This window comes from Petaurus breviceps, unplaced genomic scaffold (assembly GCF_028583685.1).
Source record: "Petaurus breviceps papuanus isolate PSGF00001 unplaced genomic scaffold, PetGlider_PUasm1.0 582, whole genome shotgun sequence".
NCBI lineage: Eukaryota > Metazoa > Chordata > Mammalia > Diprotodontia > Petauridae > Petaurus > Petaurus breviceps.
The window spans coordinates 10,822,891-10,967,069 of NW_027186390.1; the positions used below are offsets into that span (position 1 = coordinate 10,822,891).

The 144,179-nt window shown below is 39.8% G+C and overlaps 2 protein-coding genes and 1 long non-coding RNA gene across 4 annotated transcripts in view; 1 reads left to right on the top strand and 2 right to left on the bottom strand.

Moving 5' to 3' along the window:
• The window catches only part of PSMG4 (proteasome assembly chaperone 4), a 23,345-nt gene extending 19,146 nt beyond the window's left edge, over window positions 1-4,199 (bottom strand). The window contains exon 1 of the mRNA XM_069103571.1: window positions 3,913-4,199. Within this exon, the coding sequence (XP_068959672.1) occupies window positions 3,913-4,086 (174 nt within the window). The 5' untranslated portion in view covers window positions 4,087-4,199. The remainder of the gene's footprint in view (window positions 1-3,912) is intronic.
• Window positions 4,200-13,867: 9,668 nt separating this feature from the next.
• LOC138173448 (uncharacterized) lies at window positions 13,868-55,379 on the bottom strand. Its single transcript, XR_011171404.1, has 5 exons — window positions 55,230-55,379; window positions 40,066-40,131; window positions 34,316-34,350; window positions 15,909-15,944; window positions 13,868-15,160 (listed from the first exon to the last, which is right to left on the bottom strand). It is a non-coding gene; the product is annotated as an uncharacterized lncRNA (long non-coding RNA).
• A 5,638-nt stretch (window positions 55,380-61,017) lies between these two features.
• On the top strand, window positions 61,018-64,678 carry LOC138173540 (tubulin beta-2B chain). Of its 2 annotated transcripts, none has more exons than XM_069103572.1 (4): window positions 61,018-61,288; window positions 62,222-62,330; window positions 62,758-62,868; window positions 63,374-64,678. In XM_069103572.1, exons 1-4 carry the CDS (start codon window positions 61,232-61,234, stop codon window positions 64,432-64,434), a joined length of 1,338 nt encoding a protein of 445 aa, XP_068959673.1. In that variant the 5' UTR covers window positions 61,018-61,231; the 3' UTR covers window positions 64,435-64,678. The 2 variants fall into 2 exon arrangements, with proteins under 2 accessions (XP_068959673.1, XP_068959674.1); XM_069103573.1 differs by lacking the exon at window positions 61,018-61,288 and adding an exon at window positions 61,373-61,879.
• The last annotated feature ends 79,501 nt before the right edge of the window (window positions 64,679-144,179 follow it).

Sequence of the window (144,179 nt, forward strand, 5' to 3'; positions counted from 1 at the left end):
AGATATTGATATAGAAAAGACCAAAAGCTATTCCCCCAATGATAAGTACTCAAAGGAAATGATCAAATAATTCTCAATTCGCAAAAGAATTACAAGGTATTCAAAACCACAAGAGAAAAATGTTTCAAATCACCAATACCAAGAGAAATGCAAACCAAAACAACTGAGATTTCACTTTACACATGGCAAACTGAGATTGGCAACAAATGATGTATAGGGACGGTCAGGTAGCACAGTGAGTAAGAGCACCAGCCCCGGAGTGGGGATGACCTGGGATCGAATCCCGGATCAGACACTTAGCACCCACTCAGAAACACCTGGCCATGTAAACTTGAGCAAGTTACGTAACCCCAATTGCTTTAAAAAACAAACAAACAAATGGTATATAGCAGCACTTTTTACAATAGCAAAAAACTGAAAACCAAGTGGATACCCATCCATGGGGGATGGCTAAACAAACTGTGGTACATGAATGTAATGGAATATGACTATTTTCTAAGGAATGATGTATGCAGTGAATACAGAGAAGCATGGACTGATACAGAGTAAAGTAAGCAGAGCCAAGAAAACAATACAAATGACAATAAAAATGGAAAAAAAACATTGTGTAGAAAAACCACATACATATAAAAAGTCAAAAGGAAATGTTGCAAAATTCTAAAGACTAAGCACTGCTCAAAAGAAGAAATAAGAAATTTTACTTCTTTTACTTCATTTCTTATATGGGATGGCTCTCTTGGAGGGGAAGGATAATAGAGGAGACTACGGTGATGTAAAAAAAGATATCAATAAAAATTCATTTTAAAAAATTAAAAGGTCACTAAAGAAGTCTGAAAAAGTCACAAAGGTCTTAAAGATGATAACCAGACTATACTCACCTTTTACACAACAGTTGGGGACCACATGGACAAAATATTGTGTGTGTATGTGTGTGTATAATCAAATTCAGTCATTATATTGAATATTTTTACTTAAGTTTTCTTTGTCACAAGTGTAACTTCAGTGAAGGAAAAGAAGTATCAAAATAACTGACTCAAACACAAAAGGCATCAACAAATTAAAAAAAAAATTGGATAAGAAATGTGGCATATTCTCACTTCCTCATTAAGAGGTTCACAAAAAAATTTTTTTTAGTTAAAAAAAACAGCACTACTCCATAAACTGACCAACTTCACTAAAGGCTGTTTTCAGTAGAAAACATTGTTAAGAAGATGGCTTGTGAATGCTCAGAAAGCAAAAAAGTAATCCCTAAAATCCAGCAAGATCCAGCAAGAACAGATCATTAAGATTTCTTTTTTTAATTGATACCTTTGGTTTTTATATAGGGCAGCTAACACACTCCAAATGTCCACATTTGTGAACCAAATGTTCATATTTGTGCCCAACCACTGGTAGAACATTCCAAGCTTGTTTTGGTCTGATCAGCCACAGTCAGACACACCATAACTTGACTCTAGCACAGTGATATTATTTTGGTCCTCTTGGATAATAAAAGACAATCAACCAACAAACATCACAAATACACTGACCAAGTCTGATGGTATCTGTAATATTCCTGACCTGGAAGTCCTCACTTCTCCAACAAAGGGACAGAGGTCAATTTTCTCAGGATGAAAATTAGCCATTAAAATTACACAGCATTCAGTCTCATTTTATAGTTCTTCCTATTTACATTGTAACAGGCCTTGTGTGTTATTTTCCTGGTTCAGTTGACATCACTCTGCATCTGTTCATGTAAATCTTCCCATTTTTTTAAATTCCATAATACATTTCAATTCAATAAACATTAATTGTGTCTACAATGTACTAAGCCCTGGGCTAAGTGATGGATTGGATCAAGCTGACCTCATTTTCTTTTCTAATAGGGTTGGCAGACCTGGGGAATGCCACAGATATAATATCCTGGGATTTCAACAGAGCATGTGACAAAGTCCCTCCTAAATATGGGTGAAGACAAGATGCTAGATGGTAGTACAAGGTAGGTGGGCTAACTGGTTGAATGTCTAGGCCAAAGAGTGATTACTGGATCAGAGTCAACCTGGAGGAAGGTCCTGGATAGACTTATGCCTCAGCCTTGGCCCTGTCTATTCAGCATTTTTACCAAATGACTCAGATAAAGCAAGCTCAAGGAAGTGGCTGTCCTTAAGTTACTATACACCAGTCAAAAAATATCTCAAGGACTGTGTACAGGAGACTGGGTGCCTCATTTTAAGATGGACAATGATAGACTGAACTGTATCCATAGGAGGGTGAGCATAATGGGGACAGGACTGTCACATGAGAATCACTGAAGGAACTGAGCGACATACGAGATGAACATAAGCATGGAGATGGGGCATCAATAAGAATTGATTACAGCGAGTAAGAGCACCGGCTCCAGTGTTGAGATAAACCTGGAGATCGAATCCCGGGCTCAGACACTCAGCAACCACACCGGTAACCTTGAGCAAGTTACTTAACCCTGATTGCTCAATAAAAAAAAAAAAAAATAAGAATTGATTAAGCCCTTATTATGTTCTAAAAAAAATTGATATATCTGTGTGTATATACACAAGTATGTATCTATATATAGATTCATACATAAATAGGTATATACATTTATGTGGAGAGAGATCGAGGGTGGGGAGAGGGGGGAGGAGAGAGAAAGAGAGAACAGAATGAGATGAGGTCATCAGGCAACAAGCATCAAGTGCTTATTCAATGCCAAATGAAGTCCCACCCCACCCCGAGGTGGCACACTGGATAGAAGGTTGGGCCTGGCGTCAGAAAGACTCATCTTCCTGCGTTAAAATCTGACATCAGACACTTACTAGTTGTGTGACTCTGGGCAAGTCACTTAACCTTGTTTGCCTCAGTTTCCATATCTGTAAAATGAGCTAGAGAAGGAATGGCAAACTGCTCTAATATCTTTGACAAGAAAACCCCAAATGGGGTCATGAAGAGTTAGACAGCTGAAAACGGCCTACACAACAAAAATGTGCCCAACAGTACTTAGCAACGTGGATACAAAGGCCAAAACAAGCCAACAACAGGAAAAAAACAAAAACGAACAAACAACAAAAACCCTATGGTGTCTGCCCTCTAGGAGCTTACATTCTAATGGAGAAGAAAAAGTACAACTAGATACATAAAGTCAGATACAGAGTGGAGGGAAGCGAGTCTGAACAAGGAGGGCATCAGCAGCGGAGAAGACTAAGAAAGGCCTCCTGCAGAACCCTGAAGCCCTAGAATTCATACACTGGGAACACCCTCTTGTCCCGAATCCCCTCCCTCTGACTGGATGGCTCCTTCCCCTCCTCCAGACCAGGCACATCCCATTCCCCTCCAGGCTGTACCATTCCCAACTTTCTCCTCTCCCCATTCCAGCACCCTCCCAACATCTGCTTCCTTTTATGTGCAGGCTTCTCCCGTTAAAACGAGTGCTCCCTGAGGACAGGAGCATCTTTGTTTTTGTTTGTATCCCAGCACTTAGCACCGGGCCAGGCATGGAGTAAAAATGCTTAATGAACGCACCATCACAGGATGCTAAGGTGCATCCTCCTCCCCCACCTTGATCCCCCTAGGGATGTCGGAGAAGGGCAGTAAAGTACCAGCGGGGCTGCGGCACCAACTGGGGCTGGAGCCTGATACGGAAGTAAAAGGCGAGGCTGCACAGGAGCCCCACCAGCCTGCGAGGAACGGCATCCACCCGGATGCGTGCGTTCCCCAAACTGCCTCGCGCCCGAGCTGCCCACTCGTGCACATGCCACCTCTCAGCCACCAAAGCCCTTGCAGCCTCGGCGGCGCTGGGTGCGCGCCCAGCCCAGCAGGAGCTCGCAGCGGGCCCGCGTGCCGAGCCCAGCACGTCCTCCCGGCCCCGGGTGCAGGCGCCAGAGCCCGAGCCCGTGCCCGCGCCCGCGCCCGGCGACTCACGTAACGGTTGCACATGGCCACGGCGAGGTTGCGCAGGTTGGGCGTCGCGCCCACCCACAGGAAGAGCGAGTCCGTCAGCCGCATCACGTGGAAGTGGATGAGCTGCTCCCACAGCCTCACGCTGAAGTTGTGCAGGGAGATGTCCCCGCTCCCGGGCGCCGGCGGCCCCTCCATGCTGTCCTGGCTTCCCGACGTCCCGGGGCAGCCAGCCCTCCAGCCACCAATCCGGCTTTCCCTGGCCTCCGCCAGGCCAAAGCAAACGATGGCCGAAAGAGGGAGCCAGGATTTCGCTTTCGGTTTCTAAGGGGAGTAGGGAAGTATGGGAGAGAGAAATGCTCCTTGGGTACTGTGGCCTGTCCGTGCTTAACCTTCCTGCTGGTTTATCTTTCCTGAAGCCCAGGATTACACTCCAACTTACTGGGAACCCTCATGCACGCCTGTAGTTGCAGGCTTTGTGCTCGTGGTGTATTTATTCGTGCCGTAAAGATGTTTTTGCATTTTGCAGACCCGTTGTATTTACAGCTTGTTTTACTTAAAAACTTATTGGCAATATTTTTTACCCCCCCCCCCCCCTTGTCCCTTCAGCTTGGTTCCACGATCCTCAGCTCCCCATAGGAAACTAACGCCCTGCACCCAGGAACAAATCCTCAGCTTTAGAAACGCCTAAGACAAATCCTGTTTCTTTGAAAAGAAATAAAACTACGTTTTATTGTGACCTCTTGATTTTACATCATATTTCCTCGAACCACTCCTTCCAAACTGAACCCAGAGAGATGGAGGGAGAGAGACAGAGAGAGAGACAGTAATCTGTTATGAGGGACTTTGATTGCTTTTCCTTTTTTTTAATTACTCAGAATTTGACTTCATTTTAGAAATTTTTCATTCACTTGTAGTCTTTGGTTATATTGTTTCCTTGGTTCTGGATCGGCTCTTTCCATGTTTCTCTGAATTCTTCATATTTATTGTTTATTGTTCCACAAAACTTACATTCCATTCGTATACCATAGTTTTGCTTTTTGTTTTTTTCAGCTATTTCCAAACAATGGGCACCCACTTTATTCCCACACTTTGGCTAACACAAAGATTAATTTGATTATTGATTATTGTGATATTTGGACTTTTGTTTCTGTCATCCCCCCTCTTCTACAAATAGAAATGTGTCTTGTTAGCAGGTAAGGGTGTGGTGACATTTTTTATCTTGGGACCATCTATCAAGTCTAAAGGGCCATGACCCCATGTGAGTGGGCCTTTTTTATGCCTTTAGATGACCAGGAATCTTGTAAATACCAGGGAAGGCTTCCTGGGAAAAACAGCTTGATCCTTGATCCACCTCCTGGCCAATTTTAGGAGCCTCCAGGCTAGTTTGGTGGGGTGAAGGGGGAACCCTGGCAGATATTGGTCTAGTCACACCTAGACATTCTGTAACTGGTTCTGGTCTGGTGAATGTGGTCTCTTTGACTGACTACAATTATAAAACTGGAACTTTCCAAAGTTGGACCTTTTCATCTGACTTCTTCAATGTCTGCATCCTACAAGACACAATACTCATCAGGAAGATGATGAGGTACAGGTTCTGGGAACCTCCCTTGGACTCTTGATTACATCATCCCATTTGTTGAGGCAAGTCTGTTACTAGACTTCCCACCCTCTGTCACCAGACTTTCCACCTTTGAGCCTATCAAAATATCAATCCACCCTTGAACTAGCCTAGCCCACCATTGTCTGTAGTCTCCAGGTGGCCTCCCACCCTTAATCACTCATTGACCTTTTAACTCCTCCTAAAGACCCTCGACAAACTCCTCCTCTAGACCACCCCTAGATTCCTCCCACAATCTTCCCTATATAAGACCCTGTCTTGTCTTCATGTTTGTGAGATCACCACAGAATAGCGAGAGCGCCATAGAATAGCATGTGAGTAAGAATGCCATAGAATAGGGAGAGCACCATAGAATGACCTAGCACAGACTTACTCTGTTTCTAATGCAAGCGAACTTTGAATAAATTTTACTTTTCTTTGGCTTAGAAGACTTGAGTGGAATTCATTCGGCAGGACTCAGCATGTTGGTACTTTGGGGTCTCCAGGGCAACCCTAACCCTCTTAGTCCCTAACCTCTTCAAAGAGATGTTGAGCCCTTTCACAGTCTGAGGCCAACATGTGATCCCATGAAATGGGCCTTGGCGTTTGTGCTTCCATTTTAGGTGAGGAAAATTAATCTGGAGGTTTTGAAAGGCCAGTGAATTGAACCACTGAGGAATTTAGAAGTCCAGGAGCTTAGCCCATGCCAGGTTTTGTAGTCAGCCCAGCACTGATTCCCCAAGGCTCAATAAATGGCACATTTGGATGGGAACTTGGTGAGATTAAAATAAGTGGAATCTGTAATAAATCTACTGCTCTCCCCAGAGACGGATTTGGTAGCATAGGAGATAGGGTGCTCCTGAGGTGTTGGGGGAAATGTTTATACTTCTGTTCTTATTATGCCTTCTATGTAAATATCCCTTTGTGAAAGCTAATTAATGTTAATTGGTTAAATGGAACTGGAGGTTAGTCACAGGTAGTTAACAGTGAAGGGAACACACAGGAATTAGGGATCAAGCCAATGGAGATACTTCAGTCCCTCAAGGGGAGGGGTACCCCTAGAACCCTGAGAATGAAGTTTAACCTCCTTTAATCAGCCTGGGGATAGTGAGCAAGAGAATACTTGATCCAGCTAGTGTTAGAGAGTTTCCTGGAGGATTAAGAGATTGTGACTTGTCCAGGATCACACAGCCAGTATATGTCCAGAGAAATAGGCTTGAACCCAGATCTTACTGGCTCTCAGGACAACTTTCTATCCACCATTCCAAGCTACCTCCCTTGAAAATAAATATAACATTAAAGCATCAGTAAAAGTTTGTTATTGTTTTTAAAGCTACTGAAAACAATCAGGCAAAACAAGGTCATGTGTGTGAACAGCCTATGAGAGATGCATTCCAATAGTAACCTTGAAGCAGAAATTCCAAGAGCTAAGTTTTCCTCTTAAGAAAGTTCCCTATATTGTTTTATTTTTTTTTATTTTTTGCTTTTTAGAGGGGGGAGGGCAGGACAGTTGGGGTTAAGTGACTTGCCCAAGGTCACATGGCTAATAAGTGTTAAGTGTCTGAGGTCAAATTTGAACTCAGGTCCTCCTGACTCCAGGGCCAGTGCTCTATTCACTGTTCCACCTAGCCATCCCCCTACATTATTTTAAACATTTCCTCCAAGGAACAAGTCCTTGCTGAATATGGCTTTACTTACTATCACTTCCTTATTCTATATTTCCTCTGTACTTACAAATATAATTTATATCATATTATCACATGAGCAGGCACTCTGGGTTTTGTTGTTGCATGGACAGAACCTAGTAAGATATTTTATGTACAGTAATCACTTAATAAACATTACATGAAAATCAAAGGTATGCCCATCAACTGGAAAATGGCTAAACAAACTGTGGTATATGAGTGTAATGAAATATTATTGTGCTATAAGAAAGGACAAGGAGGATGAAATCTGGAAAGACTTACATGAACTGATGCAAAGTGAAGTGAACAGAACCAGGAGAACATTGTACACAGTAATAGCAATATTGTTTGATAAAGAACTGTGACTGACCTAGCTCTTCTCAGCAATACAAATGATCCAAGACAATTCCAAAGGACTAATGATGAAGCATACTACCACCACCAGAGAAAGAACTGATATTGATTGAATACAGACTGGAGTATGCTGCTTTCCTTTTTTCTTTTATTCTAGTCTTCTTGTACAAAATGACTAATATGGAAATGTTTTACATGATTGCAATAAATAAATATCCTATGAATTGGCAATGTACTGGGTCACACATTGCTTTGTAATTGTAGGCATGTTACTCTCCCCAAGGAAAGCAGGGATTGTCTTCTGTTTCTTTTGAAGACTGGTCATTACTTAGTGCACTATCAGAAAGAATGTGAATTCAAAAATGCTTATCCTATGAACTACTGCCCACATCTGAATGTCCTTTGTATGCTAGCCAGATTAAGGAGGCAAATTAGTAAACCACTCTGGGCATCTGATTGGTGAACATTCATTTCTAGCCTGGATCCACATCCACCACTGCTACTTGTCAGCTTTCTTCAAGATATGCCTCCACTCATATACTCTGGTATCCTACAATGTGCACCCCTGCTTTTCAACTCTACTTCCCAGAACAGTATTCAAATCAGCACTGATTCCTAGAAAGGATATGTCAATCATTTGCCCTATGACTTTAAATATCACGTCTGGTGACATCCCTGTCTTTCCCCAGCCATCACTCCTCTCTGTACGTTTGCATTTCCTAATAGAATATAAGCTCCTTGAAGGCAAGGGATGCTTTGCTTTCTTGCATTGGTATCCCTAGTGCTAAGTACAGTGCTTGGCACATGGTAAGTGCTTGAAGCTTTTTCATTTATTAATTCATTTATTTTAGCTGTAGGGGGGAATGGTATTCAGAAAATAACTTTTAAGATAGATGGTTTTCATTAGGTAGATAAGTGGTGCTCTTTTCTTTCCTCCTTACTTTTTTTCTTCCTTCTCTCTTATTTCCTAATTATCGTGTATATGGTTTGTTTTGCATATATTTGTTTCCATGTTGTCTCCCCCATTAAATTATAAATTCCTTGAGGACAAGGACTGTCTTTTTCCTCTTTTTGTATCTTTAGTACTTAGCACAGTACCTGGTACCTCGTAGGTACTTTGTAAATGTTGATTGATTGATTCCCATTTCTGAGCCTAGTACTGCAATAATAGGGAAAACACTGAAAAAGTATGACTTTCCAACCTTATTTTAAATGGAATATTTACTTGGATTTTTCCCCAAAACTAAAATACTTTACATATATTCAACTAATTATTCCAAAAAATATGAAATTAGTAGGTGGGAAAAAGAAATCCCATGTAAAAAGCAAGGAACTTACTAGTATTATATTCCGCCTGCTCTTGTGCTCACTAAATGCTGTTGACTGGATAAGATTTAAGAGACTTGTCCAAGATGCAGGGGATCCAGTGGATCACTTTATACCCCCCTACCCCTAGCACACATTGCTCAGTGGCAGCACAGTCTTCCTGGCTATCTAGCCCAGTCCAACAGCTGCCAAGTCTGTAATGAGCAATGGCTCTTCAATGACCAATTCAACCAAGAGCAGATTGGACCAGTAGCCCAGCAGTGGACTGGCCCATCTAGCCAACACCTCCCAATCCTTATAAGGAGCAAGCCCAGATTAGTTTGTCATCCACTGCAGATACCCTACCTTTGTGGGTGCCAGACCACCTGGACAGCTGAGCTAATGATCCATGACCAACACCACAACCCACAGCAAATTTAGTGAGGGTCATTCAAAGAAAGACAGGACATAGAGGTCCTACAGTTCCGGAGTTAGGATCCTTGGCTAGGTGTGTTTCCTACACATGTGCCTCACTGCTCTTGTACCCATCGTCTTCCCCCATCATTGAATCTGTGTGTATTTGGGGTCATGTATGCCCTTGTTGTTAGGGAAAATGCTTTATAACTACTGTTCTTGCTATCCATGTTGAATAAGTCCCTTTGCTAAAGAACTGAACCTGTTGGTTGATTGTTAAGAGGAAGCATACCAGTGGGGGCTAATGTGAGGATAAACACAAACAGGTTTCCCTAAAACTTGAAAGTAGTAGCAGTCACCCCCTCTGAGAAATGGGTTTGCTAGCTGGGACTTTAAGGAAGCCAGAAATGAGCAGGGAGAGAATTGTAGGCATGAGAGACATGCCTGAGAGACAGTGGAAATGCTTGAGGTCAAGAGATGGAATGTCTTGTAGAGAGAACAGTAAGAAGGCCAGTGTCACTGGATCACAGAGTGTATGTAGGGATGAGCAAGGTGTATGAAGACTGGAAAAGGTTAGGAGGGGCACAAGTCATGGAGGGAAGTGAAGATGATAGCTAGAAGAAAGACTAGTCAGTGCATAGGTGATAGACTGGAGCCACAACTAAGGGGTTGTGGGATTGCAGATTAAGGTGAGGACAAAGAACAAGTTTGGGGTTGTAAGACAGAGGGAGTGGTAGAACCACTCCAGAAGACCTGAAGACTCATCTTCTTGAGTTCATATCTGGCCTCGGACACTTACTAGCTTTGTGATCCTGTTTGCCTCACTTTCCTCATCCATAAAATGAGCTGGAGAAGGAAATAGCAAATCACTTTGGTACTCTTGCCTAGAAAATCCCAAATGGGGTCACCAAGAGTCAGACGACTGAAAAATAACTGAACAAGAGCAAAAATATATAAACATATACAAGTATATATACAATAATGAAAGGGGATTTCAGAGTACATGAACATGGAAGTGGTACATTTGGGGTGATGGCAATTTCAGGGGTATGACCATCTCTGTGTGCAGTTGGGATGAGATGGAAGAGGACGTCATGGTGAAGGAACATGTTGAGGAATTGGAAGGTTAGAATGTTCAATATGCAGGCTGCACTTCATTATTTTGTGCATAGACTTGCTTGCAATAATGAAGATTGAAATGAGTAGAACCAAGAGAATGATGTATACAGTCACAGATATATTGTTTTAAGAACAACTTTGGGCAACTAAATAATTTTGACTACTATAAATACCCAAATCAACTATAAAGGGCATTATGAAGGAAGACACTATATGCATCCAGAGAAAGAACCAATAAATAGAAGTATTCATAGAATGATTTTAGGCATGCACACACAGACACATGCACATGTGAGTGCATGTGCATGTGCATATGTGTGTGTGTCTAATGGTAGCTATCTGCAGAGGGGAAAGGAAAAAAGTCATATGATTTTATTATTCTATATTTATATATAAATTATTATAATATACATTATGTATAATAATTAATATTGATTAATATAATATAATTTTTATAAGTATATTATCATATATTTAGAATTAATACCAAGTTATACATACTAGATTTGCAGTTTCCTGTGCAGTCACTTTTTTCTATTCTACTATATTATGGAAATGCTTGTTTTATTTAAGCTCAGAATAAAATTAATATTTTTAAAAATACGTAGGTTTTAGTCCCCAAATATGAGTCAGGATTTGAGGAGGAGAAAGACTGTGAGCCTGGTATTGAACTCATTGAAGGAAGAAAGGGGAGTGCCCAGGAGGCTGGTAGACAACGGCTGCCAGAATTTCCACAGCATGGTAGATAAGGCCTGAGTAACCTCAGAGGAGGAGAGGTGACCAAGTGACAGTGGTAGAGGATGAGCTTAGAAATAGCAATGGAGAGCAAGGAGTATTCCAAGTCCCCGGCCTAGTGGGGGAATAAGTGAAAGTGTGAACAGTGCTGGGAAGCCTGTATGGGGATTCTGTCATGAGTCATGGCTGAATCATAGTCTGAAAGGAGAAGAACAGCAGGTTTAGGGTGAAAGGTAATGAGCTCCGTTTGAGACAAGATCTTAAGACCAGAGATTGTGAGCTGGAGGGGAACCTTAGAGATTGTCTAGACCTACTCTCCCATTTTACAGATGAAGAAACTGAGGCTAGGGGAGATAAATTACTTATCCAAAGTCAGGCAGCCAGAAAGAGGCAGAGTTCAAATTCAGCACATTTCCCACTGCCATGAGCTCCCTGTGGGAACAGGCAGCAGCATGAATGTCTACCTAAGGGCAGCTAGCTGGCACAGTGGATAGACTTCTGGATCTGGAGTCAGGAAGACCTAAACTCAAAAATACTATCTGGGTGACCCAGGACAAGACATTTCTGTTTGCCTCAGTGTCCTCAACTGTAAGATGAAGATAATAACAGCACCTACCTTGAAGGATTTTTGTGATGAGCAAATGAGATGATATTTGTTCTCTCTTTTCTTCCCATTCCCCACAAGAGTTTGAACAATATAATTTATCAATTCCCTTCCAGTTTTCAGAGTCAATGGAAACCTGACGAGGAGAGCAATAGGAGGGTCCCTTTTTTTGCTTCTCACCAGTGGCCCATCACAAGTGAGATGGTGTCATTATGGGCAGAGCCACAAGGGGGCGTGGGGGAAGGCTGCGGAACCCTAACACTATAGAGTCAACTACTTTCCAGACAGTGGAATGCACGAGCCCTAAGATACCTTTTCTGTCCAGAGGAGGCAAGTAGCAGACATCTTTGCAAAAAATCCTCAGGTGCTGTTCATCTGGTAACTTAATGCCAACCCAAGGGGCTGTGGTGGGAGGCTATAAAATCTACCCTTTCTTTTAAAGAAAAATGTTAAAGTTCACTGCCTTTCTGTGTCCTCTGGCTTTAGGAATCACATGAAAGACTATGTGAGATGAAAATCAGGCTGGTGTAGGTTTCCTTTAGAATCAAGAATAAGAGAATTTTTGATAAGGGTACAGTCAGTACTTCCTCAGCCTCCACATCCCAGTAACAAGACAAAACAATTGAGCTGGGAAATTATAATGAAGGTTGTTCTTGTAGAATGCTGTCTGAAGACATAATCAGCCTTTGGAAGTGACACAACCAGGAACATGAGTCATGAGGACTTCCCCTGGGCAGGATGTGTTTATAGTCCACTCTAATGACTCATGTGAGAAATCTCCCTGGCTCTTTAAACTAATACAAAGTGATGTCCAACATTCTAATAAACTCATAGCATCATAATCATGGTTTATCATTGGTTTAACAGTTTGGTTAACTAAGGTTACCAGATGGAACTCTATATGGACTTTTTAAAATTTATTTTCCTTTATTTATGTAATAAACAAATATTTCCATTATATAGTATAATAAAAAGATGATTACATGAACTTTCAAAGAATCAGACTTCTACTCACTTGATAAAACTAGACTGAACATTTTTTCCCTTTGGTGATTTAGAAGATATCTCAGGATCAGTGGCTCAGGGGACCTGCTAACAATCATGGTACTGTAGGGTACTGGTTAAACAGGGCATTCCAGTTAACTGAATGTCAAGCAAGCCTGAGTCTGTCATATTTTTGATATTTCAATTAAATTTTCCAAATGTGCCCTACTTTAGAAATTTACATAAATATTGCTGGAGGTATAACTGCCAGATGCAGAGATGCTGAATTGATCTCATACAACTATCCTTTGAGTCAAGGGTTACAATTAAAGCAAATTCTAAAACCTAAGAGAATTTTGATTGAATTTGAAAAAGAGATAACATTGGATATAGATTATTAAATCAAGGCTAGAATTTTCTGACTAACATCCTAAACCCTTAATGTAGAGATTCATGAATGAGCAAAGTGATTTGATTATTAATTATTTATTCATTACAAGCCAAAAATTACTATTAAAGATTGAATAGGAAGGAGGAAATTGGTTTTAAATGATAGTGATCTTCATCTCATTTGGGAGTTCAATTCTTTGCTTCAATTTAGAAATAAATTTAGAAGCAAATTCCTGCCTGGAGGCAGGAAGATACAAGTTCAAATCTGGCCTCAGACATTTACTGTGTGACCCAGGGCAAGTCACTTAACCTCAATTTGTCTCAGTTTTCTCTTCTGTAAAATGGAGATAATAATAGCACTTACTTCTCAGGGTTTGTTGTGAGGATCAAATGGGATAACAACCATAAAGCATTTAGCAAAGTACCTAAAACATAGTAAGCATATATAAATGTTAGCTTTTTTTTTAAGAATCCTTTTTAGTCCCACAAACTAATACACTATATTTTTCCCCCTAGACATGGATAAGTCAAATATGAACAACCACAAATCACCAAGACTATTTATGTCAGATTCTGGTCATCCATGTTCCATTATGAAAACATCATCTTTTTTATTTCACCCTCCTCTGTCAAAAAAAAATCCTCAAGATATATTTTTTATCCATCTTTTGCTATATGGGGATGGGAGGTTGAGAGGACAATGTGAAATTGAAATACGTCCATATTTTATGTCTTTTTAAGCCTTGTGTCAGAGGTTCCAGCATGACAAGATCCTTGTACATTTGGGAGTACTGCTCACATTTCTGGCCCATTATCTCAACTCAGAAAATTAAAGAATTTTGACATATGACATCACCAAATATGCTATCACTAGCTCCTCATACAAGCATGGCTCTCTGAGTTTAAAGAAGAAAAAAGTTTAAAAGCAATCAGAACTGAAAATGATGATGGTAGAATGACCAAGCTTGGCCTCCAAAGAAAACATAGGTGCACATTACATATAATGTCAGACTCTGAATGTGTCCTTAGTTTTACTGAACTTTTTCACTCTCTCTTGTATTATTTATTGTAAAGAACTGCCTTCTGGGGGAAGTAGGAGAATATACTGGGAAATGAACATGCTGCAAATAATAAATCAGCAAAAATTGTAGGAAAAATTTTTAAAAGAGAGATTTTCACAGAGTTCCTGGGAAATATCAACACTCACTGATAAGCAGCATAGTGTAGGGCAATGGAAGGATATACTGAAAAAATGTACATGCTGCAAAACAAAAAAAGTAATAATAAAAATTGTAAAAAAAAAAAAAGATTTTTGAAGAAAAAAAGTCAAAGAAAAGAAATAGAGGTTTTAAACAAAGCTCATGGGAAATAATCACTGATAAGCAGCATGGTGATAGATACATTGATAAATGTCTATGCCACAAAAACAAAAGATATCAACAAAAGTTATAGGAAAACATAAAAAAGGAAAATTTTACCAGTTGAAGAAAAAAAATTTAACAGAGTTCATGGGAGGTATCAACAACTGACAGGCAAGGAGGTGTAGGGAATAAAGCCAAGGATGTGGAATCAGGAAGACCCGAGTTTTGATTCCTGACTCAGACCCTTGTGGACCCTGAACAGGACACTCAGCCTCCCTAAGCCTGTTTCCCAAGCTGGAGAATGAGAGGTCCGTTCACGGTCCACATCTCGGATCCCATGAGTCTTTCCCAGTCCCACGCAGGGTAGGGCTGCTAGCAGGCATCGATCGCCTTTGTTCTTCAGCAGGAGTGGGCTGCAGTTCTCGGCAGCGCCCAGCAGGTGGCATTCAGCATCCTTCTTCAGGCCGCTCTCTGCGCTCTCAGCAGGTGGCCCTCATTGTCACCCCCGCAGCTGCCAACGAGGCAGCTGCCCCTCCCCCTCCCCTTCCAGACAGCGGTCACTCTTCCTGCAGTTCTCCCCAGCTCCCAGCCTAGGTGTGGGCTGTCACTCTCCCCACTGCTCTCTAGCACAACAGCTCTCGTGCCCTTGGGGAGGAAAAAAGTCCCAGTCCAGATTCTTCTCTTGAAGGTGGATTTGACGAAGAAAGGAAATAACATCATCCTGATGGGTTTGATCCACAAGGGGAAAAAAAAAAATCTTAAGCGTAAATGGAAAAAACACCTAACTCTACTTTCTAAAGTCTGGGATTAGCATTTCTAAACCTTTGGAAAGTGTGCTTTGTTCTACACGCCATGCTCCTCGTCTTCCAGAGGCTGGCTTCTTCATCCTTTTTCCCCCCTCCTTGAAGGGGGAGCTGGGAAGCTTGGTGTGGGCTGTCCTGCCCACATCCACTGACTTAATGTCATGTCCAGTCAAACTAAGCTGTCTCCACTTTGAAGCATCTCCCTCTGGTCTACGGCTCCCACCAGCCTCATAAAAATCAGCCCCGCAATCAGAAACAACATTCTTCCCTCCTCTCATTTGGACTTAGACTCATATCCCCTTTCACCCAGGACCTGGTCTGTTTCCATCACGTATCAGCATTTCCGACAGGTCCAGCAATTTAGGGAAACTCCATTTCTTCTTCCTCCCCACCTCCCCCAGTATTCAGTCCAGCACTGTAAGTCCCTTCTGGGACCAACTTGGTGGGGTCGTTCAAATTACACAAGGTTGCTTCCTTCAAAATCCAGAGTCGGGAGAAAAAAGCATTTTCAAGGGTTACTGGGCTCCAAGGGAGAAGGGTAAAATTAAAAGCCCCTGGTACTGCTTTAGGACTCCAAATGAAGAGCACAGTATGAGGAAAGACTCACGAGACAGCTATATTTTAAAAATAAGGGTGGTTGGAAGTCAATTTTTTCCATTTTCTTACCTGTCAAGACCTGTTTTTTTTGTGGTTCAGTATTTCCTAGGAAGAGAGACTGAGAGGTAATGTGGTATAAAGAATACTAAATAATGGTGTTAGAAGAACAAAGTCCTGGTTCTCGCTCTGCTAATTAGCTGGGTACTCTGGCTCTCAGTTTCTTCTTATGTAAAATAAGAGGGATGGACTAGGTCTGAGATCCCTTCCGTTTAAAAAAAAAAAAACAACTATGATTCCATGGCTCTCAGAACAATCAAAATTAATTAAATATTGCAATGAATTAGAAGGGAAGAGTGGAATCTATTCTCAGAAATCTAACATAGATGCTGGACAAAGTTATCTCCCAAAATTGCTTCAGCCAAGATTTTAAGATTCTATGTTTGGTTTTCTATTGTCTTTGGGGAATTAATGGAGAGAGGCATTGTTCACAAAATTACAACTTTTATTCTGAGGCTGCTGCTTCTAGAAATTTTGAAAACCTAAGGGCTTTCTGGTTTTTTGTTTTTAATTTGAAGAGAGGTAGGAGATAGAGATGCTTAGGTACAAACACTTCACCTTTCTCTCTATCTTCTCCTCTCCTCTCCTTCCTTCTCCATCAGCCCTTCCTGGTTCTCCTTTCCTTTTCCTCTCTTAGCATCCTTGTTTCTGCCCTATACATCATCTCCGTTACTACACACCTCCCTTTTCCTTTAAGGCCTCTGCCCACTTTTCATATTCCTCCCTTCTCCCTTCATTGAGTGGGGGAAGGCAGAAGAAAAGGGGAGGGAATCCATTAGGCAGATTCTCTGTGTGGAGAGCTCATGCTAATACAAGCTGCCAGTCTGTCTCTAAGGCAACCTTCTAGAGTCAGGCCACCTCTTTGCTCCAATAGGTTCTGTTCGGAAAAACAGCATCCTCCCCGATCTCCCCCACCCCAACACACACACACACACACACACACACCCCAATAGCTTTCCAAAGCAATAGATCCCTCTCACCTCCCTTTACCACTAATTCCTAACTTCCCTCACCCCTGCTGACAAGTGCAGACAGGAAGATTTTTGCCTGAAGCTGCTGACGCTTGTTCACACAAAAGAGTCACAGTTATCGTAGTCTACCAGGGCTTGAAGCAAAAGGAAAATCAGATAATCTTAATGGATTTCATTAAGAAGGAAAAAAGCTTAGCATGCATGGAAACTAGCCCTGATCCCCCTGTCCTTTCCATTCTAGGACTGGGATTAGAATTTCAAACATGTTTATAGAATTGGGTTTTGCCCCCTCCTCCCAAAAGCTTCACAACAGCCGCATCAACCTTAGAGAGCAGTGATTTGGGGTGCTCAGCTTTCTCTAGATCTGCACAACCCAGGAAAGAGTGAGGGAAAGGCCCTAATTATGGGTGAGCTAGGTGCCTCCCACCCTGCCCATCCCAGCCCTAACTCAGCCACTTGGGGGGGGAGCAGTTTGAGAGGGGGGAGAAGATGGGGGTCAACCTTGACAGAGGGCCAAAAGGACATCCTCCCTGAGGACTCATCTCTAGACTTGAGCCAGGGCAATACAACATTTATGCCTGCTCCCCAGAAGGAGAGCTGGGAAGGAGGAACCCAAAATCCAAGAAAGAAAATGAAGGTGAAGAGGGAAGCAGGGAATTTTCAACATAGAGCATAATTTTCCCAGCAGGCCCTGCTTCTCTCTATATGATAGCAGTGTCTGCTGCTTTTTTTAATCCCTGTCTCTTCCTCCCTCTCCCCATTGGTACTCCAGCTTCCAACATCGTTCCCCAATTCATGTCAATTCAATACAACAGACACATTAACAGCACTTTCTACTGTCCAGGCACTATGCTGAGCCCTGGGAAAAAACAAAGAAAAATGAGAGATCCCAGAATCAATATCCTACTGGCTGAAAATAACTTGTACACAGCCAAGTAAATCTAAAATGAATACTGCACCGAGTAAATACTAAGTAACAACAGAAGAAGCTGAAGGAATGCTGAGGTGGCATTTGACCTGAGCCTTGAAACTGGGGGGCAAAGAAGAAGGGGGGCATTCCAACCCCGAGGGATGGTCTATACAAAGACTCAAGAGTCAGGAGATGGAAAATCAGTGTATGGGGAACAGTAAGCCAACCACTTGGGTGGAATTATAGAATGCATAAAAGGAATAATGTGAAATTGGTCAAGAAAGATAGATTGGAACATATTTCCTGAACATCTCCTATATGTAATTTTTTAAAGTAATTTTTTAACTATGTTAAGTAAAAATTTTTTACTATGTAAAAATTTACTAATTTTTTTTTTACTATATTAAGTTAAAAAAATAACTGGTACAATTAAGGATTATAGGAGTCCAAAGAAGGTCTGTGTGTGAAGGGAAGACAGTTCCCAGAGAAGGTAAAACTTGAGCTGGTCCTTGAAGCATATGTAGAATTCAGAAAGACAAACAAGAACACAGAAGAGCATTCCAAGTGGGGAGATCATTATGTGTGATGGTGTGGAAGAGGTAGAAATCCAGACACTGCCTCTTTAGCTCCAATGTTCCCAACCCCAAACACTGTGATTCTGAAATTTATTAACTATGTGGCCACAGTCACATCATTTAACTTCTTTAAAACTCTTAGGGTGGTTAAGTGGCACAGTAGATAGAGCACCAGACCTAGAATCAGGAAGACTTATCTTTCTGAGTTCAAATCCAGCCCCAGACATATTACTAGCTGTGTGATCCTGGGCAAGTCATTTAACCTTATTTGCCTCCGTTTCCTCTTCTGTATAATTATCTGGAAAAGGAAATGGAAAACCACTCTAGTATCTTTGTCAAGAAAACTCCAAATAGGGTTGCAAAGAGTGAGATACAACTGAAAATGACTGAACAACACCACTCAATTTCCTCACCTAACATTAAGAATACTTATACTACCTGCCTTAAAGGATTGTTGTGAGGAAAGAACTTTTTAAATCTTCAAGTGTTAAATAAGTGTGAGCTATAATAGCCAATTTTTAAAGGATGGTTTTACCATTTGGAAAGACTAATCATTTATTCTCATCTAGCTTTTGGACATAGCATGAGTAGCAACTATGTGACATCCAAAACAAATGCCATCTTTCAATGGTGACTCACTAATGACTTGGAAGCAAGATGGTGGGGTGGATAGAGGGTTGGACCTGATTTCAAATCCAGCACTCTTTACTAGCTGTATGATTCCAGGAAGTTCATTTACCTCACTCAGCCTCAATTTTTCCATCTGTTAAAATGGGTATGGGGTGGCTAGGTATCGAAGTGAATAAAACATTGGCCCTGGAGTCAGAAGGACCTGAGTTCAAATCCGACCTCAGTCACTTAACACAAAAAATAGCTGTATGGTCTTGGGCAAGTCACTTAACCCCAATTGCCCTACCTTCCCCCCTCCAAAAAGAAAAAAAAATGGGTATAATAAAAGCACCTATTTCCCAGCATTGTTGTGAGGATAAAATGAGATCTTATTGGGGCAGCCAGGTAGCACAGCCAGTAAGACCACCAGCCCCAGTGTTGGGATGACCTGGGGATGGAATCCAGGCTCAGACACTTAGCACCCACCCAGAAACACCTTACCATGTAACCTTGAGCAAGTTACTTAACCCCAATTGCTTAAAAAAAATGAGATCTTATTTATAAAGTGTTTTGCAAATCTTAAAGCAATATGTAAAGTCTATTTATTATTATCAATTCTCTTTTAAAATTTAATTAAAAATTAATTAAAATTTTAAAAAATTAAATTTAAAAATTCTTCTTTCTCTAAAAAGCTCTCTTTGAAATCTGCAACAAAATTCCCCCCCTTCCTGTTAGAGGCACACCTCAAATATTCAGATCATTTGCTGAGCAGAGACAATGGGCATCCTGATCTCTGTGATGAATCAAATCTTTCTAATAACAGTTTACCAGTTTGGCCTACTTTTCAAGGTTTACTAAGACAAATGATTGCCTAGATTCCCCCCTGTGGAGGAATGGTCTTGCTGAATCTTTTCATTACAGTTTTACTGTACCCAAATATCTTAAAAATACAATAAAAATAGCCAACATATCTCCCATCACAGGTTGGGAATTTTAACATGTAAACAAAGGAGGGAGCGGTATGGCAATGTGGATAGAAGGCTAGGGTTAGGGTTAGGGTTAGGATTAGAGTCAACTAGCTATGGATTTAGGAAGAACTGGATTCAGATCCAACCTCTGACACCAATTAGTTGTGTGGCCATTGGCAAGTCATTGAACTCCTCGGTGGTGCTCCAGGCAGCTCTCTAAAACGGTGAATTGCAGAGGAATTTCCAATCTGGACATATACATATGCACAAAACAGAGAAATCTGAGTTATCCCCTTTTTTGTCCTATTTTGCCCAGATACCAGAGGTCCACAGACAAGGAGAGAATGTACCCAAGGCAATCTGCCAGTCCCTATTAATGACTACTGTAGTTAATGCTGGGGGCGGTTAAGTGACACAGTGGATACAGTGCCAGATCTAGAGTCAGGAAAACCTGAGTTCAAATCCAGCCTCAGACACATAATAGCTGTATGACCCTGGGCAAGTCACTTGACCCTATTTGCCTCAGTTTCTTCATCTGCAAAATGAGTTGGAGAAGGAAATCACTCAATATTTTTGCCAAGAAAACCCAAATGGGGACACAGATGAAATGACTGAACAACAGGAGTAGTAATGCAGTATGTGGACTCCACCCACTTCTCCCACAGCTTTCTAAAAGCCAACAGCACTTTCCATTTCAACTGCAACAATTTGCACTGCAAATGATAGGGTAGTTCTTTAAAGCTATCTTTAGCTTGCTATTCAATCAATCAATAAACACTTGTTTACTATGTTCCAGGCTCTGTGCTAGTCACTACAGATGTAAAGAGGCAAAAGACAATCCCTGCTCTCCAGGACCTTTTGATCTGAGCTGCTATAAACCTGTCCATGAAAGGAATAAACAGAGAGAGTAAGATAGGGCATAGAAGTACATTAAAGCTCTGGAACGCACAAACAAGCCACAATGCACTGGAAGTACAAAAATACTCATAGATGTTTTATTTGTACTTCCAAAAATGTGGAATTAACCTCGATGTCTAACAATTTGGCAATTAGTGAATAAAGCATTGTATATAAATGTAATAAAGTATTATTGCACAGCTAAAATGGTTATCACGGGAAGATAAAGACATTTGAAATGATAGAGAAATTAGCAGACGACAACAGGCAAAGACAGCCAATGTTGGAGGAGCTGTGAGAAGACAGGCACACGAATACACTGCTGTGATGCTATGAATTGGCTCAACCATTCTCTAAAATAATTTGGAATTATGCTTTTAAAAAGTGATGGAAATATACATACCCTTGGCACAGAGTTCCTTCTGTCAGTGACATACCCCAAGGAGCTCAAAAGACAGAAAGAAAGGTCTCAAATACACCATGATAGTCATAGAAGCACTTTTTATGATAGCAAAGAACTGGAAACAAAATAAATGTCCATTTATTGGGGAGTTGTTAAATAGATTGTGGTACGTGAATGTAATGGAATTTTACTTCACCATTCACTGAAAATGATGAGTACAGGGAAGCATGGACAGAGATATATGAACTGTTACAAAGTAAAATAAATAGAACCAAGAAAACAATATATACAATGTTTATAACAATGTAAACTGAAAGAACAAAACAATTAAAGTTGAAGGCTGTGAAATTACAACGACCAAGCTTAACCCTAAAGAAAAGATGTATGTTTCTTCCCCAACTTCTTTGCCCAAGTGGGGTTAGTACTACATATGTCATATCTGATCAGTGTGTTGATTAGTTTGATGAATTGGGGTTTTTTAATTATTATCATTATTTGTTATAAGGAATGTGTTTCTGGGGCAAAGAGGGCTATATTGGGAATGAAGGTAGTTCAAAAAGATATCAATAAAAATTTAAAAGAAATGAATAATATGAGAAATATAGGGAAATTTGTATAAACTGGTGCAGTGATAGAAGCAGAAACAGAAAAAAATTTATTTCAACGACAAAAACAATGTAAACATAAAGAATAAAAGGAAAATTAAACTGAATGCACTGTAATTAGAATGATCTAATATAATCCCCAAGAAGAGCTGAGAAACCTCCCACTTCATTGCTGAAGGGTCTATGGGTGTGGAATACTGCATATACTCTTAGATACAGATGATATATTAGTTTTGCTGATTATAACTTCTTTCTTCTCTGCAGCAAATTGTGAGTGGTAGAGGGAGTGTGTTCAAGCCCCAGAGGGGTAACTGGGGTTTTGTGCTATTACATTTACATGGGATGGAAAGGACTAGAGGAAGGGAATCAAAAATGAAGGTGATACAAAACCAAAAAATATGAATAAAACAATAAGATAACTTTTTAAAACAAGTAATACAGAATTGCAAAAGTATATACATTGGGGAAGCCAGGTAGCACAGCGAGTAAGAGCACCAGCCCCAGTATCAAGATGACCTGGGGATCGAATCTGGGCTCAGATACTTAGCACCACACCCAGAAATAACTGGCCGTGTAACCTTGAGCAAGTTACTTAACCCCAATTGCTTAAAAAAAAAAAGTATATACATTAACTGTATCTGTATCTATATATAAATCAATAATAACTAAACTTTATATGTAAGAAATAGGGGAAGGGATTAGACCTATAATTTCATTGGTATAGAAAGTTCCCAAATAAGGAAACTCACTCCAGCATGCAAGAAGGCCCCTTCTCTGTAATTTGTAGTCTAATAGAATGCCCTGGAGCCTGGAAGTTTAATAGATTTGCCCAGGATCAGGAAGTCTGGATGTGTCCGAGGAGGCAGATCTTGAACACAGGTCTTCCTGGTCACTTTCCCATCCACTATACCATGCTATTTGCCATAAATACAAAAACAGGAAGAAATCAGAAAGGGACACAGAATTCCACACACACCCCCCAAATGCCCATTATTTCATTAAAATTTTTTAATCAAAATGTAAATAGTTGGAAATGTAAAGTTTTATCTGAGATTTTATTCAGTTTTTGTGTATTTGTTAGTATTTGTTGAGAATTTTATTTCTTATAATTAAAATTTTCTTTTTTAAAAGAGAGATTCATTGAAGATAGACTAAAAAATTTACTTTCCTGGAATGTGAAAGCTAGAATGCATATCCCTCAAATCCAAATAATTGTTAGGCAAGAGGCATACATTATCTATCCCCTAAGTGAATCTTTGATGTTCCCTTGGAACCTTTAGCTGGCTGAATCTTCCCTTGAGGTCATGGAATCTAGCCTGAGGTCTACGATCTTGGAGGGTGAACAGAATAAAAGACATACCAGGCAAAACAGAGGTAGCTGAGGTAAATTCAGCAATCAGAATGCAGAGACAGGTAGAAAGGAGAGGATGTCTTTTTTTTTTTTTTGGAGGTGGGGTAGGGTGGTAAAAGATGCTGAGGATCTATTGTACAGTATTTTGTTTCTGAGAATTTCAAAACTCCTTATCCAGGAATTAATGCTAGGAAGAGCAGTGTGATTCTTAGCATGTTTGAAACAACCAATTCCCAGAATACACCATCTTTCATGCTCAGAGTTATTCATATAATGAGATTCTTTGATGCAGGACAGATTCTAATGCATCACTAGCCTGTATCTTAATCCTAAAACAAAGGCTGGCTCCTTTGTATGGAATATGGCTGCCAAGAGACAATATTTCCTGGGATTTTTTTCTTTCCAGATTCTGAAAATAGGAATGTTTGCCAGTTCAGTGAAGATACAGATAATTAGAGTTGCAGTATCTTAAACAGAGCTTGTAAACAAGCTGAGGGGTAAATAGATTGGTCCAGAGGCAGAACATCAGAGATAGAAAAAAATATCTAGTATTATTCATAGTGCCATAAATAAATATTTTATAGAAAGATAACCAAAGGAATTCAATGTGTGTGTATATCTAGCAAAACAGAAGGCTGAATGGGCTAAGCCTCACTGCCTTCAGCTAAAACCACACCCAAACCATCCTGTTTTTAAAGACCTCCAGATATAGAGGTGTTAAAGTCTCTCAGTAATCATTTCAAAGTTTAATAACACAATGTCATGGCGAAAGGGTTCTTTCTGTCTAACTTAAATCCCTCAGGCTGTAATTGCAGACTACAATTTCTGCTTTCCACCTCAGTGATAGTGAAGCCAATTTCGATGACTAAGCAGTAAGGGAACTACAGAAAGACTCTTATTAAATCATCCCTAACCTGTAATGAGCTTTCTCTCTACTAAACTTCTCGAGCATTTTTGCCTGTACCTCAAATTTGGATGCATATTACAGAAGGGGTGTTTTGTCTTTTTCATTTGTGTAGGGGTAAGAAGATCAAAGAAAGTAAAAGATAAATGCTTAGGGTGGATGGGACAGTGATAACCTATAATAATAAGTAACATTTCTACCATGCCTATGCTATGTCAGGCCCTTTAGGTGCTAAGCACTTTACAAATATCTCAACTGATTCCTCACAACAGCCCTGAGAGATAGGTGCTATCATCCCCATTTTACAGTTGAGGAAATTGAGGTAGAGATTAAAGGACTTGCCCAAGGTCACACAGCTAATACATGTCTGAAGAAGTGTCTTCAGACTCCAGACCCAGCACTCTATTCACTGTCCCACTTCTAGCGCAGAGACCCAGGGATCTGAACATCCCTTGTCCAGTTCCAATCCCATATTTTTGTAAAAGATTTGGAGGAAGGAGTAGATGGAATGTTTGCCACTTTCACATATGACACAAGAGACAACTAATACACTGTTCCACAAAATTGGGATCTGACAAGCCAGAACAATGGGCCAACCTTAAGAAGACAGTTCATAGGGATAAATGTGAAGTCTTTTACTAGGATTCAGAAAATCAGCTGCATAAGTACAGAATTAGGAAGACATAGTCAGACAATTGTTCAAAGATGTTGGGATTTTAGGAGACTACAAACCCTAAATGAGTCAACAATGTGAGACAGAAACATAATACAAAAAAAAATTTTTTAAACTGCAAGGGCAAGCAATTTTAGGCTTCATTAATATGAACCAGAATTTCTTAAGCACCTCCTATGTGAAGTCACTGTGCAAGGTGGTGAAGCTACACTAAGACAAGAATGAACAAGTCCCTGGCCTCAAGGAGTTTATATTCAGGGCAGACAGCATGTATATATTTAAGTAAATACAAAACACATGGGCAGCTAGGTGGTGCAGTGGATAGAGCACCAGGCTTGGAATCAGGAAGACTTGAGTTCAAATTCAGCCTTAGACACATTTACTAGCTGTATGACCCCGGGAAAGTCACTTAACCCTATTTGCCTCAGTCTTCTCATCTGTAAAATGATCTAGAGAATCAAGTATCTTTGCCAAGAAAGCTACAAAAATGGGTCATTAAGAGTCAGATATGACTGAACAACAACAAAAAAAATACAAAATAAAAACAAGGTGATTTTTTTGAGGGGAGAGCACCAAGCATGTGGGGAGAGAATCAGTGGTCTTATATAGAAAGTGACACTTAAACTGAACCTATAAGGAAACAAAGGATTCTGAAGCCAAGATGAAGATGGAGGGTATTCCAGGAAAGAGAAACAGCCCATGCAAAGACACACAAAAAAGAGTTGGAATGTCACATATGAGAAATGGCAAGGTCAGCTTAATTGGACTGCAGAGTATATGTATAACAATACTGGAAAAGTAGGTTGAGCTCAGGTTGTTAAGGGCTTTAAATGCCAAGCAAGGGAGTTTATAATTGATTCTAGAGGCCATGGGAAGCCACTGGAGCTTAATGAAAAGGAAAGCAAAGTTCTCACCTGTGTTTTAGGAATATCACTTTGACAGTTGTGTAACATTAATTGGAGAGGGGAGAGGCTTATCCATCAGGTAAGAAACATTAATTAAGCACCTACTATGTACCAGGCACTGTGCTAAGAGATAGGGATATGAAAAAAAAAAAAAGGCTTTGCTCTCATTGAACTCACAGTCTGATAGGGGAGGCAATGTGCAAACAAGATATAGTCAGGATAAATGGGAAATAATCTATTGAGGGAAGGCATTTTAGAATTATGGGGGATCAAAAAAAATGTCTTCTTATAAAAGGTAAGATTTTAGCTGGGCCTTGAAGGAAGCCAGAGAAGCCAACGAGGTGGAGATGAAGAGGGAGAACATTCCAAGTATGGGGGATCTTTAGAAAGAAGGCCTATTAGGAAGCCATTGCAACAATCCAGACAAGAAGTCTTTTTTTTTTTTTTTTGCTTTTTGGAGGGCAATTGGGGTTAAGTAACTTGCCCAAGGTTACATGGCTAGTTTTGTGTGTGTGTGTGTGTGTGTAGGTGTGTGGGTAAGTGTCTGAGGCCAGATCTGAACTTGGTCCTCCTGACTCCAGGCTGGCACTTAACTCACTGCGCCACCTAGCCTCATGCCCCACCACCCCCCCAACACACACACAAGAAGTCTTGTTCATCCTTCATTTTCCAAGAGGATCAATGACATCACAGGGTGATGACTTGACTTGCAAGTAAATTGGATTTAAGTAAGGCAGAGTTGCACAGTTGTCAGCCTCACTCTCTCTTCCAGGGTCATCCAATGGCTAGGAAGAAGTCAGGATGACTGGTGATGGCTTGGGATGTAGCGGGTGACCTTGGTATCTTCAACGTCTATCCAAGCTCTAGGCTCTCCACAGTGCCTACCTCAGCGACCTTCATGGTTATTGGAACAAATTGTTCTCATCTGCCCATTCCACTTGGAGAAGACTTCACATGCTTGGATAAACCCCCCCCCCCCCCCCCCCTACCTCCCCACCCCCCCACTCCCTCCCAACTCACTCACAGGTTTGAAACCTATTGGTTACCCTAACCTTGCTTCAGCCACTCTGCTGAACCAGTTTTACCAGGGTATGGCTTCTGCACATGCTGCAGCTTCTTGGAGCCATAGCTGAGAGGTGGGTGAAGGTGGACACCAAAGTTGAGCATGCAGCCCTGAAAAGGGCTTGATAAACCTTCACACCAGAGTCTGCTAATCCTCCTTGAACACTGCCTTACCCTCCATGAGAATGGACAGATCAACTCAAGTCAAGAAGTATACATTAAGCCCATATGGTAGGCATTGTGCTAAGCACTGGGGATACAAAGAAAGGTGAAAGCAGCCTTGTACAAACAAGATAGGGACAAGAGGCGATGAAGACTTAAAATAAAGGCTTGGCCGTGCTACTAGAAAAAAGGGGACAAATGTGAGAGATGCGCTAGTGGAAAAGACAAGATTTGACAGTTTAATTATGTGGAGGGAAAAAGAGGAAGGCATTCAGAATACTACAGAAGTTATAAACTCAGATGACTGAAAGGATGGTGATGCTCTCAACAGAAATAGGGAAGTCCATTAAGGTAAACTTGAAATTGATCACTTTATATATTCAAGATTGAAAAGGGAGGAATGCAAAACCAGAGATAGGGGCTGGCCTGGGAAAGTACTTAGGGGTGGGGGAATTGGAGGTTCCTTTGAAGATGAAGAATAGACGGAGTAAGGCACAGGGAGAGATGAAATGATAGGAGGCTTTGATGGGATCATCAACACCTATATTAAAGTTCTTTAGAATATGGGCAGGGTTTGGGGTGGAGAAGAAGATGTGAGCTAGATGCTATGCTCCTTGAGAAAGTGGAGAGAATGATTTGGAGCTGGTAGATAACTGAGTTGGGTAATAAATTTAGATAAAATGAACCATGGAAAAGGAGAGTTTGCTGAGTGATGGTGGCAAAGAGATGGTCTGGAGTGCCAGGGAGTTATGTTGGAGATGTAACAATAAAAGCATAAAGATGACTGAAGAATTGTAAAGACCTGGAATGTAACAATTAAATAATCAACCTTGTACAAATAAGATATTCATATATACAGAATATATATGTGTGTGTATATATATGTATATATATACAAACACACATACACACTCACACTCACATACACATACACTCACATGTGGTGGGGATAGAAAGGTGATATGGTTAGAAAACCATATATGCAAGGAAATCCAGGTGAGAAAATTCCATCTATAAATGCAGATCAATACCTCTGCACTTTAGGAGAAGTGACATGCCCAAAGCCACGAAGCTATTCCATGCTAAGACCATTGGAAACCAGATCTTCCTGACTCTAAGGCCATCTTGCTAGCCACTAGACCAACCTGGCTCTATTTTATTCGAAATAGCAAATAAAAAGCTAGGCACTCATATGACCAACATATAGACAATATCTGAATAAATTGATATATAACTGTCACATTTTAGTATTGCAGTGAAAATGACACATATAGACTAGCAAAGGGAATAGGGAAACAAAGGAGACATATTCCTACTTTTATTAGTTAATGTGAATTTTTAAATAAATTGCAAATAACTTGGAGATTATGGTTTTATGTTACAACCTCTTTGTTTGAATTGTTCTTGTTGATGATTACTAAATGAAGAATGATTTGAATGTTCTATATCTATTTATGTTTCCCAGGGTCATGCTTTCTTTTGTGACAATGACACCAGGATGCTGATTCACGTTTAGCTTGTTATCTACTCTACTCCCCTAGATCATTCAGTCATGCTGACACATAGTCATTTCTCCAGCTTGTATTTGTAAAGTTTGATTTTCTTTTCAAAGTATACAGCAGCTTGAGTTTCTTCTTGGATACCCAAATAAAATATAAGCCCATGGAAGTGCAGTGCATAGTCTTCTATTTCTTGCTTATCCTTTCTCCATATTGTGCCTTGTAGAAGATTCTGTACACAATTGTTGTTGTTCTTCAGTTGTGTTCAACTCTTTGTGACCCTATTTGGAGATTTTTTTGGCAGATACTAGAGTGGTTTGCCATTTCCTTCTCCAGCTTATTTGATGAGGAAACTGAGGCAAGCAGGGTTAAGTGATTTACCTAGGGTCACACAGCTAGTAAGTGTCTGAGGCTGTATTTGAACTCAGGTCTTCCTAACTCCAAACCTGGTGCTCTATTCACTACGCCACCTCAGTGCCCCCTCTGAACACACAATAGATACTCAGAAATGTTTGTTAATTACTAATCAATGAAGCAAAGCAATCCCTGTCAAAAATGCCCAGTAATATAACGTTGGTGGAATTGTGAATTATTCAAACTATCCTGGAAAATGATTTGAAGCTTCTAGAAAAGTGACAAAACTATTTATACCTTTAGACTCAAAGATTCCTCTATAGGGACCCCAAGAACATGTACTATAGTAAAGTAGAAAGAGCACTGTCTCTGAAGTACAAGGACTTGGGTTTGCATTCTGCCATTAACACTTAGTAAACTGTGGGACCTTGGGCAAATCATTTAATCTCTTTAGGATACAGTTTCCTTGTCTATAAACTAAGGGGATTGGACTATGTGAAACTGGGGGAACCTTCCATCTATGAGCCTATAAATTTAGAGATGAGGGAAAAGTCCCATATATACTAAACTGTATCAGTAATTTTTTGGGGGGCTAACAAAAGTCTGGAAACAAAGTGGATGTCCATTGATTGGTGAATGACTAAACACATTTATCATATAGGAATGTAAAGTCATATTATTGCATTGTAATAAATAGTGACTATAAATGTAAGGAATAGGGGACTGGGTCCTTAAAAACCCTATATATAATCATGGAGAAAGAATCAACAGTAACATGTTAATGCAACTGTAAAAGAATCTACCATACCAGAAGAGTCTTTATGATCCCTTATGAGGTACCTGGACTGAATCAGATTGGCTGAAGAATGACTGGTCACACTTTGGGGTAATTCAGTGAGTCATGGAAGGAGACTAGAAGAGGAACCCAGATCCAGATAGAGTGGAAGACATTCGGTGCTAGAGAATGGGAGCCTGTAAGAAGCCGCATGAAACTGGAAGAGATGAATTAGAGGTAGGAGCATTTACCACAAAGAAAGAAGCCAGGAATCTGGGGGAAAGGATGCTTGGTCTGACCAGGCATGAGTTATATAAAGGCAGAAACTCGTTGCTTAAGTTTTCCTTAGCTACAGATCCCAAGGGGGTAATCATGTATCTCCATCTGAATTATTTTATGGGAGCCTAAAGACTTTTCCTCTAGGAATGGGGAAAGTTTGTTTACTTTTCTTGATTTTAGATGTTTCATTTGTCTTTATAAGCAGTATTAAACACTGACATTTCTAGCCAGAGTATGCTTACTAGGACTACCACTGGGCAAAGTCAAGTAAATGGGAAAAAATCCCAGAGGAGAGATAGAGCTAACACTGAGGTAAATTCCAGAGATGCTGTCTCTGGTTAGGGACTCAGAGCTGACAACAACCGAAGATAAAGAGAATAACAGATCCTTTGATATTACTGTCCAGAGTCAGAAGGAGCATTCATATTGGGAAGCCCATCTGGGCCAAAAGTTGGTACCAGGGTGAGGGGCAAATTGGAGTGTTTGAACAACCCATATTACTGGAAGGGGATGCCCTTGTCCTGACATAATTTTCCTCCCTTCAACATCCTCATCTTTTATTTAATAGTTCAACTTTATAATCTCCTCAATCCTGGCATACATTGGCCCATTAACTTAATGTGTCTTGTAAGAGACAACTCTAATTTCAGCACTCCCTTAGTTTAGCTTAGATTTTGGGACAAAATGAGGCATTCCTAAGGTATTGACAAATGTTGACAAAAAGGAGGTTTATTTTGTCCTAAACAAGAATTGAGTGGTACTTGTCTTCAGCTTTAATAGATGAGGCCTCCTTTGACTCCTTATGAAACATGTCTGATTAGCACATCATCAATGTAAGGCAACCCATATAGTCTTAGATACCTCCTACCTCTGAGAAACCTGGACTACACATGGAGTTTTTAGTGGGAAAGGATAGAGGAACAAACATTTCTTTAGGGCCTCTTATGTAACAGGCATTGTGCCAAATGCCTTGAAAATCTTATCTTATTTGATCCTCATAACAACCCTGCAAGATTAATATTAGTATTATCCTCATTTTACAGTTGAGGAAACTGAAGCAGACAGATGTTAATTGACTTGCCCGGAATTACATGCCTAGTAAGGGTCTGTAGCCTGATTCGAACTCAGGTTTTCTTGTCTCTAGGTCCAGTACACTATTCACTTTGCCACCTTAGATAATCAAGAAAGTATGTCAAGGAAGCAGGATCCAACCGGGTTCTGGGGGCAGCTTTATTTTCTTATAAAGTGAATCCCTAAAGATTATGAAACAAAGAAGAATCCAGGCCTCCCCATATGGTGGGTTGGGAGAAAGAAGGGACATCAGGGAAATACGAGTCCTGTCATACACCACTCCTTAGTGGTGGTTTCTAAGGTTCTAAGAATTTGTCCCCCATTTAAATATATATAGAACTTTTCCTCATTAGTCCTCTGGCATGGGCAGTACTAAGGGAAAAGTGGGAAAAGAGGAAAAAAAATATGGAAGAGAATAAAAGTCTGAGATCCTAGACCATCCCCCCCTTTCTCTCCCGTAGCCCTCACCTTTTGAATAGACCAAATCTCAAGTCTCAGAGTCTGGTCTATGTGGTATTGGTGACAAAACTTTGCAACTCACAGTGTCAAAGTCAATGGTGACAATGACTAGGAGTGGCTCCAGGAACATCAGGGCCACAGCAGGGATACTTCTGATACAATCAACAATTCTTTATCACCAATCAGGGACATCTGTACAAAAGTGGCTAAGAAGTCAAGAGCCTTTTTCGTGCCACCTGTCCTGGGATCTAAGTTAATATCCAGGTTATCTCTTTACTGCCATTCACTCAGTATTTCCTGGCCTACCTGCCCAAACCTCCCTCTTCCTTGAAGCTTCTTCTGGGGAATGATACCAAATCTCTACTCCCCTTAGAGACCTCTACTGAAGCTCTATCCCCATTCCTTAGAAGTGAGATAAGGACAATCTGTCACCTTCATCCAGAAACTCAGGATTTTGATCAAGAAATCACTTTTCTTCCATACAAATTCATAATCACCATAGTTATGCAGAGACAGTTTTACCTCCTCATATCATCAGAAATTAGAGCATCTCCCAACAGTTCCACTCCATGATCCCACAAACCCTCTCAGGGAATGAGTTGTCCAGGAATGAGTTATCCAAACCATCCTAGGGGAAAAGAGGCCTGACAATTGAAAGGGACCTGAACCATTTCCCTAGAATTTACAGAGCCCCCTAATGAAGTAGGGACCTTGAGTCTTGGAGTAGGACAAAGACAACCTTTACATGGTCAACTATAACTGTTTAAAAGCAGTCTATCCTTATTAGATAGGTCTTCCTAGAGGCTGAAATTAAGAAACTTAAGTACTAGAGAACCCTCTGGTGTAGCATTGATTTGTTAAGAATATGACTTTTGGGAGGTGGGATTGCAGACCATGATAGGGGCATAGAGACAAAGCTATTCAGGAACCCATTCCAGTATTCAACCATGTCGCTCCCTAAAGATGAGCACTCTGTTTGGCATTGACACCATAGCTGGGCAGAAGTAGCTACTTTATACTTTGTTAGGGAGATCATATGGTTCTAAACCCACTGAAACATAGCATTATGGTGCCTATGTTCCAATTGGTAATGTACCCATTCCCCAACCTCTGCTGTTCTCATTAGACCGTTAGCTTCCTTATTCATTTCAGCTGAGGGATCTCTGATGTATACTAACATGCCCCACAAACAATTTAAATGGTAAGAGATATTGACAAAACTCTTTCATTGGCCCTGACCCAAAAAGGGAGAGCTTTTGATTGTGAAGTCCTTTACTTTACAGGTTTCATACTGCTCTGCCAGACCTTTAACCATAATCTAGGAATCGACATAAAGTTCATACCTGTCCCATCCCTCTCTACTTCTGTTTCCTTCTTAAGCACACTAATCACACACACACACACACACCTTGTAAGCCCTTTAACATTTTTTCTTACTCTGAATAAGATTTTCTAGGTGGATGACCAAGATAAAGGGAGGTAAATGTGCCTACAGGGGCGGGGAATGTGCAGCCTCTAGGCCACATGTGGCCTTCTAGGTCCTTTGGTGGGGCCTTTTGACTGAGTCCAAGTTTTACAGAACAAATCCTTTTATTAAGGGGATTTGTTCTATGAAGTTTGTATTCAGTCAAAGGGCCACACTTGAGGACCTAGAGGGCCACATATGACCTTGAGGCTACAAGTTCCCTACCCCTGTCTAGGATATCTAGATTCTATTAATTTTGCCACGGATTTCTGTGGAACTTTGGAGTTGTTATTTAGTAAATGGGAAGAGAATCTCAAAAGTAATTAATTAATTGGTTAATTAATTGCTAAATAAGGAGGCAGCAGACTGAGGCTCAAACGATGATGGTTATAGTGGTGGTGGTGGTGTTGGTAATGGCTATTGCTACATTGCTTTACTGTTTACAAAACTCTTTTCTTACAACTCTGTGAGGTAGGTAGTATAACTATTCTAATGCCCATTTTTCAGAGAAAGAAAACTAAGACACAAAGACTTACCTATATAGCTAGTAAGGCCTATAAACAAGGATTTAAGGCCAGACCTGACTTCAGGTCTAAGTGCTTTCATGGTCCTCTCCCCCACAAACTCTTAAGCACACACACACACACACACACACACACACACACACACACTCATCTTAGACTGGAGATTACTTGGGAAATTATGCAAGTGAATAGAATCATTTAGACATATGCCTCTGTAAGCTCATTCATTGGCCTGAATTACAATGTTGTTATTGTAAAAGTTGCTCTCCTAATTCCGCTTACTTCACTCTGTATCAGCTCATACAAGTTTTTCCAGATTTCTCTGAAACCTTGCTTTGAAGGGAATGTAGATTTTGATAAAAGGATCTCTATAGAAACAACTTAAGGATTTACCCTGTGGATATATGACAAATAATAGGCAAATAAAAACCTGTATTCAAAGAAGCAGGTTCTTTGACCTATCCACATTTCTGCATGGTAAAGTGAGGAAAATTCAGATTTGGCAATGGCTCCTACTTTATACTTGAAATTAGAAGATGCCATGTAAGTAAAAGAATAATAAGCTGGATTGCAGTGGGGATTTGGACAAATACACAGTGGCACATGAGCTGTTCTACATTTTCTGGTTAGACAGAAAAGCCATGGAGATAGACTGACTGCCAAGTTCCCTCTCCACCCTATCCCTTGTCCCTCCCATCAGTTGTAATGTGACTGATTCCTGGAAACTCTGCTAAAGATGTGACATGCAGAGAATCCTGAGAAGCCCTGCTAACAGACTTGACATCATTGGAATTTTCATAACCTACTAGGAAAAGTTATCAGATTCCTTGTACTCAGAGACCATATTATATTTTCATCTGTATGTGCCCATTTTTTTTCTGAATTTTTTTTTCTGAACTTAACCATCAAATAAAATGAACATATCCTCACACATAGGAGAACAGAAAAAGAATTGCATGTGAAACTTCAAATATAAATATAACTGAAGCAGACCTCACCTGTAGAAAATGTCCCAGAACTTCACAGAAAGAACCTGCAATGGGGGAAAAAAAATCTTCAATAGAGGAGGATATATGGGCAAGTACATCTTACCTTGCAGAACAGTCTGGCCTTTCATGTACAGAGAAGTCAGAGGATAACAACAGAAGTGTTGAGGAAAAAGAAAAGGCAATGATATCCAAGGGATTTCAGGTATTGATACAAATACATAAGAATGAGAACTTACCCAAAGGATAATAAAAGGATATGAATAGGCAGGTTTTTAAAAAAAGAAATGCAAGTTATCAATAATCATATGTAATAATACTCCAAATTACTAATAACAAAGGAAATGAAATTTAAGAATCCTTGAGGCTTTACCTCACACCCATCAAGTTAATAAAGATGACAAAAAACACAATAATAAATACTGAAGTGGCTGCTAGGTGGCACAGTGAATAGAGCACTGGAATCAGAAGGACATGAGTTCAAATCCTGTCTCAGACATTTAACACTTACTAGCCATGTGACCTTGGGCATGTCACTTAACCCCAACTGACCTGCCTTTCCCCCTCCAAAAAGCAAAATAATAATAATAAATACTGAAGGGGCTATAGAAAGGCAGGTGCATTTATGAATTGTTGGTAGAATTATGAATAGATCTAATTTCTAAAAAAGCAATTTGGATTACACTTTTTTAAAAAGTCCTTAAGCTGACCCACTTAAGTTGATGCCACTTTTAAATAGGTACCTCAAAGAGATCAAAGACAGGGGGAAAGGTCCTATATACACAAAATTTATTGTAATAATACCTTTTTTGGATTTGTTTGCTTGTTTGTTTTTCGTAATAGCAAGCATATAATAATAAATAATAAAGAAGGGCAGCTAGGTGGCTCAGTGGTTAGAGTGTCAGGCCTAGAATCAGGAGGGCTCATCTTCATGAGTTCAAATCCAGCCTCAGACACTTACTAGCTATGTGACCCTTAAGCAAGTCACTTAACCCTGTTCGCCTCAGTTTCCTCATCTGTAAAATGAGCAAGAGAAGGAAATAGCAAAACATTCCAGCATCTTTGCCAAGAAAACCCCAACTGGGGTCACAAAGAGTCAGACACAACTGAAAAAAATGACTGAATGAAGAAATAGAAGAGTGGGGGGTGCGAACTGAGGAATGGGTAAACAAATTATGATATTGAAATGTAATAGAATATTTACTTTAAGTAATGATGTATATGAAGAATTTAGAGAAACTTAGGAACACTTACATGAACTGATACAGAAAGCAAAACCAGGAAAATAATTTGCAGAATGGCCACAATAAGATAAATGAAAATAACATTGAAAGACTTCAGAACCCTAATCAATGTAGTACCCAATAATGATTTCAGAAACCTGATGGTGAAACATACTCTTTAAGAGCAAGATACAAGGGACAAATAAGTCTGGGTTGTTTATCATTCAAGAAAGAGAAACAAAAGTATGTAATAAAGAATTAAATAGTAGGTTATGGAAACCTATAAAATTTAGATGTGGTTAAGACATATTGACAAAGATGCTAATTGGAGGGTATATACAAAATATTTATAAGATGAAGTATATGCAGGGTGGCAGGCAGGGGAAGGAGAAGGTTTACTGGAGTTAATAAAATGGACTCAGGAGAGTCATTAGTTTGATTTTCAGAAATCAGCAAATGCTACAAACCAGGGCTTGATTTACTGTTTTGATGATTGTCCAGACTTAGGAAGATTAAACTTTAAAATGTATTGTATGTACATTTTTTGACAGTTGTTAAACATTTACAAGCATGCCACTGAGTATGTGATTCAAGATTCATTTCTTCCACTGTAGAATCACAGAAAAAAACAATATAGTAAAAATAGATTTTTTTTTGGAGGGCAATTGGGGTTAAGTAACTTGCCCAAGGTCACACGGCTAGGTGTGTGTGTGTGTGTGTATGTGTGTGTGTTTTAAGTGTCTGAGGCCGGATCTGAACTCAGGTCATCCTGACTCCAGGGCCAGCGCTCTACTCACTAGGACACCTAGCCGCTCCCAGTAATAATAGTTTTAATGGAATGATATTTATATTTTAAAACACTACTTACAAAGTGATTTACATAGTTTATCTCATTTGATTCTCATAAACCTGTGATGTTGATAGGCAAAGTATTTTACAGATAAGGAGACTGAGACCCAAGAGAGGCTGAGTGACCTACTCAAGGTCACAAAGCTAGTAAGTGTCAGAGCCTTGACTGGAACCCAAGTCTCCTAAGTCCGAGTGCAGTGTTCTTTTCAAGACACTATAACTATCTGCTTGAATAACTTCATTAAAAGAAAAACACAAGGCCACAAATACCAAATGAGGAAAGATTTTATAAGAATATTTGAAAAAAGATCCATAGCTGATCACAAACTGACAAGTGTAGCCTTAATAATAATATAAAAAAACCAGTATTACTGGGACATATTAAGAGGGACATGATATAGAATAGGGAAGCAGGAGGAACCAGACTGAAAATTTCATTGGAATAGAAAACTCCCAGTAAGGAAATTCCCTCTACCAATGTGGATGTGCACTCCCTTTGCAACTTTAGAGTCTGAGGCACACAGGATCAGGTAAATGATCTTTCTACTATGATTAGTATTGATCAGGGTCTCTAATTCACAGTATCATGTCTGAGTTGGCTCAATACTTTCAAAAAGATAAAAAGGAAACTTGGACAGGTCAGAAAAGATTGATTAAATCATCAAAGGGATGGAAATGGGTCTTCTGAGGAAAGGTTAAAGGATATTGATGTGCATGTGTACCAATGCAGTGCTATCATTAGCAAGAGCAACACAAACATGCAACAGAAAAATGAATACAATAACCATGAACCACAGCCTACAGAAGGGAGGCAAGGGAATTCATAGAGAACCAGCAAGAGGCCAATTCTCAGTAAAGGGTCTAATGAATAAAATCTGGGAATTCTTGTGTTTCATGGTAAAAATTACATATATCCAGCCTTGAGTTTTTATCACTGCCATCATGATAGCTAAGTGTTTACTTGGGGCCAAGAACAAAAGAGTTCCAAGTATTTTACATGCATTATCTAATTCTTTCTCATAATATCCCCTTGAAATCAGGAAGAGGGATGTTTAATATTAGCTCCATTTACCAGCTTAGGAATCCAAGACAAAGAGAGCCTAAGCCATTTGTCAAGGTTCCTCAGTAAGTCAGTTAAGGACTGAGAAAGGCCATTAGGGTCTCTTAGTTCCCACCTCTGCCTTTCTATTCTAAAGAAAAGTTACAATATTTTTATTTAAAAATAGCTGCCTAAGAGGAGTTCAACAGTAGTGTTTTCAAAGTCCCATCCAATCTATGCCCAATGTACGTTTATATAATACTGTCACTGGCTAATTTGATACTGTAAAGTATTTGTTTATGAAATTAAATTCACACTTTTTATTTTGGTGAATGTTACAAATGACTGTAAAAGTGATATGTATCTAGATGTGAAGGTGGGGGTTGATTGAATCAGTCATTACACCCTACTTAAAGTAACTAATAGATGAGAGGTTCCCAAAGTTATTTGGCCTTTAAAAAAAAAGCACTCAGGCCCCCACTGGAAATCTTTAACCTTTTAATGATTTGTTGTTTTTTTTTTTAATTTGCATCATTTCAAAAGAATATAAATTTTTTAAATTCATCTTAAATTTAATAATTTATTGTAAATTTGTAGGGGTTTTCCTGCATTGAAATTTTGATGATATAATATTTCATCATGTAACAGTATAGTATTGTATTGTAAACAAGTCATTACAGCATATATTCCTGACAATGACCAACACTTGCTTGTTAAGACCTGCCTTATGACTTGACCACTGATCACTTATAATTTTGCATTTTGTGTGTTGATTTGGAAAATAATGTAATCACTACAATTTTATCTCTGTTACACAACAGATAAAACATGTACAAATGGTTTTTCAAATTTTTTTTTTCCTCTTTCCTTATGCTTCCACTGCCCCTTTATTTTTATGAAATGCCCCTCAGTTGCACCCAAGGCTATTACCACTGCCACCCCCCCAAGTCATTCCAGCATTCCTAGGAGGAGGTATTGCCCACTTTCAGAGCCTCTGTTAGATACTCTATGACTAGATACATTTACAAGGTGAGAACACCTTTATTGAATTAATGGATCAATTAAGGTATTAAGTGAGGCCAAGAAAGTACTTAAATTGGAAGGAGTAAATGCTATGGATGAAGTTAAATGATACTACCTAAGAAGTGTTTGGAGACTGGCTGAAGAAACTCAATTATACCCTGTAGGGCCACTTCTTGTAGCTAATTAAGTCTGTTTTGGCTAATTCATATTAACTGATAATCAATGGGGCAACACATCAGTGGAGTTCATGAGCAATAGTATGGGGGGGGGCAGAAACTACCTCTTAGGATTAGCTCTAGAACCCTGGAGGGATCAGCAATTACTTATGCTCTGGAGACTCAACCTGCTAAACCACATATAATTGGTAAGTCTAGACCAGTATTCGGGAATCTGCAGCCGGCAGGTTTCCCACCCCAGTCTAATCAGACTGTTGGTCAATAAGCCCAGAACCTTCAATACAAAAGAAACCCCAAAAAGTGTAATTAATTTCTTTTAATCATCTCTTCTTTCTTGGCTAGAGGCTTCCAACAAAAGTTTTGTGTCTTAAACATCATTATCTTTTGGCTTTCTTCTGTCCCTGAAGACAGACAGTGATTACACAGTAGCTAAAGATTATTCCTCTTCATCAAGGGTTCTTAACCTTCGGTCTTTGATCTTGTATGTCTATGTATGTATGTATGTGTGTGTGCACATTTATTTCAATATAATTTTGAAATTTTTGAAACCAAAAACATGGTTTCCTATGTATTTTATTTCATGCATTTAAATACACTCTTTTCAAAAGGTCACCCACAGGCTTCATTAGGCTGCCAAAAGTCTTCATGATACAATAAAGGTTAAGAATCTCTGGGATTTAGATGGAAAATCTGCTGTGAATACTCAGAATCAGCAAAAATTGCCTACATGTTCCCAACACAGCTGCACTGTGTAGAAAAGGGTAAGAGAAAGGGGAGGTTGGGGGTGAGGGGTGGGAGGTGGTAGACAGATGAGTGGGGGGGGGGGGAAGAAAGGAAAGAAGAAGGAGGGGGAAGAGGGAAACAATCAGTATTGGAATTATTTATACCTATCCCAATAATAGAAAATATATTTCCTATTAATTTTTAACTTGACATTTCAAATGCATGTTTCATTCACTGATCAAAAAAAAAGTAGTTCATAATAGTGACTTTTAATTACTCTGCCTCTCCTACAACCTCAAGTATCAGAATCAGAGACAGAAAAGAGAAAGGTGTAGCAAAGAGCTAAAACAGGATGGAGGAAAGTGGAGAGAGAATTAGGGAGAAGGGAAAAAAAGAAAAGGAGGAGGAAAAAAGTTATACTTAGAAGCTATATTTTTCTAAATTTCACATGGGCTGCTACTTCAGGCTACAAGGAAACATTTCACATGAGTAAAATGGTCTGATCCATTCCCTTCTCTTAGATCTTCTTGGTAAGAAAGTGGACAGGTAAAAGGATCTTTTCCCAAAGATTCTAAGGCACTTTATTGCAGTGACAATAGCATATTATACCTTAATTGATTTGTTGCTTACCATCTCGATGTGTGGGGGAGGGAACAGAGGGAGAGAATTTGGAACTCAAAGTTTAAAAAAATGTTAAAAATAAATTTTTTTTAAAATAACAAATGGTACCTGTAGTGCTTTACAATTTCCAAAATGTTTTCTACTGCATTATCTCATTTGATCCATCAGACAAACCTGAAAGGCAAATGGGATACTTATTATTACTCTAATTTTACAAATAAGGAAACTGAGGCTATTGCACAGCACTTTGGCTTCAAGTTCAGTGGTCCCTCTACTCTCCTGCTAGGTCCGCTGTCCAAGCATGTTCAAGACTCTGGAGTGAGAAGTCCTTATCCCGTTTTCCTACAAGGGGGACAGTATCATTATATGGTTTATTGCCCCAAATTAAAGCCTTCTGCTATTTTGTTGTTTTATTTTTTTTAAGCTGAACAACATTTTAGGGATTATCAGTTTACTGTGCTACTCCCCTAAAAGTCATTGTCCTATCACACCCTAATCTAGGACGTACACAATATCCATTTTTTCTGCTTCCAGAAAATTCCAGGCCACTAAGGATGATGAAAGTCTGCTAATGTCACTGTTGTAGAAGCACAAAAGGTTTATCCGGGAGATAAGTGAATTATGTGTTCCTGTTTACAGTAAACTACTGAACTCCAGGCTAAGAACCTATCAGATTTTCCCTTTAAGTAATAGCATGGCCTCAGACGCTTACTGGCTGTGTGACTCTGGACAAGTCACTTCCCCCAGTTTCCCTGTTTCCTCAGCTATAAAATGAGCTGGAGAAGGAAATGGCAAATATCTCCTGTATCTTTGCCAAGAAAATCCCAAATGGAGTCATGAAGAGTCAGACACAACTGAAATGACAACAACAATAACATGGTAAATAAATCCTGACTTTTTTTTTTCCCCTGGGAGCAAGAGAAATTCATGAAAGAGAGCTTTCCTTATGTTTTAGATCCAGTAAAATATATAAAGGTATAATTCTCCCTCTTCCCACAATTGTTTGTAAGTAAACTCCTAATGTAGCTTGAAAAACAACTGATAATACTGTTTGGTAGAGAAATTTTCATTGTCTGCATCACTAAATTCAACAAACTCAGTAAGTAATAAGTTGTATAAACCATGTGTGACAATCATATGACAGATTTTAAACTGGACAAAACCTTAGAGATTATCTAGTCTGGTCTTTTCATTATAAAGTTGAAGAAACTGTAGTCCCAGGAAGTTGAGTGATTTGTCCAAGGTATCTTGGGTAGGATCACAAGGAGGCTGATTTGGTTTAACAAAAGGAAATGTACAGTATTGTCCAGAGCCTCTGCCTCAAGACTCTGGGTTTACACAGACCAGGTACGATCCTGATGGATTAACCTCAAGGTAGGTCACGTTATCTCTTGGGTTTGTGCCCTCATCCCAGAGTAAAACTCCTCCACAAACCCTGAATGACAGAACAGGAGACAGAAAATAGAAAGGTCTAAATAAAGGTTTGGGCATGGTTTGTGTCTATGTGTCCCCACTCTGGCACTCACTATACAATATGGGTATGGGGTATTCAAGGCAGCTTTTATTTCACAGGATCTGAAAGTTCAAGGGAACTCCAGCAGCCACCTAGTTCAACCCAGGCAAGTCTGCCCCCTTCAATTATCAGTTACTGATTATTTTGGAGTCATACCCAGTCACTAGGGAACCATGAGTAAGGCAACTAAAGATATATCTGGTCAATTCCCATTACAGAAGCATCTCCTAATAAAAACAGCTCTCTGAACAAGAAGTGCATCCTATGAAATAGGGACTTCCCTTTCACTGGAGATATTTGTGCAGATAAGGGGGATGGGGGGAACCTGTGGCCTCGAGGCCACCTGGGGTCCTCTAGGTCCTCAAGTGACACCCTTTTGGATTCAAAGGGCTGCACTTGAGGATCTAGAGGGCCACAAGTGACCTGTAGAGCACAGGTGTTGCCCCCACCCCAGGCTAAATAATCATTTTGTTAAGCGTGTCCTAGCCAAGGATCCATGCTTCATGGAAAGGTGCTCCTAGTTAATTTCTGAATTTCCTTCCAATTCTAAGACTATATAGCCAGTCTCATTTCATAGTCATACTGGGTCCATTATCCAGAATGTTAATATGGACCCATCTTTCTGAGAGCTGTAGCAGCGACAGAGAGACCACTGGCACACTGGTTTTTTTTGACATTTATTAAACACCTACTATGTGCCACTCAGGTGTCACAGTGCTTGAAATTGTGCCACTTGGGACTAAGCTTTGCCCTTTCCTTTTTGTCATCTTTCAAAATGCAAATATTCCTGGGAGAGGAAACATCATCTGCAAAATTTTATCCTGAATTTGTTTTTCAGATCTGCTTTCTCGTAACAGGAGGGAGCCAAGGCATTTCTTTGAGGAGAGGAGTTGGGGAGGGCAGGCAGGGGATGTTGTACTAGAATGGGAAGCAAGGATGAAAAAAATGTGGTGCAGCGCTTTCCAAGGTGGCCCATTTCACAGTCTTGCCTAGAGCCAATTCTACCTCTATGTGCTAAATCAAGGGGAATCCTCTGATTTTCCTCAGTTGGTAGAGGCCAGAGACCATGGTGGAAGGGTGAGGAAAAGAGCCGGGTTCTCCTTCAGGGATCCCCTCTGCTCTGAGCTCAGTAAAGCTGCAGCATTCTGAAACATTAGAAGGAGAACATAAGCAAACATCAGGAAACCTGGGGTCTAATTCAGGCTCTGCTACTGATTTGCTTTGTGACTTTGGACAAGTCATCTTACATTTCTGCATCTCAGTTTCCTCATCTGCAAAACGAGGGAGCTGAACTAGAGAAAAGATTCTTAACCTTTGCCTCCACAGACCATTTGGGGGAATCTGTGAACTTTGATGAGGAGAAGAAATAGCATCTCTAAAAGAAATTTAGCATTAACTGATTGGTAAGGCAGAAGTCAGACCTTTTCAGCACCCCATTAAAAATTAATGTAGGAGGGGGCAGCTAGGTGATGCAGTAAATAGAGCACCAGTCCTGGAGTCAGGAGGACCTGAGTTCAAATCCAGCCTCTGTATCAGCAATGCCATATTCACAATGCCTATAGAGATTACAAATATGCTGATATAATTATCCATTAGAAAATACGTCATGTTTGCCATATGAGGAAATAAACTAGAAAATTTATTAAGATACCAAAAGACTGAGTCCCAAAACCAGAAAGTGAAAGCCATCAGAGTAGTTATGACATTGGCACAGGTAGATAAAGTAGAAAGCACCCACATTTTCAAGCCTTTAAAACAGAACAGGCTACCTCAGGCAAAGGTCCTCCTCTCCCCACTCACAGCAACCACCCAGCGTCCTGGAAGAGCGCTCCCAGCAGCTCCGGCCCCTGGCAGTCCTCAGCAGGAGTCCTTAGCAGAAAGTCCTTAGCAGTTCTAACTCAAAAAGGGCTTCGCGCTGCCACTGCCTCTGCTGCTGCCGCCGTCACCACCACCGCCAGCCACCGAAGGAACGCTAGCTTGGCTTCCGCTTCCTCTTGCTCCGCCCCTTCCTGCTACGTCAGCAAGTCCAACGGGGCATGGAAGATCTTTAAATCCCATAACCCTTACAGCCTCAGACACTTGACACACATTAGCTGTGTGACCTTGGGCAAGTCACTTAACTCCAATTGCCTTGCCTTCCCCCTGAAAAAAAAAAGTAAGAATAATGACCAAACACAATTCCAGAGAACTTGTGATGAAACCCACTTCCTGATAGAGAGGTGATAGACATAGAGTGCAGATTGAACCTTTTTTTTTAATATGGTTAATGAGGGAATTTGTTTCCTTTGATTGTATATGTTTGTAACAGGGTTTTTTTTTCCTTTCTCAATGTGATGGAGTAATGAGGAAATGAAGAAGAGAAGGCAAACAGAAAATAAAATAAAATGGAATTTTAAAAAAAATGTCAGAAAGCTACCTGCCCACTAATAAGGCAGGCCCTATTTGGAATCCCTGGCTGCCTCTAAATCACTAGGAAGGTTTTGATTTAAAGCCCCTAATTTGCATGCAAAGGAGGAGGTCACAGCATTAGGAATCAAAAATCATCTCTAAGCACTGAAGGAGTACCATTCTATCTCTTTAAATTTTGCCTCAGTAAACCCAAGGGCCTTGACCTAGCAATTTATCTCCCGCAACTCAGCACATCCCTTCTGAACATGGTGAAATGAGTGTGAAACAGCAGGAGGGGGATGGGACATACTGCTGCCACAGAATGAAAAAAGGTTGCTATATAAATGTATATGTATGTTTATATACCAGATGTCAGGGTAGAACCACCTCATGGAGGCTGAGGCAAGGCTAGACCAGGTACATGGAGAATTCAGAATAGAATGACTAGATGGATGGTAGGGTATGGTTTGAGGAGAAGAAAAAGTTCAAATTACTAATAAACATTTCCCAGAAAAAAATAGATGAAATATTTTTCTTATGGGTAATACTTGTGACATTTGGAAATAACTGCTTTGTTGTAAAACAAAATAAAATCTTAGCAACCTATTAACAGCAGCTTCAATCTCTTTGGATATAATGTTAAGATCCTACTATAGATCAATTTATACAATAACAACAGCATGGTAATGACAAACAACTTTGAAAGACTTAAGAACTCTGGTTAACTTGATGATTCACCACAATTCCAGAGACCTAATGAAGAAGCTTGCTACCCACCTCCTAACAGAGGGATGATGGATAGACTTGGGGAACGATTTTGACATAAAATTTTGGACATGGCCAGTGCAGGAATTCATTTTTTCTGGACTATGCATATTTGCTACAAGGGTTTTCTTTTTCTTATTTTTCAATGGAGAGGGAAGAGGGAGAGAAAGATTGTGGGGATGGGGGGGAGGGGATTAATTTAAAGGAAAAAACCTATAATGAGCAAGTTGAAACCTACTATGAAAAAGTTGAAATGTAAGAATTTATCAAGGAAATATTAAGAAAATAAATCTTTGTATCTATCCTATAAAAATGATTTATTTAACTATTGATTAGAGAAATGCAAATGAAGACAATTCTGAGGTACCACCTCATATCTATAGATTGACTAATATGACAGAAAAGAAAAATGAAAAATGTTGAAGGAGAGGTGGAAAAATTGGGACACTGCTACACTGTTTGTAGAGTTTAAACTGACCTAATCATTCTGGAGAGCAATCTGGAACTACGCCCAAAGGTTATAAAACTGCACATACCCTTTGACCCAGCAAAGCCACTTCTAGGTCTGTATCCCAAAGAGATTTTTTTTTAAAAGGAAAAGAGCCTATATCTACAAAAATATCTATAGCAACTCTTTTTAGGGTGGCAAAGAACTGAAGATAGAAAGGAAGCCCATCAATTGGGGAATGGCTGAACAAGTTGTGGTATGTGATTGTGATAGAATTGTGCTGTAAGAAATTATAAACACCATAGTTTCAGAAAAACCTGGAAAGACTTTTAAGAACTGATGCAAAGTGAAATGAGTATTTGTACACAGTAATAGCAATATTGTATAATGATCAAATGGGAATGACTTAGCTATTCTCACCAATACAATGTTCCACAAAAATTCTGAAGGACTTAATAATGAAAAATGCTATCCACCTCCAGAGAAAGAACTGAAAGCATCTGAATGAACAGCAAAGCATACTGTTTTTTTCTTTACTTATTTTTCTTTATTTTTTGTCTGTGTTCTCTTTTGTAACATGCTTAATATAGAAATATATTTTGTATAACTGCATGTGGATGATCTATATCAATTTGCTTTCTTTCTCAATGAAGGGCAAGGGAGAGAGGGAGGAAAAGAACTTGGAACTCAATATTTTTAAAAACAAATGTTAAAAACATTTTACATGTAATTAGAAAAAATAACATAAATTTTTTAAAGAATAAAATAAATTCTTGATTGGATTATTTTGCTGAGGGAGTATTTTTAAAGATGCAGTGGTTATCCTAAGAGGCTTTTGCTCCAAGATTCAGGTTGACTTTTTAAAAAAAAAATAAGCCAAAAGTGACCCATTCCTTCTCAAATTGCATTATCAAAAATAATAGTTAACATTATCATTAGTTGTTTTTTATCTTGTTTTATTCACAAGATTAATAGCTAACATTTACACAGATAATATCAAGATTCATCAGATAGAGGGCCTGACTCAGAGTTCTGAAAACCTGAGTTTGTATTTACAACTTGTTTGACATTTAGACTAGTCATTTAACCTCTCTTAGACTCAGTTTACTTGAACTGCCAGGATTATAATAGTACCTGCTTCCCAGGGCACCTTTTGTAAAGGTTAAACAGTAATAATATGCAACAATAAATAATAAATGTAAAGTGCTATTTGTAATTCTTTTTTTTAATTTTTTTAAAATTTATTTTAGTTAACAACATTCAGTTCCACAATCCCTTGAGTTCTACATTTTCTGCCCTTCTCTACTCCCCCCTCCCCCCATGACAGCATGCAATCTGATATAGGTTCTACAAATATATAGGTTCTTCAAATTAATATTTACAGATATCAAATAATAATCAAATTAATTGTAATATGTTCTTCAAATTAAACAGTAGTCAAATTGTAAAGAAGATTTATAACCAACAGAGTGAACAATGAGAAAGAAGGAATGAAACCGAAAAAAAAAACACAAAAGAGAGAGAAGTAGTCTCTTTGTAATTCTTAAAGTGCTATATTAATGCTAGTTATTATGAAGTGTTTTAAAGTTTGCAAAGTACTTTACATATTTTATCTCATGTGAGCCTCACAACTACCTGATGAGGCAGGTACTGTTATTATCCTCATTTTACAGATGAAGAAACTGGGATCGAAAGAGACTTACACAGAATCACAAAGTTAGAAAATGTCTGAGGTAAGACATGAACACAGGTATTCCTGACTCCAAGTTCAATGCTCTATCCATTGTGCCACCTAGCTTCCCGGGAATCTAGTGGAACAGGCAGCATCAGCTTTATTATCCGCACACATGGAGAGACTAAAGTTCACAGAATCTGAGAAATTCAGAGTTGGAAGAGGCATCAGAAGCCATCTAGTCCAACCTGTACCTCAACAGAAAACAACTCTATTAATACATTAATCAAGTAATAACTATTTATCAGGTGCCAAACACTACACTAGGTTGATTGTTCTCCTTCAAGTTTGAAGAGACCAAAATGACCTCACTATATGGGGTCAAGGTAGGGTGTGTCCACCTGTGGCTACCCAAGATGAGCTTGGAAGGCTTGGGCACAAATAGTTCATACCTTGCTTGTTTTGGCAAGACTCTGAGGTAGGTAAAATGGTAAAATGATATAGGTGATGTCTTTTGACTTGTTGATTGGATTTGAGTGAGGCAGAGTTGCCTGAAGTCTGAAGTCATCAGCCTCACTCTGTCTTCCAGAGTCATCAAGGTGCAGTGACAGGACAACAACCTCTAAGACGACTGGTGATAGCTCAGGATGCAATGGATAACCTTGGCATCTTCAATATTTGACCGAGTTCTAAGGGCTTCACAGCATCAAATTGTTCTCATCCACTCATTCTACCCTCCAGCAAAAGTCTTGATATGCTTGGGGTAGACACCCCACTGATTCACCAACAGGTTTAAGGCCTTTTTAGCCAGTCTGCTGAAACGGTACGCTAGGGTGTGGCTGTTGCACATGCTATAGCTTCTTGGAGCCACAGGTGAGAGTTGGGTAGACATCAAAGGTGTATGAGCAGCCCTGAAAAGGGTTCAGCAGCCCTCACACCAGAGGTGTTCACTGAATACCCATACATCCCACCATGCTAAGTACTGAAGATACAAAGACAAAAATGAAACAGTTTTTGTCCTCAAGGAGCTTGTAGTCTATGGAGAATGATAACAAACACAAAGGCAAGTATATACAAAATGTTGCTGTTTTTCAGTAATTTCAACCATGTCTGACTCTTCATGACCCCATTTGGGGTTTTCTTGTCAAACATACTGGAGTGGTTTGCCATTTCCTTCTCCAGGTAACTTTTACAGATGAGGAAACTGAGGCACTCAAGGTTAAGTGATTTGCCCAGGGTCACACAGTTAGTAAGTGTCTGAGGCCAGATTTGAACACAGAAAGATGAGTCTTCCTGACTCCAGGCCCAGAACTCTATTTCACCACCTAGTTGCTCTACCATAAACAAAATAAGTAAATACAAATATATGCAAAAATAATTCAAAGTAGTTAGGGGAGAGGGAGACACTAGCAACTAGCAGGGGGAGGGGAGATATTAAAGGCCTCACAAAGGATGAGTTTGAGCTGAGCTTGACCAGAAGTCATCAAACCTCCACTTGAAGAACTACAATAAGAAGAAACACTACCTCCCAAGACAGTGTACTCTTCAGACAGTTCTAATTAGGAAATTTTTATGTACATTGAACCAAAATCTGCCTCTTTGTCATGTCTACCCATTGTTCCTACCCTTTAGAGACCACTCATGACAAGTTCAATTCATCCATATGACAACCCTTCAAATATAGATATCATGCTGTTCCTAAGGCTTTTCTTCTTAAGGCTAACTGCCCCAAGTTCCTTCAACTAACCCCCATATGGTAGAGTCTCTAGTTCTCTCACAACCCACAGACACCCTTCTTTGAACGATTTCTAGCTTGTTAATGTCCTTCCTAAAATATGGCACCTACAACTGAACCCAACACTGCACAATGGAGGTCTGACCAAGGCATAGTACAAGGCTCTTATCTCCCTTGCCCTGGATGCTATGTCTTTCTGAAGTTAGTCTAAGATTACATTAGTTTGACCTCTGCATCACAATCTTGACCCACATTGAGCTTGTGACCTACTAAAGATAGGATTCTTTTTCTTTCTTATTGTTTATTCCCCACATTTATTTATTCTATTTTTAATTTGTGGAATAAAACAAGTATTTCTATAACATTTCCATAACATAGTATAATAAAAATGATTACATGTGAAACTGCAAATCTATCATGTACAACTTGCTATTCCTTTTAAATACATAATAATCATGTAAATTTCTTTTTCTTTTCCTTCCCTCTTCCGCCTTTCCATCCCCCCCTCCCACCATGGCTACCATTCTTAACTTTTTTATGTGTGTACCCCTTTGTCACTCTGGTGAAACCCTTCAGAGAGTAATGTGTTTAAATGGATAAAATACATAGGGTTACAAAGAAAACCAACTACATAGAAATTCAGTTATCAAAATTTTTTTTAAACCAAGTTCTTGGACCACTGTCCTATGGACCACTGTTCTAAAGTCTGCAACTTTGTCTCATGTGAGCTGATCTGCAGCCATACTTCTACCACCTTAGAATGGCAAGTTTTTGAAACCAAGTCTAAGACTTAACATTTATCCCTCTTAAATTGTATCTTCATCCAAATCGTTCCTACCCTGATGTCTGTCTCCTCATGGCATAGAGGTGAATCTGAGTTCTCAAGGGTGTGGTCAGGGCATCACAAGCAGGTTCTGACATACAGAAAATATGTTTCAACTCTGCTGCTGGCAGCAGATTGTGTCTGCTGTCTGGGGACCAGCCAAGTTAAGTGCACCAAGTCTCATAAAAAGTAAGCTAGTCATGAGGTAATGTGTCTTTGTTCATGGCAACCCAGAAAACAAAGAAAACATAAAAATATCCTCAATCTTGTGTAAACTCTCATTTCTGCAGTGATGATAGTGGCAGAGTGATGGAAACTGATAGCTAGGTGATGTAGGTATAGAACATTGGTTAGGTCTGGATTTAGGAAGACCTGAATTTTAATCTGGCTTCAGACTCGTACTAGCTATGGGACTGCAGGCAAGTCATTTACCCTTTGTCTGCCCCAGTTTTCACATCTATAAAATGGGGATAATAATAGCACCTACCTCCCAGGGTTGTTTCAAGGATCAAAAGAGATAATATTTGTAAAGCACCCAGGACATAGTAGGTACTTAATAACTGCTTCTTTCTTTCCTGGTAAATGTTTAATAACTGGCTCACTGGGGGGAAAACATATGCATGGCATGCTTTTTAATTTGATCTGAATTATTAACATTTTCTCCACCACTTTATTAAGTTTAGAGAATCAACAAAACAATAAATCAAGCCCTGATTTGCAGCATTTGCCAGTTTCCGAGATGTAAATAAGCTCACACTGAAAATTTAACAATCAGCTCTTAAGTTGGTTTGAGTTGATACCAGCACAACCTTGGATTAAAAAAAAAAGATGCTGAGAGGATAGAAAATCACAAAGCTTTTAGACAGTCTTCAAATAATAATTTAACTGTCAATATCATAAATGTGGGGCAGCTAGATAGTGCGGTGGACAAGAGTGCCAGGCCTGGAGTGAAGAAAAGCTGAGTTCAAATCCAGCCTCTAACACTTGCTAACAGTGACTCTGGGCAAGTCACTTAACCCTGTTTGCCTCAATTTCCTCATCTGTAAAATTAGCTGGAGAAAATGGACAGCCACTCTATGATCTTTGCCAAGGAAACTCCAAAAAGGGATCACAAAGAGTAGGCCATAATTGAAAATGACTGAATAACAACAATCCTAAATGGGAGACTGTTGACCAGCAACTGAATCATAACAATGCAGGCAAATTCACTTTGAATGAGTTGTAGCTCAGATAAAGAAAGGTTCTCTGGCTCTCCTTAAAGAGTCAAACTGAAATGGAGTTGATTTCATTTGCACCCAAAGACAATAGGAAATATAAGTGAACGGGCCACTTGGTGAACTCACCTTGTAGCACTCAGGAGGAGCAAAAGCAAAATGGTGGCCATGAAGATAACTGTAACTTAGGTCCCACTATCCCCTGCAGAGGATGAAGAAGTAGAGGAATTTTTTGGAGAATCTGATATGATCTTCCAAACTAAGGCAACATATCTCTAAATATACTTAATCCTCAAAGACTCTAATGCAAAGGCCAAATAAATTTTTAAAATATGGTTCAGTATTAAAAAGCAAAAGAAGCTAAAGACTACAGACTACACATGAGGAGTCTCATATCTATATGTCAAGAAAACTTTCCTCAAGAGATAGTGATGTTATCAGGGAGATGGTAAAACAGAACACCTCAAAAAACTGGAATTTGGCAACTCCGGTATCTGACATTCCCCTAATGGAAGCGAAAAGATGTATATTTTGTACACATGTACAAAAATATTTATAGCAGCTCTTTTTGTGGTGGCAAAGAATTGGAAATCAAGGGGAAGGCTATCAATTGGGGAATGGCTAAAAAGTTGTGGTATATAAATGCATTGGAATACTATTGTGCTCTAAGAAATGATGAGCAGGCAGACTTCAGAAAAATCTGGAAAGACTTTCATGAACTGAGGATGAGTAAAGTGAGCAGAATCAGAACATTGACATAGTAACAGCAACATTATACAATGATTAACTATGATAGACTTAGTTCTTCACAGCAATACAATGATCTGACAATTCCAAAAGACTCATGATGGAAAATGCTATCCATATCCAGAGAAAGAACTACATACATACAGAGTCTGAATGCAGATCAAAGTACACTATTTTCACTTTTTTTGTTTTTTTCTTTCTTGTGGTTTTTCCCTTTTGTTCTGATTCTTTTTTCACAACATGACTATTGTGAAAATGTATTTAATATGATTGTACCTACATATATAACTTCTATCTGATTGCTAGCCATCTTGGAAAGGGGGGAGGAGAAAGAGGGAAGGAGAAAAAAAATTGGAACTCAAAATCATGTAAAAGTGAAAGTTGAAAATGAGAATTAAGAAATAAGTAAATTTTAAAAAACAAAACCAAAAAAGTTCCCTAGCGGTCACATGTTGACTTAGAAAAACACATATTAACATTATCTATCTATATTCTATTATATTTTTACTCCTTTTGTTAACTATTTCATAATTATGTTTTAATTTGGTTAGGGGAGCCCTTCCTTGAAGCTTCAAATTTGATACCTCTGCCCTAGAGGCACAAGATTCACAGGACTTTGAAACTTAGAACATTTTTATTTGCACTGCAAAGAACACAAAAAAAGGACTTTAATCCAAGCCCACAGAATCAAAACAATCTCCTTCCCCCTCCTTTGGACCACCCTACCCCCAGAGATCTGTATAACATATGTGACTTAGAGGACTGCCCTAGAAGGACCCCCACAAGAAGGAGAAGAAGACAGCTGTCTATTTTTTCATGTCTGTCCTCCCCTCTAAGACCCTTGCATTGTTGATTTTTATTTCTCCTGAAAGAGTTCCTCTGATGCTGTGTGTGTGGATATTTCCCCACTCAATCATCATCATTTTCAGCTCCTGACTGGGGGCTGTCATTGCTGTTGTCTAACTCTGGTTCTCCCCACAATCCAGTTCTCCTCCAGCACACTGCCCATTCTTGTTACCTTCTCACCAAGGGGACCAGTGCTGGCATTTGGCCAGTGGGGAAGAGACCCACAGCATCGCTATAGTTATTTCATGCCACCAGCCTTTTGAAATTTTTTTTTAAATTAGAAGAGTCCCACACTGCACACAAAGGGTCTCTTCAATTAACTGTGGGAATGCCCCATATCATCTACTTGGTATTCCAGTTTCGATCATTACTTCCTGGGCTTCGTGACTTCTGCATGCATTAGCATGTCCAATTCAGTTTGGAGGTTTGGAGGGGCACACCTGACCTCCTTCCATTTTCTATCTTCATCTAAGACTTTGGAACCAGATTGTGTAAATTGTCCCAGGCTATATCTCTAAAGAATTTCAAAAGGAAGGGTGTGTGTGGTATGTTTGCATGCTGTGTATGTTTATGCATTTATGTGTGTCCTCTCTACATATTTAATTTACATATTTAAGTTGGAGTTAAAACTATTCCACCCCATTCTAGCTCTGATACCTTAACTAGGTGAGAATATGCTCAAGCAACCAATTGATCCAAAAACCTGAGACTAAGTGCAAATAGGACATAAACATAGAATGATGTTGAACAAGAATCACTTTCAGCAATCTCGAGGAAATCTGGTCATACCAAGAGACTGTTTATAGCTTATCTGGCAAGCTGAGAAGAGAGGAAATGCAAGAAATGGGAGTGCATGCAGAGTTCTAGGTGAATCCCCTAAGGAGGAATTGCCTAGGGCTGGGGAGTGAGAAGAGGCCTGCCTCAACTTTGACCTTGGCTAGTTCCCCTTTCCCCATCACTACCCATTTTGCTTGAAAAAATATGTTCCTGATTCTAAAGGTCTCGATATTGAATTTCCCATCTTCCCTTGGACGTCCTAAATGGTATCAGGGAATGGCTGGAGGCAGTGTCTGCATCATAGGGAGCCAACACTAAATGACTGTCAGATGATAATCTTGGTGATGGGGTTTGGGGTTGGAAGGAAACATACCAATTGGGGCTAAAGCCACTGGTATTAAAGAACTCCCCCTGACCCCTCCGGGTTATCTCTAGAACCCTGAGGGGAAGATATACCTGAGCTAGTTCTGGGAACCTGACTAAACAGTAAGAGTGAGAGTTAGGATAAGGATGCCTCATTGATAAAATGGTTGCTGTTGTTCAGTCATTTCAGTGGTGTCTAACTCCTTTTTTTGGAGTTTGTTTTTTTTTTAGACAGGGCAATTGGGATTAAGTGACTTGCCCAAGGTCACACAGCTAGTAAGTGTTAAGTGTCTGAGGCAGGATTTGAACTCAGGTCCTCCTGACTCCAGGGCCAGCACTCTATTCACTATGCCACCTAGCTGCCCCTTTTTGGAGTTTTCTTGGCAAAGATATTGGAGCAGTTTGCCATTTCTTTCTCCAGCTCATTTTACAGATGAGGAAACTGAGGCAAACAGGGTTAAGTGACTTGCCCAGAGTCACAAAGCTAATAGGTATCTGAAATCAGATTTGAACTCAGGAAGTTGAGTCTTCCTGACTCCAGGCCCAGCCTCAGTCCACTCTGCCACCCAACTGCCAGAGATTATATGGACTACACATGAAAAAAAAAAACTTTTTTAAATGATTCCCTAATATATCCCAGTATGCAAGCAAGTTAAATCACAATGCTATTTAGTATCAGCATCTGTATTTCTAATTTGCTCCTTTTGTAGGATTGAAAGCTGGAAGGGACTTTAGAAGTCATCTTTTTCAATCTAATTTTACAGATCAGAAAACCCAGAGAGTTTAACTGATTTGCCTAAGGTCACACAGGCAGTAATAGTAACAGAACTGGAATTCAGGCTCAGGAATCCTAATTCTAAACCCAGTGTTCTTACCATTGCACCATCCTGCTTTTCTTATCACGTTCTACCTTGTACTTTAATTTTTTTGTGTTCATATTATTTTTCTCCTATTAGATTATAAATTCCTTCAGAACAGGAACCCTATCATTTTTCAACCTCAGTACCTATACAATATCTTTCACATAACAGATATTTATTAAGTACTCGTTGAATTGAAATAAATAATTTTTATTATAACTTCAGAGAATAATTTAGCACATAGATAAAAAAGGAATTAAGACAGAATTCTATCTTAGTAGCAGCTTGGATGACCATTTTGCTTATGATGAGTGCTTCAAATTCTAAGCAACATCTGGATCAGAGAGGTATGGGAATTTCCTCTAATCTTGCTTCAAATGGAAGGTGAAGGCTTTGGGAGATTACCAGCAAGAAAGATTGTTATTCTCTGAAGAAATGGACAAAGAATGCCTTGCTTTTGACTTCTACTGCTATTATTATGAGATACACAGAAACACTAAAATCTTACTTACCCATATTGATGAAGGAAGTAATCTGCTTTTGAAATGAAAAAAAAAAGTTTTCTCCCTTCCCTTGATGTGTAACTTACTTACCATTTGATATGCCTTTATTTTAAGCTTGCTTTTATAAACCATCTGATTTCACACACATTTTCCACACACTAGCTACAGCTCAAATCCAAACATTCCATAATGCCTCCATTCAAGGTTCTTTTCCTCTCCTGCTTTCCAACTCTCTGTATGGATGCTTGCAGTATAGAATGAGAGACTATTTGCCTCCATCTGTAACCTTAAAAGCCCTTCTTGTATTCCCCCTCCCCCACCTCTTTCTAAGCATTTAACAAATAATTCATGGCATGAGGAGGGGGCAGAGGAGGAGGGAATGGTTCCCTTTAAAAGCCATGTTGCGTAGCACTGCCCAATACTGATTTGTATTACAAAGAAGCAAAATCTTTTTGAGGAAATCTCTGCATTTCAGTGTCAAGACTTGGGTAATTTAAGCACTAATGAACAGTAATGAGAAAAGACGTCTTACTGAAAACAAAGCAGAAAATGTTTCTGGGTTAAGTCTGTGTTACAGACTTGGAATTTTCTTTTCCCTCTTAAGCCTTTTGTTGTTACCTGGGCCAACTGGGTCTCCATAGTGCTTCCAGGCTGTGGAAGAAGTGTTCTCATCTGCCACAATGCCTGCCTGATTTGATTAAAGAGCACCATTGGTAGCTCCGAAGGGGAACTTTCCCATTTCTCTCTAGCCAGACGGACAGTAGACTTGAGAGTGGAGGGGAGGGATGGGGGGAGCTGACACTCTGAGGGGGTAGAATGGATATAAATAGGTTGAACCACAAAGCACTGCGAGGCAGAAATTTCTGTATCAAAGGCAGACTTCTTTTTTCTTTTCCCCTCCCCCCAGCTCCACTGTATAGGATTGAAGAACAATCCCCCACCAATCCTTTAGGGTATCTGACTAGCCTACAAAAATGTTGGGCTCAGTGTCTTTCCAATGTTCTCAACTGGAGAGAATTTAGAAGAGGAAAATGGAAATACTGTTGGATTTGGAGTCTCTTTATTTTTTCTGCAAAGCCTGATTCATTGGCTATGTGTCAGTTACCTAGGAAACGTATGTAGATAGAGGCTGAGACACTGTAGTCAGACTATTCATGAGAGTTGTGTGCTGAGTTTTAAGTGGTAGATGTATGCTAGCAGTAGGGGAGGACCCAAACTAGACAATGTGTAAATTTGAATATGTTAAAAACATAGTTTGCATTAAGTCCATTTACTTATGGACTTAATAATATTTCAGTCATCTTTTAAAGTTGTTTCTCTATCTGCCTAACATAATAGCACTTAGTAGACAGACATGAGATAAACTTGAGAGTCTAACGCTTGCCGATTTGCCAATAGATATAATCAATGTGTAAATTATGTGAATCAAAAACAGTTTAATATGAGACAGCTTAACTCCATTAGTAATTAATTGTGTGTGGATATGAATGTTGCTTTTTCCTGTTCAGTAACACTTCTTTCAGAACAGTCTTCATGGGATCAAAATTTTAAAATTGTAAATTACCAGGCATCATAATCTCTCATATTTTTAAAACAATAAAGCACTTTCGTTGCCACAGCCTCAGAAGGTAAGTTAAGGTAGCACTTGTAATCACCATTTAGATTAAGGAAATGAGGCTCTGATTTGGCCAATGTCACAAAGCCAACAGGTTTTCTGATTCTGAGGCTAGGGATGTCAGATGAAACCACACCCAAGCATGTACACATGTGTACAAAGGCCCAGGCCACAAACATTAATGGACAAGCACATGCACCCAAGCATGGGCAGACACACATATACAAATACATGGTATGCCTACATATATAGTAGACATACATAAAAACCACCTCCATTTTACCATTCCATAGGCACCACAAGTAAATTGGAAAGAGCATTTAATTTCATAGCAGAAGAGCTGAGTTCAAATCCTAGACCAGTCATCTGCATCTTCCTGGTCTTTCTCCATAACATTTCCCCAGCAGTCTTGCAGCCTTGTGCATACATACCCTCCCTAACCTGGCCTCTTCAGTTCTCATCCAAGGAATTACTTCCTGACACCCATTTCCCGATGTGTGTTGCCTCCTTCATTAGGATGTGAGCCTTTGAGGGCAGGGACTGTTTTTGTTTTTGTAGTTGTACCTCCAGCACATAACATAGTATTTACTTGATAAATAGGTAAATTTTCCAGGGTGGCTAGGTGGCAAAATGGATAAAATATTGGGCCTGGAGTCAAGAAAACCGGAGTTTAAATCTAGCCTCAGACACTTACTAGCTGTGTGACCCTGAGCAAGTCACTTGATCCTATTTGCCTCAGTTTTCTCATTTGTAAAATTAGCTGAGAGAAATAAATAGCAAACCACTCTAGTGTCTTTGTCAAGAAAATCCCAAATGGGGTCAGGCTGATTAAACAACTTTTCATTTATACATTCTTCTTAAGATGAAATAGCTGGACTCAATCTCCCTTTCAGGTCTGAAATTCTGCTGTCCTAGGAATTATTATCAATTGGGTTTCAGTAAACACACTAATCAGAGTAAAGATGTCTTCTAAAAGAACTGATTTTGAATTCACATATTTCAAAATGAGCTACATGCCAGATAATCTGAGTTTCTCTCCTTGTTATCTCATTCCCTCTCCACTCCCTCTTTCCCAAGAACATCATTTTACTATGAATACCTTAAGCAATATTTTTTTTTTCTAGGATAGCTCAACACACTAAAAACTACTAATAAGACCTTCTTGGGCTTCAGAGGAAAGAATCATTGTGAAGATAAAACATCCATGCTGGAAAAAGAAAAAGAAAAAAAAGTCAACAAGAGGTGAGCCAACAATTTCAAAATTTTCTTTAAAATGTGCTTATATCAGCAGCCAACCTCACTGAGGTTGTGATTTTTTTATCACAAGAGGCAAATTACAGAACCAAGTGAGAAGAAAACTGGGTGGGGTTTCATTTACATGTGCTCTAATGTCCAATTAACATTGTCCCTGGGAAGACAATGCCAGAAAAATAACAAAATAAAGACACTTGGGAAAGTGCTGAAAATTATACTTATTTATTGGTCGTACTTTTAAATTTTTTTCTATGCCTACACCATCCTCCCACAAAAAAAAAAAAAAGTCTAAGCTACATTTACCCAAATAATCCTGAACATGCATTACCACTGGTGAAATTGGTGGTCCATCAGGCTCTGAAATCAGAGCTGAAAAACGAAACCGTTAATTGGGGTGAAGCCGTGTCAGCTGGCTCATTTTACAAGGCGAGGCAGTGTGATACTGCAGAAAGAAAGCTGTGTCCCTGCTCTTCTCTAGGGTTTTCTGAACCACTCGCTAGTAAAGAGGCTACCACTGCACTAGGTGACGGCCGCCAGCTTCCAGATCCATTGTTTCCTCAATTCCCCCAGCTCGTCTCCGATTACCCCGCCCCGCCCTGAATCAGGGCTTGAAAGTACTCTAGCTCCAATTCAATCCAACAAGCCCCTATCAAACTAAGCCACCCTTGGCTCTATGCATTTTTCTGGGTTCACGCAGTTTTGAAAAGGCTGGAGTTTGGGGCTGTCTGCTTCTCAGTCTTCGCCAAATCCTGCCTCCCCTCCCTTGTGCTGCTGAGGTACCTGACTGGGAATCCGCAACAGGATGGCCGCTAGAACCAGCTGAAGAGCCAGGGTACCCTGGGGGTTATTTTGTAGTTGGCTGGGTTAAGGAGGATGTGTTATGTTCCCTCTCCCTACTCCCCATTCACTGCACTTTGGGATTCAATTGAAACCCATCACAATTGATTCTTCTCATTCCCTCTTCTCTTGCTGGAAGACCAAGATAGCCTAGGCCTACGGGAAGAGCTTAGCCCTGAGTGTCTCACTCAACAGCTGTTGCCTTTACTCCTCCTCCGCAGGAGTCGCGGTCATTCTGGCCCAGTGCCTGGAACATGAAAGGGGAACTTGTTTCCTAGTTTAAAAAAAAAAAGCGCCACGGGAGGCAGTTACTCACGGAATGACTAGGAATGAGCTTTTCAGATCTGCTACAAAAATGCTGCAACACACCACACACACACACATACACACTTCTAAGCATGGTTCTGTGCTATGGGTGAAGACACCCAAAGCAATAGCTCTTTGGAGGAGGCAAGGGAGAAAAGGATTTGAGGAGAGGGTAAAGTGTAGAGAACCAAGTACCCCTACTCACCTGCCACCTCATCCCCCTCCACACCCGCAATCCATCCCACCCACCTGCACGTCGGGTGGAGCAAGGCTATGCTAAACCGTAATAAGATTTCTATTTCTAGTACCCATTCAAAGGTTCTTGGTCCAGAAAGGCAATCAATTCCTCTTTTTCTCCTCTCTCTGTCTCTGTCTTTGTCTCTATTTCAGTCTCTGTCTCTCCCTCCCCCCCCTTTCATACACACACGCGCGCACACACACACACATACACACACACACAACTAGCTAACAAAAGGATCTGCAGCTGCTTCAAATACTTCAAATGCGCAGTGCACATCTCAAAAGGGAGGGTCTCTGTGTGCGCATGCTTGTGGCTGTGATACTGGCCTTTGCCTATGTGTGTGTAAACGCTTGTATGAGGTGGATTTGACTCCACGCCCAAGGATGCAGGGGGATGAGTCTCCCCAGAATCAGCCCAGGCAAGGAAAAAAGCTGGCACCACTGGCCAGTTTTCTCACCGCTCCTCAAATAAATCTAAGTACTGCGAACTAGAGGCTAGAACATGCTTTTAAAAACCTGGTTATGGGAGATAAAGCCACTGTCATCTGTCCTTTGTTTCACTTCACCGTCAAAGCCTATTGTCCCCTCCCCCTTGGGACCCCACCCTTTTTTCTTTCCTTTCCAACCACCTTAGACCACTCCCCCCACTCCATACACAACCTCCCGTTAAAAGAAGGAAATAAAAAACGGAACAGAATAAACCCCAGCCAAGCAGTAACCTAGAAGAATTGAAAACATTTTTCTTATGTCAAATCTCTTTTCCAGAAATGAACCCATTTCTAATGCGAGGTCAGGCTGTGCTATATTGCTCTGGCAATAAGGATTCGAGGGTGTGTGTGTGTGTGTTATACACACCTAGACTGAGCCACGAAAGTTTCTGTTTTAGATCAGTTCGGGATAGAAGGGACGAGGGGGAAGAAATGACCGTGCAAAGGTCATCAGTCTGCCTTCACAGACAAGGAGAAGCCCTTTGAGTAAGAAGAAAGAGGGACGATGCGGCTAAGCTCTTCTCAGACTCTTTCCTTCCTGCCCAGCAGTACTGTGCCCCTTTCTAGAAGACAAAGAGAAGAGGTTAATATGGGTGGCGATAACCTACTGATCTGTCTCTGCTGCAGATGTTCGATGGCCCCGCTCTCCCCACTTCCACTCCCGGATCACTGGGGTAGGGACGATGGGATGGGGAACGGAGTAGGTTCACCCTTTCCTCTGGCTCTTCCCAATCTGCCTTCTGTTCTGAAACAGAACCTAGTACAGGAGTAGGACTTTGGGGAACAGTATTGAGGAAAGTTCAGAGCTCAGAGTGGGAACTAGACGGAGAGAACAAGAAGAACATAGTTATCATAATAGCAATCCTGTATTTGGACCCAAAGGGCCTGGATTCGAATCTCAATTCTAATATTTCCTTCCTGTGTAACCTTGGAAAATCACTTGCCTGTCTGAGCCTCATGAGTAAAATGAGGGGATTGGACTTCCCAGGTCTCAGTTCTGAATCTATGTTCTTTATGATGCCCGGATGACCCCACTGGGGGTGGGATGTCAGAGAATTTAATTTAAATGCAAGACTCAGCGGTGCTTCTTACTAGTTTTGTGACCTTGGACAAATCACATAATCTCTCTGACCCTCAATTTACTCATTGGTAAAACTCAGAATAATACTTGCTCCACCTACGTCACAAGGCTGTAATGAAAGCGCTAGGTGAGTGTGAGCTGTAATTTCCATGCTCTCCAATTCCCGTCCCATACACCCAACCAGCCTTTTCAGCCCCTCCACCTGTTCCATTTCCGCACCAGCCTTTTTCCGCAATTCCCTCCTTGCCACACCCTCCTGCCCCCCAGGCTGTTCTGCCTGCTCTACCAACTTCCTCCCCTATGCCACATTAGCCTTTTTTCTCCCCTTTCTCCTCAGCTCGAACACTCAGCTACTACCATGCCCACGCCCCAACCCTTCTTTCTCCCCCACACCCCCCTTTTAGCCTAGCCGGGTGTTCCACTCGGATAGGCTCTCCCAGGCCTAACGGGTCCATAGTCCCACCCCTCCACTGTCCAAGCATTACGTCATCGTGAAGGGGGGGAGCAGGAGCTTGTACTAGAAAGGGACTGGGGAGGTATGGAGGTAGGTGGGGGGAGGGGAGGGTGAGGGGCTCAGGGGTGGAGCCTGGTGCCCGCTGCCCCACCCTCCCTATAAAAGGCTGTGTCGGGGGCTTACGCGATTTTAGAGTGCAAGTATACCGGAGGAATTGTAGTGTGTTCCAAGTGAAATTAGGAGGGGGGGTGGGTGTGTGTGTGTGGAGAGAAGAGAAAGGAAGAGAGGGACAAAGAAAGAAGGAAAGAAAAAGAAGGTAGAGATACACTTTGCAAGCCAAGCATCATGCGTGAAATCGTGCACATTCAGGCTGGTCAGTGTGGCAACCAGATAGGAGCCAAGGTGAGTTCTGGGCGGCAGGGGCGGGCGACATTTGTCCCGGGGTCTGCTAGGAATCGCGGGTGGTTCCTGGGCATGGTGCTGCTTCTCTTGCACCTATCCCCGGCGGACTCCCGAGAGTCTTTGTAGCAGTCCCTTTGTAACTGAGAGAGGCGTGACCAACGCCTATCTTCCGGAAGGCTGAGTTCTTGGAGCATTTCCGAGTCTTTTCTCCTTTTTAAAAATTGTGTGTGTGTGTGTGTGTGTGTGTGTGTGTGTGTGTGTGTGGGTGGTCTCCCTCTTCTACTCTATACTTTTTTTAATCTTGTCCTTGTGGCCGACGATGTGCGATAGAGAGTGTGTGAGTGGTGCGTGTGTGTGTACGCGCGTGTGTGTGTGTAAAGGTCTTTACTCGATTGATAGGAGCCCTCGCTACGGAGGTGTTGAGAATCCACAATTACCCTCCGTCTTCTTTCCTTTATGTCTTTATTCCCAAGTTGAGATTGATCCCCAAGTTCCCCATTACCTTGCCACTCCCACTCCAATCTCCTGGCTTTCCTAGTCGGACCAGCAACCCCTGGCTTCTCACAAAGCTGTCTGTGCTAAAAGACTGAGGTGAGCTTTTTGTTTGGGGAGTGACGGGGTGGGGGTGGGGGCAAGGAAAGAAGGGCAACATAAAAAAAAAAATCACTAGAGTCCGTCTCTGGTGGTCCTGCTGCAGCAGCAGCTGCCTTCTCTCTTCTTTCCTCCCCACTTGCCCGAGGGCTAATTCTGCTGTTTCTGTGCCGCTATTTCTGAGGAAAACGCCCAGTTCTTACCCTCTTGGTTGTGAGCGAAATATCATTTCTCTGAGACCTGTTCCAGGCTACCTGAAGTAGAAGGATGAGGAGGGGGAGGGATGTTAATAGGTTAGTCTCTTGATGGTCTTAACGTTGCTAATTGTAAATTCTGTCACAGTTTTGGGAGGTCATCAGTGATGAGCATGGGATTGACCCCACAGGCAGTTACCATGGAGACAGTGATTTACAGCTGGAGAGAATCAATGTTTACTACAATGAAGCCACTGGTAATTGCTTTTTGTATGCCCTTTCCAACCTTCTTTCTTCCTAGATATCACCTTCTTGTTTTCATAGATTTGTAAACTATATGAAGGCAGATTTTTTTTGGGGGGGGGAGTTCTTTGTATCTTCACTCCTAGCACAGGCACTCAATACATACTTGTTGAATTAAATGGTTGGAATTAATCGTAGCATCTCACCAGCATGAGCAATATCACCTGCTTGCCCTATTTGGCAGAATACCTCTCCCTCAGCAATAATTCCCCAGGTTTTCCAGATTGCTTGTAGTTTGAGGAACCAAATTGAAATACTATCCTCTTTTCCTTTTGTCTGAGAACAGCAGTTTTTGTGATTATATCAATTTAGTCTTCTTCCCCTTGAGGTCCCTGCAATGATGCACTGTCTAATGTTGCCTTTTGTTCTCCCCACCTACAGGTAACAAATATGTTCCCCGTGCAATCTTGGTGGATTTGGAACCAGGCACAATGGACTCAGTCAGGTCTGGACCATTTGGTCAGATCTTCAGACCAGATAACTTTGTTTTTGGTATGTGATTAACATATCTGATGACTTCATAGATCATATTTTATATTAGCCTTACAGGGTAGAAGGTTGGGACTCTCAATGAATAAGAATTACAAGTATCCATAATTTTAAAAACCTGTTCTTAGTATGGACTTGGGAAAAAATGCCATGCCTAGTCTGTGTGTATATACATATATATGAAATAGCCATATCCAGATCATTAATTTTTTTAAATAATGATCAGAAATAACCTGGATTCATTAGTGACTCACTGGTCTATGTAAGTGGCTTACTTAGGGCAGTGGCATCAAACTGAAATAGAAATAGGGACTTATCACATACTGACTTAGAAAACCACATATTAAGTTCTATTTATTCTGTTAAACATTTTCCAATTACATTTTAATCTGAGCTAACATAATGTCATAAGCCTGTGGGAGACATTTGATACCTCTGGCTTAGGGTATGAAGATGTACACTTTAATCACTAGTGATTGATACAGTCTCTTTCTCCTTCCCCTTCCAGGCCAGAGTGGTGCAGGAAATAACTGGGCCAAAGGCCACTACACAGAGGGAGCAGAATTAGTAGACTCTGTCCTGGATGTAGTGAGGAAGGAGTCAGAAAGCTGTGACTGTCTCCAGGGCTTCCAGCTGACCCATTCCCTGGGAGGTGGCACTGGGTCTGGAATGGGAACCCTGCTCATCAGCAAGATCAGGGAAGAATACCCAGACAGAATCATGAATACCTTCAGTGTGATGCCCTCCCCCAAGGTGTCAGACACTGTAGTTGAGCCCTACAATGCCACCCTATCTGTCCACCAGCTGGTAGAGAACACAGATGAGACCTACTGCATCGACAATGAAGCTCTCTATGACATTTGCTTCAGAACCCTGAAGCTGACCACACCCACCTACGGAGATCTCAACCACTTGGTCTCTGCCACCATGAGTGGAGTCACAACCTGTCTGCGGTTCCCAGGCCAGCTGAATGCTGATCTCCGCAAACTGGCAGTGAACATGGTGCCATTCCCCCGCCTGCACTTCTTCATGCCAGGCTTTGCCCCCCTGACCAGCCGTGGTAGCCAGCAGTACCGGGCTCTGACGGTGCCTGAGCTCACCCAGCAGATGTTTGATTCCAAAAACATGATGGCCGCCTGTGACCCCCGCCACGGCCGCTACCTGACAGTGGCCGCCATCTTCAGGGGCCGCATGTCCATGAAGGAGGTGGACGAGCAGATGCTCAACGTGCAGAACAAAAACAGCAGCTACTTTGTGGAGTGGATCCCCAACAATGTGAAGACGGCCGTGTGTGACATTCCTCCCAGAGGCCTCAAGATGTCTGCCACCTTCATTGGCAACAGCACAGCCATCCAGGAGCTGTTCAAGCGCATCTCAGAGCAGTTCACGGCCATGTTCCGCCGGAAGGCTTTCTTGCACTGGTACACGGGGGAAGGCATGGATGAGATGGAGTTCACTGAAGCAGAGAGCAACATGAACGACCTGGTGTCTGAGTACCAGCAGTACCAAGATGCCACTGCTGATGAACAAGGGGAGTTTGAGGAGGAAGAAGGGGAGGATGAGGCTTAATTCAGAACTTGAGGGTTTAGGAAAAGCTTTAGTCAAGAATGCAAGTCTTTTGGGGGGATGGTATCTTCATGATTGTATTGAAGAAGCATGGTCTCTTTAAATGTGTACTTTGATGCTCTCCACTGTTGCCTGTCACCATTTTTTTTTTGTAACTTTGATTACATTAATGTAACAATTGTGATACTTCTGAAATATTGTTTTAAATGGCTAAAAAATCAACCCACATAAACATTTGTGACTTTAATGGTGTCCTTCTTTATTTCTCTGCACCCTACCAAGAATAAGTAGATGTCAGACTAGCACTTTAATATAATTTTTAATAATAAACCAATGTCCACTAATTTTTAAAGAGAAATCTTTCCTTAAAGAGAAAGAGTAAGTAAAGTTCAAATGAAGCTGATAGTGCAGAATAGTAAGACTGGATCCTGAATTCTAGATGATCCTTCATAAACAGTTTAACTTTATTATTAGGTCCCTTTGAACTAAGCTATTAGCCATATTTCCAAATGGAGGTCTCCCTGGTTTACTTTTTTCATTAAAATTATTTTTTATTAAAAGCCTTCATTTTCATGTAAGCAATTTACTTTGGTGAGATCCTCCCAGAGAAGCTTCTCTCTGCAATTTACATGACCTGCATGCTAAAACATTTGTTTGGAGAAGGTACAAAAGTAAACTTCTGTCCAAGGTAAAGGATCACAAATTCTTTATTACTAGAAGCTTAATAAATCTGTTAACTGTAGCTCAGCCTGGGAAACAGTACTTATGCTCTTTGTTAGTGATAATTTATAAAAGGCACTACTTACAAAGTAGTAGTTCATAGTATTCAATTCTTTCAAAAGATTAATTGATGTCTATTGTGTACCAGGCACTGTTCTAGGAACTAAAGTGAGTCAATCACCTTCAAGTCTAGAACAGCTGTTCACACATTACTGGTGGAAGAAAGTTCTTTTTATGAAAAATAAATGTTGCTGTTATCTTTTGTTTTTACACCTGTTTCCACCTATATCCCTCCTTTCCCCTCCCAGAGAGCCACTCCATATTACGGATTTTCTAAAAAAATAAAAATAAAAATTTAAAAATAATTGAAAAAAATCAGCAATGTCTGTCAATATATTGAAAAAAATCTGACTATATGCATTGCTCCGTATCCATGAACCTCCCACCTCTGCAAAAGAGTTGGAGGAGGTATTTTCTCATATCTCTTCTTTAAGACCATGGTTGTTCTTTATAATTATGCAACATTTACTTAAAGCTATTTTCAAAGATAGGGTTGGAGAGGCTTAAGATTCTTATGTGCTGGGGGTTGGGTTTTTATTTTTTATGTTAAATCTAAGTAAAGAAAACATTACTTTGAATTGTAGAGAATAAAAACAATGCATTTGGCATTATTCCTAAAGAAGTGAGAAGGGGTTAGCTGAGGGCTGGGTAGGGTCTCCATCATAGTTTAAGACAAATTAGATTTCTTTTGTAGCTCTAAAATATAATCAGAAACAAAATTTCAGTCTCTGCCCAAGTAGAATAAAATGGTATCACTGTGAGAAATAGTTTGCCTTGAAAGTGAAGAGAAGAGAATTTTTACTCATATCAAACATTATTTAAAGTTGGTTATAAATAGCAGAGTCAAGTTAGTAATTAGGGACAAGAGCTAATGACCTCTGAGTTTAGGATGTGGTATGTTTAATGCTTGGTTTACCTGGATCTTAATAGAGATCTCTATTTGTTGCTAACACCTGAGCTAGTTAAATTAAAGTTTTTCTGCATGACTGCACTGAGCCCATGGATTAGCAGGCACTATCCTGGGGCTAGATCCTTGACCAATGATTTTTTTTTTTTTTTGGAATTGGTCATATGAATGAGCTGCCACTTAGAAGAAAGGTGGCAAGCCTGCCAAGTGCCTCCTGGTCTGCTTTTATCAGCAGGTCTTACCTTCCCTTCACCTTTGTGAGAAGGTGACAGAAGGGTACCCAGCAGGCCTGCCAGCCGTTCTGTCAGAATAACCCATTTGCACACTCCTATAGCTTACTAGGCATGATTTCAATGGTTGAATGCCATATTGCCTATTCAAGCAGATGCTTCTGTGCTGCCTCTTTCCTTTGGAAAAGAGAGAGAAAGGGAGAGGGAGGGAGGGAAAGAAGAAGAAACAAAACAAAACCCACAGTGTTTATTTAGAATTTCAAAGAACAGGAAATAAAACTCTGTAAGAGATTGACTCACACCTGGATTAGCACATACATCTGGCACTTTGCTTCCCTCTCCCTTACCACCCTCCCCCCCACACACACACGCACCTTAATTGATAGATGTATTGGGGCTATTTTTGAGTCCATAAAGACAATCAACTCATCTTTGCCTTTAACTCCCTTTCTGGTTCTTCCCTATTGACTCACCTAGAAGACAAATCCAATATATCTGACTTACAAGAATATATGTATAAGGCTCATAGCGTTCTTTTTTCCCCTAATTATTTTTTTTATTTCACAAGCATTTATTTTCTTTACTTCCCAACCTTAACTCTCCACCCTACCCTACCCCCCACACTACATTGAAAAAACAAACAAAAAAAGAAAAACAAAACCCTTATGACAAATATGAATTGTTAAACAAAACAAATTTCCACACTCACTAGTCACATCCAAAAACACACACTGAGTTCTCCATCTTGAATCCACCACCTTTCTGTCCAGAGGGCCCATAGGTTCTACTGGAGTGTAAAGAGGCAGAGAGTGTCTGCCCTGAGCTGAGCCCAAACCTCCCGCAATGAAGAGTTCATCGTTCAAACTTGAGCTTCTTCTGAGATGTCCCTCTCTGATACCCCTTTTACTCTGGTTGAAGTGAGTTAGCTCCTCTAGAAATACCAAGAAGATGGGGTGGTTAGGTGGAGAAATGAATAGAGCACTGACACTGCAGTCAGGAGGACCTGAGTTCAAATATGACCTCAGACACTTAACACTTACTAGCTGTGTGACCTTGGGCAAGTCATTTAACCCCACTTTCCCTGCCCTCCCCCCTCCAAAAAAAGAAATACCAAGAACTTAAAGACATGGCCCCCTGACCTCCAAGGAATGACTGAGACTTGGAGAGATGTTAGTATGGGTCTGGGATCAGACTGGTCTTTAAAGGCCATTTGTCATATCACTATGTAGTAACCATGTAGCAAGTAGTTCTTGCTTCCTGTTTGGAGTCCTACATGCATGGCGCTCCAAAGAAATTACAGCTTTGAGAAATTTGCTCTTCTGATACATTGTCAAATCATGCTGGGAAAGGAATGACATGTGCTTGAAAAGTGACTAAGGGAAAGAGAACTCTGGTTTCCTGTGCTTTCTTACTCATTTTCCCAGCAAGTGCTCCTACAGCCTGTAGCAGCAAGCACCCTAGTATACCCAGGATGGCTGCTAGCACAGGTTCTTAGATCTGCTTTTCTAAAGGAAAACGGCTGCCCAGAGTCTCATTTCCAAATCACACAACTCTTCCCAAAGTGAGCCCCAAAGCAAAACCTCACATCAGGGTATATATAGCCTTCTCCTGGGTCAGAGAATGTCACAACCCTCTTGATCCACTGCCCAATCACAAAGTAACAAGATGTGGGCATTCCTGAAAAACAAGCCTCCCGCCACAGGCTCCATGTGACCACATTCAGCCTATTGGGGGGCAGAGTATATTTTCAAATCAGGGAAGGTTCTCAGAGTCACGTAAGCCTATCAAAGGGCCAAGGGTCAGGGAAGATCTTCAGATTCTCATTCCCATAAGAGAGCCCATTTCTCAAAATTGTCATTTTGGGGGAGCACTTTGCATGCAAACTCTGACCTTTTTTTTTTTTTTTTTTTTTTGCCTTTTTGGAGGGCAACTGGGGGTAAGTAACTTGCCCAAGGTCACACGGCCAGTTTTTTTGTGTGGGTGTTAAGTGTGTGAGGCTGGAACCGAACTTGAATCCTCCTGACTCCAGGGCTGGCACTTTACTCACTGCGGCCACCTAGCCACCCCAGACCTTCCATTTTCAATGCCTATCATAGATGTCCAACTTTTTTTTTTCTAAAGATAACTCAGCCATAGCCTATTCATTAAAGAGCAGACTTAGTATTATACCTATTTCTCTCCTGGAATTCATCTGAAGGAGTGTTGTATTTCCAGATAAATTTATTTCACACAGAATGTACCACACCACTGCCAGAATAAGCTTCCTTAAGGCACTTTTCAGGACATGCTTTTCTCCTCTGCCAAACCTTCAATGGCTCCCAGTTGCTTACTAAATAAATTGATAACCCATTTAAAATTAGAAACCCTGGAGTCTAAGTCTTTCCTCTCCCAGTCTGAATCCAATTTATTTTTTAAACCTAATTTTATTTTAGTCCCCTATGCAATCTCTCTGCCAATCAAATTTAGTATTCTCTGTATTCTCATTCTCCTTCTGCTCTCTTTCATCTTTTATGCCTTTCCTTATGTCATCTCCCATGCTCTGAATTGACTATCCATTTCTTTTTTTCTTTTTGTCTTTTTGGAGGTGGGGAGACAGGGCAATTGGGGTTAAATGATTTGCCCAAGGTCACACAGCTAGTAAGGGTAAAGCGTATGAGGCTATATTTGAAGTCAGGTCCTCTTGACTCCAGGGCCAGTGCTCTATTCAGAACTATCAATTTCTACCTATTGATAGCCTTCTTTTCCTCCAAGATCCAACTGCGGTGCCATCTTCTCTATGAAGTTTTCTCTGTTCCTCCCTCCCTCAGATGAAAGTGGTCTTTCTCACCTCAAATTTTCTCATAAAACATTTTGTCTAGATTTCTCCTTTGCCCCATCCTGTGAATATTATTTTATCCTCCTACTAAATTATAAATTTCTCAAGAGAAGGGATTGTCTTATTTCATCTTTGTATCCTCAGGACCCTCCAAAGCCATTTGTTGCTTTGGATAATCAATTTTAACATCTATGTGGAAAAAGAAAGTGCCCACATGTTTGAATCTGCCTTGAAAGCTAAAGTGAAGTGCAAAAAGAAGCCTTGGGTTGCTTCCACTCAATTCACCTGTTGATATCATTTAAACCATGGGCATGTGGGCCAGTTGGAGCTGCAAGGGGATATTAGAGAGTGGCTAGTCTCAATGCCTTGAATGACAGATTCAAAAAGTTTCTGCACAGAGAAGAATGTTTGGAATTGCATCTGAATTTGTTAACCTTTGGAGCCTCTGGCTCAAGAATGTATCTTGATCCTATATTTAGGAAAAGGTTATAGATGTACTCCCTTTGGAGGGAAACCTTACATTGGAAGCTGCCCCCATTGCTGCTTCTGAACAGACTTCACCTAGCATTTTGCTCTGCTGCACTCCATTTTACTCTTATGTAATGTGTTTGTGTTTTATCTTCTTTACAAAATAGGAATTTTTAAAAAATGCACCGTGTCACTAAGAGATGACAAAACAGATTCAGAAGAGACTTCTGAGCATAGCTATCAGAATAATTTATACATTTATAACTGGAGTGCAGTGGATAGAGTCCTGGGCCTGGAGTCAGAAAGACTCATCTTCCTGAGTTCAAATCTGGTCTCAGACACTTACCAGCTGTGTGACCCTGGTCAAGTCGCTTAATCCCATTTGTCTCAGTTCCTCATCTGTAAAATAAACTGGGGAAGGAAATGGCCAATCACTCCAATATCTTTGCCAGGAAAGCCCTAAATGAGATTATGAAGAGTTGGACATGACTCAAAAATAACTGAGCAACAAAATAGTAAACTATATTAGAGACAAATAACTTTGAAGAACTTTAGAGCTCTGATCAGTGCAATAGTAAACCACAAGTCTATCAAAATGAAGATGAAGCATACCACCTGCATCTCCTGCCAGTGAGGTGATGAAGGTAAAATGTGGAATGAGATACACTTTTGGACATGGACAATGTGGGAATTTATTTTCCTAGACTATGTGTATTTGTTATTTTCTTTTTCCTTTTTTAATTGTTCATTGTCGAGGGGAGGGGCAGATTATAAATAGGATGGGAAAGATTATAAATGTTTGTAAAAATAAATAAACATTGTCAAATGTTGCTTTTCACAAATTAAGATGACTTTTTAGCCCAAAAAAATTGCATAGGGGCAGCTAAGTGGGGCAGTGAATAGAGCACCAGCCCTGGAGTTAGGAGGACCTGAGTTCAAATCCAGCCTGAGACATTTGACACATTTACTAGCCATGTGACCTTGGGCAAGTCACTTAACCCCAATTGTCATCCAAAAAGCAACAACAAAAAGAATTTGCATAAATCCTAGAAATTAAGTTTGCTTATACAGCAAGTCAGGATCAGAGCAAGAAAGGTTTATAAACCTTTCTATCCATCACTACCATAAGACTACAGTCATTAAACTTCCCACCTAGCATGGAAGCCCTGAATAACTGGGGACTAGGATCTGACTAGCAAGAAAAAGATCAAATATCAATAGAACTGACCAAAGATAAGAATAAAATGATTTTAAAATGGACCCTGAAGGTGAATCAATAAATTCACTTCTTAAGAGATATTCTCTAAAACTATTCACCCTGACCATCACTCTGGCATTTTTGGTTTAATGTAACAGAAGACAGATAAAATCCAAGTGTTATTCATAATGAGAAAATCTGATGTGTGGAATTTTCTATGAGCCATGTGTTTATGAAAATATGCTTTCTTCTGAGAGAGTTACAGTATTAAGAGAATTTAGGCTACAAATGAAAGATCACTACTTCAATAAATATTTACACATTGTCTACTGTGTGCAAGTCACTGGGCTGGGCACTAGGGGAGAATTTTGGGTAAATTCTGCTCTCAAAGAGTCTTCAAATTAGTGGAAGGTAGGAAGGAATTGGGAATAATAGAAATACATGCAAATAAACATTACACAAAGGATCACTACTCATTGGTTTGACTTGGACATTCTAAAAATTAGTGTAGGAATCCAGATTGGTGACAAGATGAAGGTCTCTAATCTTCACTCCTCCCAAACCTCCTTTAGAAGGTTGTGACTAGGAAAGTGTAATAGTAATGGTATTTGAAGATCTTCCATGCCCCTTGTATTGGCAAGCAAATAGGTACATAGCACCTTGTTTCAAGTTCATGATTGTGTCAAGTATTAAGATCCAGAACTTGTGAATCCCACAGTGGGATGAACTTGCTGATGTAACAGAAAGGGGCAGAACAGGGAGGAGCTAATATAAGGAAAAGCCCAAGCTAAAGAGCCAGAACTTCTTCTGAGAACTGAATTGAGAACTTCTGAGAGCCATCTAGAACTGCTGAGCACTTCTGAGAACCAGCTAGACCTGCTGAGAACTTCTGAGAGCCAGCCAAAACTGCTGAGAACTTCCTGAGAGTCAGCCAGAACTACCAGGAATAAGAACTGCTGGGAGCAAGCAGCGTGGAGGCTGAAGAGCTACCGTGAGTGAGGAGAGGAAGATCCTTGCTTGAGGGAGTGAGTGAGTAAGGAGGATCCTTGCTTGAGGGAGTCTGTTTTGTTTTGAAGCCTTGGAAATGTGGATGTTTGCTGCATTAACTAAGTGTACCAACTTTGTGGTTACTGTAATGACTTTGACTTTCTGGTTTTAGGACTTGATTTTCTGGTATTTGAATAAATATTTTGGTTCTGTCCTCAATGTGGAGAGCCTGTTACATTTTGCGATTCACAACTACACCAGCATATTTATAATCACCATTGGTGCTGTGAATATTGCATTGGTGTTACAGAAAGCCAATAGATCCACAGTGGAAGAAAGATTTCAGAAGGATGGGAAATTCAGGGAGAATATTTAAGAACAGAATAATAGCAACTATTTTCAAGATTAATAAAAAAGGAGTGACTAGGAAGATTAAATGATATGGCAGTGTGAACTAGGTATAGAGATTGGGAAGATAAACAGCAAAGTAAATAAAAGTAAATTCTTTTATAAAGAAATAGTAAAGGAGAAACAAAAGGAAGATGGTACCCACTGGAAGTCTATTGGAAATGAGGTAATAGGAGTTGGGGAAACAATGAAATTACATAGCAGCCATATATGGGTTCATTTCCTTCCTGTCATATAGATCTTGGCCTTAACATTGGGTAGTTTTTGTTCATGTAGCAAGGGTTTAAGGCAGAAGAGTTTATTTGAATAAATGACTGATGCTAATCTATTATTGAAAATTAAGATACAGAGATTATCCCAATAATTTTTAAGATCTTCTATTCTAAAATATATGTTTGGAATCTTTCCTTTACATAAATATGTTAAGTATCCATGATTTTGTCAGTATATATATACTTCCTCAACTGACAGTCTTTAAGAATTTTCCTTCATTGTAGCAAATCTTTATTTCTAACTAAAAGGAAGCTATTTGAAGTCTATGAATCATGAGTCAAAAAGACCTATTATCAGTAGAATATCTCAATCAAATATTAATAAATAGGTTGACCAAAACAGACTATATTTAATCAATGGGAACAGATACGTATTACAGTATGGCACCTGGGTTCTACCTCTTGCATGAACCTCTAGAACTGCTATCTTCCTTTCAAAGCCCTCAAAGGGTCAGCACCCACTCAAAACTATTGCCCCTATCAATATGTTTACATTTACCGACCACTTAGAGAATACCTTTGTTGCTTAGTCATTTTTCAGTCCTGTCCTACTCTTCATGACCCCATTTGGGGCTCTTCCTGACTCTAGGCCCAGCACTCTATCCACTATGCCATGTAATTGCCCAATAGAAGATACAGTTCAAAAGAAAAGATATAATCAAATAGCATAACCAATTATGTGATAAGAAAAGGGACAGGCACACTGTCCCATAGGTTAATATACTCCCAATAAGGAAAGGTACATGTGCAGAAAACATATATGGATGAAGGTGCCTATGATAAGAATCTCTGTGGTTATTAGACTATAAGCTCCTTGAGGGCAGGGAGTGGTGTTTGTTGTTGCTTTTGTTTTTTTGTCTTTGTATTATTAGGATCTCTCATAATGTTTGGTAAATAATAGGTGCTCAATAAATGCTTATTAGATTGCATTAGATTGGGTTGACCAGGGTGTGCTAGTGGAGGCCCCCACAATGGGATGTATGGGGCCAAAACACTTGTATGGAGAGCATGTACACAGGAACTGTATGGCCAGGACAAACTCATGGCTGAGGCATCTCATTTGTCAGCACTGCAGAGCTGCTGCTACTCCTGCTTTCTGATGATGTCACAGTGTCACTGTCTCCCAGGTAGCATTTTTCTACTATTCACTGGATACTGTGTCATCTGTGTGGATGTTGTTTAATCTGATCTCTTGTCAAATGCCAAGATTCAGCTCTTCAGAGCTATTTGCTGCTCCCTTGTCCAACCTACAGAGGCTAGAATGATTCTCTCTGGCAGGAGTAGGCTCACACTAAGGCTATGAGCCATTATACTCCAGCAGGCAATCAACAATGCAATATGCTCCAGGCTAAGATTAAGTCTATGAACAATTAATTGGCAGCAAATAGAGCACTAGGTGTAGAGTCAGGAAATCCTGAGTTCAAATGTGGCCTCAGATACTTACTAGCTGCATGACCCTTGGCAAGTCACTTACCCCTGTTGGCCTCCATTTCCTCACTTGTAAAATGAGCTAGAGAAAGGAGAAATGAAATGGCAAAGCATTCCAGTGTCTTTGCCAAGAAAACTTTGAATGGGGTCATGAAGAGTTAGACATGACTCAACAACAATGGCAACAAGATTAAGTCTATTCCTTTGACTGCCTTTATCTGGCACTAACTCAAGGTCCTTGGACCTAGGCAACTATCTTACTTGAAGTTAGAAAATCCCTTGCAACTCCTCTTAAATCTTTGATGTGAGTTTGTGTTCCAAAAATCCTTTCCAAAGAATCTATTATGGGACAGCTAGGTGGCGCAGTGAATAGAGCACCGGCCCTGGAGTCAGGAGGACCCGAGTTCAAATCCAGTCTCAGACACTTAACACAACACTAGCTATGTGATCTTGGGCAAGTCACTTAACCCCAATTGCCCTCCAAAAAGCAAAAAAAAATGAAAAAAACCCAAAGAATCTATCCCCTAGACCTCCAAGAACTACCCTGATTAGCATATAAGTGAAGTGAAGGCAAGAACAAACCAAGGTGAAGCAATAAAAGCTATAATCTTGCTTTTATTGTGTATATTTCCAGAAACAAAAGCCCTAATCTTTTAAAATTTTATTTGGGTTAATCCAAATCTTCCTGGTTAGTATGCTTACAATAAATTAATGGATATAGAGCTGGAAGGACCATTTAGTTTTAACAGCTTTGTTTTGCAAATTATGAAGCTTAGTCCCAGAGAAGCTAAGTAACTTTCCCAAAGTCATATAGATAATAAATAAAAGACCTGGAATTTGAACCCAGATTCTCTGACTCCATATCTATCCAAATTTTAAGGATAATGATTATACCTTGAATGAAGATTTTCTTTATGAGGTTTTAAAGAATTCATAATCCACCAGTGAAATCAATTGGATTTAGAACATCTAATTTTTGGCAATTGGATTTTAAGGTTAGATTTTTTTTTCTCTGTTACTGTTATTAATAATGATAGATAATATTTATATAGTGCCTACTATGTGCCAGACATTGTCTTTTCTATAGTACCTACTATGTCCTAAGCACTTTTTACAAATAACATACCATTTTATTCTCATAACAACCCTGAAGGGTAGGTGCTATTTTTATCCCCATTTTACAGATGAGGAAACTGAAGAAAAGTGACTTGCCTAGGGTCATACAGCTAGGAAGTGTCTCGGGTCAGATTTGAACTCAAGTCTTCCTAACCAGGTCCAGAGCTCCATCAACCACCCCATCCATTATTATGAAATTGACAGATAGCAACAAAGAACATTTCTATATACAGAGAACAGCAAAAGAGAGTTGTATATGGAGCTGTGGATCTTTATTTAGTATAGCCTATGTATTTTTAGGCAAATAATAAGCTGTTTAAGCATATCTGGAACATTAACTGTTACAGTACTTTTCTTCTGGGAAAAAAAAAAAGCTCGGTCCCCTTCTGAACTTCTTTCCTGCTCTCTTCTGTGTATATTTTAAATGTTGCATTAATACTCCTTAATTTTCTTCTTTTTTCCATCATCATTATTATTTCTCCCTTTTGCTTCCTCCTATACCTCTTATCCTCTCCAATTTTTTTTAATTGTCTCTTACATCAAGTAAATATAGTCAAGCAAAACACATTTGCACATTGGTCACTCAGCATCTCTCCTCCATCTCTCTCTGTCAAGAGGTGGGAAGCATGATTCATCATTAGTCTCCTAGGACTGTGGTTGATCATTGCATCAATCAGGGTTTTTACATTCTTCAAAGCTGTTTTCCTTTGCAATGCTGTAGTTCTTGCATAAATTGCTTTGCTGATTTACCTCACTACACTCCATTCAGTACATACCAGTCTTCCTGGTGTTTTTCTGACTGTTATATTTGTCACTTTGGTGACACAATAATATTCCATTCTTATGTCAAAATTTATTAATGGTAGCTTTCTAAAGCGGCAGAGGTTTCATCCTCTTCCTTTGAATTTCTCCATTCTAAACTGAAAAATCACTGGTAAATTTAAAAGCAGGAAAGCTCATCTCTTTTGCATTCAATGGTTAACCCCGGGGGCACATAACCTATTGTCTTGTGTTTTTCATGTTGCCCTGACTGAAATGTTTTTTCATTTGAAAAGTTTTCAAATTTAAGTAAAATAATTAAAATTTGAATTAAAATTATTCAAAATATATATTTTTAAAATATTTGTATTGACTATTAAGGAAAAATTTCTAGAATACAAACTTGTGACTTTTGTTAAAAATTCATTTTAATGCTTGGGTTTTACTGGTGTCATATTTCTTCTTAATATAAATACACAAGATATAAATGTAACATTTATTAAAATAATTTAATATAAACTTATACAACAATCCCCTAAATAAACCTGCTATATTGGAAATAGGTTACATTTCATTGACTTCCTGGGAATCTTCTTCAATTACCTTTCATAAATAAACACAATCTTAAAATCTGATGATTCTTACATTGCTGTATGAAGGTGATCCTCGGTTCCCCAAAGCTTTGATAATAGAACACAGTTCTTTCAGGTTCTGCCAAGGTTGGAAAGATTTCAAGTCAGTCCTAGTCCTAGACTGTTTACTTTCTGAGAATCAGCCTAGCTAATGTGGAGAGGCTCAGCACTAAATGATGAACTTTTAGGCCCTGGCAACCCATGAAACAAAGAAAAAGACAAAATCTGGCCCCAGTCTTCTGTGGCCCCCTCCTGCTTCCGCAATGCCAATGACAGAGAGACAGAAAACAGGACCAAGGGTCCCTTTTTATAATCAGACCATTTCTAGAATGTTAACACTAAATTAGAGGGTGCTCCTCTAATTGTGAGACCCTTGTCCAATGGCCCACATAGTGCTAGAGGACTTGAATCATATCAGGCTTGACATTTTCACTATGAATGAAACCACAAAGAAAAAAGAAAGCTGCTTCCCAATGGAAGGGTAACACACAAGTTCTCTGGGAAAGATAAATAAAGGAGTTGGCAGAAATGATTTTATTGTGTGACAAAGACAAGAAGAAACATAATTTCTTAGGACATTTGGTTATTATAATCCTAATGACAAATATTAAAAAAAAAAAGACCACTATAACAATAATTGGAGTTTGTGCATCAACATTGGTTCCAGAGGGTAAGGAGGTAAAGAAATTCCAGGAAGAACTTGTTAGACTTTCCAAATTAAATATGATATACTTTGATATGGAGTGACATCTTTCTTCTAGGATCAATGTTGCCATCTTTACCTTAACTTTTATTTATTCACATTTTTCCTGTTTATTCCACACTATCTGAATTTGTCCATTCTTCACGGAGAAATTTAATCACAATACAATTCAGTTCAGAACAGGGAGATAAATCTGAGAGCCCAGGGGGAAGGCAGACAGCAGGGAAAGGTTTCTTTTTCTTTAAACAAATGTTGCTCGTGTAGAAAATATGTTATTATACAGTCTGTAGCGAGATAATTGGTATTGTCTATATGATTCCCTAGATATTTTCCATCATCATTAGCTTGGGTCTCTTTTCTTTTGTTTGCTTTTCTCCTCCCCTGGCAGTTTTGTCAAGTCCCTGGGGTAAAGATAGTTTGGCTATCACTTGATATAGATTGTGTCTATTTCTCCTTATGGGAGACAATTCCAGAAGATACTTTTCCATTCTTCTGCTGAAAAGGAGGTCATGAGGTACAGTGTTTGGCATTCTTAACCTTTGTCTTGATGTTTTGGGAAATACCCTCCCCAATCATTATGGATAAACTCACTGGCTCCTCACTTAGTCTCTGACATAATTCTGCTAATAGAATATTAGTCTGAATGTGGGACATGGAGGGTTAGTAGGGAATGGGTTCACAAGAAGATAGGCTTTGGATTTCTTAGAGAATATAAAAGAATCTGTTGTTTGATGCTTGTTACATCTGGCACCTCTTTTCTTTATGAAGGAAGTATTTCTTTGTTGGGGTGGTAGAATTTTGTTTGGGTATTTGTTGAGGAATACCTATTATGTTGAAACAAAATGCAAAAATAATTTTTTAAATTTTAAATAAAGTTTTTATAATATGGCGGTATGAGGTTCTTCTCATCCTTTACTCCTAAATCTATGATTTTACTTCGCTTCCTTCACAACTCAGTTCAGATCCCAACTTTTGCAAGAGACCTTTCTGGCCCACTGTCCCAGATACGAATGCCTTCCCCTTTCAAGTGATCTTCCTCTACTCTGTATATACACCATCTATGTGTGTATATACCTAGTTATTTACATTGTCTTCCTCATTAAAATGTGGGTTCCTTGAGGGAAAGGACTGGCTTTTGGTTTTTGTTTTGTCTTTCTTTGAATTCCAGCACTTATCACAATGTCTGTCACATAATAAGAACTTAATGCTTATTGACTGCCTGGTTAACTAAAACCTTTCATTTTTTTTATTTTTTAAGCAGGAATAGCTCACTTTATTCTTTGTTCATACAAAAACTTTATGTGGTAGCCAAAGCCTGTTGTTTGGATTCTCTAGTCAGACACTAAAATGTGAGTCTTAAAAATGGTAAATTTCTGAGACGGGGAGTTAGTGGACTCAGTCTCTTCATGACTCTAGATTTAGGTAGCTATAGGTTTTAGAAATGCTATCAGAGGTGGCTCTCTCACAGTTTCTGAAATCGGCAATACAGCCCCTAGTGGAAGGATAGCAGTCATCAATCCTGGCAATTATCAGTAGTTTCTTAAGCACTGGAGCCAAGACAATGACAGTACCTCGAGGGGCAGGAACCAGGCAAACTAGAATTGATCTGCAATGTCCAGTAAACTTGCAGGGCACTGGGTAGGGGCTTGGACAGGATGAGACCACCATTAATGACTGCGGCCTCTTCCTTGGGAAATATGACACACAGATCAATGTGGTCTTCATGTCACCAACAGTTACAAAAACTTTGAACGTGGTATTCGACCAGATCTAGTCTTTTTCTGAACAGTCATAAACTTTAGAACCTCATCCTTTATGAAGGTCTCAGGAAGAAGTCCATGATCTCAGCTTCCTTTATGGCAAGGGAGTCAAGACATTTCTCCTCTAGTAACTTCATCATGTGGAAGTATCTGTGTGATTAATATGTCTGTTTTCTAGGAGTTACTTTAACAGGCAGGTACACTGGACACAGAGTAAGCCTGTTTACTGAAAGGAGCTAGTCAGGAGTCTACAGTGAGCCAGTCATTCACTCCCAAATGTTTTTGCTGGTGTTCACTGGTTGACCTTGTTGAGCTGTGCCCCTATCCTTCCCTGCAAAAGAAAAAAAAAAACTGGCCCAAACCAGCCTTGCAGTCAACTATTCTGGCAAAATATCCTGCTTCTATGTCCACCTGTTCCTGGGAAAGATTGTCCATTCTTTTTCCCAACCTTTCCTTGACCTTCCCCTTTGTAGTTTTCAAGCATAAATCTCCGCTGCCTCTTCTGGGCTGTGGGCTCCTTTGTACGTTGTACTAGGGGCCTCAGCGCTAGTGTTTAATTTTCCCCAGCTTGAACTCCTCTGCATTTTGAAGGGTGGGCTTCACCTGATTAACAATCTTCATGTTTCATGACCCAAAAAAATACCCCCAAATCCCAACAAAATACTACTTCCTTCAAAAAGAAAGGAGGTGTCAGATGTAGCAAGCAATAAACAACACAGATTCTTTTTATAATCCGGAAGAAATCTCTCCTTTCTTCAGATTGACTCATTCCCTTCCAACTCTCCCTTTCCCACACTGGAACTAATATTCTATGAGGGGAACAAAACAACTGAGCAGAATTCTGTCAGTGATGAAGTGAGGACCCACTGAGCCTGCCCACAATGATGGTGGAGGGTGAAGAGATGACTGAGGCTGGTCACAGGAACCCACTCCTTGTCTTCAGGTTTTCTTCCCTAGACCTCAAGGCTATGGCTCTGACCTCAGACCCCAGTGCCAAAGCCTTCTCAGAAACCACCTCAACATTTGAGCTGGAACCTCAGAACACTCCTTCCTCTTTGTTTACCATTTCACATTCAGTAGGTGTAGAAGCTCGGCAAATGGCAAACCACTACAGTATCTTTGCCAAGAAAACTCAAATTGGGTCACAAAGAGTCAGACTGAAAAACCGACTGGACAACAACAAAAAGGAGTAGAAGCTTAATCCTTTCATTTTGATCAAACCTTTGGCCTGGGTCATTTCTTAAGCCTGAAACACGTTTTCCAACATATTTTTTTTCCATCCTCCCCTATGCCCATCTACCCGATTACTGAATCAATATCATAGGATCTGAATATGGGTCATACTTCTTTCTTAAATTTGGCTTTTGCAAAAAATGAATGCAGCTCACAAGCAGTGTTATGCTTTATGTACACCACCCACCCACCCACACACACACCCACACACCCACACACACACACACACACACACACTTCTTTTAAGGGTCTGTGGTCTACATACAGGGGAAGCCTACATTCAAACCAACTTTGAACTGACATTTTAGTTGTCTCTGAGTAAAAGAGATGAAGGCAACAGCTGGAGACAGAGACTCCCATAGAATGAAAAATGTTTCTTGGTGAATGTTTATCACCTAGAACAGGTGGCATGTCATAGCTCAGCTGCTGCCATAAAACCAAGGAAGGTCCTAAAAGACAGAGCAAGGTACATTCTAGGAAGGGCAGTGATAAGAGGTGGTTTCTTTTCCACTAATTTCTACCTTTACAAGCAAGGAGAGATGGTAGCTAGGTGGCACAGTCAATAGAGCACCATCCCTGGAGTCAGGAGGATCTGGGGTGAAATTTGACTTCAGACACTTACTAACAATATGCAAATAAATAAAGACAAAGCAAGCTGATTAACAGAAGGAAGGCACCAGAATTAGGAGGGCTTGAGGAAACCTTCCAATAAAAGAAGGGATTTTAGTTGGGACTTAAAGCATACTAGGGAGGTAAGAAGATAGAGAGGAGGAGAGAAAGCATTCCAGGACTGAGGGACAGCCCAAGAGAACTCCTGGAGCTGAGAGATGAAGTGTCTTGTTTATGCAATAGCCAGGAGAGACTGGAAAGGTAGGAGAGGGCTAGGTTGTAAAGGGCTTTGAATGCCAAGTAGAGCATTTTATATTTGATCCTAGAGGCAATAGGGAGCCATTGAAGTTTATTGAGTAATGAATGACGTGATCAGATCTTTGCTTTAGGAAAAATCACTTTAGTGGCTGAATGGAGGATAATTAGAGTGGGCAGAGCCTTAAGGCAGGCCAACCCATTGCAAGGTCATTGCAATAGTCCTGGTGTGCGCTGATGGGGGCCTGCAGTAGAGTGGTGGCAATGTCAGAGGAGAGAAGTGGGTATATTCAAGACATGTTGCAAAGGTGAAATCGACTAGCCTTGGCAAGAGATTGAATATGGGGGAGTAAGAAATAGTGGAATCCAGGATGACTCCTAGGTTGTGAGTTTGAGAGGAACTAGGAGGATGGTGTATATATATATGTGTGTGTGTGTGTGTGTGTGTATGTATGTATGTATATATATATATATATATATATATATATATATAGTGATAGGGAAAGTAGGAGAGGTGATGAGGATTTAGGGGTGAAGATAATGCATTCCATCCATTTTGGACATGTTGAATTTAATACATCTACTAGATATCCAATTCAAGATGTCTGAAAGGTAGTTGGAGATGTGAGATTGGAGGTCAGTAGAGAACTTAGAGCAGGATAGGTAGGTTTGAGAATCATCAGCATAAAGATAGTAATTAAATCCACAGGAAGCTGATGAGATCATTAAGTGAAATAGTATAGAGGGAGAAGAGGAGAGGATGAAGGACAGAGCCCTGAGTGACACCTATAGTTGGAGGTGTGATCTGGAAGAGAATTCAGCAAAGGAGACTGAGGAGTGCTCAGACAGCAGGAGGAGAAACAGGAGAGAGTGGTGTCCCAAAAATCTAGAGAGAAGAGATTATCAGGGAGGAGAGAAATCAACATTGTCAAAGGTCCAGTGGTCAAGGAGAATGAGGCTTGAGGAAGTCATTGGATTTGGCAACTAGGAGATCATTAGTAACTTTGGAAAAAGGGATTAAATAGATAGTAAAAGGAGAAAAAGTGGAGGCACCTATTGTAGAAGACCTTTTTAAAGAGTTCAGTTTCAAAGACTAGAAGAGATATAGGACAATAGTAAGCAGGGATGGAAGGATCAATTGAGGGTTTTGGTTTTTCTTTCAGGATGGGGGACATATGGGCATGTTTATAGGCAAAAGTGAATGAACCAGCAGACAGGGAGAGATTGAAAATAAGTGACTGATTGGGAATGACAGATGGGAGTCTATTGGTGGAGATGGGATGAAATAAGGATAAAAATAAATATAGGATAAGTAAAACTAAAATGGGGAATATAAAAGAGTTTATTATGTATATTATATAAATATATTATTAATTATTTTATAAAAATAAAAATGGGATAAAATAAAATTTGAACAGGTAGAGAGTATAGTATAGCCTTGGTAAGGAGAGATTTTGTCATGCGAGAGAGGAGTAAAGGAGCAGAAAGTGGGGGAAGGCACCTGAGTGATAGAAGGTAAGGAAGAGGAGCTCACAGCAAACAGTCTCTATTTTTTTTTTAATTTGATTTTAAAACTTTGAATTCCAAATTCTTTCTCTTCTTCCCTCGTCACCCACCCTTACTGGGAAGATAAGCAATTCAATATAGGTTATATATGTGTAGTTACATAAAACATTTCCATAGTGGATATATTGTGAAAGACTGACCATATTTCCATCCATCCTATCCCACCCCCAACTTGTTCCATTTTCTACTTTGACCCTGTCCCTTTTCAAAAGGGTGTGCTTCTAACTACCCCCCCCCCCCATCTTCCCTCCCTTCTATCATCCCCCCTCTTATCCCCTTCCTCCCCTACTTTCCTGTAGGGTAAGATACCCAATTTAGTGTGTATGTTATTCCCTCCTTAAGCCAAATTCAGTGAGAGTAAGGTTGACCCATTCCCTTTTGCCTTCCTATTCTTCCCCTCCATTGTAACAGTTTTCTCTTGCCTCTTTTATATGAGATAATTTATCCTATTCTGTCTCTCCCGATCTCTTCTCATTATATTCCTCTCTCACCTCTCAATTTCATTTTTGAAATATCATCCCTTCCTATTCAACTGATCCTGTGCCCTCTATCTATGTATAGCTGTACACATATATACACATATATACACACACTCACATATGTATTCATATGCACATACACCCTCCTATTAGACATATATATGTATGTATACATATATACATTTATATTCCCTTCAATTATTCTCATACTGAGAGAAGTTTCATAAGTTACAATTATAGTTTTTTCCATGTAGGAATGTAGATAGTTCAACTTTGATAAGTTCCTTATGATTTCTTTTCCCTGTTTACCTTCTCATGCTTCTTGTATTTGAATGTCAAATTTTCTATTCAACTCTGTTTTTTTCTCTTTTTTTTTTGGAGGGCAATTGGGGTTAAGTGACTTGCCCAAGGCCACATGGCTAGTTTTTTGTGTTAAGTGTCTGAGGCTGTATTTGAACTCAGGCCCTCCTGACTCCAGGGCCATTGCTCTATTCACTGTACCACCTAGCCGCCCCTAACTCTGTTTTTTTCTTCAAGAATGCTTGAAAGTCCTCTATTTCATTGAATTACCATATTTTCCCCTAAAACATGATACTCAGTTTTGCTGGGCAGGTGATTCTTGGTTTTAATCCTAGCCCCTTTGACCTCTGGAATATCATATTCCAAGCCCTTAGATTCCTTAATGTAGAAGTGGCTAGATCTTGTGTTATCCTGATTGTGTTTCCACAATATTCAAATTGTTTCTTTTTAGCTGCTTGTAATATTTTCTCCTTGATCTGGGAATCCAGAACCTGGCTATAATATTCCTAGGATTTTTCTTTTTGGGATCTTTTTAAGAGGTGATCAGTGGATTCTTTCCACCTCTATTTTGCCCTCTGGTTCTAAAACAACAGGGAAATTTTCCTTGAGAATTTCTTGAAGGATGATTTCTAGGTTTCTTTTTTGACCATGGCTTTCAGGTAGTCTAATAATTTTTAAATTATCTCTCCTGGATCTATATTCCAGGTCACTGGTTTTTCCAGTGAGATATTTCACATCACCTTCTATTTTTTCATTTGTTTGGATCTGTTTTAATAGTATCTTGATTTCTCATAAAGTCACTAGCTTCCATTTGTTCCTATCTAATTCTGAAGGAATGATTCTCTTCAGTGAGCTTTTGAGATTCTTTTTCCATCTGGCAAATTCAGCTTTTTAAGGCATTCTTCTCCTCATTGGCTTTTTGAGCCTCTTTTGCCATTTGAGTTAGTCTATTTTTTAAGGTGTTATTTTTTTCAGTCAGGTTGTCGACTCTCTTTTCATGATTTTCTTGCATCATTCTTATTTCTCTTCCCAATTTTTCCTCCACTTCTCTTATTTGGTTTTCAAAATCCTTCTTAAGCTCTTCTATATCCTGTAACCAATTCATATTTTTCTTGGAAGCTTTTGGTGCAGGAGTTCTGACTTCATTGTCTTCCTCCTGTTCCATGCTTTGATCCTTTATGTCCCCCAAAAAAGAACCCAAAGTCGGATTGCTGTGCTTGCTTTGCTTCCTTTGCTTGGTCATGTTGCCACTCAATTACTTGACTTTTGAGCTTTTTTGTCACAGTAGAACTTTGCTTCCAGAGAGGAGAGCTTTGTCCCAAAATGCTGGGGTTTTCACAGCTGCTGGAGCTATTAATTGAATGCCCTCTCTGAAGCCTCCACACACTCTGGCAAGCTGGTCACACACCCCAGGACCTCCACCCTAGACAGCAATCCAGATCCAAGCAGGTTAAAGTAAGAGCAATTACCCCTCAGACTGGTTGCTTGATCCTCCTACAATCTGCAGGCCAGGAGCTCTGAAGCAGCCATGTGGCAGCTGGCTGCATTTGGCCACTGTGCCTCCACCACTTCTTGCCTTCTCACCCCAGAGGCAGAGGCCTAACCTTGCTCTAGGTCCCCCTGTTCCTGCAAAGTCCAAACTAATCTTTTACTTTGCCTTAGGCATTTATGGGTTCATAATTCTGGAAACCACCACAGTTGCTGGTGATCCATTCTCCCAAAGTCCCTCCAGCCACTGCTGGTCGGGACCACCCTGAGGCTAAAACTGCAGGCTCACATGGGGCTGGGCTCATCTCCCAGAACCCTGTGATGGACCCTTCCTTCCAGCCTGCTGGGCTGCCTTCAGGAGGAGATTTGTTTCTCTCTGTCACTTTGTGGGTTCTATAGCTCTAAAGTTTGTTTAGAGTCATATTTTGTAGGTATTTGAGGTGGTTGTGGGGGGAGCTCACAGAGTTTTCCTGCTTATATGCCCTGCCATCTTGGCTCCACTCCCCTCAATTTTTTTTCTATAAAATATGAGGCAAGGTTCTCAGTGGAAAAAGCAGGGGTAGGGAGAGTCACAGAAGGTTTGAGGAGGAATGAAAAGGTTTGGAAGAGCCAGTGTAGAGATTGGGATACTGAGTCGATAAAGGAAACATAATAGGACTGTCTAGCAGCAGTGAGGGCCCAGTTGAGGTTGTGTAAAATAAATTTGTAGTGAACCCAGTTAAAACAGTTACAATATTTCTTTCATCTTTTTCCAACACACAGCATCAAATAGTGAGAGTGATTCAAGGTAAAAGCTTGTGGGAGGTTAGGTGGGGTATAATTGATGATATGATAAGGGGGAAAGGGAGCTAGGGATTCAAGAAAGGAGGACAATACAGAGTTGAATTGTGTGAACAAGGGGTCAAGACAGTGAAAAGAGGAAAGGTTGGTACAAAGGAGAGAGCCTGGAGTGAACTGAGGGATCAAGGGATTGGCAGTCACTTTGTGGACAACAGTGGACAGCACAGAGAGAGGTAAAAAGCCAATAAATTATGGTTGGATAAGGGGCTTTCAGAATTCTTGAGTATAGAGGGGGTATATTTGGGGGGTGATGGCAAGATCAAGGGGATGACCATCCTTGTGTGTGGTTGAGGTAGGGTGGAAGTGTAGTTCATGGGAAGTGAGTAGGTTGAGGAACTGAGTGGTTAGGGAGTTTGAGGGAAAAGTCAATAAGTATATTGAAGTCCCCTACTGTAACTCAGTTTCCTCATGTATAAAATGAAGAGTTTGTATTAAATGATCTAGGATCATAGAACCATAGGTCTGGAACTGGAAGGAACCTTAGTGTCCATAGAGTCCAACCCCTTTATTTTATAAATGAGGAAACTAAGACACAGAGAGGCCAAATAATTTGTCCAGAGTCAATAATTTGTCCAGAGTCATACAACTAGTGTCTGAGGTAGAATTTGAACACAGGTCTTCTTGACTCCAAGTCCAAGATCCACCTTTAAAATCCTTTCTAACTCTAAATCTGTGATCTTATAAAAAAATTAGTCAATAAGCATTTATTAAGTGCCTACTCTGTACTGGATACTTTGCTAAGTAAGACCCATGAACACAAACACAAAAGACAGGTCCCACTTCCAAAGAAGGGCAGCTAAGTGGTGCAGTAGATAGAGTTCTGGGCTTGGAGTCAGGAAGACTCATCTTCCTGAGTTCAAATCTGGCCTCAGACACTTAGTAGCTCTGTGACCCTGGGCAAGTCACTTAACCCTGTTTGCCTCAGTTCTTCATCTGTAAAATGAACTGAAGAAGGAAATGGCAAACCACTCTTTGCCAAGAAAACCCCAAAATGGAATTATAGAGTAAGAATCAACTGAAACATCCTCAAGGAGCTCCCAGTCTAATGGATTAGAGAACATGGAAATATCTATGTGTAAACAAGATAAATACAGGATAAATTGGAGATAACCAATTAAGGGAAGATACCATCATTAAGGGGAATCAGGAAAGGCTTCCTGTAGAAGGTGATATTTTAGTTGGTATCTGAAGAAAGTCAGGGAAGCCATGGGACTGGTGAAGGGAGAATAAATAACACTGGGAAGTAGTAATTCAAGTAGGGTGTTCATTTTACAAATAAGGAAATTGATTATTCCCAACTGATAAATGATCAACAGATATGAACAGGCAGTTTTTCTATTAAAAAATTAAAACAATCTATAGTCTATGAAAAAATGCTCTGAATTGTTATTGATTAGAGAAATGCAGATTAAAATAACCTTGAGGTATCATTTTATAACTACTTAGATTAACTAAAATGATTGAAAGGGAAAGTGACAAATGTTGGAGGGGATGTGGAAGAATTGGAACACTAATTCATTGTTGGTGGAATTGTGAACTGATCCAACCATTCTGGAGAGAAATCTGGAATTATGCCCAAAGAGTTATTAATCTACCTATATCTTTTGGCCCTGTAATACCACTACTAGGTCTGTTTCCAAAGATGATTAGGGAAAAAGGAAAAGAACCTCCATATTCTAAAATGTTTATAGTAGCTCTCTTTGTGGTGGCAAAGAAGTGGAAATTACAGGGATGCCCATCAATTGGGGAATGGCTAAGCAAGTTGTTAAATATATGGGATACTACTGTGCTATAAGAAATGATGAGCTCAATGATCTTAGAAAAACATGGAAGGACTCACATGAAATAATAAAGAGCAAAATTAGCAAAACCAAGAGAACATTATATACAGAAATAGCAATATTGTTTTAAGAACAACTTTGAGTGAACAAGTTATTTTATTATATATTATATATGTTATTATATTATAAGTTATTGTAAATACCCAAATTAACTATAAAGGACATATGAAGAAAGATGCTGCATCTGAGAAAGAACTGGTAACTAGAAGTATATATAGAATTATTTTACATATATATGTATATACACCTACTTGTGTCTAATGGTAGCCAACTTTAGGGTGAGGTGGGGGGAGGGTAGAAAAAAAGAAATCTACATGATAATTTTGTTGTATATTTGAAAGAAATAGAAAGTTGTACTTAGTGGATTTACAGTTACATGTACATTCATCTTTTATTGTACTGTTATGGAAATACTTGTTTTATTCTAGAAATATATATTTATGTAAAAAAAGTTTAAAAGTGAAGCAAAGATTAATTAAAAAAAAAGGAAACTGAGGCTCAGAGAAGTTAAGGGATTTGTGGCTTATAGTCATACAGTTATTAAATATTGGAGGTGGAATTTGCATATAGGTCCCTAGGCTCCAGGGTTAGTGTCTTTTCCTTTATATTAAACTGTTTTTCATTGATAGTATAATTACCTTTTTTTCTGAATGGAATACTGACAAAATGATCCAGAGGCTTGCTTCGCTTAACTGTTGGAGTGAGCAAAGAACTATGAGTCCAGAGATTTGGGATACAGTTGCCTTTCTTTCCTTCACTCTTTGTGTAACAGTGGAAAACTTGTTGTCACCTCCCAGGGCTTCAGCTTCCTCAAGTCATTTTATTCATGAGAAAACCTCATCCATAAAATGGAGGATTGAAACAGAAGACCTTTAAGATCTCGCCAATGCTAACATTCTATGAATTGATGAATGACCAGTCCCAGCAAAGCATCTGTTGTATTCATGGCATCATGATGGACCAAAGTGCTGTTTATTTTTACAGAGAAGCTTTTTGGATATTTGACGTCTGTTATTTTTCCCCACCCCAACTACCCATCCTTGAAGATAAAATGAAATGCCTAGGAGAGAGGCAGTGGAGATGTAATAGAGAATATGTATACACACACACACACACACATATATATATATATATATGAAAGATGTTAAGGAGACAGAAATGGCAATATTTGTCAAGTTATTGGATATCAGAACATCCTAATGATGTTGATATCATTCTAATTCCAAATTCTAATGATGCCAGGACACTAAGAATGAGAGATAATTTTTATCCTGCCCTTCTTCCCCCAAGTGCATGTTAATTCCAAATTGACCTTGTAAAGAGACGATGGGGAGTTTCACTTTGGGGTAGAATTGCATTACTATAGATATTATGAACAGGTTATTGTACTTCCTGGGATGTGCCCAGTGACCCATGTTGACAGAGATGGGTGGGCCAGTCTCCCATGTTTGAAAACCTGGATTTACTTTGACTATTCTTTTTTATACCAACTTATTTCTCATCAGTTTCCAAGTCCTGTCTATTCCTTCTCTACCACATCTGTCATCTATCTCCTTTTTTATTATTACTGCCACCACCTAAATATAGACCCTTATTACCACAGTCTGAAATAACTTTCTTTTTAAATTTGATGTTATTTTATATTCAATTTCAAATTCTCTCCTGCCCTCTCTGCTACCCCTTGAGAAAGCAAGAAAAATAGAACTCATAACAAATATGTATGAGCATTCAAAACAAGTTTCTACATCAGTTATGTTAGAAAGAAAAAGAGAGAAGGAGGAGAGGAAGGAAGGAAAGAAGGAAGGAAGGAAGGAAGGAAGGAAGGAAGGAAGGAAGGAAGGAAGGAAGGAAGGAAGGAAGGAAGGAAGGAAGGAAGGAAGGAAGGAAGGAAGGAAGGAAGGAAGGAAGGAAGGAAGGAACGATGAGAAGAAAATGGGCCCCACTCTGCACTCTTGAATTCATCCTTTTTCTATCTGGATGTGAATAGCATGTTTCATCATGAGTCCTTGGAATCTTCAATAGATTTCTGATGGATCTTCCAGTCTCTGCTCTATGCCCCCATCTTTCATACCTCCATCAGATTTAACTTCTTTGTGTGTAGCTTTATTCATGTTACTATTAAAAAAAATATCTATGGCTGACTATCTAATAAAGTTCAAACCTGTAATTCAAGGTCTTTCATAATCTAACAGTACCATACTTTTCCAACCTTATCTCAAATTACTTTCTTCCATGTACTCTACACTTTCGTCAAACTGGACTATTCTTGTCTCCCAATCCTCCCCACATTTTCCCTTTATTTTCCCTCCTTCACACCTATGCTCATGACATTTCCTATGCCTAAAATGTCTTTCTCCCTTTTCTTACTGAATTCTTATCCATCCTCAAAAGCCCAATTCTAATGGTACCTCCTATATGAAATCTTCCTTAACTCCTTTTGTCTGTCAAGATCTTTCCTCTTGTACCCTATATATAGCATTTTGTTGTTTTGTATTCCTCTAATGTAGTTATAATGTAGCATTATGTAATATGGTTATTGATGTCCATGTTTTATGCCCCTACTAGACTGTAAGGTCCATGAAGGCAGAGATTTTCTATTATCTAAACCTTGTGATTCCCTAGCATCTAGAACATTCTGTACACAGTATGTGCTCAAACAATGTTTTCTGAATGAATAATGAATCAAGGCATGATCCTTCCTCCAAAAGGGGTAAATTCAGAGGCTCTAGTAGGGGTTACTTAGAGGAAGAAAGACATTTAAAGTTTGACATACCCTGAATCAAGCTTGTTTTTGCCCACTTTGGATTCCAAGGTGGCAAAACAATGTGGTACCAGACCTTAAAACTTCCTCCAGAACATAAAACTTAAAATAACTTTAAAATTGGGATAATAAAAGCATCTACTCCCCAGCATTGTTGTGAGAATCAAATGATACATTGGTAAAGTGCTTAGAACAACATCCAGTACATAATAGGTGTTAGCTATTATTATTACTGGGGCAGCTAGGTAGCACAGTAGATAGAGGAATGGGTCTGAAGTCAGGAAGTTGTTGCTATTTAGTCATTTCAGTCATGTCTGCCTCTTTGTGACCCCATCTGAGTTTTTCTTGGCAAAGATACTGGAGTGGTTTGTCATTTCCTTCTCCAGCCCATTTGACAGATGAGGAACTGAGGCAAACAGGGTTAAGTGACTTGTCCAGGTCACACAGCTAGTAAGTACCTGAGATTGAAACTGAACTCAGGAATAGGAGTCTACCTGATTATAATCCCAGTGCCCTATCCACTGTGTCATATAGATGGAATGTGAAAGACCTGAGTGCAGGCAAGTCACAACCCTGTATGCCTCAGTTTCTTCATCTGTAAAACAAACCAGAGAAGGAAATAGCAAATACTCCAGTATCTCCCTCCCAAGGTAGTCTATTCTACTTTTATTAGGAAGTCTTTTCTTGAATAAAGTTGAAATAGGTCTCCAAGCAACTTTCACTTGTTGCCTCCACTTCCATCCTCTGTGGCCAAACAAAGCACCTCTAATCTCTTTTCCCCAGGATAGTAATATTTGAATAGAGTTGTTTCATTTCCTTAAGTCTTCTCTAATTCAGGTTAAATGTCACTTCTCTTCTTCAGACTTTAATTCTTTAGCTGATTTTCCTATGGCATAATCTTGAGACCTCCACCCTACTTATTATCTTCTGAACACTCTCTAACTAATCGTCCTTCCTAAAATGTGTCACCTAGAATTAGAGACAATACTCCTGTCACTGTATTATCAGGACCCAGTATAGCAAGACTGTCATTTCCTTAGCTCTGGGCACTAAATGTAAAAACCTTAATGCCTCCCCAAACTCCATTATTTTGGTGGGATCCTTTCCAGATGAACTCTTATCTAGCTGTACCTTCCCCATCTTGTGCTGGTGATCTTGATTTTTTGAGCCTGAGTGTGAGACTTTACATTTATCTTTATTTACTTTCATCTTACTAGATTTTGCCCAAAGTTTAAGTCTTTTAATAGTGTTTTGGATTCTGTCTCTATTAACTAGAGATCCAAGCTTTGTAGCAACAGACAATTTGATACATATACTATTGATACCTTTATCTGAGTATCTGAGGAAAATGATAAACAGCATAGGGTCAAACACAGATAGATTCCTGAAGTATTCTACCAGAGTCATCATTCACAGGTGACACTGAATCATTACTGACAGCCCTTTGGATTCAGCCATCAAATATGTCAGAAGTCCACTAATCATACTAATTACTAGCCCACACTTTTATATAGTCCACAAGAATAACCTGAGATTTAGTCAAATGCTTTACTGAAATTTAGGCAATCCTCTGATATGCCAGTCCAAAAACCTTGTTAAAAAAGGAAATGAGGTTTATCTGGTATGACCTTTTTGCTATGTAGCCAATATTGGCTTGCTAGCATTGCTATTTTTTTCTGAATGTTCACTAATTCTCCCTTTGAAAAATATATTTCTTCTCTTTGTGACTTCAGGATTTCATTCTTGAGAAATAGCCTCCCTCCTGGGCTATAAAATTTTAATCCATGAGGTCCTACTTATCAATCAACACAAATTCATTAAGCTCCTATGGCTAGGTGGTACAGTTGATAGAACACAGGACCTGGAGTCAGGAACACTCATCATCGTGAGTTCAAATTCAGCCCCAGACTGACACAGCCCATAGCTGTGTAACCCCGGGCAAGTCACTTAATCCCATTTGCCTCAGTTTCCTCATCTGTAAATAAAATGAGCTGGAGAAAGAAATGGCAAAACCACTCCAGTATCTTTGCCAAGAAAACTCCCAAATGGGTCATGAAAGTTTGGACGTGACTGAAAAAAGATTGAACAACATGCCTACTGTTAGCTCTTTCTCTTTAAGATTACCTTCCATTTACATTGTATATATCCTATATGTATATAGTTATTTTCTGTGAGGTTTTTTTATTTTTTCTCTTTTTTTTTGGAGGGGGGGAAGGTAGGGCAATTGGGGTTAAGTGACTTACCCAAGGTCACACAGCTAGTTTTTGAGTTAAGTGTCTGAGGCCAGATTTGAACTCAGGTCCTCCTGACTCCAGGGCCAGTTTTCTGTTCACTGTGCCACCTAGTTACCCCTTCTGTGAGTTTCTTGAGGGTAGGGATTCTGGTTTTGCCTCTCTAGGAAAACTTGGTGGGATATGAGGCCTGGAGTCAGGAAGATATGAGTTCAAATGTAGCCTCAGACATTTACTAGTTGCATGACCCTGGGTAAGTCACTTAACCTCTGTTTGCCTCAGTTTCCTCATCTGTAAAATAGGGATAATAACAGCCCCTATGTCACAGGGTTATCCTGAGGATCAAATGAGATACTATGTATAAAGTCATGCTTAGTATGGCTTTACACTATAGGCACACAGTAGACCCTATATAAATATTTATTCTCTCCCCCTCTGTTTCTCTGTGTCTCGCATTTGTGTCTGGCACATGGTAAGCACTCAATGAATGCATGTATCCCAGACATTGTGCCAGGCACTGGAGATACAAGAATGAAAAATCCCCGTGCACAAAGAGCACATCCCAAGGGGAAGACAAGTAAATACAGAAAACATGTACAACATAAATATGAATACATACAAGGTCTTTAAAGACCAAGCAGTTTGGGTTGGGACCAGGAAAGGCTTCATACAGATGATGGTTTTTATCTGGGACTCTGAGATGGAGGTAAAGAGGGGCTGGCTTCTAGGCAGGCAGCCATGCCAAGGCATGAGGACTGCAGATGGAGGGCAGTATGTGCACAACAGGAGAAAGGCCAGTCTGACAGGATCACAGAGCTGGGGAGGGGAGTAGCATCCAAAGAGTTTGTAAAGATAGGTTGGAGCAAGGCTGTGTAGAGATTTAAAAACTGAACAGTAGCTCCTAGAGCCAACAAAAAACTCTAGAGCAGATTGAGTAGAGGAGTGGTATGGAACATTATTTTGGAATCAGTGTGTGGAATGGACTGGAGGGCAGAGAGATTTGAGGCTGAGAGACTCATTAGGAGGGAGATACAGTAATCTCTGCTTGAGATGTCTACAGCCTGAACTAAAGTGGTAACTTTGTGAGTAGAAAGCATGGTAAATGAAATGGAAATGCTTGTTTTATTTAATAAATTAAAAATTAAAATAAATAAATGTGGGGGGGGGACAAGCATGAGGTCAGATGCGGAGTTATTGTAGAGGTGAAAACAGAAAGATTTGGGATTGGATATGTGATGTTAGGCAAAGTGAGAAGTCCAGATAAAGTTGCTCAACACTTACTAGCTGTGTGACCCTAAGCAAGTTGATAAAGTTGCTCAACACTTACTAGCTGTGTGACCCTAAGCAAGTTACTTAAGTCACTAAGACTTTAAGTCATTAAGACCCTAAGCAAGTCACCCTGTTTTGCCTCAGCTCCTCACATGAATAAATGAGCTGAAGAAGGAAATGGCAAACCACTCCAGTATCTTTGCCAAGAAAATTCCAAATGGGGTCATGAAGCATTAGACCCAACTGAAAAACAACTAAACGATAACAACCAGTATCACAAACTCTAGAAAGAAGTACAATAGTCACCAATACACAAAACTCCCATTATTTCTATCCCTGCAATCAGTTCAACTTTGTTTGCTAAGAATCAGATTAGAGTAGAAATTTCCCTTATTCATTTCTCCACATTTTGAAGGATGAAATTATTATTAAGACAAATCAATAAATTATCAACTGTGCTGTTTCTGGATGAGATTGTATTCTTATGGGTATCTAGATAACTGAAGTCTTCTGTCCCTTCTATTATGCCTACCTTGAAGGCTTCTGATTCACTCCTTACAGGAATCTCTCCAGCTTCCTCATCTACTTCTCTTTCTTTCCAGGTGTTTTGTTGTCTTTTCTACTGGTATTATCTTTTGTTCTTGCTTGAGCTGATCTTCACCCAAATGCACACCTTTCTCTGGCTCCTGTATTTCCTCATATAACTAGATCTTAATATACAGTGCCATTTTTCCTTTCCTTTTAGTCATCCTGTCCCTTCTGAATAAAACATATCCAAACAGGTCATGGGTTTCATACCACCAAGTTGCTGTGATTCCTATCTATAAAGTCAAATTTAGCTCCAGGTATTGAAGTCTTTCATTCACTTGGGCTTGTCACTCATATTTTCTATATTTATGTATACATACCTGAAGATGTAGGTTTTGTTGTTGGCTCCTCTCTTGGATTTTTTCACTGATAAATTTCTGGGTGTCTACTGCTTGTTTTCCCACATTCTAGCAGCTTTCTATTCAATCTAGCTTAGTGGATTTAAGTAAGCAATTTTTCCCTTTCATTTTCAGTTAAAATCCTTTCACCAGATTTGTAAAATCTAGTCTCCTAGCAAATGTATTCTAAGCCTTCCTTGTAAGCAGCCCTTGTTAGCTGCATTTTGTCCCTGGCCAGAAGCCAATCATTCTTACATGGTACTGTCCTGATGTTGCCAAGGAGATCAGGGCATTGAAAATGTCCACTTCATCTCCTAATTCTGGAAATTTTCAATGGCTTTCCCCCATGTCTGCCAATGCTAAACCTCCTCATTTCCACATTCTGACTTCTTTCATTTCATTATTCATTCACTAGTCAGCCATATCTGACTCTTTGTGACCCCATTTGGTGTTTTCTTGGCAAAGATACCACAGTGGTTTGCCATTTCCTTCTCCAACTCATTTTACAGATGAGAAAACTGAGGCAAACAGAGTTAAGTGACTTGCTCAGGTCACACAACTAATAAGTGTCTGAGACTGAATTTGAACTCAGGAACACAAGTCTTCTTGACTCCAGGCTTGGAGTTCTACAAACTACACCATCTAGCTGCCTTCAAGTCCCACCTAAAATCCTACCTTCTACAGGAAGCCTTAGTGTCTTCAGTCTGCTTATTATTTCCAGTTTATCTTGTATATAACTTTTTTGTACATAATTATTTTAAGTCACCTCCTCCATATTATACTGTGAGCTCTTTGAGAGAAGGGACTGTCTTTTACTTTTCTTCTATCTCCAGTATTTAATACTGTGCCTGCCACAGTATTTATTGTAATCCCTCCTTAAATTCTGGAGAATTTGCCCTGACTCTGGGACTGACTAGAACTGATTTTAACTGATAAGCTAGCCCCTCTCATCCTAAGGGATTGCGGGGAGGAAAATCTAGCGGAGTTTGCAGAGGTGGAGGAAGGGAAGAGAAAAACCAAAGGATGGGAGAGCTGAAGATGGAAGCAACACTCTTACATCAACAGCCCAAGAAACCAGAGCCTACCTACCCACCCATCCCTGGACTTCAGACCTCAAAGCAGTGATGATAATAATAAAAATAGCAAATCATAACTAGCATATACATCAATAAATAATCAATCAACAAACATTTATTAAGTACCTATTATGTGTCAGCCACAATGCCAAGGACTGGGGATACAAAAAGAGGCAGAAGATTGTCCTTACCTTCCAGGAGCTCACAATGAATAGGAGAGATAACACGCAACAGATATATACAAACATGCTATATACCAAATAAATAGGAGATAATTAGCAGAGGAAAGGCACTGGAATTTAAGAGGCATTGGGAAAGGCTTCCCATACTTGAAGGTTTATAAAGAGTTTTACATATGTTATCTCATTTGATACTAACAACCACCCTGTGAAGTAAGTGCTATTTTTATCCCAACTTTAAAGACATAGAAACAGAGAGGTTAAGTGACTTGCTCAGGCTCACACAGCTAGTAAGTATCAGAAGTAGATTTTGAACTCAGGACTTTCTGGCTCCAGGTCCAGCAGTCCAACCAGTGTGCCACCTCTTCCTTTTCAGACTCTCTGACTCCCCTCTCTAGAGAAGGTAAGAGCATAATGCCTTTTTTCCATGGCCTCCAGGAAAGTCTGTTCCTTACAAATTTGTTCACCTTTCTTGATATACTTGCTTTGTCTCTTAAACTGGCAATTGAGACTGTTAGCCACAGGCAATATTAGTCTGGGTATACTTATTAAGAATGCATTTGAGGGGCGGCCAGGTAGCACAGCAAGTAAGAGCGCTGGCCCCAGTGTCGGGATGACCTGGGGATCGAATCTGGGCTCAGACACTTAGCACCCACCCAGAACACCTGGCCATGTAACCTTGAGCAAGTTACTTAACCCCAGTTGCTCTTAAAATTAAAAAAAAAAGAATGCATTTGAGAGGCTGGGATTGTGGAACTGCTTCCTAAATGGAAGAGAAAGAGAGACTTTAAAAGCAGTATTTTATCCAGCAATCTGATGGAGGGAAGCAGAAGACAGGGAAGAAAGGAAGAGAGGGAAAAGTGGAGGGGGTGTGGTGAGAGAACAGGCGTCTGAGGTGAAAAAGAGAAATTTCTCTGGGCAGAGAAAGAGTACTAATGCTAGGATCTTCTCAGTCAATAAATGAGTCAGCAATAGCCGGTAAGGCTAGGATCAGCTGGGCTGGTACTGAGACGGGGACTCCTGACATTTTCCTCCATGTTCAAGAGGAAAGTGCCTCCCAGAAGGGAGGAGATGAGGGGACTAGAGAAATAGTCATATACTAGAGGACAAGTAAAAGTGAGGAACAGGAACAACCAGGCTTACCTGTATGGTATCACACCACCAAACCACTGCTAGACCTTTGCTTTAAGCTGTGGCCCAGAATTCACCCATTCTCAGACAGCATCTCCTCAACCAGCCATTCACATTATATTATTAATAATGATCTCATTATGACTGTTCATTTTCCACTCAAGTTTTATTCTCATGGTTTGGTGTGAAGTTGGCTCAGAATTCTCCAGGACTCAGAGTTCAAACTGCACTAAGCCCTGTCAGGTTGGAAAGCTTCAAAATACAAGCCTAATAGTGGACTTCATTCCTCTTTCCAAGGACCAACCAAGCTAAGTTCAGAGACATTTATCACCATAGTCATGACAGAATACAATTTTGCAATCATGGTAATGAGGCATTCAGTCAACAAACATTTACTGTTTATCATGTACCAAGCATTGTGCAATGCACCTGGTACAAGCAAAAAGACAGTCCCTGCTCTCAAGGAGCTTACATCCTAATGGGAGGAAGACAACCTATAAAAAGGGTGGGAAGGGAGGTACGTGTTCAGGGGCATGGCAGCTAAGCCCAGAGAATGAGGGATGGCTGGTCTTTGCCCCCACACCCCCAAATGGAGGTTCCTGAAAGAACTCGTCAATGGGAGAAGGGGATCACAAGATGAAAATGAGGACAGAGCTGAAGCAAGGATGACAACTTTCTGTGATGCATGATAAGGCTAAGATGGGCTTCCCTGGATAGTGCCAGCCCCCATCCGCCAGCAAAGTTGGGGCTCCTTGAGATGATGAGGGATTGCTGTTAACAATAAGAAATTCCTGTGAGTGAAAAGTGGACAAGATATAGGAACTGAAAAAGCAGAAGGAAACATTTACAGTGAGACAGAAATGTTTATATCATTAAACATAATGATGGCTCTGATTGATGTTCTCATGACTTTAGCATTAAGCTCTACTTTATAATTACTTTTGTTTTTATTACCTACCAGATGGTATCATATAATCTAGTTTATAAATGTCAACTTTAATGAAAAGATATTTTGGAAAGGTGGCATGGGTCTTTGTTCTTTTTGTTTTTTTCCTCAAACCCAGACCTAGTTAAAGGGGAGAATTGATCCTACAGGGACCTAAGGCAAGTAAGGTTTACAGATGTTTACTCCATAGTTACAGGAAGCAATTGTTGCTTCTGGTTTTACCATTAGCCTTCCAGATCATTTGTATTTGTATAGTATAGAACCCCTTAGACTCAAATTGGCCAATGATCCCTTTTTTGACATGCATTTGGCACACAATAATAGTAGTTTATATTTTTAAAGTACTTTACAATTTACTCAATTCCTCCTTACTAAGTTAACTATAAAATGGAGATAATAGTAGTACCCACCTCCCAGGGTTGTTGTGAGGATAAAATGAGATAATATTTATAAAGTTCTTCACACAGAGCTTGGCATATAGTAGGTGCTTAATAAATGTTTGTTTCCCTCCCTCACCTCTTTCCTTCTTTCTTTCCCCTCTCCTTTCTTCCCTTCTTCTCTTTCTCTTTACCTCTTTCCTTTCTTTTTCTCTTCCTTTATTCCCTCTCTTCTTCTCCTTCCTCTCTTCTTTTCCTTTTTCCCTCCTTCCCTCCTTCTTCTCTTTTCTCCCCTCCTTCCTCCCCTCTCTATTTCCTTACCTTCTTCCTATCCTCTTTCCTTCTCTCTCTTTCCTCCTTCCCTCCTTTGTCTCTTCCTTCCCTTTTCCCTCCTTCCTCTCTTTTTCCCCTTCCTTCATTCCCTTCCTCTTTCCCTCTTTTCTTCCTTCCTCTCTTCCTTTTTCCTTTGCTCTCTCCCTCCCCTCCCTATTTCCTTCCATCCTTTATTTCTTTTTTTCTTCCCTCCATTCTTTCTTCCTCCCTCCCTCCTTCCCTTTCTCCTTTTTCTTCTCTCTCCTTCCCTCCCTCCTTCCCTTTCTCCTCCCCTTCCTTCTTCCTTTTCTTCCTTCCTAACAGGATTTTCACTTATATTCTCTTATTTAATCCTCTTCTGGCATATCATTAACCAATTAAGTCAATCCTGTGCTCTCAAAAACTGTGCCAACAGAGCACACAACTTCTGACAGCTTGTACCCACCTGGAAAGGCTTTAAGTTTGGTCCCAGTGAACAGATTGTGTCTGCTGTCTAAGGTCCAGCCCAGCTAAACTGAGAGAAGTATTCTGCAAAGAGGTTGGCTACCAGGCAATGAATTCTTTAGTCAAGGTGATCCATAAAAGAGATTTTTTTTCTTAATTCTTTTAACAACCTGGTATGATAGGCAGGTAGTATGAATGTTATTGGACCCATTTTACAAATTTCATAGGGGACCTTCAGAGAATCATTTCTACAAAGGGCATTCTACCTTTGGACTCACACAGACTTGGTTCAGTCCCAAGGGATCTAGTCCCCCAAAAGAAGGAAACAGGGCTTTTATCATTCTTTGTGTCCATTGACCCTACCCTAGAGTTCTGGTGAAACACTTTTAAATAAAGCCTAGATATGACTAAGGTCTAGGGTCTCTCTTAAAAGTGATTAACTGAGTCTCTTCTAGAAACAATGCTCAATGTACAAAGAAGACACCACATTAGGATAGGCATTTATTTCTTTCATCACAAAAACAATTTATGAAGAACATGCATGGGATGATCACAGCTCACACAGAGCATGTGACCACCTATTCATTCTCTGGGCCAATGGCTCACTTTGACCTGCCCTCACACTAGCAGGAAGGACCTAAATGTCACACGCCTATATTCCAATTTCCTCAGGGTCCTAGGAGTGGGACCTGTGGTGGGAGAATAGACTCCTTTTACTCATCACTTTAGTTCTCAAGCTTCCAGCACTATACTTCCATTTCCACAAAGTCAACCATGCAATGACACATTTAGAGGTTAAACATAACCATTTATTTTGCAATGAGGCAAAAGAAATAACAATCACACTATAGGCACTCATATGAAAGCAAATGCAGGAATAATAAAAGCACACAGCCCATGTATAAACCTAAGTCACACTCTCCCAGCAATGTTATCTGTGGGAGAGAGTAAATACATTCCTAGAAGGGAAAAACATAATTTAGCAAAATCTATTTGTTAAGGATAACTCACAACTCTACAATGCAGGCTTTGATGTTATTGGTCCACTCATAACTCTGAACTACATGAAGCTATTTCTCTGCTAACTGGTTCTTTTTCCTTACCTCTCTCCAACTGGGTAAATCCTCCTCTCTCCTACTCTTGAACCAACAAAATATTTTCAAGTGCTTCCAATTTACAGTCACCAGCCATTCATACTGTGATCTGTTATACAGAGTCAATTACAAGACATTCTGACTCATCATGAGTGAACGCATCTCAGTTCATGTAAGGCAAGCAGGTATCCAGATGGGCAATGCCTGCTGGGAGTTATATTTCCTGGAACTCAGCATCCAGATTGATGTGTAAATGTCATTGGGGAAGGAGATGGCTCCTTCACAATTTCTGTGAAACTGTGGCTGGCAAGCATGTGTTCTGGGTTATCTTTGTGGACCTGGACTCACTGTGACCAAGGAGTTCCAAAAACAGCCCCTACTGATAACTCTTTCACCCAGAGCAGCTCATCATTAATAAGGAGGATGCCTCCAAAAACCACGCTTATGACCACTACATTTTTGGAAAGGCAATCATTTGCCCTATGTTGGGTCAAACAGCAAAGTGTCCAGACCAGTGCACAGGACTGTAAGACTTTCTGATGTTCTATAGGTTTGGGGGTGGCACTGGCATTGGCTTTATCTTCCTGATGACAGAACAACTTCCAGTTGACGGTGGCAAGAAAGCCAAGCCAGAATTCTTCTACCTAGACCTTCAGATGTCTTCATCTGTGGTAAAGACCTACAATGCCATCCTGACTATCCATACTACCTTAGAGCAACAAACTGTGTTTTCTTAGTAGAAAGTGAAACCATTTGTGATATCTTTCAAGAAATATGGACATCAAATAGCCAACTCAAACCATCTCGGTAGCCAAATTGTCTCCTTTATCACCACTTCCCTTCGTTTAGATGGTGTCCTTAATGAAGACCCAGCAGAGTTCCATACCAACCTGACCACCTATCCTCAAATCTAATATTCCCTACACCTATGAGCCTGTCATCTTTTCTGAGACCTATTTGAGTTGCTCTCAGTACCAGAAGACACTAATGCCAGCTTCAAGTATGCAAACCAGATTATGCAGCTCAACCAGTATCACAGCAGGTACACAGTCTTCTGCCTCCTGCACCCAGGAGATGTGGGACCCAAAGATATCAATGCTGTCATCACAATCATCTCAAGCAATTGCAGTATCCAGTTTGTGGATTGGTGTCCTATTAGCTTCAAAGTTAGCATCAATTAACTATGCCCAAATGGCTATAAAACTGTGCATACCCTTTGATCCAGAAACACCACTGCTAAGTCTGCATCTCAAATATTTAAAAAAGGGGGGGAGCAGGGGAAACAGTACCTATCTATACAAAAATATTTATAGCAGTTCTTTTTGTGGTGGCTAAGAATTGGAAATTGAAGGGATACCCATCAATGTGATATGTGATTGTGATGGAATATTACTGTGCCATAAGAAATGATGAGCAAGATGATTTTAGAAAAACCTGGGAAAACTTACATACAGAGTGAAGTGAACAGAAACAGGAGAGCATCACACACAGTAACAGCAACATTGTATGACAGAGAATTGTAAATGACTTAGCTATTCTCAGCAATTCAATGACCCAAGAAAATCCCAAAGGACTCATGATGAAACATACTATCCCTGTCCAGAGAAAGAACTGATATTGTTTGAATATAGACTAAAGCATGCTGTTTTTCACTCTCTTTCTTTCATTCTTTTTCTTTTATTTGAGTCTTCTTGTACAAAATTACCAATATGGAAATGTTTTACATGATTGCACATGTTTAACCTATATCTAATTGCTTACTGTCTCAGGGAGGGGGGAGGAGAGATAGAATTTGGAACTCAAAACTTTAAAAAAAGATAAGTTGTTTTAACACATAATTGGTGAAAAAAGAAAATATATTAAAAGATTAAAAAAATTAATTTTTAAAAAGGTTAGTATTAGAGAGATTACTGTGTTTGCTTGGACCACAGGTTTGATCTGACATATGCTAAGACAGCATTTGTACATAGGTATGTAGGTGAAGATATGGAGGAAAGAGAGTTTTCTTTGTTTGGGGGTGGGGTTTGTTTTTTTTTTTTTGCTTTTTGGAGGGGGGAAAGTAGGGCAATTGGGGTTAAGTGACTTGCCCAAGGTCTCTCAGCTAGTCTTTGTGTTAAGTGTCTAAGGCCAGATTTGAACTCAGGTCCTCCTGACTCCAGGGCTGGTGCTCTATTCACTGTGCCACCTACCTGCCCAGAAAGGAGAGTTTTCTAAAGCTCAGGAGGACATGGTAGCTCTGGAGAAAGATTGTGAGGAGGTAGGCATTGATACCTCCCAATGTCTATGAGGATGAAGGGGAAGGGTAGAATGGCCACTGGGAGCTACTTAATTGTATTTGTTGCAAAATCCCTTTGGAAAAAAAAAAAAACAGTCTCTATTTTAAAACAACAACAAAAATCTTACAATCACCCTTAAAAGGGCATTGGAAAAACACCGGACTATTGATTTCAGCAGTGATCTGGATTTGTTTACACCTTTGACTAATGTAATCCTAATCAGTCCTTCCAGAGAGCCAGCATTTATTCAAAAAATAAATAGAATTCATAATCATGCACAGACATGTAGCAGACACGTCTCTGTTTTAGTTGAACCAAGTAATTTTCACAGGCAGCAAACAACTAAATGAGGAAAGGAACCCATGAGGTTGGGTGTCCATTTCTGAGTTTTAATCTCTAAAATGCATGCCTTGTCACTTCCTGAGGGGGGAGGGGAGGGTGAACAGCATCTTCAAGGGAGAAGGGCAGTGACAAGAAAGCATGAGAGAAATAACTAACTTTTCTTATCAGTCTACATACAATTAGAAGTTACTAGACTAAAAATACATATATATATATATATATATATATATGTCTTATCCTACCTTCCAAGATGGCATAAATTCCTTGAAGACAAGCACTATTTTGTTCTTCATTTTTAAATCCCCAGTGTTTAATAGAGCACCTTGCATATGCAAGTAGTTGATTACTAAATGTTGAAAGCAATGAAGTATGTTAAATTGCTCTACCTTTGCCATGAGAGGGCTCTTCTCTTTGTTGCACCCGAGGGCACCATCCAGCTTACAGGACAAGTCCTGCAGAGAAAGTTCCTCCAGTATTGATGTATTCTGTGTATTTACATTTGCTAAAGCCTTTGTTCATGAGCCTTTGTCAATGTTTACTTAACAGTCTGTCAGGGGATATAATTAGTTCAAGAAAGGCATTTAATGAACTATCATTATTTAAAAAAATAATAATAAAACATCCTCTCCCCCTCCCCCCCATTAACCTGGTGTAACTCTCCACAAATAGACACACTATCAGTGGAAGGATGGACATACTTAGGGAACATTTCTGCAAAGAGATACATGAAAGGAACTTGCAGTACCAGAGCAGATGCATAGAGAACCCTTACATGTAGGATATGATTGTCAGGGCACACAAGGATTGACATCTTCTGGGGGTATTACTGTGTTGCTCCCACTGGGTAAGCTGCTCTTTGTTCTCCAAAGTGGGTGTATGCACTACCAGAACACTTACTATCCATTATTCCTTCAATACCCTATAAATGTAATGATTGCCAGTTTTTTTGTTTTAATTCACTATGTATACCTCACTGGAATAAAGCTCTGAGCAAATATAATTCCTAACTCTGTAGCAGCAAGCACCCTAGAATACCCAGGATGGCTGCTAGCACAGGTTCTTTGATCTGCTTTTCTAAAGAAAAGCAACTCAAAATGGGTTGACAATCTTACTTTAACCAAACATATACATCATTCACTTAATTTGGGGGAAAAAGTCAGCACCCTGAACTTCAGAAAATACAAACAGAAGTTACAAGCAGACAAAAAAATGCAGACAGAGAAAATAACACAATTCAATAGAGAAACAGACAGAGCTGTCTGACCATGATATATGAACATAGTTACCAGAAAGAGAAGCACCAACATCCGAGTTTTCAAAGGTGGGGGGCCAAAACAGTTAACCTGAGTCTCATCTGGCCAAATCACACAACTCTTCCCATAAGTGGGCCCCCAAAGCAAAACCTCACCTCAAAGTACATATAGCCTTCTCCAGGGTCAGAGAATATCACAAATTTCATGACCCACTGCCTAATTACAAAGTAACAAAAGGTGTGGGCCTTCCTGAAAAACAAGCCTCCCTTAAGCAAGCTTCTCTTGTTGGGCTCCAAGTGAGGTCCATGAAGGGACAGAGAAGATCTTCAAATTCCCTTACCATTGCAAGCTGTGTCACTGATTTTTGGGATCTAGACCAAATCATTTGAACCCTAATGCCTCATTTTACTTATCTACAAAATGGAAATTCTATAATAAGAATAGTATTTTCTCTCCTTACTTTGTTTCCACCTCTCTTCAAACCATAGGAATATTATTAAGATGAATGATGTGTCTGTGTGTGTCTGTGTGTGTATGTTCATAGGGGTCATCAATTTTATTCAATCATATCAATATGCAGATTCCCTACCCCCAACCCATCCTGGTCACATCGTGTGCCAGAAGATGTCATCACTGTCTCTCAGGACAGGGCATAAGGGCAGGAAAGCAGCAGGTAGTCTCTGACTTCATCTGGAAACGGGTCATTGGAACTATGCTTAAAGAGCCTTCAGAGAAGGGGCCCTCAGGACACTACTCACTCAACCTTTCTGCTCTCCCTTCTGTAATAGTAATAGAATTGAAAGATCCTCCTGTATTGGCTTGGTTTTTGGTTTGATTGTGTTAAAACCCCAGAGCTTGTGAATCCCACTTGTGGGATGGACTTGTTGATGTGAAAAGAGAGGGCTGAACTGGGAGGAGCTGGTGATGTAAATTTAGAAAGACACAAGAAAAGAGAGAGGGAGAAAAACTTTTTGGAAGCAGCACCTTGGAGGCAGAGAGAGACTGAGAGGATTGCTGAGGGCCACTTTGAATTGCCCAGGACTTTTGAGAGCTGCCAAGGACTGAGAAGACATGGCTGTTATGCTGGTACTTTGTCTGTTTTGCCAGATCTGTCCACTGGTGAAAGACAGTCCTGTTGTTGCAGAGAACCTTGCTGTTGGTTCAGAGCTCCAGAGACTGTTATGCAGAGAGTGAATTCTGTCCACTGGTGAAGGACAGTGCTGTTGTTGCAGAGGTGTAGGAACCTTGCTGTTGGTTCAGAAGCCCTGAAGAAGGATTTTCTTGTTGTATGCTTACAGAAATCCTGGAAGAGGGTTTTGCTAATGTTTTCAGGTGTCCTAGGACTGTTCTGCAGACAGAGAATGAATTAATGAAGACACTAGCAATGTATCTTGTGGCCTTGCTAAGCTTTGTCTCCCCAGGAACAAAGATTGCTGAGAACTTCCCTCCAGTCAAGATGAAAAAAAGACCTCCATTTGGGTATTAAGTGCTGTGCTTAAGCTTGTTGTAACTCTGGGGTAGATTCAATTGTGAACCAAGGGTGGGGAACTTTTGACCTTTTTTGTGCTCTGTGATTGAACAAATGAATGTACTTTACTTATGATTGGAAACTAATCTCCATTTGAGAACAGGGGGTTTGTAATGGACTAAATGAATGTATAGTCTAGGGGTGGAGTATTATTTAGAAGAGGGACTTTGTGATTGATTAAATGAATGTAATGTCCAGGGGTGGGGTAGTACTTGGAGATGATTGAATCACACTTAGTAAATGCTTTATTTTGAATGATGTCATATTTTGATCTTCTCTGTTCTTAATTTGTCACTGAATAAAATGGAGAGCACCTATGCTGGTATTTTGAACCTTGGGAAGTTGCCTTTGTTTGGCATTACACCTTCCAGGAGGGAGAGGGATAAAGGCCAAGAAATGTTGGAAGTGCCCCCTACAGTGCTTGGTCCTGGGCACATAACTGGCACCCCACACCTCTACTGATTAGCAGAAGTGACTTCCAGGTTCACATAAGAGAAGCTGTTGTCACCATTTTCTAGGGTTGTGTATGGGGACACATATCATCCATGACAAGGGGGGAATTCTCATTCATGGGATGGGAAGATGTTCAGCTGTCTGCAATGTTTCCAATGGAACTGAGATATCCCAGGGCAACAAGATGGAAATCTGCTAAGCAATGCCATAGCCAGGCACAGAAGATTTAGTACATAAGCCTTTAAAATTCCACTCAAAGACAATTATATCCGATGGTAAAATAATCAGGTTTTATATGTAACTTTTCTTCACATTCTCTGTATTTCATTAATTATGATGCTGCCTACTTGGAAGACTAGGATACAGTTTGTAATCACAGAGCCCTTTCTGAGTTGGAGCAGGTAAAAGTCACAAATACCTTGTTTTTGTAGGTCTGCTGCAACAGATCATTAACAGAATACTTCATTTCTTGGTAGAAGGAGCTTTGATTTTCCAGATAAGAATAAAAATCCTTGTTGAGGATGTAGAATGAAAGGAAGAACATGGAGTTTTCAACAGTGATGACACCTGGAAGGTGAGAGGTGCTTTGGCTGATAGTAATGGCCAATGTGATATGGAGCTATGGTTATTGTTGGGGGCAGACATAGCTATTTGGTGAATGGCTGAAGAAATAGTCTTGGAGTTTGCAGTTGTTGCCATAGTGATTTGGATGCCTTTTGTAGCTTTGGTGCTTTTGTGATGGGTGTAGATATTTTGCTGTGGTGACTAGAGGGTGTAGCTGAGGTGCGCTTAAAGTGAGTAACTATGGTGCTGTGATGACTGTTGGCTACAATAACCAAAAAAAGCCTCTTGGAGAAGGTGGTGCTTGAGTGGAGTCTTGCAGAAATCCAGGAATTCCAAAAGGCAGAGATGAGGAGGAAGAAGATTCCAGGCACAAGAGAAGCCAATCCCCTCTAAAAAAAGCACAAAGGAGGAGGATGGAATAGTTTGTGTCAGCAATAGCTAGTAAGCTAGTATGACTAGAGGACATTGAAAAGATTAATGAATAAGAAGACTGAAAAGGTAGGAGTCACCAGTTTGTAAAGAACTTTAGATGTGAAACACAGGAATTTTTATTTTATTCTAAAGGAAATAGAGAACTACTAGAGTTCACTGAGAAGGTGTGATGTAGTTAAACCTGAATTTAAAAAAAAATTCTTTGTTGGCTATGTAGAGAATGGATTGGAATGGGGAGCATTTTGAAACAGGTAAAACAAGTAGAAAGCTGTTATTATAATAGTGTCTGAGCAGCTAGGAGGCTCAGTGGATAGAATGCTAGGCCTGGAGTCAGAAAGACTCAATTTCCTAAATTCAAATCTGGCCTCAGACACTAAATAGCTGTAGGACCCTGGGTAAGTCACTTAACCCTGTTCCCTCATCTGTAAAATGAGCTGGAGAAGGAAGTGGAAAACTGCTCTAGTATCTTTGCCAAGAAAACCCCAAATAGGATCATGGAAGAGTGGGACATGACTGAAATGACACAAGAATAAAATAATAATCTACTTGAGAAGTGATAAAGGACTAAATTAGGGTGATGGCTGTGTGAGTGGAGGAAGAGGACATATGTTAGAGATGTGCAGATAGAAATGACAAGATCTGGCAACTGAAGGGATATGGGGTGAGTCAGAGGGATGAGTCAAGGATGATTCCAAGGTTTTGAACCTGAATAACTGGAAAGTCAGTGATGCTCTTCACAATAACAGGGAATTCAAGATAGCGATTTGAAGGGAAAGATGATGAGTTCTCTTTTGGACAGGTTGACACACTTGACACATTCAATTAAAAATATCCAGTAGGCAGTTCATGAACTTGGACTGGAGCGTGGGAAAGAGAATAGGACTGACTGGATATGTAGATCTGGGAGTCATATGCGTAGAGATGATAACAGAAACTTTGGGGAGAGGACCAGTCAAGGTTAGAGAGAAGGAAAAAACAATATAGTTCAGTTCTCCCCACAACTGCTCCAACAAGGGTCTAAGAAGAATGCTGGACTGAATAGTGATTGGGTAACTGAAGGAGAAAATTCTGTTTACAGATGACAGAGTATCTTTCCAGTCCAAGAGCACAAAGTCAACTTAAAAGACAAATTACCAGGGCAGAAAGTGTAATGGGAATGTAAATTTTTAAGATCTTCCCTGCCCCTAGGCTAACGTGCACCTGGAACCTGGGGTGGGAGGCTTGTTTTTCAGTAGATACTTTTTGATTGGCCAGTGGATCCAGAAGGTTATTACATTCTCTGAGCCAGGAGAAGGCTACATAAACCCTGATTAGAGGCTTTGTTTTGGGGCTCACTTTGAGAAGTGTTCTGTGATTTGATCAGATGAGACTCTGGGAAGCTGTTGTTGAGAGCCCCCCAGCTTTGAAAAACCCAGGTGTTGTTTTGGTATGGATGTAATGGTTGGACAGTTTGGAAACCTGTCTATTTGATAATTCTGTCGGTATATTCTGAAGTTCGGGGTGCTGACCTTTTTCCCCTGAACTAGGTAAACGATACATATTTGACTGATTAAAGTAAGCTTGTTAACCCATTTTGAGTTGCTTTCCTTTATCAAAGCAGATCCAAGAACCTGTGTTGGCAGCCACTTTGTTGTGGACGCTTGGGGTGCTTGCTGCTACAGAAACTATGGAATATGGATGGGCCAGGATCACTGCTGAGTCAATGCTCAGAGTTTCACACTAGGCCAGCAGCATGGGGATATCCTGAATGCATCCTGGACTCATCCCTGATCTGGATCAAAGTTAGCTGGGAGCAGGAACCATGTGCTCAGAAGTCAGGAACAGGCAGACACCCAAAGCTTATAATGGACTTAGGCCTATGGGCCAAGACAATATAAGACGATATAACCAAAACTTCAAACTAAAACATAACATGCCCATGAGATCAATTAGAATTCCTAGAAGAAAAGATGTAAGAGTTTAAAATGAGATTTTAAAATAATGTTGTGAATTAAATGAGTCTGGTAGAGAAAAGAATTGGAAAAGAAATGAGAGCTATGGAGGAAAGACTTAGGAAGAGAATTAATAGTTAAGCACAAGAGGTGCAACATATTATTCATGCAAGAAACTTCCTAAAATTAAGAATGAACCAAACAAAAGTTAATGACTCCAAGAGACAAAAAGAAACAGTAAAATTAAGTCAAAAGACTTAACTGAAAAAAAAAAAAACAGAAGAAAACAAGGTATATCATATCAAAAACACTGACCTGGAGAACAGGTCAAGAAGATAATAATTCTAAGAATCATTGAACTACTTGAAAACCATGACCAAAAAAAAAACCAAAACAAAAAATGTCTGGATATTATATTATAAGAAATCATGTAAGAAAATTTCTCATGAAAAGAAGTAAAAATAGAATCTACTGTTGAGGTTTGGGATTTTAGGCATGCTTGAGACCACAGAATATCAACATGCTGGGTCCTGCCAAATGAATTCGACTCAAGCCTTCTCTCAATCAAAGTAAAACAAAATTTATTAAAGATTCACAATAATAGGTAGGCTCTTAAGGAGCCCAAGTATTTATGATGCTTGTATTAATTAGATAAGTGGGCTAGAATAACCTGACACAGATCGAGTCTGCCCTAGATTGAATTTTAGCACCTTCAGAGGCAAGATGCATCTTTTTTTATTCCATTTTTCAAATGCTTTATTAACTTCTGATTTACAACATTTATTTTTGCCAGATTTTGAGTTACAAATTTTCTCCCCATTTTTCCCCTACCCACCACCCCAAAATAGAAATCCCACAGGATATTCCCTCCCCCAATCTTCTCTCTCCCATATCTTCTCCCATACCCACTTCGACTTTTGAAGTAGGGCATGGTGGATGTCTATGCCCCAGTGCCTGTATATCTTATTTCCCAATTACATGTAAAACAGTATTAATAATTGTATATGTGCATATTTTTAAACATTTGATTTTAAAACTCTGAATTCCAGATTCATTCCCTTCCTCCCTTGTCACCCACCCTTACTGAAAAGATAAGCAGTTCAGTATAGGTTGTACATGTGTAGCTAATGCAAAACATTAACATAGTAGATATATTGTAAAAGACTGATTATATTTCCCTCCCTCCTATCCCACCTCCCACTTGTTCTATTCTCTACTTTGATCCTGTCCCTTTTCAAAAGTGGGTGCTTCCAACTTCCCTCCCCCCCCAGCCTGCCCTCCCTTCCATCATCTCTCCTCTCATCCCCTTCTTCCCTACTCTCCTGTAGGGTGAGATACCCTATTTAGTGTGTATTTCATTCCCTCCCCAAGCTAAATTCAATGAGAATAAGGTTGACCCATTCCCTTTTACCTTCCTATTCTTCCCCTCCATTGTAACCATTTTCCCTTGCCTCTTCTAAATGAGATAGTTTACCTCATTCTGTCTCTCTCCATCACCTCTCATTATATTCCTCTCTCACCTCTTGATTTCACATTTTAAGTATCATCCCTTCCTATTAAATTGGTCCTGTGCCCTCTATCTATGTATACCTGTAAACATATATACACACATTCACGTATGTATTCATATGCCCATATACCCTCCAATACAGATAAATAAATATATAATATATATATATATATATTTCTATTCCCTTAAACTATTTTCATATTTGAGAAAAGTTTCATCAGTTACAATTATCATTTTTCCATGTAGGAATGTTAATAGTTCAACTTTGATAAGTTCTTTATGATTTCTTTTCCCTGTTTACCTTCTCATGCTTCTCTTGCTTCTTGTATCCAAATGTCAAATTTTCTATTCAACTCTTTTTTTTTCAGCAAGAATGCTTGAAAGTCCTCTATTCCACTGAATGACCAATTTTCCCCTGAAACATGATATTCAGTTTTGCTGGGTATGTGATTCTTGGTTTTAATCCCAACTCCTTTGCCCTCTGGAATATCATATTCCAGGCCCTTCAATCCCTCAGTGTAGAAGCTTCCAGATCCTGTGTTATCTTGATTGTGTTTCCACAATATTCAAATTGTTTCTTCCTGGCTGCTTGTAATATTCTCTCCTTGATCTGGGAATTCTGGAACCTGGCTATAATATTCCTAGGAGTTTTCTTTTTGGGATCTTTTTCAGGAGGTGATTGGAAGATTCTTTCAACCTCTATTTTGCCTTTTGGTTCTAAAACATCAGGGCAATTTTCCTTAAGAATTTCTTGGAGGATGATTTCTAGGTTTTTTCTTTGATCATGGCTTTCAGGTAGCCCAATAATTTTTAAATTATCTCTCCTGGATCTATTTTCCAGGTCAGTGGTTTTTCCCATGAGATATTTCACATTGCCTTCTATTCTTTCATTTGTTTGGATCTGTTTAACACCATCTTGATTTCTCCTCAAGTCATTGGACTTCCCTTTGGTCCATTCCAAATCTGAGGGAATGATTCTCCTCAGTGAGCTTTTGAGATTCTTTTTCCATCTGGCAAATTCGTTTTTTTTGAGGCATTCCTCTCCTCGTTGCCTTTTTGAGCCTCTTTTGCCATTTGAGTTTGTTTTTTAAGGTGTTATTTTCCTTAGTCAGGCTGTTGACTCTCAAATCATAATTTTCTTGCATCATTCTCATTTTCCTTCCCAATTTTTCCTCCACTTCTCTTATCTGCTTCTTAAGGTCCTCTATGGCCTGTAACCAACTCACATTTTCCTTTGAAGCTTCTGGTGCAGGAGTTCTGACTTCACTGTCTTCCTCCTGTTCCATGCTTTGATCCTTTTTGCCCCCAAAATAGGAGTCTAATGATGGATTCTTCTGTTTGCTTTGCTTCCTTTGCCTGGTCATGTCACCACTCAATTACTTGACTTTTGGACTTTTTGCCACAGTAGGACTCTATCACCAGACAGGGGAGCTTTTGAACCAAAAGCTGGGGTTTTCTCAGATGCCAGAGGTATTAGTTGGGTGCCCTCTCTGAAGCCTCCACACACTCTGGCAAGCTGGTCACACACCCCAGGACCTCCACCCTAGACTGCAATCCAGATCCAAGCAGGTTAAAGCAAGAGCAATCACCCCTCAGACTGGTCACTTGGCCCCCTACAGTCTGCAGGCCGGTAGCTGAAGCTGCCATGTGGAGCTGGCTGGCTGTGCCGGTGTCTCAACAGCTTCTTGCCCTGGGGGAAAAAGCTGATGCTCTCCCAACTACCGGTCCCAAAGTCCACACTGCACTGACCTCTCACTTTGTCCTTCAAATCTATGTGTTGGTATATTTGTAAATGGCCACAGCTGCTGGTGATCTGGAGTTCCTCCAGCTGGTGGTTGGTCAGGCCCACCCTGGGGCCGAAACCTCTGGCTCACAGGGGCCTGGGCTCAGCTCCCAGAGCGCTGTGCTGGCTGATTCCTGCCAGCCTACCAGGCTGTCCTCAGTGGGAGGTTAGCTTCTCTGTGTCATTTTGTGGGTTCAGTAGCTCCAAAGTTTGTTCAGAGTCCCCTTTTACATAAATTGGGGAAGGTGGAAGCTGGAGCTGCACGGAGGTCCTGTTTCTACTCCACCATCTTGACTCCATCACTAAGATGGATCTTATATACAGAAAGACTATGGGAAGGATCTAGGGGTGCTCTATAGGAAGGGTTTGGGGAGGGTCTTGAGGAGGAGTCTAAGGAGCATCTTGACTGCTGAGGTCAGACTCCAGGAATGGGATTAAGGGTGGGAAATAGCTGGAGGGTACCTGGAGATGACAGACAATGGAGGGCTAGGCTAGGTTAAGAGTATCAGAGATTTGGGCCTAAAAGGCTTATGGCCTCATGTAAATTCCTCCTCAGGTGGGAAGATTCAAGGAGAGTCCAAGGGAGTTCCCAGAGCCTGTAGCCCATCATTACCAGTAACCTTCTGAGAGAAACCTCAAAATGAAAACTACTAGGAATATTATAGCCAAAATCTAGAACTTCCAAGCAAAGAAATATACTGCAAGAATCAGAGTTCAAGTATCAAAGATCATGGTCAAAATCACACATCTAAGGACAGTTTGGGGCAGTTAGATGGATAAAGCACTGGGCCTGGAATCACGAAGACCTGAGTTCAAATCCAGCCTTGGGTACTTACTAGTTGTGTAAACCTGGATAAGCGATTTAGCTCTGTTTGCCTCAGTTTTCTCTGCTGTAAAATGGGCCTGAAAAGGAAATGGCAAACTACTCCAATATCTTTGCCAAGAAAACTCCAAATGGGGTCACAAAGAATAGAACAGGACTGAACAGCAACAAGGACAGTTTATTCTTCTCTTATCCCTTTGAATTGATGATTTGACTCTACCATTCTCCATTGAGAAGAGATTAAGATATCTATCAAATGGAAGAGGTCCTTTTATTCCAGAAGTGAGGGGAGTGGTTCAAGAGGAAAAGAGATTATTAGTCAACTATTCTATTATTAACTATATATTAACGACAAATATTATTAACTACATAATTAACTAGAAAACTCTATATATGTATATACACACACACATATTTTCCCCAATTACATGTTAAAACAATTTTTAACATTTTTTTAAGTGTTGAGTTTCAAATTCTATCCCTCCCTTTCCTCCTCACTCCTTTCTCCCCTCCTTGAGATGATAAACAATCAGATATAGCTTACACATGTGCAATCATGTAAAACATTTCCATATTAGTCATTTTACACAAAAAGACTCAAATAAAAGGAAAAAGAGAAAGAAAGAAAGTGAAAAATAACATTCTTCAGTCTGTATTCAAACAATATCAGTTCTTTCTGTGGAGACAGACTGTATGTTTCATCATTAGTCCTTTGGGATTATCTTGGACCACTGTATTGTTGAAAATAGCTAAGTCATTTACAATTCTTTATTGAACAATATTGATGTTACTGTGTAACATTCTCCTGGTTCTGTTCATTTCATTTCGCATCAATTCATGCAAGTCTTTCCAGGATTTTCTGAAATCATCCCAATTGTCCTTTCTTATAGCACAATAATATTCCATTACAATCATCTACAGCTTGTTTAGCCATTCCCTAACTAATGAGCATCCCTTCAATTTCCAATTCTTAGCCACCACAAAAAGAGCTCTGCAAATATTTCTGTACAAATAGGTTCTTCCTCACACCCCCACCTTTTTTTTATGTCTTTGGGATATAGACCTAGGAATAGTATTGCTGGATCAATTTGGGCATAGTTCCAAACTTTTCTCCAGAATAGTTGGATCAGTTCACAACTCCACCAACAATGCATGAGTGTTCCAGTTAAACAACATCCATAATTTTCCTTTTGCATATTAGCTAATCTGAAAGGTGTGATGTGGTATCTCAGAGTTGTCACAAACCTGTATTTTTACATATTGTGATTTTCTTTGCCAAGGTCCCTACAAATGTTACATAAAATTGTTTTGGGGTAGTGAGCTGTGTTTCAGTTTGAGGCTTTGGTTATATTACCTTATATTGTCTTAGACCGCAGGCCTAGGTCTGTATATGATTATACCAGAATGTTGGAGGGCATGACGAACCATGTTAGTTTGAATATCTCTTTCTGTAAGGTAGAAATGCTGATAGTAGATTAATAATGTTAAATTAAATAAAATTGTTTGTGACAGACTTGAGTATAGTATTAGTACTACTATCTTTTTCTTCCACACATACTTTATCTCAGTTCCCACAATAATACCAGGAGATCTCAGTCCCCACAATAATACCAGGAGATAGATAATATACTCTTTTACTTACTTTCAATCTCTTCCTGTCTACTGGCTCATTTCCTGTTGTTTAAAAACATGCCCATGTCTCTTCTGTCCTCAAAAAGCAAAAATCCTCACTTAGTCCTTCCATCCCCACTAAATATCATTCTATATCTCTTCTGCCTTTTGTAGCTAAATGCCTCTGAAAGATCATCTATAATGGATGCCTCTACTCTCTCTCCTCTCACTATCTTCTTAACCTCTTACAATCTGGCTTCCAAACTTATTATTCCACTGAAAAATCTCTCTCCAAAGTTACTAATGATTGATCTCCTAGTTGCCAAATCCAGTGGTCTTTTCTTAATGCTCATCTCCTTGACCCCTCTATAGCCTTTGACACTGTTAATCACTGTCTCCTCCTTGATTCTCTCATATCTATGTTTTCAGCACATTGCCCCACCCTCCTGGTTCTCTACCTACCTACCTGAGTACCCCTCTGTCTACTTTGCTAGATATTCTTCCAGATCATGCCCTCTAACCATAGGTGTCTCTCAGGGTTCTATCCTGGACCTTCTTCTCTTCTCCCTCAATACTACTTCACTTGGTAATCTCACCAGATCTCAAGGGTTTAATTACCATCCCTATGCTGACAATTACAAAATTTACCTTTTCCTGCCTGAATCTCTCTGCTCACCTCCAATTTTGCATTTCCAACTGCCTTTTAGACATCTTGAAATGGATGTCCAGTAAACATCTTGCTATGTCCAAAACAGAACTCATTACCTTTCCCCCTAAACCTTCTCCCACTCCTACCTTCCCTGTTACTGTAGAGGGCAACACCATCCTCCCATCCCTCAGACTCACAACCTAGGAGTCATCCTGGATTCCTCACCATCCCTCACCTCCCATGTCCAAGCTGTTGCCAAGACCTGTTGATTTCACCTTTGCAACATCTCTCAAATACATCCTTTTCTTTCTTCTGACATTGTAAATACTCTTGTACAGCTACTCATTAACTTAGGTCCTAATGATTACAATAGCCTGTTATTGGGTCTTCCTGCCTCAAGTCTCTCCCCACTCCAACCCATTTTCCATTCAGCTACTAAAGTGATTTTCCTAAAGCCCAGATATGATCATGTCACACACACACACACACACACACACACACACACACACACACCATTCCCCCATCATCTACCCCCAGTAAACTCCAGCAGTTTCCTATCATCTCCAAGATCAAATACAAAATGCTCTGTTTGGCATTCAAAGCCCTTGATAACCTAGTCCCCTCCTATCTTTCCAGTCCTCTCACATCTTAGTCCCTAATACTGGCCTTTTGGCTCTGTCAATCAGCTCCAGGGATTTTCTCTAGTTGTCCCTCATGCCTGGAATGCCTTCCCTATTCCACTTTGCCAACTGACCTCCCCAGCTTCCTTAAGGTCCAAAATAAAATTCCACCTTCTACAGGAAGCCTTCCCTTACCCCTCGTAATTCCAGTGCCTTCCAATTAATTATTTCTTATTCATCCTGTATATAGCTTCCTCTGTATATATTTGTTTGCATCTTGCCTCTTTTTGCATCTCTAGCAGTTAGCTCAGGGTCTGGCACATAATAGGTGCTTCATAAATGTTTATTGGTTGATTGATATCATCCCTAATTTTACAAATAAGAAAACTGAGGTTAAGTGAGAAATTGTGATTTGGTCAAAGTTCTCAGGTAGCCGATGGTCAGGCTGTGTCCACAACCCATATCTTCCACCTCAAAGTACAGTGTTCATTCCATTATATTGTATGATTGACACAGGCAGTAAATACAGAGAAGGAAGAGATCATTTTGTCTGAGATTAGAAAAGGCTTAGTGGAATAGCCAGAATTTGAATTGAGATTTTAAGTGTGAGTAGGATTATGACAGGCAGAGAGGGAGATGACAAATATTTGGAGTAAAAAAAGCATTTTATCCATTGTCATTTTAAACTGAAAATGGAATTAATGGAATATAATTCAGAATAAATAATACTAATATTGACAAGTGACATATTCAAGCTGTACTTGGCACCTAGGAAAATAGCTATATCAACATCTCTATATTTGCTCGGTTATTTTTCAGTGTGTCCAATTCTTCGTGACCCCATTTGGGGTTTTCTTGGCAAAGATACTGGAGTGGCTTGTCATTTCCTTTTCCAGCTCCTTTTACAAGTGAGGAAACTTAAGCAGACAAGGTGAAGTGACTTGCCCAGAGTCACACAGCTAGCAAGTGTCTGAGGTCAGATTTGAACTCAGGAAGATGAGTCTTCCTGATTCCAGGCCCAGTACTCTGCCCACTGCTCCACCTAGCTGACCACATCTCTATCTGTTGAAACCTAATTAATGTTCATAATCAAAGACAAAGTTGCTCATGAAAGCATAATGCATTTTGCTTCAGGGTGGCACACCCATAAGTGAATAACATTAAATTGTTACATACTTTAAACAAATGGTTACCTTAAAATTCTTTTTTGTTTTTTTGCTTTTTGGAGGACAATTGGGGTTAAATAACTTGCCCGAGGTCACATGGCTAGTTTTTGTGTCATGTGTCTGTGGCCGGATTTGAACTCAGGTCCTCCTGACTCCAGGGCCGGTGCTCTATTCACTGCGCCACCTAGCCACCCCCTTAAAATTCTTTAGATTTTTTTATTTTAAAAATATTCTAAGCTTAACACCAAATAAAATTAGAATTTCCACATACAAAATAGAATACAAAAATAGAATTGTATATGAAAATGGGAATCTATATTATGTACCACTTGTTTTTTCTTTTACGTATAAGGGTGGTGTTGAAACTACCCCATTAGTTTTGATACCTTAACTGAATGTGAATAGTTCAATCAATCAGAAGATTGGAGTTTGCAAAGTCTTCAAAAGCCATTGGATGAGGCAAAATAATTGCAGACAGGAAGTCCATTCCAATAGGCTGGGAAACTTGGCCATATCTCCGGATGTCATCTATAAGTTATCAAGTGAGTTAAGAAGGTTGAGGAATTCCAGAAATCAGTAAAGAATATAGGAGGAACTGCTGGAGGTTAGCCTTGGCCCTACCCCACCCAAGGAGGACCTTTCATTTTCTAAGGATCCAGAACATGTCATACTTCTCATCTTCCAGTCAGTATTCCAAATGCTGCCTTGGGATCAACAGTATCTGCATCATGAGTCAAAACCAAATTGGACACAGATTAATCACGCTTAAGGGAAACTTCTGGAGCATTCCAGAAATAGAGTACAAAGACTTCCAGCAACCAGGAGCTGTGAGTTACCCACATGTGCTCTCTTTATTTTTACTAGGACTGTGTATGTACTTGAGGAAGTGTGTGTCACAGACATTTGGGGGGGATGTTTTATGCCAATTTTTTTTTTTTTTTACTGTACCACCTTAGTAAATTTTGTTGCTGTTGTTCAAGAGTTTTTCAGTCATGTCCAACTCTTCACAATCCCACCTGGGGATTTCTTGGTAAAGATATGAGGATGGTTTGTCATTTCCTTCTCCAGCTCATTTTACAGCTGAGGAAACTAAGGCAAACAGGGTTTAACACTTGTTTAACACAGCCAGTAAGTGTCTGAGTCTGGATTCAACTCTGGAAGATGAGTCTTCCTTACTTCAGCCCTATAACTCTATCTAATGTGACCCTACCTGTCCATCTTAGTAAATACCCCCTTTCTAAAAGTTATTTAAGGTTGGCTGACCAAATTTATTCTCAACTAATATTCTTGGCAGAGTGTGCTCTGGAATGAGGGCTTGGACTGACAGCATTAGAGAAGAAAGATCCCAATGCCTAAAACCTGAGGGGGTGATAGAAGTCAATCTAACTCTGGGAAAGTGAGTTCAGAGTATTCACTCCTTAAATACATAATCAATTCAACTTGTAACTTTCACAACTGTCCTGCCAGTCTGTGATTCCTTTTGGCCTTTCTTCTGTCTGCTTTGGCATATTTTAAAAATACTTCAGTTATTTTTTTTTATTTTTAATTTTTGGGGGTCAAGCCTATTAGTACCTCCCTTCCTCCAAGAGAAAACTGAACAAAACCTTTGGAACAAATATGATTCCATTTTCCCCAGAGCTGTCAGTTGATCAAGTTAGCTTGATGATGTTAGGGTGAGGTAAGTTATTGTTTTCAGATTCGATTCCCTTTCCTTGTGGAAGGTGCCCTTAGGCACCTTTTTGAAAGGACAGAGTACATGTCCTAGACCTGGACGCTCGTTTACTATTTGATTAAGTCTCAGCATCTGGGGGTGAGAGGGGATACAGCATGTTATTTGATGAGCTTCAGGCTATTGTGGATTGAAGTTAACCTATTCTACAAAACCCATAAAAGGAAATGTGGAGTCTTTACTTACATAAAAATTTCAAAAAATTAGAAAACCTTAGAAATAAAACTTAGCATAGACAAGAAATCTAAGATGTGACTTGGTTCCTCTAAAAGGTGGGGAACCTATGTATTTTCATAGCTTCTCCACCAAAAGCTTTGAAATTCTTGAAAAGGCACAGACATTGGCATATTGTAATTGCAGGTGCTTTCACCAATGCTGTTCAAGGAGTGACAAGGAGACAGGGGTGCAGCCCATCAATAATACAGCCTCAGGAAAATATGTAAACACTGGCCCAGTCTCCTTGACAGAAAAGGGGGAATTTCCTAGACAGTGCCAAGTTCCTAGAGACACCCAGGACCCAGCCTTCTGGAGAAAGAAGAGGGGTAGTTCTTGGACAACCATAGCTTCATGAAGAGAAAATAATCAAACTCTACTCCCAGAGGTAAAGATTTAGCAAAGGACTGAACCACAATCTGGAGAAAAAAACTGAACTTTGCCCCCTGTTATGACTCTTCATTGTGCAGACAGTGAAGGTCCTGTGGTAATATGAAAGATTGCCTTTCTTTTTTTAAATAATATTTTATTTTTTCCAGTTACACATAAAGATAAATTTTAACATTCATTTTTTTGTAAAATCTTTTGAGTTCTAAATTTTATCCCCCTTCCGTTCCCTTACCCTTCCCTAAGATGGTAAGCAATTTGATATAGGTTATATATGTGAAATCATGTAAAACCTATTTCCATATTAGTCATGTTGTAAAAGAAGAAACAAACAAAAGGAAAAGAAAACATAAAAAAATAAAGTGAAAAACAATAATTTTAACTGCAGTCAGACAAGGATTGCCTTTCTAACAACTCTATGTTAATTTCCTTCCAGATTGAATCCATGGCATTAAGGTAGCACTATAAGTCTGGAGGCCTAGATAGATCCTTGTATTTGAAGGTAGGACTCATTAAAAAGGGGGAATTGAGTTGTATTGTCTACTTGTTGACTATCATGAGCCTTTTGTGTTTTGTATTTTTCTGTAGAGTGAAATAAAAGTTGTCTTCTATTTGATATACATTTGTAGGGGAAAGGATTTCATTCTCCCACCTCAATTAATGTAATCACAGAAGCTTCAGTAAATAATCAGTATAAGGAAGGTCATTCCCAAATCATGTAGTGACAGAATCAAATAAATGATCTACAAGGGGGAAAAAATGGTAAGGAATTTTCCTAGAACCCCACTGTAATGTACAAATAAGTTCTTAATCACTTTGAGAGGATTGTAGGGTGTTGGCCACTGGATAAATGCAAATTACACAAATGAGAAAACATTTTATGAATGACTAAATCTTTTAAGCTCCATGGGGCCTATGTATAAAACAGCATAAAAACATTTTGGTAGTTCCACCAATCCACTAGAATCCACTGAAGGGTTCTAGGTAGTTCAAGAGTTGAGGATCTTAGTTTCAAGAGTTAGAACCTGAAGTAAAGGAAAAATCATCTCCATAAGAGGGGATAGATTGGGGTTAAGGGGATATTTCCCCTCTCCCACCCATAACCATGTCCGATACCAGACAAATAGGAGACAATTCATCCAGCCAGAAGATGACCAGCCCTTTGAGGACAAACACAGATATAGAAAGACAGTCCCTTTAGAAAGGAGGCAGATTCAGGAAATGACCCTCCTGGGATAAAGAGAAATGCTGACTTTGGACTCAAGAAAGAAGTAGAGAAAAGTAGAGAAAGAAAGCAAAGAGCTGTGCACAAGGCGAGATTAAGAATGCACAAAAATGTTGTAAAGGCAGGTAAGCCTTCCAGTCTAAGAATTTACAAGTTATTCCTTTACCACACATGTTCGCTATGTATGCCTCACTACCATTCTATTCTAAGTTTGAGCCTACTCTTCCCATGGATACTGTCCATATTTATGGGAGAGTGCATCCTAGGTTTGGTGGGCAAAGTTTTGTACCAATTTTTCTTATTAAAGCATCTTAGTAATGCTATTGCTAAAAGCTAGTTAAGTCTACTAACTTATTGTCAACAGGAAACATACTGATCGGGACTCTAGAACTATGGTACTAGAAGAAGCTATCTTCAGGATTATCTGTAGAATCTGAGAAAGCAGCCAACCATTCTGGGGACCCAACCTGTGAGTGGAAAGTGGAAGTTGTGGAGTAATCCAGAGAGGAGTGTTTACACACTGTTACCTTGATGGGACATTCCCAAGACTAAAGGAGAATAACCAAACATCTGCAACAAAATTAATAGTTTATGAGAATCAGACATTCTTATGGTTGAATTCCAGCACCTCTTGAATCCTTTCCTGCTTTAAAAATCCTGGGTGTGTGTGTGTGTGTGTGTGTGTGTGTACTCTCTTCCATGTGACTGGGTAGTCACTTTGAACTCTAGGCACCATCTTTTCTCAAGGCTAATGAAAAGGCCTCTGCAGTGCTCCCTGATCATGGAGGACATGGCTCAACATGTCTTTGAAGGGCACAGTTTCATCTTAATAAAGAGCTCCCTTTGCACCTGGGAGAGGAACTTAACATATAGACAGAGACTAAAAGAAAAGGAAGGCTAGATAGTGAATATAAATATAATCAGACTAAGAGGTGTGACAAATAAAATCCTAAATGAACTGTTATTTGGACTCCATAAGCGAAATAATTTGAGTTGAAGGACAATCCTATTGCTAAGCCTTTAAGGATTCTGTCACCACTGCAAAGTCAAAGATCTGCAGTGTTATTAACTCAGGAAATTAGGAGAAGAGTGAAAATCTGATAGAGTCCCTCCCCCCTCCCCTTTCCTCTTCATGCAGACTCTTCTGCAGGCTATATGGTGGTTGCCTAGGAAACAGCTTGTACGTGAGATCCCAGAAAATGTGCTGTCAGATGGTAAGAGAGTGGAAAGAGGCAGCTTTATGCAGTCTCTATCCTTTGGGAAATCTCTGGGAAAGAAAAAGGCATATGCACAAATAAATGTACTTTCACAGAAAACAAAAAAAATCAATTTAATAGCAACACAGCTCTGCATGTTCATATTCATATGAATCATATTCATACACACAGAATAAAAGGATGGATAAATAAGTGGTAGCCCAATTTCCGGTCCTAGCTCTGTTGCTAACAGTCTTAGATGTGACATTTGGAGAGCACCATTTAACTCCGCATTTCCCAGGCATCCAAATGTATTAAGTGGAGTTCATAATAATCACCTTCTTCACCACCCCATAAAGATGTGCAAGAGGGACTAGCAAATCTTGCACATAATAGACAACATGTATTAAGTGAGAGAATGATTTTCCTGTTTATGTTTACCTGGTAAAAATCATGGAATTTCACAGTCTCAGAAGAATAAAAATTGATGGCCATCCAAAGAGCAATGGAAAGGTGGGTAGAATTAAGTAGGGTGTGGTGTAATACCAATGGTGATTTACATGTAGGAATTGTTGTAAAAGGCAGCAATCATCAAGATCACATACCTGGAAAGGGAGATAGGCCACATATATAGTGAGAGTGATGGATAATAGATAAACTTCTCAAAAATTGTACTGGAATTCATAAAAATATTGAAAGAACCATTGAAAGGTTTGAACAGGAAGTTAGATGGCACTGTGGATAGAAAATAGACAAAGTTAGAAAGACCTGAGTTCAAATTTGACCTCAGATAGTTAGTAGCTGCATAACCCTGGGGAAGTTACTTAATTACTATCTGCCTCAGTTTCTTCAACTGTAAAGTGGGGGGAGGTTGTTATGAGAATAAAATTAGATAGTATTGAAAAGTGCTTAAGAAATTCTAAAGTGTATATGAATATAAATGCCGTGCTATTACTATTATTTTGACTATAGCTGACCATTATGAAATTACATATATAGGGCCAGATTCCAAAAACAGATGGATAACAATCCAGTGACAAGTGCTAAACCAGACACTGCCAGCCAGAAATGGGTACAGTACTGGCCAATTACGAGTTCAGTATTCATTATTAGTCGTGAAAGAACAATGTGAACACAGATGCCCCATACAACAGAAACCTTAGTGATCCCGAGAGAATGAAGGCAATCTGTTATGCACAATGAACAGTCACTAATACAAGAAAACTCAGCTGAAAGTCTGGGATTTCACCCTGGAGAGCATACTGGGAACAGAAGTACATTTTATTATCACTAGACTAGTATAACTGCAGGATAAAGACCTGTTAACAGGCCAAGAGAAATGTGAACTCAGGCTCAGCTACCCATTGAGATTCCCTTGGGATTCCTTATCTTTGAGACACAGTAACCATCTTCCTTGGAAGTTTGCTCTTGCTCCTCTGACACCCTCAGTCAGAAGTCCACTTCAATAGTCCAGGCATGAGGTGATGAGGGCCTGCACTAGGTGGCAGTATCAGAGGAAAAGAGGGGCCATATGTAAGAGATGTTGTTTAGGCAGAATCCACAGAACTTGGGAACCGATTGGACATGGGAGGGTGAGAAATGGAAAAATTGAGAATGACACCTAGGTTATGAGGCTGGGTGACTGGGAGGATGGTGATGCCCTTGACAATAGTAACAGAGAAGTTGGGAAGAGGGGTGAACTTTGTGGGGGGAAACAATGAGTACATTTTGGTGATGCTGAATTTAAGAAGTCCAATAGGACAATGTCCAATAGGCAGCTAGAGATGCAAATATAGAGGTCAGGAGAAAGTTTAAAGCCAGATAAATAGATCTGAGGATCTTTTTCATAAATATGATAATTGAATCCATAAGATCTGATGATCACAAAGAGAAATAGTATAAAGGAACAGGTCCCAAGACAGAGCCTTGGGGAATACTCATTGTTAGAAGACACAGGTTGGATGAAGATCTGGCAAAGGAAACAGAGTCAGAGTGGTCAAATGAGAATCAGAATAGAGATGAAAATCCAGAGGGAAGAAAGTATTAAGGAGAAAAGGATGACTGACAGTATCAAAGGGTTCAGAGAGGTAAAGAAGGTCCTGCAAAGGTGAGGCAAAGCAGCTACCTGTTGCCTTTAGGAGAGGTAGTCTGCTTCTAGAGAGACAGGGGTTGAGAAAGTGGGCTTTAGAAGGTAATTGCCTTGCTATTGCAAACGGACAGTTGGTATCAGATAATGGCACAAAGAAAAAGATCTGGGTCAAGATTCAAATGAAGAAGCTGTATTGTATATTGTTATTCATTTGAAGGTGGAGGAAGTTTGACCCAAAGGATAGCCTTTGCCCAAACATCAGGAAAAGGACTGTATCCAGAGGAGGCCTATTTTCTATCTAATGCTGTATCTGTGAAGGCTCCAAAGGAACAGAGACCAACTAGAGAGCCTTATTTATTAGGGGATGGAGCCAACACTATTCAGTCTGGGTCAACCACTGGCTCAGCAAAGGGCTCAGGTAAATGGGCCAGTGGATTTCAAGCTACTTAATGGACATGGAGACTAGGAGGGCAGAATTGATGGGGGTCATTGCAGAAATGCTAGGAATATCCAGGTAGTGACCAGGCTGAAATATGAAAGTGCTAGGGTGGAGGGTAAGGAAATTATGTGTTCAGCCAGATGGTGCTGCAGAAGGGCACATAGAAAACACAATACTTTACATGCCTCTTATATGAATGGAGTATAGCATGTGCTTGTACATGACCCATGTATCTGATCATACAACACAAAATTGCAAGCAACCCTAACATGAATGTTGAGAGGTAACAAGATATAGCGGATACTAGGTCAGCCTGGTTGTTAGGAAAGCCAAGCTGTGTGGCCATGAGCAAACCACTTAACTCCTCAATAGCCTCAAACAATTCTAATGCTTCAGGCAAGTTGACTGGCTGATTTGGGGAAGGGAGTTTCCACACAGAGAGCTCCCTACACTGATGAAATCACTGTTCTGATCTCCTCCTCCTTAAATGGATGTTTACTATGTACCTACATATGACTGTGTAATCAATGTCTAAGCTAATAGACACCACATGATATAATCTTGCATGTCCTTAACCAGAATAATTTTTAGGGACTCCAAAAAAATGTGTTTAACTAGAAGTTGGAATTAACAAATGCAGTTGAATTGGAAAGAAATACTTATACTCCAGGTTACAATAAGAAGGGGAAAGACAAGGAAGGACTACGTTTCCCAGAAAGGTTGGGACTAGAAGGCAAATGCTCAATGGGAGAAAAAGAACTCCAATTCCCATAAAGCCTATGAACCAATGGCGCAAACTGATTTTTTTTTTCCCCAAGGGGATTAAGGGAGGAGAGTAAGAAAAAGGGAGAAAATGGAGGTTACTACTGAGCTCATGACCACACAGAACAAAGGTAATTTCCAAAAATAGACACATTCAGCAGCAAGACTAGTACTTTGTTGCTGGATTCAACAACTATAGCTCTGCCTGGAGCAGAATAAGGAGATGAGATGTCTAGTTTTGAAAACCTTGCAAATAATGATCACAGTTAGAAACTGTAAGTAGTACCAGAAACATATATAACCAGGAGCAATGTTAAAATATGGATGCCAAGCCTGAGCACAACAAAGAATTTAACCCCTCATTCTGATTAGAAAAAAAGAATGAGTCCTATCAGAGGCAAGACTCTGCTAGAGGTGCCTGTCTCCTAAACTACCTTGGAAACTGAATTGATAAAGATTGCTGGATTGTTTTCTAGAACTTTAGTATTCACTCTTATTCCAATTAAATGTTTTACTGGTTCAGTGCTGTTCTTTGCCTGGGCCTGTTAGTATGGTTAGTACCAAACTTCTAGACAAGTTAATTTCAGGAATTCCTGAATTCTAACTTAACAGAGGGAAAGCAAGTTAGGTAGATTAGATTTGAACAAACTTGAGTTTGTGAAGGTTCAAGGGTGAGTGTAACAGACAAGAATTCACATAGAATTGAGAAAGCATGGAGAAACTATGATTGCAACAATAAGAGTTTACCTGCACCAATTACCTACATCAAAGGACAGGTAGGTGCTATAGTGAATGGAGTTCTGAGACTGAGGAAGACAACTCTCTGAGTTAAAATCCGACCTCAGACATTTACTAGTTATGTGACCCTGGACAAATCACTTCACCATGTTTGCCTCAGTTTCCTCATCTGCAAAATGAACTGGAGAAGGAAATGGCAAACCACTCCAGTATCTCTGCCAAGAAAACTTAAATGGAGTCATACACGACTAAACAATATCACACCAATTAAGTCCTAGATTTATAAAAGTATCGGTGATAATATATACACACACATGTATATATTTGCATGAATACACACATGCATATATATACATATGGGTTGTGTACCCATGCACATATATATGTATGTATGTATGCACAGGCAACCACACATACACATATGCATGCATATTGTGTGTATTGTGGTGAGTGGAGATTCAAGTGTAGTGGAGGCCCCCCATGTAAGTTTGAGAGCTCATTCTATTAAACATTGTGAGTAGAACATAGCAAGGTTGCCATAGGTTAAAGCAAGTAGTGTGGAGAGTCCTCAGGCATAAATCCACAAGCATAGGTAAGCTGGAAAATATGTTAGATCAGGTACACACTTAATGAAAGACACACACACATATACTCCCTCCCTCCCTCTCTCTCTCTCTCTCATCCCATCTGCTTCTCAGCACTATTCTACTATGCCTAGGGGCTCTTGATTCACTTTGGGTTATTAATCTCTCTCTAATTACCACCTCTCCTGATTATCAGCTTAAAGTGATACCAAGGGGTTTGTGATGCTGAGAGAGAAATCACTAACTTTGCTACATCTTTATGGGGTATATCTCCTGTCTGCCACACAAACTTGCCCATTTAACCAAAATCTCTATTGGTGCTGCTAAAATCAACCACACAATGAGAATTAGCTGCCACTAGTTTTCTTTCTATAAAAGAGGAGGAATAAACAGTAGAAATGAAAGAACAGAGAGCAGAGGGGAAGGGTGGAATTTGGGGATGTGCCCAATCAGTGTCAAGTACTTTGAGCTGCAATCAAAAGTTAGCTTCTTTAGGTTCATCTCTCTTGTGGAGATGATTTAAGGGTGAACTCCAGAGAGGTAGGGCAATTAATTGCATCTGCTCTTGTGCTCCAAGGGGACTGACAGATTTTGCCAATCATCTTCTGTCTGATGTAGTCTCTTTTTTTCAGATCTTGCTTCAGTCTGGTCAGAATACCTAATATCTTCATTCCCTGAATTAGCAGTAATGACTCATAATGGTCTCTCAGGAGGCAATAACTGCTAAGGACACTGGGATCCACTGGTGCCAGTCCACATGCTCCGAATTCTCACCCTCAATTCAACTCAAGTCCTTCCAGCGTCTTATCACAGAAATATCCTTAAAGTATTCCCAGTTTTCACAAAGCTCTTCCCAGTTCCAAAACATCAATGATATGTGCATTACAGAGTTGCCTTTTTAAAGCAACACAGGTTAGATAATGAACAAATGAACGAATGAGATACAAATGCTTAGCTTTTTTTTTCAGGTATAGTTCTGAGAAGCTATGTTTAATTTTATTTTTTAATGGACTTATATTTTCAATGCACTAAAGAAGTTCATTATTTTATTTTATTTTTAAAGCAATCGGGGTTAAGTAACTTGCTCAAGGTTACATGGCCAGTTATTTCTGGGTGTGGTGCTGAGTATCTGAGCCCAGATTTGATCCCCAGGTCATCCTGACACTGGAGCCGGTGCTCTTACTCACTGAGCCACCTGGCGGATCCTTGAAGTTCATTATTTTAAAGGCAACTTATCATGAATCTTATTTTAAGTTCAGCTTTTTAAAATGTAAATTACCACTTTCTAATTTATTCTTTTGGGTTTTTTTGGTTTTGTAGAGGGGAAGGCACGGCAATTGGGGTTAAGTGACTTGCCCAAGGTCACACAGCTAGTAAGTGTGGTCAAGCATCTGAGATTGGATTTGAACTCAGGTCCTCCTGACTCCAGGGCCAGTGCTCTATTCACTGTGCCACCTAGCTGCCCCTCTAATTTATTCTTTTAATAAAATTTGGGGTTTGTATATAATATGTTAGTTTTTTTTAAATGAGCTCTTCAGAATTAAAGCAATATAAAATGAAAGGTGTGATAAAGACAGATTTTTTTTTGGTACTTAAGGAATTCAGATAAGATAAAACTGGTATCTGAAAATGAACACCTCTTTTAAATGACTATGTCTTATACTAGACTGGGAGAGAGGGGTGCAAGTAATATTGCCAGAGGGAAAGTAGGTAATGATCTTTTCTTATCTATTTCCTGGTATTATTTTTTTAATCACATACCCAATGGATGGAGTTTTATTTAATGTAGACTATGTAGGCATAATGTAGACTTAAAGTAGACATATGTGGGCACCTGACATAGTTGATAGAGTACCAGACCTAAGGTAAAGAAAATCAACTTCCTGAGTAAAAATCTGGCCTCAGACACTTACTAGCTGTGTGACCCTGGGCAAGTCATTGAACCCTGTTGAACTCAGTTTCCTCATCTGTAAAATGAGCTTAAGAAGTAAATGGCAAACCACTCCTGTATCTTTGCCAAGAAAACCCCAAAAGAGGTCACAAAGAATCAGACATGACTGAAAATGACTGAACAACAACAAAAATATGACATATGTACAACATATTATAGCAGACACTCCTTTTCAATGCATCCTCATGAAATGCATTCAGATGCCTATTTCTAATAGTAAAGGTTCAAAGTGGGAGGAAGAGGGAGATGTGGAGGGAGCACTTTTCTCTGAGGTCTCCAGGCTTTGGAATTATCTTATTTTCCCATGTTAATAGAGCTAATTTTGTTGGTCTTCAGGATCTTTTCTGTCATTCAAACTGTTTTGCTCTAGCAAAATTAAAGAAGTTCTTTTTTCTTTGTACAGTCATTAGAATATGAAAAGAGCTTCTGATTCAGAGACACCACCCACAGAACTAGATTTCATTGTCTTAGGAACCTAACACAGACACTCCCCTTCATCCAGGAGTAAACTTTTACTCTAAGACAAAATTTATTATTGGAAAATGAGCTTTTGGAGGGCTACCATTATTTTTTAAATTAAAATTAGGAAATGTTTCACTTTTTTCAAAGGGTACTGGACAGAGAGAAAAAGTCTTCCTTTTTTGCTGTCAAGATCTCTGAAAGCAAAATTCAGCCTCAAAACAGTAAGTTAACAAGATTTAATTAAGAGTATATTATTACTATTATAATAAATTTACTAGCACAAATAACTGGCATTTATGTAGCCCTTTAAAGTATGCAAAATATTTCATATATGTTATCTCATTTGAGCCTCACAACAAGCCTATGAGGTATGCCCTACAGATATTATCTCTATTTCACAGATGAGAAAACTGAGGTTCATAAAAGTTAAATGATTTCTTGATCACACAGCTATTAAGTACAGTATCAGAAGCAAGATCTGAATTCAGATCTTCCTGGTGCCAAGTCTAATATTCTATCCAGTGTATCATACCATCTTTTTGGAATAAAAATCTAAGTTCAGTCCCAAACTAAAAATACAAATTTTGATCTCTACATTTTTATTAAATAGGAAAAAGAATCAACAAATTGATTGGCTCAATGTTATAAAAGTGCTAGATATGGATTTATAAGAACTGGATTCTAATCCTGGCTCTTCCATATTAGTATGGCCTTGGGCAAGTCAATTTATTTCTGGGCTTCAGCTGTAAAAATGAGGGGAGTGAATGAATGAATGAATGAATGAATGAATGAATGAATGTATGAATAAAGCATTTATTAAATGTTTACTATGTGCAAAGTACTGTGCTAATTGCTGGAGATATAAACAGAAAATTCAGACAATCCTTGCCCTCAAGGAGCTCGCATTCTAGTGAAGAGACAGCATATGGAAAGTTTAAGCTGTAAGTCAGATGGAAAAGTCCCACAGTCCTTAGGGTGTTTTGACACAAGGCAGATAGTAATATCTCTGATTTAATATCATTACTACTGATAAAATCTTATCAGTTTCTGATGCTGAACATTTGATACTGGGATGAGAGTATTACTATTCCAAAAGCTTTTGTCAATAGGGTCCTGGGTTTTCTTCATCAGGGTCTGAGTGGAGATGGTTGAGGAGGTGACGAAGGAACCTGCCTGGTTCATGCTTCCTCTCATTCAGGGTGCCTTGTTGCCTCAGCTAGGATGACTCACCTGCCCTGTGAGTGGCATTTGGTGGGAAGGCTGTCCCCTTTTCCAAAGCATCTGCCTAAGCAGATGATGACTGTGAAGGTTAGGAGGTAATCTGGATCAGTGGTCTAGACAGTACTGCCACTTCCAGGGTTCTTGTGCTTTTCTGATTTGAACTAAGAAGTTGTCAGGCTCTAAGTCTTATGATCTTTATACTTTAAAATAATTTACATGCTTTAATAAAATAAAAACCAAAATGTACCTATTTTGTTCCATGGCTCCTTCTTAATCCATATTTCAGTAAAATTAGACATTCAACTTTATATGCTATGATTTCTTTTCTCTAAAATGAAAAGATAAAATAGAAATCTCCAACTGGCTTACAATGTAAAGGAATGAACAATTTATAAGCATGTGTGGAATGGTTGGTATGGAGATAACATATGGAAAGACTTGGCTATTTGTTTTGATTACAAAAATAACTTTGAACATTTTACATTTCAGAGATTCTATTTAAACTATTACAAATCACATTCTTTTCTTCTCTTAGTTTACAAAGTCAGAAAGTCAGTTCTTAATTTATTGATAGAGAATCATGTGAAACTAAAGAGAAATTAATGCCTCTACTTGACTCAAGAGAGATAAGGAAGTTGGGATGGGAAGGGAAATATGTTTTCAAAATAAGGCATGTTGAACAATAATGAAACCAGGGCTAATAGCCCTTCCTCCTTTTATGTAGCAGACAGCTGGTTTCTATGCAGTTATCAGGGTATCCTTTACCGACCTTGCTGCCCTGGGTCATGTGACATATTTACAGCTCTAAGAGGAACTGAATTCAGGGAAGGCAGAGGGAGTTCTTTGCCAAGAGAGCCCTCTAGCATTAGAAAGGAATGCTTTTAGAAAGGAATATTGAAGAGGTTTCTCTAAAAGGAACCTCCTTTTTATTTTTTAATTTTTTGTTATTCTGAAATTGATAAACATCAGCAAAGCATGAATATTTCTATGTGCAAAGAGCAGGAAAGTATATTTGTATATTAAACCATGAATCTCTGTTATTTACAGCTTTGGATTGGTTTTTTTAAGCATATAATAAATTCAACACATCCTATCCAAAGTTGTTTGTGTCTCCCTTTGAATTTCCTTGTTTTCTTCTAAGCATTTAAAAAAGTTTCATTGACATTTCTCCTTCCTTTTTCTTTCTGTATCAATATTGCTGTCCTACACACACTGGACACACACAGTACCTCAGTCTTCTTTGATTCTATTCACTATACTCTTCATAAGTTCATCCAAGGCTTTCCAGGTTTCCCTGAATCTGTCATATCTGCCATGTCTTTTGACATAATATTCCATTAATTCACATGCCATCTTTACAATGAACCCTAACTGACCAACACTCCCTTAGTTTCCAGTTCTTTGCTATAACAAAAATGTTACAAATATTGTTGTACATATGAGTCTTTTCCATTCCTCTTATCTCTTTGGGATATATTCCCAATACTGGTATTACTAGGTCAAAGGGTATGCATAGATTATTAGTGGCTTTAGCAGTTTCAAAATGCTTTACAGAATGATTAGACCATTGAAATGCAGTGATCATCACTGATATCACTGATAATAATCACTGATATCAGTATGCCTGTCCCCTTCCATCTTTTAAATTTTAGCAGTCATTTGCAGTAAAAGTTTAACAATCAACTAAATACTATTATGGATAGCAAGGTGGTACAGTGAATAGAGTGCTGAGCCTGGATTTAAGAAGACCTGAGTTCAGGGGGTGGCCAGGTAGCACAGCGAGTAAGAGCACCGGCTCCAGTGTTGAGAAGACCTGGAGATCGAATCCCGGGCTCAGACGCTTAGCACCCACCCAGAAACACCTGGCCATGTAACCTTGAGCAAGTTACTTAACCCCAATTGCTTAGGGGCGGCCAGGTGGCTCAGCGAGTAAGAGCACCAGCTCCAGCGTCGGGATGACCTGGACCACCAAATCCGGGCTCAGATACTCAGCACCACAACCAGAAATAACTGGCCGTGTAACCTTGAGCAAGTTACTTAACCCCGATTGCTTAAAAAAAAAAGACCTGAGTTCAAATGGGGCCTCAGACACTTACTAGCTTTGTGACCCTGGGTGAGTCATTTAACTCTGTTTGCCTTAGTTCCTCAATCTGTAAAATAAGCTGGTGAAGGAAATAACAAACCATTCTTGTATCTTTGCCAAGAAACCCCAAATGAGGTTACAAAGAGTTGTACAAGACTGAAATGAATGAATCAACAACAACACATATTATTATAAAATGAAGTGGAGGTGGGGGGTGGGGAGAGCAGAGCTAAGATGGCATAAAACCAGGAACTTGGCTGAGCTCCCACACCAACCACCTCCACTACCTGTTAAATATGACTCCAAACAAACTTTAGAACTAAAAAATCCATAAAGTGACAGAGAGAAACAAATCTCCCACTGAAGGCAGCCTGGCAGGCCAATAGGAAGGGTCTATAGCATGGAGCTGGGAACCAAGTTCAAGTCTTGCATGAGCTGCACAGACCCAGACCCAGGGTGGCCCTGACCAGTGACACAGACCACCCAGAGCAGACTTCAGGAGAGTGAATCACCAGCAGCTGTGGTGGTTTTCAGACTTCTCAACCCATAAATGCCAAAGAGAAAGTAAAAGGTCAGTGGAGAACTCTGTTGGAACCAGGTGACAGAAGAGCAGGTTCCATCCCCTACTCTCTGGATGAGAGGTGGTGGAGGTACAGTGGCTGCAGGTGCTGCTGCATGGCTACTTCAGGAGCTCCTGGCCTGCAGATTGTAGGGGGACCAAGCGACCATTCAGAGGGTTATCACTCTTGCTTTGACCTGCTTGGATCTGGATTGCAATCCTGGTTGGTGGTCCTGGGGTGTGTGGCCAGTGTGCCAGAGCTTGGGGTGTCTAGAGAGAGGGTGCCCTCCTCATAGCTCTGACAACATTGTCAAAAACCCCAGCGATTTGGGACACAGATCTCTCCATTCTGTTAAGCAGATTTCTACCATGGCAAAGAGCTCAAAAGTCAAGTAAAATGTAACCAATGTTACAGACACAAAGGAGACTACCTCATATAATCCATTTCTCCCTCCTTTGATCTTGTACATTGTTAAAAAAAAAAAAAAGGAAGCCAACATTTGATACATTTGGAACTGGAAGTTTGTTTTTCTTTAAAACACTGAACATTTCATCTTGAAACTATCAAATGGAAACTCTTGCTTTTTCCTACAAGAAGCAAGGACATGGATGAAATATTTGGCAGCTTGGCTGAGAACCATAGTCATTCTCCTGGTTTGATGGAGGGTTGGAAATAGGACCTGAGTCACCTAGAAAACATTAGACAGGAAGTATTACTCATGGAATGGCTAGAAGCAGGCTTTACATCAGCAACAGTAATAATTTTTAAAGACATTTTGCATAAAAGACATAGTCTGGCCAGGGAAAAAGAAGCTTTATGTAAATTCTCTAATTATATGCCTTGCAAAGTTCTCTCAGGTACCTTCACTGAGCCCCCATTTCCAGATCTAAGCTACTTCCAGGAAGCTTTTACATAAAACAGTTGAGAGGGAAATGTTTGATTCATTTAATTCTCGTGACTTGTGCCTCTGAACAGTGTACAAATACAGCAGTGAATTCAAAGTTATAGTCTCTATAATTTTTTAAAAAAATCTTTTATTGTTATTTATCCTTTCTTGTGTACATGTCTCATCTCTTCCTAACTGTAAACTTCTTGAAGGAAAGGACATTATCTTAAGCCCATATTTCATTGCCCTTAACCATGATCCTTTTCTACAGAGTCTGCTACATAAGCAGAGATCAATAATTATTTATTTACTTATTGACCATCGTTTATCCTGTCCCCTAAATTACAAAGCCAATATTTCTTGACTTTCATACTATTCTATGGTTCTCTTATTCCATCTGTAAACCCCTATTATTTTTCTTTCAACAAATACCCTATATCCCTTTCAGTGAAAGTTTTCATCCGTCTAGTAACTACTTTCAATTTCCTTTCCCTAGTCCAGAGCTGATCATTCTTATATCTATGCTTTTCTGATTCCCCACATTTCCTCAAAAGGATAGTCTGAAGATCACTTTACAAAACCCTACCCTACTATGATAAATAGTGCTATATTTCGGATTTTCCATGAATAGAAAGAACTTCTTTTTCTTCTGTATTTATTTTCCCCCTCCTCCACCTTAACAGAATATTGAAGACAGAGTGGATTTCCCATGAATGAAAGGAGCAACGAAGGGGAAAATTGGGGACCTATAGGGTATATGACTGGTTAGAGCACATAAAATTAACTTTGAGGAAATCCAGGGCCATTGTTATCCCCAAAGAGATAGACCCTGTCTCAACTGTTTTGGGGGCTTCAGGAACCATCTTGGAGAACATAATTATAAATTATATTTTCAGGGGGGACTAGAAAACATGGATGAAGCAACCTAGACAATTGCTATTCTGAACATGATTCTCATCACTAAAAAGAAGCTGGTTGTTCAAGTAGACATGATAGCAACTTTGGAACCATGCCATTTTAGAAATCATATGAAATTGGGATCTTGCCAATAAAATCTCAGCCTTCATAAGCATGCACAGTGTGCTCAGTTTGAAGCAACCCTCCTTGTAGATTTTGTGGTATTTTATGTCTGTCCACCCGCCATGCAGTCAGTAAAAAGTTTTTGGTTGACTGCTGAGCTAGAACTGAGCATGCATTCACACATTCTTGTACCACAGTAGTACAGTAGGCTAGGACAGTAGACCACTGACCTCATGAGTACACAGTCCTGCAGTTGTTCCCTCTTGTGTCCATTTTTCCCTGCCTTAGGTGACAGAGTATTGGAGATAGTCTACAGAACTATGACCTTTGGGAGGTCAGGAGAACACCAAAGGTCCAGGGACCAAATATCAAACACCAAAGGTCCATGCCAGAGTTTCCCAGCAACTGAATACAGTGAGATATGATTTCTGCTTGACCCTGTGTAGCAGATGGCAGCCAAGAGGGAAAGAATCATTGATTACCTGTGCCACATTTGGCAGTGAGTCTGGTGGGTTAAATGCTTTGTATAATCAACTTTAAGTTTGAGCCCATTTTCCCTGGGAACAGAGGTGATTTAGTAGAGAATTTGGAGAGATGTATTTATACCTCTGTTCTTGCTGTATCTTCCCAATAAATATCCCTTTGTAAAATCTAATTGGAGTTACTTAGTATCTCAGTATCATTTAGCCAATCACTGGATCAATTAGTGATTTGAAGGAGGCACTAAAAGTAGCTGGTGAACAATGCTGGGCAGAAGACATCAGAATGGGGCGGTTGAGCTGACAGTATAATAAACCTAACCCTTTAAGGAGTGCTCCTAGGACATTACCTGGTCCAAGTGTTTGCTCTAATACTACCTTTCATCTACACTGTAGATACCTTGTGTATACATAGTAATCTACATATAGTCTCCTTCATTAGAATGCGAATTCTTTGGGAGTGGAAAAAGTGGGGTTTTTCCCCCTTTTGTATGCCCAGCACTTGACAAACTTGGATAATTGGGAGGTTGGTGGCCCTTGACAGTAATAGAGAAACTGGGAAGAGGTGAGAAAATTGAGAAGAAATATAATGAATTCTGGGGCGGCTAGGTGGTGCAGTGAATAGATCACCAGCCCTGGAGTCAGGAGGACCTGAGTTCAAATCTGGTCTCAGACACTTAACACAAAAACTAGCCATGTGACCTTGGGCGAGTCACTTAACCCCAATTGCTCTCCAAAAAGCAAAAAAAAAAAAAATGAGAGACAGAGAGAAAATGTCGTACCCAGAAAATGCAAGCAAGACCAAAGTAACAATTTAGAATTGGACCCTTTATTATCTGCCATGTTGGCTGATCAGGCCACATGGCGGTCTGATGAGGTACCACCTCACTGTCCCAGGTCTATATCAGAAATCTTAGGTAAAGCCTCAGCTTTTAAAGGATGCCATGCAGCCAACAGTTAGGTATTACTTAAGCAAAAACTTTCAGAGGCCAAAAACAGTGATTGGTCAGTATACACCTCGAAATTCCCGAGGGTACCAAGTCTCCCCGACCCAAGTCTCCCTGACCCGGAAGCCTGCCTACTTCTGTGAAGGTGGGCTGACTGGGGAAGGGCAGAGCTAAACCTGGCAGTCTGCTCCCTTCCCTGAGGCAGAACTGAGGTTGGGGGATGGGAAAGCCTGGTACAACAAAAGATAAGGAGTTCTATTTTGTTTGTGTTGAGTCTACATGGGGTTTCTGAAGTCTGTAGGACATCCAGTTTGAGATATCCACTTAGCAGTTGGTAATGCAAGACTAGAAGTCAGAAGAGAAATTAGAGCTTGATAAAGAAATATAAGAATCATCATTGAAATGAAAATTGAACTCTTGGGAGTTCAATGAGATTTGAAGGGAGACCATGAAATGAGATAGTATAGAAGGAAAAGAAAAGAGGGCCCTGGACAGAGCACTCAAAATTATGTGCATGGCTTGGAGGAAGATGCAACAAAGGAGACTTGAGGAGTTGTCAGATAGGTAGGAAGTATCAGCACCAGAACTTGAATGGAGGTCTTTTGATTCTAATTTCAATCTCCTAGTCCAAACCCATTGTTTTATATATTAGGGATTGAAGTCTTTCAGCTTAGAGTGCAAGTGAAAAAATCTGGAAGCCATTGCATATAAAACACCTGTGAAGGAACAAGGGATATTTAATTTTAGTCAGAGAAGACTTTGAAGTAATGACAGGTGACCAAACCATATAAAGTTCTTGAGGCCCAACCAACCCTGGCGGAAGTAACTGAACAGTAACTGTCCAGACCCATCAGGTAGGTCATGCTGATGACCCCACAGATGCAATATTATCTCTGTAAATCTGACTCCTAGGTCTTCAAAGATGGAAGTCTTCAAGATATTATGCTGACTAAACCTCAACCTCCTGGCTCCTTTAAGGCCAGGGAAGGCTGTCCTCTTTGGAGGTGGGACTTTCTGGAATCCCTGAGTCATTCATTGAAAGGCTACACTTACTCAGGAGATGCAGTCAGAACAATTTATTCTCCCATGAGAGAGCTTGGTTTTGTGTCAGAGTTCAGGTAAACTTTTGCCTTTTTACCTTCCTCTCCCCTCCTTATTATGAAATAACTTACATTTGTATAGTGCCTTAAGGTTACAAAATGCTTTCCTTACAAAAACCCTAAAAAGTATGGAGAGTAATGTTATCTCTATATAATGGATGAGGAAAGGACAGCAGTGACAAAGTGCTGGACCTGGAGGAACATCCTGAGTTCAAATATGGTCTCAGACATTTACTAGCCATGTAACCCTGGGCAAGTCACTCAACCCTGTTTGCCTCAGTTCCTCATCTGTAAAATGAATTGGAGAAGTAAATGGCAAACTACTCTAGTATCTTTGCCAAGAAAACCCCAAATGGAGGTCACAAAGAGTAAGACATAACTGAACCAATGGATGAGGAAACTAAGAGTCTGAAAAATAAAATGAATGGGTAAATGACCCTGGATAAGTGCCTGGGGTGGGATTCAAACCCAGGTCCCCTGAGCCCAAGACTGTACTCTATCTACTCTCCCATGTTCTTTTTTTTTTTTTTTAATCTATCTCTTTCAATTTTTCTGATCCCAAGCTGGCTTACCTGCTTGATCTGCTCACTTATTTTGGTGAAAAATTTCAGCCCTGCCTTACTCCAGCCTAAGTGTTGACTGGTCCTTCTCTTCCAAGTTCAGATGTACCATAATATACCATTAAAGTTTCAATATGTTTTTATGGGCTTTAGAGTCAGAGAAAAGTATGATGCCTAGGCTCCAGAAGCTAGCACAGTGCCTGTGTCATTTCATCAGCTTCCATGTTGGTCAATAAACACTTATTAAGTGCCTACTTTATGCCAGGCTCTGGTGCTGGGGATAAGAAAGGCAAAATATCTTTGCTTTCAAGGAGCTCACAGTCCAATAGTATAGTTTGAAAAACAATGGCCTTAGAATTAGGAAACCTGACTTCAGGTCCCCTAGTAAATCTAACTCTGTAATGACTCAGCTAGTCACTTAATCTGTCTGTTTCCTGCTCTGTAAAATGGGGATAATAAGATTTGTAATACCTACTTCACAGATTTGTTGTAAGGAAAGTAATTTATAAACCTTAAATAAATGTCAGTAATTAGTGTTAATAACTATGGTAAAGATATCTCTGCATCAAGGGAAAAAGGAGTCATAAGCTTTTTAGTGAAATTAGACACAAGAGCTAATACCATCAACCTCATATCCATATCCTTAAAAATGTCCATGAGGTCTCTCCAGAGTCTGCACAAATTCCAGTGAAAGATGGACTGGAAAACTTTGAGAGGTCCTTTCCAACTCTGAAGTTTTGTGATTCTTCATTATACTATAATTAAACATACTTTTTTGAGCAATCAAGGCAATTTCTTGTTCATATATACATATATAAAATTTCTTTTTCAACTTAGTACATTTTTGTTTTTTAATGACTGTATTAAAATAAAAGTATTGTACAAACACAATGGCTTAAAAACAATTTTTTCATTGCAAACCTATAGCATTTCAGCTACCTTATGGGTTTTGTGGACTGGCCTGGGAGTCTTGCCATAATTAGTAACATTTTCCCTACTTCTAGACAACTGACTTAAAAGCACACACTTGGAATATAACCTGCCTGTATTAGGGAATACCTAATGTCTGTCTCTTCCTCGGCCTTAGTAGAGTCTGATAAAGTCTTAAATCATCTGTGTTCTGACTGGTCACTCCAGCACAATCAACTACTGCCACCAAGCACCATCTACTCCAAGTAGATAAATCTTTACCCTTCCAGATAGGTAGGGATGGGGGTGGACGGAAAGACAATAATCAGTCCTGTAAACAATCTTCCACATGATTGTTGTTGAATCATTTTAGTCATGTCCAACTCTCTGAGACCCCATCTGAGATGTGTTCTGGAAGGGTTTGTCATTTCCTTCTCAAGCCCATTTTACAGATGAGGATCTTCGGCCAATAGGATTAAATGACTTGCCCAGGGTCACACAATTAGGAAGTGTCTGAGGTCCAATTTGAACTCAGGTCCTCCTGACTTCAGACCCAGTGCTCTATACATTGTGTCATCTAGCTACCCTGCATATAGCTTGCTATACCTATACACTTATCCCTTCCACATCTCAATTTTCCCCATTTTGGTTTCTGTATATTACAGGTTGGCATAAGATTTCTTTAATTTCTTTAATAAGAAATTAAATGGGAATTTTGGGGAAGCTTTGGGAAAGCTGCAGATGACATAGGAAGGCCAATAAATGACACAGGAAAAGTTTAAAAACTCAGAAATGTGTAAAATATATGTATAGTATTGTACAATATAAACATATTTTGTCTTATAATACCATAATAATTCAGACTTTTTCTCTTGGTATGAAGGGAAGGTAAAAAAAATTTTACTCTGATTTTCCAGTACACAGGGGCAGCCCCACCCCTAACCTTCTCAAAGTGGAAGGGATAACTGTAATTGTTTGTTTGTTGTCTTCCCTATTAGACTACAAACTCTTTGAGGGCAGGGATTCTCTTTTACTACTTTTTGTATCCCCAGTGTATAGTGCCTGGAACATAATAGGTGCTTAATAAATGTTTATTGAATTTTTGAATTGAGTTAGCCTACAAAGCCAGTGTCTTAAAGTGGAGCAGGGAGTACAAAATGATGAAAACTGGTCGGAGGAAAAGATGGAGATGGTGGTTTAACTGGGTTATGATGAATATCTCTGCTTTTTAACTTTTTTTAACCCCCTCTTGGAATCCAGTTTTTTCTTTCCAGCTGCTTAGTTTCTCAATTTTCATTGACCCTTTAAGAAGTCCTAGAAGACCTTAAGGAGGTTGGAAAACCAATATAATAAAATCAGGACTATGAGAAATACATTTACTAAATTGTATCTTGTCTTCTTCCTTACATGGTCCCCAACTATGCTAATTAAGGACATATTTTCCATATGTATGCCCAACTCCCTTCCATTCCCTGCTTTAATCCCTCAAGAACTGATCTGGAAATTAAGAGGAAAAAATATCTGAGAATCTACAATATTCTGTTTAGGTGACAATGTTACTTACAACAAAGATAAACAAAAACCTCTCAGTATCTGGCAGAAAAGCAGTTCTCTAATCATTATCTAAAAGCATCAACTAAATGAAACACTTAAGAGACACAGGATCAGAGCTATGAATGTACTAGAGAGTAATACATATAGGCATACTGGGATTTAATATATTCCAGGAAATGCAAATGAAAAGTAATATGGTGTGTATGGTAAATTATCATTATTTTTAATGCAATTAGAATTGGGGGAAGGGAGAAGTCTAAAATTTAAATTAGGCCTATCTTCAAACTTCTTGACATTCTCATGTGTATGGAGTGTTTTAAAAGAATGTTTTTAAATGTTACTTTGAACACAAAGCAATAGTCCTTTGTAATCTGTATAATTTTGGCAAAACTATTTTTTATGGATTTCACAGGGATTCAAATGAAATTGGTAGTAATGATTCTCTGGATTCCCTGTGCAATCAACATTCTGCCTTTTCTAAGGTCAAAATAAAAATGAATGAGACTGAGTACTCTTTAATAGGACAATTTTCTTGTTGGAAAAGTTATTTTTTTTATTATTATATCAAGAAAACTGCCTGAAGAAATACTCAGGGTTCCATTACCCACATAAAACATAAATTTTGCCAGGCTTATTCTCGTATATGTCCTATAATTCCTTATTACTTACTTAAACTAAAAACATTTCATCTAAATTTCATCTATCACAAATTGGGGACAAATTGGATCAGAAAGCAAGGTAGCATTCATTCTCTGAATCTCCTTTGGAGGAAAAGTAGAAGACCAGAGGTGGCATCAATTTTTTTTCTTGCTTTTTGTTTTTCTTTCAAATATGGGTCACATTGTATATTCGTATCATGAAGAAGGGAGACTGAAAGAGAAGACAAGAGAAGAGGGGGAAGAGAGACAGACAGACATAAAGAGGGAGAAAGGAGGAGAGAGAAATGGGGAGGGAAGAATGGGAGGGGAGGGGAGGGGAGGGAAGGAGAGAGAGAGAGAGAGAGAGAGAGAGACAGAGAGAGAGAGAGAGACAGAGAGACAGAGAGACAGAGAGACAGAGAGACAGAGAGACAGAGAGAGAGAGACAGAGAGAGACAGAGAGAGAGACAGAGAGAGAGAGAGACAGACAGAGAGAGAGAGAGAGACAGAGAGAGAGAGAGAGAGAGAGACAGAGAGAATCTTTGCTATAGAAAGAGGAGGGAGAGAAAAAGGAGAGGAGAGACTGCTATACTTTTCATACTCTTCTTAAGGAAATGACATGTCAGGGAGGGTGGGCTCAATGCATTTCTATTTCCTTCCTCCATCATCCAACAAATCTGGATACTCTTGTAAGAGAAGCTAATTTTTTTTTTTAAGAAACAAAGGGTTAAATTGGGAATTGTAGGTTGAAGAGGTTTACCCAGTAAGAGGGTTAGGGTTGCTCTGGAGATCCCAAAATACCAATGCACTGGGTCCTGCCGAATGGATTTGACTCTCAGCCAAAGAAAAATAAAATTTATTAAAAGTTCATTTGCATTAGACACAGAGTAAGTCTGTGCTGGGTCATTCTATGGTGCTCTCACTCCACAACGTGTGAGATGCGGTCTTATATACAGAAGGTTGTGGGAGGAATCTAGGGGTGATCTAGAGGAGGAGTTTGGGAAGGGTCTTCAGGAGGAGTTGAGAACAATGAGTGATTAAGGGTAGGAGGTAGCTGGAGGCTAAGTTAAAGAGGTCAATTAAGGGTGGGAAGCCACCTGGAGCCCACAAACAATGGTGGGCTATGCCAGTTCTAGGGTGGAAAGTCTAGTAACAGACTTGCCTCGTCAAATGGCATGATTCAATCAAGAGTCCAAGGGAGGTTCCCAGAGCCAGTACCTCAAGGACTCTAGGAGAGCTCAAGGGGGCTCCCAGAGCCCATACCTCATCATAGGTTACATTAAAAAACAAAAAATATCAATAAAATTTGAGAAAAAAAGAAACAAAGGAAAAAATATGAGAAGGAAACAGCTTGAGGGTAATATATTTTCCAAAGAACTCTTGAAAGTCCAGACAAGAGGGAGAGGAAACTGTACTGAGGTGTTTTTCATAGTATAAGCAATAATTTAAGCATATAACAATACTGTTTTACATGTGATACTAAATATAATGGAAAGGCGCAGAAAAGCTAAAACATAAAATCCAAAGATAACATTTAACTTAGATGGAAAATAAATGAGTGTAGCTTTTACTGTTGACTATTTCCTCCAACAGGTCTTTCTTTCTCCCTATGTTGTGCTTTCTCAGAATGTATGTCAAGAAGCAAGACTAAGACACAATTAAAAGTATGCTGGATTGCAGGACAATGTGCATAGGCATCCCTAGATATATGTGAAATGTGTGTCCATCCACATAGTGAGATATGAGGGGTGTTCCAAAGGATTTGCCGGCTTAAATGTTGATATCCTCCTATCAAAGTACAGCCCTCCAGAGAGTCTCTCCTCTAGTTATTCTTTTGAGTTGGATAACAAAGCAAGTGGCATTCTCTCCAGAAGGTCATTGTTAAAAAGCACATTCTTTAGTGTTATCTGGAAGTAAGGAAGGGTCCTAGAGCCATCCTTTAAGACTTTTCCAATAAACCATCAAAATAGAAGACTTTATTACAGATTGTTGGTGTTGTGTTTGTCCGTTGTTTTCAAAGGGGACCTCGACCTCAGGGAAATGATGACATGACTTGCAGGTGACTTTTATTTGAGTGAGAGAGGGTTGTGCAAGATCACCAGCCTCACTTTCTCCTCCAGAGCCATCTGGATCCAGAGACCAGATATTCATCAGGACGATTGGAGATGATGCAAGATGCAATGGGAGACCCTCGCCCTTTTAGGCTAAGGCCTCTTCATGTACTCATTTAGAGTTAGGTAATGCCCATTCAGTGAATAGACATCTTTAAGAAGTGAGTAAAGAGATGGCCTCTTTAATTAGAAAAAAAAATCAAGTTGGGAGAGGAAGACCCTCAGGGTTGCTGTTCCAAAAACAGTTACCATTGACATTCACTCTAAGCCAGGAGGGCCCCCAAATACAGTCATTAAGTGGAAGGAAGGAAGGAAGGAAGGAAGGAAGGAAGGAAGGAAGGAAGGAAGGAAGGAAGGAAGGAAGGAAGGAAGGAAGGAAGGGAGGGAGGGAGGGAGGAAGAAGGGAGGAAGGAAGAAGGGAGGAAAGAAAGCAATAAAGAAAGAGAGAAAGGAGGGAGGGAGGAGAGAAAGCAATAAAGAAAGAAGGGAAGGAAAGGAAGGAAGAGAAAGAAAGAGAGAGAGAGAGAAAGAAATACAGAGAGGAAGGAAGGAAGGAAGAAAGAAAGAGAGAGAGAAAGAAAGAAAGAAAGAAAGAAAGAAAGAAAGAAAGAAAGAAAGAAAGAAAGAAAGAAAGAAAGAAAGAAAGAAAGAAAGAAAAGAGTCTCCCATTGCATCCTGGGTCAACTCCAGTCATCCTGATGAATATCTGGTCCCTGGATCCAGATGGCTCTGGAGGAAAAAGTGAGGCTGATGACCTTGCACAGTCCTCCCTCACTCAAATCAAGGTCAACTGCAAGTCATGTCATCATTTCCCTGATGCCATGGTCCTCTGAAAATGAAGGACAAACACAAATTGTGAGTAGACCCAGCTGCCTGAATGGGACCCAGCTAGTTGGGTAACTCAGCTCATCATTTCCCTCCCTCTCTCCTCTCCTCTCCAAAGGAAGGTAAATTTTGATAGCCAGAAGCTGCCCACTTAACTTGGGGTTTACTGCCTAGATTTCTTTCTTTCTTCCTTTCCTTCTTTTTTTTTTTTTGCTTTTTTGGAGGGCAGTTGGGGTAAAGTGACTTGCCCAAGGTCACACAGCTAGTTTTTGAATTAAGTGTCTGAGGCTGGATTTGAACTCAGGTCCTCCTGACTCCA

Coding starts and splice junctions, on each gene's coding strand:
- LOC138173540 (XM_069103572.1), top strand. CDS start 61,232: ATGCGTGAAATCGTGCACATTCAGGCTGGTCAGTGTGGCAACCAGATA. Junction 62,331..62,757: donor TTACTACAATGAAGCCACTG/GTAATTGCTTTT, acceptor CCCCACCTACAG/GTAACAAATATGTTCCCCGT. Junction 62,869..63,373: donor ACCAGATAACTTTGTTTTTG/GTATGTGATTAA, acceptor TTCCCCTTCCAG/GCCAGAGTGGTGCAGGAAAT.